Here is a 144,179-nt window from a genome sequence, read left to right as displayed (position 1 = left end):
ATTGGTTAGTTTACACAATATTGCTAATTTGCTGTTTGTATCATTCTTAAATCATTCTTTTATTTTGTTTGATATCACGATTCAAATGTTTTTTTAAGCCTTTAATAATAACACATATTTATTATATTGCCGACCTGTCTGCATGCCTGCATTTGGCCTTTCAACTTATTTGATTCAAGCTGCACTGATGAGTCTAATTTAAAAGTTACAAATTGTAAGCCTGGCATATTTGATTTTTTTTTAACCACAGTTTCCCTGAACATAAAACCATGTCATTGCTGCTTCGTTTCAAATTCCAGGGTCCAAAAAAGTGGCATAAGTTAACTCATACTTCCTCCTTTGCATGCAGAAGATGTCGATTTCAAAGTTGATAGATAGCTCATCAAATATTTATTAAATTTCGATACTTATTGTTCATGGGATAATTTAAATCAGTTGTCTCTATTTTGTGTATTTTCCTTTGATTTTTGTTTGTGATAATTTTTCATATCATGCTACTCGTTTGAGATAGAAAATTATCACTAGAAACTAAGGGGCACATGCCGTTGTCAATGTAAAATTTAAAACCAACGATGACATAGGCAAAATAGCGATTAACAGATTATCAATGGTCTTTCAAACTCGAGGAAGATTCTTGGCCACATCTCATCTCAGGGCTATTGCCCTTCAATGAGATTGTAGCAGAGAAACACCCTCTCATTTGAAGAACCATTGATAATCTATAATGATTATAATTTTCTATAATTTAAAATGTATCATACTGTATTAAAAATCTATAATATCAAGTGCTTTTAATTTCGCTTGACCTCACTCTGAAACCACTGCGCCAGATGTTACCAAAGTTAGCCTGAATGTACCTTAGGGTATTTAGTTTTAAAAATATCTCTGAGGATTTGATCAATCAACAAACATGGCAGTTGTTGCTAAAAATAGAACATATCTCAAAAACTAAAGCAGTTACAGTGTACAGCAAAATTGAAACCGGTAAAATTTATCAGCAGGTAAACATGGTAAAGATCTATGTCCAATGTAATTTTCAGGAAAATGCAGGAGAACCCATTTTGGAGTTGTTGCCCCTAAAATATCAATTTAAAAACAAAAATCTAAGTTTTGGCATATATCTCGAATCTAAAACGGTTATAGCAAAACTCACAGGATAATGCTCTCCAGGGCATGGTCTATGTGATATGTAATTTTCAGACTATCCATTATGAAGTGAAATCTCAATTTTGAACAAGTTTCGAAGATTTTGGTTATTTAATCGAAAGAAAGTTATAAGTGACAGAGAGAAATTATTGATAGTAAAAATAAGCTGAACAATATAAGATCTATAAATTGCCATGCAGCCTCTAATATGTCTAATAGGAGTTTTTGCTCTTGAAAGACAATTTGTACCTATTTTTTTGTATTTTTTACAGAAACTATCATAAATAGAGAGAAATTGTAAAAACAAAAATGTTCAGCAAAATAAAATGTACAAGTAAATCAGAATCACTGAAATCATCAATTGATCCCTATAAGAGATTTATAATAACTGTTAGACTCGAAGTCCAAGTACGAGTACGACTACAAATCATACAGGTAAGCTATAGGGGTGATCTCAAAATAATGTGTACGCTAATTAATGTTGCCGTGCTCAATCTTTGTGTGGTGATAGGACAAAACCATTTATCAAATAAATGATTTTTTTTTACTTAAGGGTAGTAAGTGCGCTTTTTCGTTTAAGCTTGCTATCAGATATGTTCAGAATTTAAAACAGTAACTGTAAAAACTTCAACAACAATATTTATTGCTCCAGTTATATGATAATTTTTACTGATTACAATGAAAAACATTTTCAAGTTTAAAAAAATTGTGTCCTTTCATAACTGAAGAATTATTTAAAATAGATTTTGATAAAACAACTGTTCAGTTTTTATACGACCGCAAAATTTTTTTTGGGATCGTATAATGGTATGGTGTCGTCGTCGTCGTCGTCGTCTGCGTCGTCGTCGTCGTCCGAAGACACATTTGGTTTCCGGACAATAATTTTAGTTTAAATAAATGGATCTCTATGAAATTTTTGTAGAAGGTTCAATACCATAATAGGGAGGTTGGGATTGATTTTGGGGATGATGGTCCCAACCGTTTAGGAATTAAGGGCCCAAAAGGGCCCAAAACAAGCATTTTTCTAGTTTCAGGATAATAACTTGTGTATAAGTATTTTGATTGCTCTGAAATTGTACCACAATGTTTAATACCACAAGTAGAAGGTTGGGATTTATTTTGGGGGTTATGGTGCTAACAGTTTAGGAATTAAGGGCCAAAAAGGGGCCAAAAACAAGCATTTTTGTAGTTTCAAGACAATAACTTGTGTGTGAGTGTATGGATCTCTCTGACATTGTATCACAAGGTTCCATATCACAAAGGGAAGTCTGGGATTGAGTTTGGGGGTAATTGTCTCATACATGCAGAAATGAGGGGCCAAAAAAGGGCCAAAAACAAGCATTTTTCTAGTTTCCAGACAATAACTTGTGTTTAAGTCAATGGATCTCTTTGAAATTGTACTACAAGGTTCCATACTACAAAGGAAAGGCTGGGATTGAGTTTGGAGGTAATTGCTCCAAGGAGGGATTCAAAAATGGTGGGGGTTCCAATTTTTTTAAGGGCTTCACATTTTGTTTTCAAAATTTTTACAATTTTCAAATTTTTTAAAAGTTTCAAGAAGAAAGAAGAAACCTTAAATTTCACAGTATTGCGCAATAGATTTGTAAGATCTTTGACCACATTTATTTTGTGTCAGAAACCTATTTAGTATCAAAAATTTGATCACAATCCAAATTCAGACAGTATCAAGCTTGACTATTGTGCCCAAATTTGCCCCAACTGTTCAGGGTTCGACCTCTGCGGTCGTATCAGGCTGCGCTCAGCGAAGCATTTTATTTTTAATTTAATATTTTTTTTACTTTGTGGCGATTTGTTTCCACTGTGTATAGCCTTGGAAAATAGTACGGAGCTCGTTAAGTGCAAAGTAAATATAAATATTTTCGTTTGCAGACCATTTAACTGGTGTGCACCAGTCTGAAAAATGGTGCACACAACTTTGAAAAATGGTGCGTACGACTTTCAAACTCGTGCGCAAGTTCCTATAGAGTCATTCAAATCTTGTTTTGAAGTTATGCGCACGAGTTTGAAAGTAGTGTGCACGAATTTTAAAGTCTTGCGCACCCGTTTTTAAAAGTCGTGTCGTGTGCACCAGTTTTAAAGTGGTACACACAAGTTTCAAAGTCGTGCACACAATTTTTCAAACTGGAGCGCACTAGATTAAATATCAGTCAAACGAAAATATTTATATTGATATGGAACTTAAGTGGCTCCGTAGTAGTGCAAAATCCTGTTTGCATTGATTTTGATCAGAGTTCCAATGTCAACGCGTTTTACATATTGTTTCTGTCTAAGGATAAAACCAAATTTTTATATAAATACCTGGCAAGAATTGTACACGTGAGAGCAACTTTCTATAGAATTTATATTTCCAAGAGACATATCTCTTTTAAAAGTAGTTGATCAACACTGATTATCCAAGTGTCCGAGACACTCCTTTTATACACCTTTGATCATGTTGATATAATTTTTATAAAAATCTGGCAGGAATTGTACATACAGGCAAAGAAAATGTTAATTTATTTTAGACACTAAGTTTTCCGTATTATTGTTTTACGGGTGCCAGAATAATCTTAATCAATCCGAGGCTTTTAAACAATTTTGGAACCCGTTTTGTAATAAATTTTTCAGATCTCATGGTTACTGCGAATCAATTGCATTAAAAATTCTTTGTTACTTATTTGTTTTGGGGGAGGGGTGTTTTCTTCAAGGTTTACAAGAGCATCATAAATATAGTATCTGCAGTTCTGGCTGTAGCATTATCTGTGGCAATTTCTACATCTTTCGATGTAACATCGTCTGCATTTATATCTCCATTGTTATGCCCATTATCCATTTTTTAAAGATCTGATTCCTTTACTGCTCATACAGGAGTGATGTGTGCCTCCTGATACTCGGCTAGAGAAAGAGGTTGAATCATTTCATCAGCCATACACGTTATACTGTAACGTTTTCTTAAGTTACGACTGGAGTGAGTTTCTCAACTATTTTTGACTGATGATAGACACAAGCAAGGTACAAGACGTATCTCTCAAATCCTTCAAATTCTATGAAGGTGTTTAATGAATTTAAAACGTTATGAAAATGAACAATTTATTTTAACAGCCTGTACGAAATGGGACGCCCGTAAATGACACGGAAACCAGACGTAGAAATCATACTCTATCAGGGCGTCATTGTAGTGTTTACGAAATGCATGTCCAGGCGTCAACCATGCGTAAACCAGGCGGAAACCAAGCGTAACTGAGGCGGAAACCAGGCGTAAAATTAGGCGTAATATTTAAATGAGTACGCCTGGTCCACAGAAAACCAGGCGTTATATGCAAATGAGTACGCCTGGTCAATAAAAAAACCAGGCGTAATATCCTTACACAATACTACACTTATTTTAAATCAGTGTATTACCCTAGCTGTGTACTTTTGTGTATTTGATACAAACTCCTGTACTATTGCTTAAATTTCTCATTATTTGACATGAAACTTGAAATATTAACCATTAATTGAAGAAGCAATATAAATTAGACAGACACTGGCTCAAATAAGTTTAAGTTTAAATTAGAATTATGACAATTAATTCTTCCTGAAATAAAACCAGCATTTTAACTAAGTTTTTTTGAAAATTAATGTCATTTGAACCAAAATAATTCAATGATAATACTGCAATTTAACTTAATGTGAAAGATTTTATTGTTATCATCCAAGGATGAAGGTTTTCAGCATTCAAAATTACTGTTAAAAAAAAAACTTAGTTACTCACATAATTACCTTTAACCATGTATATTACTTTCCTTTTTTTTTCACAATTTTCATTAATCAATTTGATTCCATAATTTCAATTTCAAATTCTTCCAAAAAGCACAAAACAAGCTTAATTATCCCTGAATATATAAAGCTGCCATAAGTCCAACTCTTGCAAAATAATACCAAAGAATCAAATTTTGAAAAAATATCCCATGATCCTTTATCAACAAAGAATTATGGGTATTATGATTTACGCCATACCAACAGTTTTACGCCCGTAGGAAAATTTACGCCTTGCTTATTTCAGTTTACGCCAGGTTTACCATATTTTCTACGCCCGTAAGGACTACAAATTTCCTGTTCCCTTACGCCTGGATCTGGACACGTAACTACCACTTACGCCTGGTTTACGCCAGATTTCCAGACGTAATACGCCTTATATTTTCGTACGGGTGTAAACATTTATTTTATGTAACAAATATTCAATAGACAATACTTTTAAACAATTTTACGCCAGCAAATAATACAGTAGGGATAAATCTGGTCAAGTATTCCGGTTCATAAAATATAGATACAATACGGATAATTGTAATTTGTTATTTATCTACTGGATGTTTTCATGCTCATTGTTGAGACCGTCATAAAATACGAGTTTGTTTGCATATCACCAGACTGAATCATTTATTAATGAATAGCACTAGTGCATCTTCACACTCATTGTTTTGACCTTGAGAAGTGCGTCTCATAAATATGGGTTTTGTTTAACTCATAAATCTACTGAGTCGTTTATTTCTTATAATAAATATTGTTTATATTTATTATATTTCTAGAGAGTCATTCGTGACTGTTTTCATATGATTCATATTCTCAATACTGACTGAGTCACTACTAATAAATAATACCTTGGAAAAGCGTGTGTCTTTATTCATATATAGAATTAAAGAGAGTCTGAGACTTAAGCGTTTTGCGAGATCTTTTTATCGAGTGTACTATGTACCTCGGGAGTCAAATTATGACTGAAGAAACACAATAATGTGTCCTCCATTTATACGAAGTAGCAACGCACCTGCTTATGACATCATAATTATTGATAACGACATTGAGACTGCTTTACGGCAAGTAAACAATGGTGGACGACGTTACGTTTGTGCTTTTGGCCAACATGAATATAGTATGCTACGATTAAACTATAAGATCTCTGTCTCGGAGCAATGGATAAAATGAAAATGCGTCATTCAAACATCGTTTTTACAACCATCCAGTAGATATTGAATAGGAAGAATTGTTCCAAAACGCAAGTTAAACGACGACTTAAGTCTTAAAATGCAATGTAAAAATGACGTTTAATTTAAATAAATAAAACAATTGAACTTTAGTCACCAATATTAATCACACGTGTTTCAGAAAAAGATTTAGTAATCATGTTTGCCAAAAAAGTATGTTTCTTTTGCAGGTACGAAAAAAAATGCCCATTAAAATCCAAAAAAGATATTATCTTTCTGAAACACAAAATGCATTTAACTTTTATATATCTAGAGGATGCCAGACCTTAAAACTTTTCCAACTGGACAGGTAAGTCTGTACACTGAGTAGTTTTTGAGGTGTAAATACAGCCATTTGTGTCCATTTGTTATGATGAACCTTAAATATTCTAAACCCAGAACAATATATTCTTTATAATCAAAAACGAAAGTAGCATGACGTCATTTGCTATTTTTGAATTATATTTGGAATAATAATATCTAATCAACATGAAAAATTGAAACATAATAACAAAAATTCTGTTCAGCACAAACTTAATTACATAGAAGGGAACAATGAAACTTAAAGTTCGTTACAATACATCAGACAGCAGATAACCAGAAAGCCAGAACACAGAAAATTAAGAGCAAGTGTAGTAGGTCAACAGACTCATTGCAGAATACAGAGTCTCCGTTGAACATGTGATTGGTGAATTGAAATGTTATTTTAAAGTCATTGGAACTCGTTGGCTGCTTAAATCAGGAAATGTACTGCTATTGAATTTGCGTTTTTTAAAGATAGCCGACAGCTTTTCCGTAGTCAGTGACTTTAACATGCATATGACACCTCTCGTAAAAAATAGTGCTAGCTAGCTAATTTTTAAAATCGTGCTCACGACTTTCGAAGTCGCGTGCACCAGTTTCAAAGTCGTGCGCACAAGTTTCAAAGACGTGCGCAGGATGTTTCAAACTGGAGCGCGCCAGATTAAATCTCCCGTCAAACGAAAATATTTATTGTCATTGGAACTCGATGGAGGCTTCCTTGACACACACGTAAAGCCATAGTTAAAGTTTGCGGTAGTCATTGTTTTGTCATTCGCCAAAACAAACTTTTCAATTAATACTATAATAATTCAAGTACAATGTTTACAATACTTTTATTATTTTGAGATCACCCCCGTCATTTAAACTGTCTTACTCTGACTCGTAATTGGACTCGAGTCAGAGTCCTACACTTATTGTAAATCTCTAATAGGAGTTATTGCCTTTGAAAGATGACTTTTGTCCATTTTTGCAGAAAGCATAAACGATAGAAACTGTAGATAACAAAAAACTTCTGCAAATAAGATCTACCAACATGAACAATAAGTCATTATAGATGAAATCGTAAATTTATGCCTTTTAGTAGGAGTTATTTTGCTTGAAACCAGACTTAGATCCATTTTATTTATATTTTTGTAGAAACTACAATATTAATAGATAGATAGAGCAACCATATATAGCAAACATCTTCAGCAAAATAAGTTAACATAGTCAAATGACCCTATAATGGAGTTAATGTTTTTTAACCGGATTTTCGAAGTAAAAATCCGTTATTGATTTGAGGATGTACAGCGGGCGGGCTGACGGGCGGCTGCCAAACAGTGTCTCTTCAATAACATGAAAACCCTTTGACAAAATTTTTTTCAAATTAAAATATGTTGTTTCCTGCGACTAAATGAAGGTCAAGTTCAATTGTCAAGATTTTAGCTTTTCACGTTTGTGAGTTATTGGCCTTTTTAATATCCATAAGTGGTATTTTTTTGTGATTGAGTTATTTTCCTTTGAACAGAAATTGTTAATTATATACATAAAGTTTGATTACACAAAGCCTTTATAGATAATTTTCACCTGTGTATATGTCCTGTTATCAGTTTACTAAACATATGGTTAATGTCTTATCTTGAGTGATAGATTTATTTGAAAATTTTCTGTTTTCTAAGTGTTGATGATTAAAAGCTATATAGGAGTAAATATAGTTAGAAAGGAGTAGGTTCTATAACACCCTAAAACGGCCCCTATTTCTAGCTACAATTTCAAATTAGGATTTATTGACCAATATCACAATGAATCATAGCTACTACAATGACTAGATAGAAAAAATGTCTTTTTGTTGAAAATTTACGTAATTGCGTTCTATTCATGACGTCACAAATAGCACTCATTTTGATTTTCAACGAAAATTCAATGAAAACGGGTAAATTTCCAATGATTTTTTGGACAGGAAACATAGAGCGCATGCGTCGACAAAAAAGCTTTTTTAACAAAATGTTTGTCATCACATATTACATATCTGACTTGAATATTTAGTTTGTCGACGCCTGCGCTCTATGTTTCCTAGGCCTTAATTTGTTTGAAATCTGGACGCTTTTGTCAAATTTCGCAAAAATCTCTATTTTTGACTTATTTGGGATGTAAAAATCAAACGCTTTAAAACTAAAACTTGGACAAAATAAAATATGACATTTACCGAACTTACTCCTTTACTTTTCATTATTAGACATTTTGAAGATAGTTACAGATAAGTTTTATCGATTTTTAAAAGACATTGCATTAATGACAAATAAAATTTTTGAATTTTTTTTCTTTTCTTTGGTAAATTGTAAATTGTTTGTTATTCTGTAAAAACTAATTTTCTGAAAGCTATATATATTTTTTTGATTAGGTGAACTCCTTTCAAAACTTAGCTTATATTGTCTATTAATGAACATCAGTAACTGCGAGTACTCTCAAATCGTACTTTCTTGTTTATTTGACCTGTTGATACTAATTGCAATGCTTTTTTGTTATTTAATGTTCACTTATTCAGGGTTATATCTGGTCTATATACCAGCTTTGATAAGTGTTTGGTATTACTATAAATTTTCACTTCGTCGTACTATGAATTAACATCAAAATTATTTATTTTGTAAAAATATTTCCTTTCTCCATTTGAACTGTACACGTATACAGCAACAACATTATTTTCATTTACCTGTGTTTAAAGTAATTGCAAATGGCTGATATTTTTGTTCAAGCATATTGTTTTTCTTAAATTGTTAAACATTTCACAGCGGTAAAACATGTTACTTTATTCTTCCCTTTGTTTATTTTTTTTTGTATTTACATTGTATCATAGATCAAATTTATTTGTTCAGTGTATGTTCACTGGTGTTAATATGTCTTTTGATTGAGTTAAGCCATTTCAATTGATATTTTATAATGTGTCTTTCTATGTTATGATGTTACACTATTGTTTCAGATAAGGGTGAAGGTTTGGTACCATTAAAACGTTTAAACCCGCTGCAATTGTTTGCACCTGTCCTAAATCAGGAATCTGATGTTCAGTAGTTGTCATTTGTTGATGTCATTCATAAGTGTTTCTCGTTTCTCGTTTTTATACCACCGCAAAAAATTTTGCGGTCGTATATTGGTATCACGTCGTCGTCGTCAGCGTCGTCCGAAGACATTTGGTTTCCTGACAAGAACTTTAGTATAAGTGAATAGAAATCTATGAAATTTAAACACAAGGTTTATAACCACAAAAGGAAGGTTGGGATTGATTTTGGGGGTTATAGTCCTAACAGATTAAATTGGGGGGAGGTGGGAAAAAATGGGGGGGTAGAAAAGAAATTGTGGGTGGTGGGTGGTGGGTGGGGGGAATTTTTTTTTCTCATTTCAGATTTAAGAAATTAAAAAGAAAATTTCTTCAATACACTATGCAAATATTTGTTGGGGTGGGGTATAATTCGCAACAGCATAGTGTATTGCACAAAAGCAAAAAATTGAATATAAATTCAAATCCTATAACCAATTCTAAGTTCTTTGACTACAGTTATTCTGTATCAGAAACCTATTATGTGTCAAATATTTAATTAAATTACAATCCAAATTCAGACCTGTATCAAGCGCGAATATTGTGTCCATTTTTGCCCCAACTGTTTAGGGTTGGACCTCTGCGGTCGTATCCAGCCGCGCTCGGCGAAGCAATTTATTTATATAGATAAGACCGTTGGTCCCGTTTGAATGGTTTTACGCTAGTAATTTTTGGGGCCCTTTATAGCTTGCTGTTCGATGTGAGCCAAGGCTCCGTGTTGAAGACCGTACTTTGACCTCTTTTGGTTTACTTTTATAAATTTTGACTTGGATGGAGAGTTGTCTCATTGGCACTCATACCACATCATCTTATATCTATATATTTAGATTTCTGATTTTGGGCCCAGTTTTCAAGTTGGTCCAAATCGGGGTCCAAAATTAAACTGTGTTTGATTTCAACATAAATTGAATATATATAGTGTTCTTTGAAATGCTGAATCTAAACCTGTATTTATTTCCATTATTAGTTAGATAAACTTTTGTTTAATCAACAATTGAATTCTTGGGTTCTTTGATATGCTGATTTTAACAATGTTTGAGTGTTAAATCATATCTAATTTTAGAGAAACTTAGTCATCACTGGTTGTTGTTATTATATTATTGATTATAATTTGAAAAATTACATCATAACTTATTTTATAGACTTCACTGGTTTATTGATTATAATCATATCTATTTATCCAGTTTTGAGTTATTTCCCTTTGCACAGAAAATATATGGATAAAATTAAATTGTGTTTCATTTCAACTTAAATTAAATATATATATGGTTCTTTCAAATGCTGAATCTAAACCTGTATTTAAATATTAGATTTTTGGACCCAGTTTTCAAGTTGGTCCAAATCAGGGTCCAAAATTAAACTTTGTTTGATTCACAAAAAATTAATTTATGTGGTTCCGTGAAATGCTGGATCTTACCATGTATTGAGATATTTTGGATTGTGAGCTCCTTTGTTAAATTGGTTCAAATTGTGGTCCAAAGGGACCTAAATAAAACTTTTGTTTGATTTCATCAAAAATTGAATTTTTGGAGTTCTTTGATATGCTGATTCTGACAATGTACTTAGATTTTGGATATTGGACCATAATAGGTAATTGTCCAATTTCAAATATTTCAGTTCTTTGACCACATTCATTTTGTGTCACAGACCTATGCTGTGTCAAATATTCAACCACAATCCAAATTCAGAGCAGTTTTAAGCTTAAATGTAGTGTCCATACTTGCTCAACTGTTCAGGGTTCGACCTCTGCAGGAAAATCCGGTTGACAGCTGTGCCTCTTGTTAAGCTATAAAGGGCCCCAAAATGACTAGTGTAAAACAATTCAAACAGGAAAACAAACGGTCTAATCTATATAAAAAACGAGAAACGAGAAACTTATATTGTTCATTTAACCCTGACCATATTTTCATGGCCATTTGCTAACATTAAGTTAACTACTTGAATAGTGATCTTGCAAAGATGGTTTTCAAATTGGCTGCTGACATTTAACCCTCAGAAAACAGAGACCATGACAATCTCACGGAAAATTCAAAAACCTGAGCATCCAAAACTTAACATGGACAATGTAACTGTAACTGAGGTATCCACCGATAAACATCTTGGATTACATATTTCAAATGATAGCACATGTCACAAACATATTTATGTAATAACCGATCATCTTCGCTAGCCAAAGGTTAAGATCCAGTCCCTTACTCTACACCATTGGCAGATTAAGCCATTATTTGTGGTTACAATGCTGCGCCATCTACCGGTAGATAAAAGTGACATCCATAACGACTAAATTATTAATGACAAATGACAGCACTTGAATTCTTTCAATGTAGAGGTGTAAAATGGTTGTGTCTAGTGTTTACAAATTTTGTGAAGCAGGAACCGAAAATATACGTTGGCATTCCAACATTTGCCCGAGAAACATACCCAGGAACTTTAACTAGTTGATTAAGAACTTTAGAATTGTTTCTAAATATCGTCCTAGGTTTTGGGGACTGCACAATCAGCACGTGGTAATTGTTTATTTACATTTTCTACATTTACACGTGATCATCTTAAAGGCGCTTTGTAAAGGCAGTGCTTTAATGCCTTTCTGGTTGCCGGGTTAATATTTCCTTCCGCGATATCAGACATATCTACGTAGGGGGTCATTTGGCCATAAGTAGATCCGGAAATGTTGAATTCTCTCCTCTTCATTTTGTGATATAAGATGTTTTTTTTGTTTCATTTCATTTACATTGGGAAATAAAGAAACGATCATTGTGTTTTGTTAGTTTTAAAAACTTTTGATATATTTGTATTTTGCATTATAAGCAGTCAACCGATTGACAAACTAGAATTATTTGAATTCCGTGTGGAAAGAGGTCGGGTTGATTCGAGTGTTATCTGCAATCTAGATGTTTTTAAATCATTTCAGTCGTTGATGTAACAATTAAAGGTCGACTGAACATGAATTAAAATGCATATTGTACAATTTAAAGCGCATTTCTGTTTATGAACGTGAAGCCGTATTACGTTATCGTTATTTCAGTATCATTTATAAAAAGTGGCAAATTATCGTTCCTGAATAGGTGGCGCCGTGGTAGCCGGTCCTGTTCCTTAACTTCCGGTTTCTGCACTGGGCAAATTTAAATTACAATGACATTTTTAATTAACGATGCCTAGTACTTGTTGTTGTGTACCTGGATGTCATTTAAGAGGAGGACATGCATTTCCAAATGACTTAAAAAGAAGGAAAATTTGGATCAACGCCATGGCCCATACGCAGATAGGACGAGAACACGATGAAATCGTGGAGTCCATCTCAATCAGCTGTTGTTTGCAAGGCACATTTGACTGTAAACGAATACATTTTTGTACGTGTAGGAAACTTTTCATGGTTAAACTTTATTTTCTTTTTGAAATATATGCAGTTATATATATATAATCGCCATACGAATAAACCAAAGTCTGTTTACAACCGCAATTATCGTTTTAAAATAAAAGGGGTGGTTAATTCAAGACTTCATGATTTTTAGTCCCCTACCGACGAAGTCGAAGGGGACTTTAGGTTTGCACTCCGTCCGTCTGTCTGTCTGTCTGTCTGTCTGTCCGTCTGTCTGTATGTCCTTCTGTCAGTCCGGCAAATCAGCTTTCCACACTTTTTTTCTTCATTCTTGAAGATATTTGGTATATAGTTTTATCATGACAAGTTATAGATCAAATTCAAATTTTGTTCCGGTCTGATGATTTAATCCAGAATTATGGACCATAACTCTGGACCATATCTAATGTTAGAGTACTATGTTAAACCATATTTCTGTACAAAGGGAGATAACTATTTTTTTAAAAGACATTCTTTGTTCAATTATTTGAAGAATTGTTTGGCAGGTTTGTTAGTTATTTAGTATAAACTAATTTTCTGAATGCTATATATATATAAAAAAAAATTATGAAGAGAAATCCTTTAATTAGATAATAATCTATTTTTATTATGTATATATTTCAATACATTACATTGTGTAGATAAAAGTTGTTGACATTTTATAGATAAGTTACACATCTATATTAGTTTGTGACAAAAAAAAAAAAAATTTTGGAACTATTAATTATATTTGATTATAATTTGAAAATAGATATACACCACTGTATTACATCATATCTAATTTTAGAGAACTATTAATCATATCTAATGTGTTTTCATCATGCTTATACGATATTGATTGATAATTGGTATATAGTTTTATCATGACAAGTTACAGATCAAGTTCAAATTTTTCTTTCGGTCTAATAATTTTGTGCAGAGTTTTGGTCCTTGGACTTGAAAAATTCACTCATATAATCAGTTTTCCACACTGTTTTTAGTCATGCTTGAAGATATTGACATGATATTTACTTTTTGTTTACACCATGGCAAGTTATATAACAAGTTAGCATTTTGTTCCAGTATAATGTATTTTTACCCGGTAGGGAACTATGTATTGCCATGCAATACTCTTAGAATGCTTGTTTTGATTACGATTCAATATGATCTGTTTGAGATTTTTTGGTGAATGCTACAATTATAATGATTTCTTACAAGAGGTATATTATACTGAGAATTATTTTAGCAGTAATTATGCTAATGTAGTAATGACAGGAATGCATAAGCTATGCCTCATAGGCGTTCTTGAAAAATATCAATGACAATGTTAACAGGAACAAAACAATGAGATTCTCTCATCTATATTATAGTTATTTAGGTACGTGTGTTGCATAAGTCTCTCACTATTTGTCCTTTTAGGCTTTGGATTTACATAACATACGTTGAATCAGGCAAACATAGTTTTATCCACATTGTAATGAATAAATCTAGTAATATTTTTCCAGGTAGTACAAAGTATACATTTCTAATGGAAGTTCATTTAATTTTCAAAAAAATAATGTTTTATAACCTTTTTTCAGGGGGATAACCCACCATACAGAGACTTATATCTACTGCCCTTCCCACCCTATTTCCCTGAACCAAGCAAAATAAGCAAGGGACTGAATCGTCCACAAAAAGAAAAATCAGGGCAGTTTCCCATGAAAACAAAAGAACTAAACTATAAAACAATATCTGAATCTAGTGTTAAGAATATTGTGTATGTACATGGATTGTTTTTATGTCTAAACAGTGGCGAGAGGCTATAGCTAACACTTGGCCATCTAGTGGTTTAGTCAGGTATTTTTCGCCATCTGACTTCAAATTAATGTTTGCTACAACTAGGATTATTATTGACAGCACAGAATGTCCTGTGAAAAAAACCTAAAGCTCGGTTAAGCTCCTAGATCTCAACAGGCAACCTTTTCATCATATAAAAACAGAAATACTGAAAATACTTGTATGTTCGACACCTGGTGGTTTAGTCAACTATGTCTCTAATGCATATGTTGGTTGTACTAGTGACCGTCAAATAGTTGAACGATGTAGAATAGTTCAATTATGTGATCCAGGTGACAGTGTGATGGCAGATAAAGGTTTTAATGTGCAAGATTTGTTTGCTAAAATGGATGTTGCCGTCAATATTCCAACTTTTTTCAAAAAGAGAAATAGAATTAGTTCGAAAACTCGGGATAGAAAAATATCCAATAAATGTGTGCATGTAGAGCGAACTATTGGACTTGGCAAAACATACAAAATTTTAACAAATCCTATGAATGGAACTGAAACAAAACTTTCATCTGAAATAACATTTAGTTGTTTTAATTATGTTGTGTAATTTTAGAACTTGTATTGTGCCAAAGGATGCATAAATGAAAGTGACGCAATGAATTTTGTTCTGATATATATATTAACAATTACATGTACATATTAATTGTTATGCATATGAAAATAAGGAGATGTGCCCACAGTGGTATGATATTCAGTGAGTTTATCAAACCAAAGTGCATAAGAAATGGGTTTAAGCAGTTACAGGTGTTACTGTAACCGTACAATCTTCAACAATGAGAAAAACTCATATCCTGTAGAGAATTTCAGAGATCTTACAACTTTTGTTTTTGGGTTGAATTATTTTCTTCTATTGTCTTACAAATATGGAGAGGTGGTTAAAATGCTATATATATCATGTATATATTGAGACAACTATTATGACAGTGACCAAACAACGAGTCTTCAAGATGTCATTTTTTTCTTAATTAAGAACTCCCTTTTTCATTCATCAACAGTCAGGGGTGCTACTTAAACAAGTGATTTCAGGATCACTTCTTCGAGTGATTTTGGCTGCGAAATATTAAAAATTTTCACAAAAATAGACACAGTACTTTTTAAAATCACTGAAACAAGTAATTTTGGAAGTTAAAATGTAATCACTTCAATAAGTGTTTATAACATTTTCTTGATATTTTTCCCACAAGCTTGCTTTTTTATTGGTAAAAAGACAAGAATTCCATTGAAAAAACAACTATGTACATGCAGAAATTGTCTTTTGCTTGATCATGTTGATAAGCCTGTCAGTTTTTACAGTTTATTTAAAATATGCAAAAACTGGAATAATTTGTAGATCAGGACAAAACATTGAAGTAGATCATTCTAACTTTAAAGAAAACCAATCAGGTTACCTAATATAACATGTTGGCCTTTGTCTGATAGTAAGAGAAGTTAATGAATATTTGATTACAGAAAAATTCCCAAGGGTACTTTTAAAAACTTTAGCCACTAACTTACTGCCCAAGCCACTGGTGAAACTATTATGCAAGAGAAAGGGATAATTGATCTATATAGGATAATTATAGAAAAGTTTGTCAAAATATAGAAAATCAATGAAATTAGCATTTGAAGATCAAAGGAAACATCAAAATCACTTAAATAGATGATAACTGGATTTATCAAATCACTGAAATAGGTGATAATGAAATCACTTGTTTAAGTAGTACCCCTGACTGATAAATTACTTTATACTTGGAAATAATTTTTCTTGGAGTTACATATAGTTTATAGAAAAAGTATTGTCATCGAAAGAGTTGACATGTTGCAATGTACATTTAACATTATGTTACTTGATGTTCTTGCAATACACACAATACAGTGACTAAGCAATCATTATGAACTACTTTTCATAGGATGGAAGTCATTGAATATGCTAATATAATCAATAATAAAGAATAGTCCATTTATATTAATAAGGAAAAGTTCTTTTATGTCTTAAAAGTGCGTGCCATGGGGAGGTACAGAAAATCATATATACAAGGTTCAAATTTATTTTCTGATGTAGGAAGAAAATGTGTACCCTATTGTTAAATTTGCATTGCTTTTAAGATTAGAAAAGATATCTTGAGATTGACTGTATGTTACCATAGTTATTATTTATATAATTTAATATAACATATCCATATAAAGTGTATTTTATAATTATGCCACAATATCTATTATCATTAACCATGCCAGAATATATGCTTGACAATAGTTTCTTTATAATTTCAAAATTTAACAACGGACTATTTTAGAAAGGTTTGTTATAAATCATGTCAGTACCGAAGTACTGACTACTGAGGTGATGATACCCTCGGGGACTAATAGTCCACCAGCAGAGGTATCGACCCAGTGATGTAAAAAATTGAAAACAACACGTTTAATAATTTCAAGTGATTCGATCGGAAAAGGGTTGTGAGTTGGGTAATCATCTATTCTACTGATTTTGCTTGGGGTAGGATTATATAGATGTGCCAGCTTCAATTGTGTCGATTTCTTTGACTTCGACATATTGAGATTACTGAAAACTATCGCACAGGGATCGGGATTTCCAATTAGAGGAGGAAAATGTTTCCATAAGTCTTGAACTAGCAAAGGGTATGAATCAATAACGGTAACAAAACGATACAAGTCGGTACGTTAACGTTTAGTAGCGAGTCTGCTGCTGCGAAAATTGTTTAAAAGAAAAGTTTTTTTTTTTTATTTTTTATTTTTTTTTTTTTTTTGTACCGAGGCAACTGCTTCGGTTGCCTCAACGTAAGCTACGCCAATGACTAAGGTTTCAACTCCCTCAGGCAAAGTTGACCTTAGATGAATTTGGCTATTTGTTTTAGGTATTTTTGTCATCTAGCTCTTCAACTGTTTCGGTACTTATACATCCCTCGGATTTCAAATGTTTGGCTTTGAGCGTTCCTGATGAAGGTAAATCCAGAAAAGCGCTTCGGACGCATGAAATTATTAAACGTGTTGTTTTCATTTTTTGACCATTCAGGTAAATTATTAATTTTTTGCAAGAATAATTTCTAGTATATGAGGGTCTGGGTGAGGTTTGCAGAATACAGAAAAATATCCTGAAATTGATTTAAACTTAAAATAATAGAGATTTGAATGGTGATAAATATAAAACAAAGGAAAAATCACATTATGGACAAAAAGAATTAAAAATAAATATTTGAGGACGCCCATACTAACCCTCGTTTATAACTGGTAACGGCTAAAATTGAAATTTCATTGTGTGTTGACATTTTCCCCGACGTGTAATACTTCACACTAGTAGCCAGATTTAAGTCTGAAACGGTCATTTTGGTCTGATCAAGTCTTAATCGCCTTAATTTATTGCTAGGGAAAAACGTTAAGACCTGTTTAGACTTTCAGTCTCTGTTCCGATTTACCGTGTTCAGTCAGATCAGTCGTGTCAAGATAAACAAGACAGATTCTTCAGAAAGATTAATTCCGAAAAAAATAATTTACAATAGTACTTTGTTAACCTTCTAGGATTATTAAGGAAATTTTTTTTTACCATGGGTTTTATTTGTTCCGTTACTGATTATATTTTTGTCGTTTACGAATTCATAGGACAGATTTGACTCCAATAGGATATATTTTGTCTCATAGAAAAAACAGTAGTTTTTATCCGATAGATTTTTTTTTTCAATTTTAATGATATAAAAGTTATTTTGAAAAGTACAAATAATTCATTAAAGTTTCGTAAGCATCTATCAAGATCCAGCAATTTTTGTCTAGTAATACGTACATCATATGATATGCAATTTAATCACCAATGAATGAGATAGAGTACAGTTATATCTCGGTCTCTAAAAACACCACAAAGGACCTTTAAAAATTAAAAACCAATTTCCTACCTTTAGATTAACTGCCATACCGTTCCCTTTGTGTCTTAGAAACGTTTTCGTTAAAGCAATTTAAGAATCGTCAAGTAAGAAAAATTTTAGAGGAGGGACGACACTCTGCACACGGCACGCAGATTTGTCTTATATTATCGATCGGTCGCGGTGGTATTGTGACCGACCGTGCAAGGGCTGTATAGCCAGTCAAGGTCATTAAAAACTTCCATTTGTTGGTATTGTGTCATTTATATTAAACTACTCGTGGTGTGGACATCACCGTTAATGACACCTGGACAAGCGAAATTTATTGAATCAATTAAAAAAAACAAGTAATATACAGAAGGGCTGATCATGCAATATACATATACTTTGTACAAACATAATAAACAAATTTGCTAGTTATTTCTTGGCAACTAACATATTTATATCCAAACTGACTGTTTATTACCAAGGGCTAATTTCGACATCGATAATCAGTGAATTCTCAATTTATCAGTCGGTTTTAAGTTTTTAATCGGGACAAAGTTTTGTAAAATACTAAATTTTAAATATTGCATTATTTCGTCATGTGTCAGTAAACAAAACAGAGATAACACTAGAGAGAAGGCAATTAAGCAGTCCAATACAAAACTAATGCACGATTCAATTATGAAAAAAACTATATTTTTTCATGATGGTTATTCATAAGACTAAATTTTCATTTTGTTTTCAAAATAATAAAAATACATAAGAGTTTATATGCCTAAAATAACATAATTACTCGCGGATTTGACAAATATTTTGGATATTTTACCTACCGGAAATCATATTTTAGCGACTTATTACGAAGCAACGGCTGGAGACTTAAGGAGACTTAAGAAGATCTAGAATGTTCGAATAGTGTTCTTTGATTGACATAAATTTGAATGATTTTCACGTGCTGACATTTGTAAAATTTACAAAAATCTGTGCCTCGTGATTTCGCAGAGATCGAATAAAATTTCCCGCCATTACAGTGCATTTCTTTATTGATAGAATTTACTTTTTAAGATAAAAAGCATGAAGAAAATATTTCATATAAAGTGATCTTCTATCATTGATCAATCTTTTTATTTCAAAACTTTCTATTTTTTCTGCGAGTGCAAGAGAGTATATTTGATATTAAAAACATGAACAAATCGATCTTTTCCAGATTCAAAATTGTCGAGGGACGCTAAAATCGTACCACGTGACATACAAAAATTTGCACACGGCACCTAAGGCTGTCGCCCCTCCTCTGGAAAATTTTGGTACATACTTTGTTTTTGTGCAGAAAAATTGATAAACATTCAAACTATAATTTCCTACCTTTAGAATTATTGCCACACCGTTCCCTTTGTGTTTTAGAAACGTTTTCGTCGTTGCAATATATATTACCATACATAAGAAAACAAACTGCTATAAATCAAATACGAGACAAAAAAAAACAACAGCAAAACATCGGTATCCGTACATAATTTTCGTAGTTTTGGTAAAGTCCTTATCTTAAAAAAAAAAATCCAAAATATTAAGAATAATAATTGATGTTTTTATCATTTATATCATTTTATAACTATTTAAAAATTCACATACATGAGCTATCACATCGCCCGGATATAAAGTAGGTTCCTAACTGATACTTTGGGCTAACTTAATATTTATTTAAAGATAATCATGAAATAACAAACAAAATAACAAGGAATGACAAAAGAGTAATTAACCGGCTGGCAACTCAACTACATATTGAAATCTGAATTAGCTCCCTAAATTCCCCTTCAAAGGAGGTTCTTTGCGGTGTTTTAGGCACCCGTTATAACTTGGGTTTTTAAATCATTCCAATTCCTTTTCATCCGAGCTTTCACTGTTGGGGAATAATACAGAATAATTGACTCGTCCATCAAATATACATGTAGTAGTTTACGTTTGACTCTCAAATTGGTTCAACATAATAAAAGGTGAACCGTTAGGTCTTGTCTGTATCGTTACCTAAAGATTGCCTTGGTTTTATGGCTCAAAACGGTATTATTTGTTTTGCTTCACATATTGGTTAAATAATGAAATGTATATTTATGTTTATACATGTACATATATGTAGACTTCGTTTGGATGTGACATGTCTTTAAAATTAATACAGTTGAAATATTGTGTGAGGAGGGATGAAATTAAAGACTGAGAAGTGAAACTTTTCTCTGTTTACTTTGTACCATAAATTTTGGTACATCTCTCCACGATTAATCTTCTTCTGCGTAAATTCATGGCTTTGGAAAGAAAAGCAATTGATCCATACTCATGCAAATAACCCTTTCATTTATGAATTCTTATAAACTGAATGAAAAGTAATCAAACGGAACTCAAACTATAGATGTGGGATAAACTTCAATTTGACAGCAACCAAACTACAAAAACGCTATAGGTATTACAATCAGAGACATATAATTCATATTTGTCTCTGGGTAAATCACGAGGGCACTTTCAGAAACAGTTGTCTACACGAAATGTCCAGGTCTAAACGTCACAAGTTTATATAAAATTTGTGAATACAATATACAAAAACAATTCTATGAAAGAGACTGAATAATATAAATACTCGTTATTTTACACATATTCGAGGGATCAAAATAATCAGTTCTACAAATTGCTGTTTAATGAAATATTTTAATGCACTTTTACAAATATTTATACCTGTCTCTGTAAAATGTCATATTCACGGACCACATTATTTTTTAATCGTTAGAGACACTGTTGCAAAGTTCATTTTCCGTTATTTTAAGGTTTTTGACGATCTTCTTTCTTCATTTAAAAACCTACAAAAATGGTCTAAACTTTTAATCTTAGACAAGACAGCGTGAAAGATCAATACACTGTTGTGAGTGTACAAACGGTGTTTTGAAAAACCGGTAAATAATAATGTTTTCGCCCTGTGTCATTTCCGTATATTGTAGATGGAACGTGTGACATAAATACAACAGCAATACCAATACAAGTGATTTTTACCTTTTTGAAGGACTCCAAAGAGAGGGTGCATTGCATTTGCGCCAATTTTGAAAAAAAACCAATCTTTCATTTGCGCTAAAAAACCAACTACATTGGCGGCAATTCACAGGTATCATGTAACAATACAATTGTGGCTTATATTGTTTAATTAATTTTTTAGAGCAAAAGATTAATTGATTGTTTGTTGCTTAACGTCCAGTGGCAAACATTTCATGCATATTCAGGACGAGAAAACTTTTCAGAAAAAGATTATGAAGTACTAGGTATTACAAATGTTAAAATTTTCTTATCATTGACCTTTCAATACAATTTTGTTTATGATATGATCTTTCGTTGTCTTTCTATGGTTATGAAGTCATGAAGTGTGTTAACTATATATTCTAAGTTAGCATATATGTACAGTTTGTCATTTTGACCTTTTTTTTTAATTTTGCCATGGCGTTGTCAGTGTGTCTTTGATTAATAAGTTTGAATATCACTTTGGAAATTTAATTCCGCCTTTTTACAAAAATCATGAGATTCAAATTTGATAAGATTAAAGATTATATTTTAGACTTATACGTATGCACATCCGTACAATTTAATGAGATTCTTGATCGGGGGTAGATAATTCCTCTATCTAAACCAAGAAAACCAATATGTCTGCTGTATAATTCACCTACTTCTATTATTTAAAATTGAAAACTGTCCTAACAGAACAAGTGTCGATTTGCATATTTGTAAAATTTAAAGTCAGTGGTACACACAGTTGCGGATTGGGGGGGGGGGGGGGGGGGGGATTTTCGACCCCCCTTTTGTTAATAAGGACATACGGTTGGATCCTCTCCCTTTATCCTTGGTTGGGAACCCCTCTTTAAAATGACTGGATCCGCCACGTGCACTGTACACAGATTTAGTCCGCATTGTTTTCCGAGCACTCATTTTTATAGTTGTAAATATTTACGCTAAATTTTGTTAATAAAATTAGGAACAGTAACAATTGTGTGGTCATAGATTTCGTAAATTTGTTTGCTGAATCCATATAGCAAGTGGCATGACATCATAATGGTGAATCGGGGAAATCACAGAAAGCTTATGGAAATGTTAGATTTTTTTAATTTTCGATATATGACAATAGCGCAAAAAGTATCAAATATGTTTTAATAGAGAAAAAAAATTACTGTAGCTGTTATAACTATATTTTTATTTGTTTTTAATTGTGTCGCTCTTTGATGGCCATTTATGAAACCTGCATTTTCGTCTTTCATTATTACGTACGTCTAGAAATTTACAGAACTCAAATTATATATATATGAATAAAAGGAGTTGTCGGTTTTATTTACGTCAATAATATAGCAAACAAACCACAAAAAAAAAAACAAAAACCAAAAGACATTCAGAAGGCAAAGTGGATTTTTCGGCTTGCAGTACAAACTATAATTATAACTGTATAAAGTACAGTTATATGCCAGCTTTAGCTGGCACTTATGGTAGAAGCATCGAATTGGAATAAAGAACGATAACTCTCTCTACATGAGCAATCTAAAAAGTTTCGTCACTCTCGTTAAATCTCGTACGATTATTTTTTTTTTAATTTTCGAAGTAGATCAAGTCAAGGTATCTAACTCTTAAAAATATTTGTTTTCTTTTTTTTCATTATATTTATTAAATAAACATTGTATTCTTGCTTGGCTCCAAATATAAGGTCAATTCTTCAAATAATGAAAACGAAATTAGCATTGGAATATCCGTAAGGACAATTCCAGGACATTAGTTTAACCCTTATATTTTTAATGGCTGCCAGATTCTCGTTTAATCGCGATCTTGAAAAAACGGGACAAAACGGAATAAATTCGATGTTAATAGTGACATGAACTCTTATTTGTTTACAAAAACAAGAATTAAGAAATTTTAGTTACTTGTGCAGTTTATTTAAATTTTATTGTATCACGGAAATAACCGAAGTTTGGACAACAACATCTTACGCCATGTTTCGTCGTCTGCTTCATCTTTCCATTATCAGTGACAAATCTCCTTAATTACCACAGGTACTTCATTTAAAAGTCACAATATCATAATTAATGATAACATTTGAGTGTAAAAGTTCCGTCCAGCCATGGGAACACAGAAAAACCCTCTGCAAGCAATAAATTTTGGGAGAAACGTAGCCGGAGGCGGAGGTGAAGGTAGTAAAATCTGCTACAGAATTTCCCATATCAAGTTACAGTGATAATGAAGTTGGTTATACTGTGGAATGTGGTCACTGTTATTCCTAGCTAACAGACAAATGCAGGTGTAATTCAAAACTTAACAAAAGTTTAAAAAAATATATATATATTCAAATTCACAATCTTCTAATTTTGTAGACTGTCACTGTACTTCCTTTGACAAACTCTCAACAAATCTTGTCATTAATTATGACACATATCTACCTTAAACAGTCCCAGGAGATGGAGACTGTTTTTTTTTCACTCTCTAAGTTTAATCATAGTAAAAGGAGACTTGAGTCTGAGTGATACATTTAGGTGTATATTGTATGCTCCCATATTGTCCAAAATTGGATTTTATGAAAATTACAATAGAGTTATGATAACCCATGATAATACCATGACTTTTGATAGGTATAGAGCATGTTACTTGGAAGTATGTGGGCTACATACATCCTTTGAAATTAAAGCTGCAGACACATTATTTGGAGGCAATATAAATATTTGCCTCCCGCAGTCACCAGTATATTTTATGCGTCAGTTTAAACCTGATCAAAACATTTTCACTTTATATATTTACCGAATACTTTTATCAGGTGCACATTTCAACCTATTATAGCAATAAACAATTATGGCTATAACGTCACAGTACTCAAATTGCACCAAGTACCCAATTTTCACCCTATGTGTATGTATGTATTCAACAAAAATAACTGCAGAAATCTTACAAGTTTTTTTTGAGACACAAATCGTTCACAGTGAGAATATACATGTATCAACAGATGAAGCATTCCTGGGAAAAAGTAAATCTACGAAAACATCAGTGTCGTCACCATGCGAAGTTATCTAATTATCATCTTTTAAAAATGTTAGCAACTTCACAACTACAAGTTAATTTTCATGACCAAAATAAAATAAAGTACAAACAAAACAGCAATAAAATGCTTCGCCAAGCACAGCCTGATACAACCACAGATGTAGATTTAGCATATAAAAAACACCAAAAATTTTATGTCAGTTGAAATCAAACATATTTTAATTTTAAACAGGTATCAGGTGAGCCCAAACATTTCTTTTCAGCAGCAGTCTCCAACTACATATCTCCTTAATTTTATATGATAGTCCCACAAAAATGTTGAAAATGTGTACATTTATTTTTTTTTCTAGATTCTCTCATGTCATGCATGTGAAAGCGGTACCTTTTTGGTCACTATTTATGTGTTGCGTCTTAATATGAATTGTAACACTTAATAGTGACTGACCTAGTCAAACAAATACTTCTCAAGAAACATGCAGCAAAAGAAGACAACTTGGAACAGCACCAGCCATGCCAGACTATGTAGAAATTAAAACTCAAATCGGAATAGCATGGACGATATGTTAGTGATATGTCCTTGTGAATACTAGTAGTAAGGAAAGCTATCAATAATTCCGCAATTTTATCAGGTTTATCGTACATTTTCTGTTCAAATTTTCACACAATCAGTGAATCGTTAGAAAAGGCTAAACTAAAGTTTTATTACCAGCTGATTACTGAAAGTTTCAAACAATGACAAGTGTTTCATTCATGAAATAACGTGTGCGTTTCTGTGAAAAAAATCATATGCAATTTTGTGAATTAAAGGGAAAGAAGATCCTTTTGCGGTGCACTTGTGCATGTCAATTGCGAACTAACCCAATATATTTTCTGTATCATGACCAGTCCACTGATAATGACGTCGACATTATCAAGGACAAGGAGTACACATCAAAGGAAAAATGCACAAATTACCGATAAAATGATTTACACACACTGTTTCGTGTGTATCACCTGCCATATCAGTATTTGTTGCATTTATATATAAATGAGAAATAATCAATGTAAAAATGGTAAATTTTTGGAGAAAAAACCCAAAAATTATGGAAAAAAACCAACCCAAAAACGTTGTTTTTGACCACTGACTCCTAAAAAGTTGGTACCATAACCCCCAAAATCAATTCTAACATTCCTTTTGTGTATTGAACCTTCTGGTACAATTTCATACATTGGCATAGAGATCGATTTACTTAAACTAAAGTTATTGTCCGGAAATCAAATGTGTCTTCGGACAGCAACAGCGACATGATAGCATTACTCGAAAGCAAATTTTTGACATATTCCCCATTTCGATTCTCAATTTTATATTGCCGTCGTATAAAAACTTGAAAAGTAAGCTAATAAAACAAATTATGCAAGAAATGACATAAAACCGACTCTGAATTAGTACATGAAATTGATGTAGAAACCTACAAAAAGAAGATGATCAGGAATACATTTATACTGCTGAGCAGTGTTCTCCCCTCAAATTTTGAATAGCATCCTAGAAAATAGCAAAATCTTTAGATTATCAACTTAACAATCCTATTTATGGTTCCTTATATGCTTAGATGAAAATGAAAAACCTGATCAAAACATTATTCTAAGCAGGCTCACTGTAAATTCAAACTCAATCAGAATGATCCTCTTGCTGATCACATATATATGAGATACAGGAAACTGGGAATACAATATGAACAACCAGTTAATTTAAAAAGTAAAAATAATTCAACAAACAGAAAGCGTTGTTTGCAATACTAAATAAAAAAAACCGCTACAACTTTTAGATAATGATATTGATGAAAAAGATATTCCAAATCCTCCACCTTTTCATGAAAATCAACAAAAAATTAATTCAATAAAGTTATGGATTGTATAACTGTACAGTATTCATAGTTTTGAAATTAAACAAATGTCTAATTGTTTTAAATTTTATAAAATTTGCAAAGAAAGAAAAATGGTTATGAAAATGCACAAGATAATGAATGTAAGCATTGTCATTTATATAAATCACCAATAAATTCATTTTCAGCAGAAAACAATAAGGGAGCAACCATTTAGCTTCAAAGGGGGGTATGGTTTTTTGTTTGAGTCAGATTTTTTACACGTGAAGCACTTCAATGCTATCAATCAACATTATTTAGTCAAAATATAACACTAGAAGGTATGGGGAAAATCTGGATTCAGAATATTTTTTTTTTGTCCTCTGCTTGAACAGAGTATTTTTTGTCATCAATTTTTAAAGAAAAATACTAGTCCAAATAATTACGACGTCCAGGAAGGCTATTTTAAATTTTTGCTTTGATGCTTCCTGCGACACACCAAAAAAAAAATACCATACCTCCTTCTGCCTTTTGAAGTTCAATGATCTTTCCCTAAACATTTTCCATCTAAACTTATTATTTTATTTTAGACAAAAACTATATGTAGGACATTCGTCCTGAACATACATGAAATATTTGCCACTGGGCTTTCAGCAAACCAACAATCAATCAATATGTAGGACATAGTTTTGGTAAGCTGGCATTCAAGGTAGCGCCTTCCTCATATTATTATAACTATACCACGTCAAAAGTTCTCTCGTTCATTTCATTCCATGGTAGAGTGAAAATGACTTACTTTCATTTGACCATTAAAGAGGCAGAATTAGTTGACACAAATTTTGAAACTTATGATAAACAAGAAATCACAGCTCATTAGTGTTAGTGTACCGGAAACGAAGGTAACAACCTATCTGGTAAGTTATATCAGAGACATATAATACAATATTGTATATATGTCTCTGGTTATATCATTCAAGGACATATATTATAGTTATATGAAATACAATATTTGCATTTCTTTACGGTCCTATGTTTTATATATAACGGTCTTTCTATATTTAAATGAGATAGGGTAATACACCATTGAATTCCTTTCTGCACGGGCGATTTCGGCAGGCAGTATATAAGGAAAATTTAAGGTGTTGACAATGCGACGTTCGTTACAAGATAGTAAGGACTAGGTTAGTTTGGTATACTATTCCCCTCCCACCCCATTTACCCATCTTATGTATGTAACATTATCGTTTCTTTTCGACATGTGTATGGTAAAAAAAATATGCCTTTTTGTATGGCTGATTGTATATATTTATGTTGAACATATTAAATTCAAGGCGATCTTGTAGCGAACGCACAACCCTATACTGTGTTTGGTTTTTTCTACGATATCTAGTTAAGAAAAAACTTTATTAGGCCACACCAATTTGATTAATAGTTCTTTGGATTTTCACGCTCCTGTTTTGGAGAAATTGACTTTTCAATAAAAAAAAATAATTTTTTTTTTCTCTTAGACGTTTTTCTCGTGCATATATTGCTAATAGCGATTCAAACGCACGTGTGATAAATCGATTTGTAAATAAAAGGTCAAAAATCGGGATGCCAACATGAAGTTGTGTCAGATCATTGCCGAGGACACGTATTTATTAAACACACAGTTATTTGAAATACATTTCGTTTTACCTGTTCTAGGAGACAAAAATAAAAAAAATCTTTCGTTAGATGACCACGATCACATCAGTACTTGTTAGAACCATTGTCATCCCCGATCATTGTTTCAACAGACATAGTCCGAGATTACTCCGACGTCCAAAAGCTGTTTGCCAGACAAGATGGGGGCTGTTGTCCCACGACCCCAGCTTGTCTGGCAAAACAGCCGTTAGACGTCAGAGTAATCTCGGACTACAACATACATAGATATCTAGAGCTATCTGTCTTGGATGAAATTAATATTAAGTTCACATGAATTTTTGAAAAATGACAGATTTATCTTATTTTAATGAAAACTCCATATCCCCTTGTTTAATAGTCTATTGACATGCAATCAGAACTCTTTTGTAAGGGAAAATTTGAGAGTTCCAACATTCGAGACCAAAGTGGTGGTATTGGGATTGGCATGCTAATAATAATTAGGGATGTGTTATTGGTGCAACCTCTTCCAGTTTGAAATACATTATCTGCAGGTTTCAGGGGAAAAAGGAAAAAGTATTTTGCTAAGTCATAATAATGCATGTGAATGTGGTTAAATGTATTTTAAGGTAATAGATATAGGAAGATGTGGTATGAGTGCCAATGAGACAACTGTCCATCCAAGTAACAATTTATAAAAGTAAACCATTATAGGTCAAGGTACGGCCTTCAACACGGAGCCTTGGCTCACACCGAACAGCAAGCTATAAAGGGCCCCAAAAATTACTAGTGTAAAACCATTCAAACGGGAAAACCAGCGGTCTAATCTATATAAAAACGAGAAACGTGAAACACGTATGAACTACATAAACAGACGACAACTACTGTAAATCAGATTCCTGACTTAGGACAGGTGCAAACATTTGCAGCGGGATTAAATGTTTTAATAAATTGAGATCTGCATGCATAGCAATATAATTATCTTTCTCAGGATGTTGTTGAAATATTCCCCTCACTCATTATGTTGATCCTATTATTGATATATAGTTCCAACTGGGTGTCAAGCAGCCAATAAACAATCATTACCATATAATCAATAATGATAATGAAAACAACTATATCAAAAGATATTTAATATTTTTCATGGGCATTTTTTTGGAATACATACACATATTTTAATTGTATTCAACACATTTCATTTACCTAACTAACATAATTCCTCTTGCTAAACTGCATCTGATATGCTTCCTTAATATATACACATGTATGAATTTAAATGAAAATTCACTCAGTCAAAGCTTATTTGACGAAAATAATCAAAATTATACTAAACCAAAGCGAACCAAAAAGTTGGGTATTGTACAGACTGTACTACAGGCACAAATACATCAACTTAAATGTATGCATAAGAGCATGTTTATCCTCCTTTTTCTTTGAAGTAACCCAGTTTTAACATGTACAAATATTCTAAATCGCACAATTTAAAAAAAAAATTATACCGCTCGCTCCACTTGTAGAGCACCCGCCTCAACAAAACTCATTTTCAAGAAATAAATACAATCAAAAAAATTTCGCTCGCTCGCCCCATATTTTTTGGAGCTTTTGTCCGAAGAACTAAAAATCAAATTGGTGTGGCCTTATCGGAGAGGTGAAACGAGGGAGAAAATAATATGTATTAGATACACATTAAGGGCGTTAGCCCGAATGAGTGCGTATTACTTACACCAAGATAAATTGAATATTGTCAATGCAGAATGACAAATTCAATAATTTAGGACAGGGACTTTCAATACTAACGGATTCCCTGTTAAGGAGGAGATCTTTTAACAATTTGACAATTGCTATTGAAATGCATGATAAATGCAGGGTATCCAATTTATTTATCGACATTTTTGTGTAAAAAAAGATACAATATTGCTAGATAAACAGAAAACAAAAACACATTTCCTTGCATAATCTTATCTAAAATTATTGAAAATTATCATAATTTATGGGTATTTTTTTAACATGATACATCAAAGCTGAATTTTGTATGTTTGCATTACACACTTGCACTGTTTGGATTAACGTATCAATAAGAAGGTAGGTTAGAAAGTCACAAAAAAAAGAATTATAGGACAAAACGCCATTATATGGTTTTCCGGATAATGTTTTTTTTTTGGCAATATTAAAAAAAAAAAATCTAAAACTTTTACATATGCAATACATTTTAGGTAAACACCTAGAGTTACAAATATACCAGCATACATTTTTGATAGAAAAAAAAATGCTATCAAAGATACTTCAGAAATGCCTAGCTCCATGCCTAAGAAATATACATCTTTTTTATTGTTCACATTTATTTAACCTCCATTCAACAATAGGAAGGAACATTTGCCTCAGCTGTGAAATGAATTGATTTAAAACGACTGTAAACATATTTATTTCTGTCTTGTCAATATCTTAGCATAGAATATGATCAGAATATGGTCTGTGTATAAAACAAGTATACCCGCGCTGTAATAAAAGCACTAGACAATTTATATATAGATATAAGATGTGGTATGAGTGCCATTTATGTAAATATATGCTACTTCCTACAGAATTTTGTTTTGTTTTTAGTTTTTAATTATTTTTTTGTCATTATCGTATATTTTTTTTAACCACTAAATTTGGGGTTTTGTGATATGTTCGTGCAGTTTTAACAATGTCGTCAATAGTGTTTAGAAAGAAGCTATTATAAATTTTTTTAGAACCTTAAACTACACATACATGATCAGAGCTATGATACCATGACAGGTGTACATATGATGTAATTGTGAAATAGCCATTGTAATTGCCAAGTTTTTAATAGTTTAAGGATCATTGATTGTATTACCTGTTGATTATTGGCACGTGCCATCGAACTCAATCTTTATTGACAGAAAATATTAAATAACGAATACATTTATTACTATTAGAGGAAGAAGAAGACGAAGAAGAATTATTTGTTATAGTGCAACTTGAATAAACAAATAAATACATAATTATTTTATATTAAATAAAATTGTTATTAAAATGAAAGAAAGGATTAACGCATTTACAAGGATATATACTCGATGCTGAACTTAAATTAGGTTACATTGTTTTAATGAACAGTTTTATGAGGATCTGGAGGGGGTCCTTTATTTCTATTTCTCTATTCTTTAAACTTTTTGTCTATTATTATCTATTCTTTATATTCAAGCACCTTATTATTCTCTGTTCTTTATTTTTTTTATCCATTTTCTCTATTCTTTATATTTATTGCCCATCATTCTCTATTCTGTAAACCCCCCATCAACATCTTCTTCTTTCCGATGGTATGTTATTTATAGTTTTATTGTCTTGTCACGGTCTAAGTGCAGTTTTCAGAATATAAGTACACTCGGAGACATGGTTCCCTGATGCGGCCTTGGTGACTACGCATCACTACGAAATAAAAGAAAAAAAAAGACGGTTGTCCAAATATAAAAAGAATAACTCGCACGGGGAATAATTACTAAATGCCACGAAGTAATTATTAAGTTTTAGAGGAAAGTATCGAAAGATAACGAAATTAACGATATAAATTATCTGACATAAAACATATTTGTATTTACGTTGATCGATCCCGACGAAGTTAAATCCACAAACGTGCTTCAGACGCATGAAATTTATAAGGTGTTCTCACTCTTTTGTTAATGTTATGTTTAAAATTTGCAATTACTTCTTTTCAAAGAATAAGTAGAGAAATACCATAAATTAACATCAGAAAATAAAAAAATAAAATAAAATCATAAACAGTTATAGGCGAATGATTTATTTCCTCAACAAAACAAAATCACTAATCTCTTAAAAAAAGACCAACAGAAATAAAAAGTCAACCAATGATTTTATGTTTAGTTATTAAAAATACGTTTTTCATTCTAGCATTTATATTGTACATTTTTTGTAATTAAAATGTATCATCCACATGAAGGGGCGTAACTCCTAATATAATTCTGTCACACTAAACGGATCTTAACCCGATCTGAAAATTTTGAACATTACTTTTTATGTTTGGTCTGAATTCGTCTAAAACCGTCTTAACATATCTTGTTTAACAGCTAGAGCCTTCTGTCTTGTTTATCTTGACATGAATGAACGGACTGAACACGACATATCGGAACAGCGTCTGAAAGTCTTAAAAAGTCTTAACGTTTTTCCCTAGCGGTAAATTCAGTCGATTCAGACTTGATCAGACCAAAATGACCGATTCAGACTGAAATCTTGCTACTAGTGTCAGCTAGTACATTGAGTTTCATTAAACTTTGATACCAATTGAAATAAAAATTACTAATATTAATCAACATGCACAGAGAATAATTTGCTATGTTGTTCTAAAGTATTCTCACCAAGAATTTGTATAGTATAGTGTCTTACTATACAAATCCTTGTATCACTATTTAAAATGTATAGTTTTTTCACTAGCAGGGAATTTTGAATAATTGAAGTCATTAATTCCAGCGACATAAATAATATATATCAGTTTCTTTATAAGATTTTCAACCAAATACTGTTTTCATTTATTATGAAGACTTCAGAAAAATGTAAATTTTTCCGTTAGTACTTCACCGGTTGTGATTTTCACAATGGGAAAAAGTTCAAAACCGTATAAGAATTTGAAGACCACCCAAAAAAATATCAGGACAAAACACAACCAATAAAAGTGCTGTGGTGCATTTCACATGTAGCATGTGTGTATTTCCTAGTTAATCAAGAAATGTTGCAAGCGTGATGTCTGGTAATGTTTCTGGCATCAAAACCCGCTTACAGCAAATCCAATGATGAGCATATATCTGCATTGCAAAGCGCATATTTTGAATCTTGTTGTTAAGTCCACTATTCTGTAAGTCAGTTGATAAAGTTTCTTTGAGGATTCTCAGCTGTATTTTTGACTTGTTGTGTCATTAAAATAAACCCCATACCCATTTCCTTTTATTCGTAAAGAATTTAAAATCTGGGACGTTCACTGGAAGGATTAATTTGAAAAAAAGTGGTAAATGTTTTTGAGAACATTTATGTATTCATCCGATGATTGAAAATGTTGTAGGTACCAGTAATCAACTCAAAAATCTGTAGTATAACTTAGTGTAAGGCATATTAACATTATTATGATGAAGTAAAATAAAACAACATTTACTGCTTTTATTTTTAATAGATTCTTTTTTTTCAAATTGCAAAACTTCAACAACTTCTGGCGGTGTGCCCCCCCCCTCCCCCATACAACCTGGCTCGGTTATAACAGAAGGCAAGCTACGCCACTGCAAGGGTGGAGAGGAGGGGACTGGATCGTAACCCTTGGCTAGCGAAGATGTAACCGATAGGCTTGCAATTGATTGAATGTTCTACAAAAATTTTAATTCATAGACAAACGAACACTCGAAACAAAATACCAAACATATATAAGACCCGTATTAGGATATGCTGATGTTTTCTGTATAACAACACAAAATTCTTTTGATTGATAAGATTGAAAAAGTACAAACAGAGGTTGCTAGGATCGTAAATGGGGGTACTAGGCTGGTTTCATTAGAGAGATTATACCTCGAAACAAGTTGGGAAAAGCTTAAAGATCGAAGGGAGGCCCATAGATAAGTTTATTTCTACAAGACGAAAATTCATATTACTCCGGAATATTTATCGAACTTAGTTCCAGTATCCCATGCAACTATACATAATCATATTACAAGAAATTCGTCACTTTAAATCCCCCAGTTTGAACAAGAACAGCCTTTGATTCAAATTATTATTTACCTGCAACTGTATGTTCAGGGAATCTCCTCCCTGAGAGTTAAAATAGTTCTTCAGTGGGAGCTTTCAGGAGTCTCGTGTAACTAAACCTCCATATCATTATTACATTGGTAAGCGATTAGGTCAAATTTATCACGCAAGACTTTGTATGCAATGCAGTTCTCTAAATCAGCATCTTTTTGTTAAAAAATATAGTGGCCTGACCAGTTTGTTTATGTTGTGCTATAGAAACCAGTGCACATTACTTGTTGATACTATCAGCAGTAGGTCAACTTCATTATGGACATGTCTTTCTGTTAGAGATTATCTGACCTTTTCAGATACTATAAGAACAAAGTCAATTGTATTAGACATGTTAGATGTATGGAATGATTGTAAGGTACACATGTCTGTCTGGCAGATTTCCTCAAACCTTGACCTCAGGATATGGATTACTGAAAATTGTGACTAGACTTTCTAGAACAGCTTTCAAATTGATTAGTTTAAAACCACAAAAATAAATATATATATATATATATCTATTTTTAGATGAGAGAATTCCAGAAGAGATAAGAAACATGGAACAACAGTCAATTGACATTTATAAAAGGGCTTTAAAGTCTGGTTCCGAAAAGAAAAGGGACATCAATTTAGTAATAGTGGGTAAGAAAGGGGCAGGAAAAACATCATTAGTACGTAGACTTTTTGGAGAGGAATTCACTAACTCGGAAAGTACAAATGGTATAGAAATCCATCGTAGACAATGCAAAATAAAATCAAATGAGTGGACCAGGATAGGAGGTAAGTTACCTGGTCCTGCCAGGATACAATGATAAGTGTGCGATATTTTTATCTCATACTGTTAAGTTAATGTACATGTTGTATTATGCCAAGCAGATAATCAGTTATAAAGGTGCATAATTTCACCCTTTTTGCTTATTTCTAAAAGTTGTTATAGACAGAACTAGAGAAATCTGATCTGCAATTCAAGATCTAAAATTTGCCTAAAAGGATTGCACTTATTATCAATAAAAGTTTATAGATTGGTATAGAAATTGTAGACACACAATAAGGCTATGTAAGAAAGACGTCTGATTGCAATGATACTTGTATTGGAACACTAAAGTAGGTCTTGTCACAACACTGGTGATGTCGTATACATAAAGAGTGGTACTGCGAACATCTGATACTAGTATGTGCAATCCGGTATATTATGGGGGCGCGCAAATGAATTAAATTACAATATCCCCAGTAATGAAAATAAATTAAGAAAGTTTCAGTTTGAATTACTGTCTCTGATAAATATAAAACTGTACATATCTTTAACTGCCTTTCATAATGCACACGAATAAAGTAAAAAGGATTTCTCAGTCTATAATAAAAACTAAAATAACAAAAATACCGAACTCCAAGGAAAATTCAAATGGCAAAATCAAAATCTTAAACACATCAAACGAATGGAAAACAACTGTCATATTCCTGACTTGAAAGCCAAGAATACAAAAAATGACCACAGCACAACAACCTAATGGCAGATGCATAAGTACCAAGCTACACCAAAATGATATTATCAAAACTGGACTTATCAATAATGCATGATTTAACTCACTAAACACAGTTAACAGTCCATAAAATTCGGATAAAAAGTTCACAGGAATCATTTTTGACGGTATCTTTGGTCCACGTTTTTATCTTTCTTTTGCTTTGGTCTTCGCTCTTATTGGGACAATTTCTTCATCCCATGGTCCTGTATATTCATTAGATGTCTGTTCTAGAGGATATAACTTGCTAATAGGTCTAGAAGTAAGACCTGTTTTAGTCCGTTAAATAGCTGATCAGATGCTAAATCCATCTCGTCCTTGAATCAATTTGTCGAGGATCCCTACATTCCAAGTTGTTCTTGAAGTTTCATCGTGTATCAGTACAACCTCTCCAATATTAATGTTCTGTTTGTCTACTCCATTGTTTCGATGTTGTTCTCTAAGTTATGTGAGGTATTCACGTTTCCAACGTGTCCAGAAATTGTCAATGATCTGGCTATGAATCTGTTATAATTTATTGGCTGATGAGTGTGTTATGATTTTGTCTCGCCTTGACACAGGGATTGCAGTTCCAGTGACAGCTGCGGAAGTGGCTTCACCAATTGTTTACTTTTCTGCTTAAGTTAGTTTGATAGCATGTAATTGTAATAGATCATTGATATTTAATATAAAATTGCATTACTTTCAGTACATATCAGTTTGTCGACTATTTCTAGGCCTTGCCCACAAGATCATGGTTAAGCGACTGAATTATAAGCAATGTTGCTGTCCATCAGATTGTCTTTTTCTGAATTTTATGCGGACAGGCAAGACATTTTGTGACGCCATGGCTTAGTGGTAATTCTAACTACATTTTATTCTGTATTAAGTTCGTTTGACTTCGAAATAAAGTTACCAAATTGAAACTAGTTATCCAGAAGATGGACAAGACTAAAGGAAGTTTTCATATTTTATTGATGCTTCAAGAGTACATGTTAATTATTGGATAAGGGAGCAACCATTTGAGTTATACTCTGTACTTAACATTTATATTATAATGGCTACTGCATATAGAGAAATATGGGAGAAATCTCCACTTGGCTCAACTGGCTTTCATACTGTCTATATACTAGTATTATATTATTTCTGACAGTCTATATATCATAGTACACATACGTGTAGTCAGCCATATGTCAGTTCACTGACCGGCATAAATTATAGCATACATTTTATAAAACATGAGCGCTCCTCTAGAATTGTTTTTAGAGGTATTTCTCTAATCTACAGAGCCATTAGCAGCAATTATGTATACGTTATATATTACAAACTTCAATGATAACTAAAGATATTTACAACTGTTTACACTGAACATGACAAAAGGTAGATTTTTCAAAGTCCGACCTCATTTTCTTATGTAAATAAAAATATCATTCTACTAAAGAGCTTAAATATAGCACAGGTGACTTATTCTCCCAGCTAAATTCACTTTTGTAAAATTAGCAATAGGATAATTCCATATCCCCAAGTTACACACTAAAAAATTTGGATATAAAGGTTTATTCATGATATTTGAGTCTTTTAAGTATACCCTTAAACCTTCATATCATTTGCAAGTTCTCTGCAACTATATTAACATACATGGCCCAATATTCTGTAACTTCTAGAGAAAAGCCCCAAGCTCAAACCAAAATAAACATTAATTTCTCTATTTTTCTCCTTTATCTCAAGTTCATAAATTTACTCAGCTATTGACCATAGTCAAACATACCTTTTTCTGTTGATACTGCACAAAACAGCACAGGTATAAGTGAGGGGAAGCAGCTTCTTTTTACTACTAGCTTAACCAAATTCGAACTTTGCCGCTTCTGAGCTTTTATATGCCAGCGCCAGCAGTATAGGTAAATTAAGGCCTTATCATTGGTTCCAACAATATTCTCCTTACTCTAATAATCACGTTACCATTACTTTTTATGTTATTGTATCTTTCTACACTTGTATTTATGTAACATTGAATCAAACTAATAATAAATTTTATATATAAAGCTATATAGTTTGTCAGATTCATGGTTTGAAGCGTACATAGCTCAAAACCGAACTTTATTATCGATAAGCATGAAGCTATCGAGTTGCCTTGTAACAACATCAAGAAGAAGTAGTATTAGAAGCGAGTACTTGACTTCCTTTACAAACATGTGAAACCAAAAATGACCACTAGGACCTCAATATCTGCTGTTCTAAACCAAATACGATATTACAAACAACAACGACCATTTCCTGAAGATTTATACGATATAAAGTAAGCATATAAATACTCCAAACAACATGCCATTATCTATTCTATTATAAATCCACTCATTAACCCGTTTCGATCAGACGACAGATTTCAACGACCATCGAACATATTTATCACATAGCGAACATTACAATACCCCGCCATATAAGCGATGTGTCCACACGATCATATAACACATAGGCATAGACACAGTATAAACAACACAAATAGATTTGCATACTGATTTTATCCAATATAGATCATTTTTTTTATAACATCAATAAATGAACGCATTATAACCATGATAACAATTATAACACAACATGTTTAATTAAAGCACTTTTGTCCAATGCTCTTTGTTATTCGTTACCCTGCACTGCTAAAGATGTTAAAATAGAGAAATTCAACTTTCAATTATCATAAAGTTCACCCACATGATAAATTCAAATTCAATTTTTTTAAGTCCACCCGCTTTATATGAACCAAAAGATAACTCATCAATGAAATTATCTCAACAATAATATGTATATTTTAAAATCCACCCTCTTAACCCAACTATTATAATCAAATTACACCAAAGAACACAACACTTTTAACTAATCCCTAAATCTTTTGTTATGGCACCCTCAACGGAGTTGGGGTGACATATTGTTATTCTACGTTTCTTTTTTTTCTTTTTATTATTATTATGTCACCCAATCGACAATGTCGGGTGACATATTGCTTTTCCTCTGTTTCTTTTTCTGTATTATTATTATTATTATTATACTTCCACCTAATTTTGTCCGGTAGTTTTCTCAGAGCCGATGGAACCATTCTAAATGATTGTTCACTATAACAAGGAACACCAACTTTTGCGTTGCAGTGGAACTTTGGCACTAAAAAATGGCTGCCGTTACCATGGAAACCGAAAAAAGGTGAAAAAATTAAATTTTGGTGAATAATTTGAGAATGCTTAAACTTAAAATCATTAGATTTTAATACAATGTAGTTGTCCACTATATACAGGTTTTGACTGATTTTGGCAATCATTGGAACTACTATGTTGCCATGGAAACGACACTAAAAATTTCAAAAATATCAAAATGCTCCAAATTTAATGAAACTTCACAGTAACGATGAGCAACATTTGTAGATGTGGCATTTGGAGTTGAAATTTCCAAAATGGCTGCCGTTACCATGGAAACAATGCAAAAATGGTCAAAATGCTTCTAAAACCTTAAAGAAGCATTTACTTTCTTAAAATGATAGGTCAAATCCATTGAAACTTTGATTGTATGTTCCCTCCCATGTACCAATGTGGCATCTGTCATTAAATTTTGGGAATGGTCTACCATAGGAACCAGCAAAAATGTCAAAAATTTCAAAAATTTCAAAATGCTCCAAACTTTATGAAACTTCATACTATTGTTAACTGGCAAGTCTGGATGAGACTTTTGACTTTGGAATTTCCAAAATGGCCACCGTTGCCATGGAAACTGCAAAAATGTCAAAAATTTCAAAATGCTCTAAACTTAATGAAACTTGATAATAATGTTAACTGGCAAGTCTGGATGAGACTTTTGACTTTGGAATTTCCAAAATGGCCACCGTTGCCATCGAAACAGCAAAAATATGAAAATTTCAAAATGCTTCAAATATTCAGAAAAATTACAGAAATATGTATTGCCATGCATATATGTGCATTCACTGTTAAAATTTTCGAAATGGCTGCCACTTAGTGTCAATGGGGGAAGGGTGACATCCGCTATTGCTTGCAATGGCAAATCTAGTTATTATTTTTATTCTTGCACACTTTTTGTCCGAGCTATTTCTCGGAATTGAATGGACCAATGTTGATGGAACTATATCATAATGTGGACCACTATGTGAAGTTGTGCAATAGACATTAGAATGGTTCAAAATGGCCGCCGTTACCATAGAAACAGCAAAAATGTAAAAAAAAATCAAATTTCTTAATCTTTTGTTATAAGAGCCATCTTATTGAAACTTTATGTAAATATTGCCAGTGGTGCCCTGAGGTACCATCAGTACTTAGAAATTCCAAAATGGCTGCCATTGCCATGGAAACAGGAGAAAAGTTTAACATTGACCCTATGGGGAAACACATTAAAGCAGCATTTTCTTGAATAATATTCGATCAAACACAATGAAACTTCATGAATATATAACATGGCATAAGTCAATGTTGTAGCCGTTGTTGGAATTTTGACCATGGACACAGCAAAAGTGTCCAAAAATTTCAAAATGCTCCAAACTTAATCAAACTTAAAATAAGTGTTGATTGATAAGTAAAGATGAGATGTTTGAACTTGGAATTTCCAAAATGGCCGCAGTTGCCATGGAAACTGCAAATTGAGAAATATTGAAAAATGCTCCAAACGTTCTGCAAATTTACAGACTGATGTGTTATGATGTATTTATGTAAAATGACTGTTTAAAAATTTCAAAATGTCTGCAGTTTATTGGCAATGTGGGATGGGTGCCATACGCTATTGCTTGCAATGGCAATTCTAGTTTTTATTGTTCTTCTTAGAATTGTAGTGGTTTCCCACATACGGACGGTAGCGGTCTCTGCTGACTGGAGTTAAACTCCGCTCCATAGCATTAAAGGCTGAAGTCTGAACAGTCATGGCGTTTGTCAAACCATTAATGGCTTCCAAAAGTCGAGCAGATGAAAATTCTACATTTCCTGATAACCTACGAAATTCTGTCCGTAATTGGTTAATTTCTGAGTTCTGTTGTACAGTAGGACCCACAGTCGGCACATCAGACATTTGTACCTCTGGGACTGAAGATGACAAGGTCAAATCAATATGGTTAATATTCTGATCAATGTTATTGTCATTTGTTGTAATTATGTCTCCCGGGCATTCTGTCTCATCTCCAACAGACTGGGACGATACAGAGGCAGGAGATTTCCAGCTACCACAATCTAAGTTATCTTCTAAATCGAACTGAAATTGATCCAAAGGTGGAACTGGCATAGAAGACAATGTCTTTTTTGGTGTTTCCATGTTCAAAATACAGGATGCGATGGGACTCTCAAGTACAAACTTAGTAACAGTAGTGTGTTCCCTAGATGAAGCGACAGGTGTAACAGGCGGACAATAAGGTGATAGAGCTGTCTGTGCCACGGAATAAGTAGAAAAAGCGGGCATACTGAGACAAGGCATGTTAGATTGTAAAAGTCTGGTATAACTGTCTATAAATGCTGATGTACAGGTAGCTGTAGATGTCTCCAAAGGAGTTAAAGGTTTTGGAGCTATAGGAATAGGAGTAGCCTTGTATTTAGGCAAAGTTGGCTTTGTATGTTTAGGGAAAGACTTTATTCGGATTCCTGCTCTTGACGCCCAATGCTTTTGTGATTCTGTATACGATTGCTTCACAATATCACGACCATCTTCAAAAATGTAAGGTACTGACGCCTTCTTCAAATAATTCTTCTCATTATAAGTTTGTCCATTCTTTTGTAACGTTTGGACTTCTCTAACATACTTTGTATAACCTAGGGTATGACTATTGAGATCATATTCACTTCTACATCTAAACATACACAGAGTACAAAAATAATCGCAATGTTTCAATGGCACATGATACTTATAAAAATGATATATCACACGGCTTTTCTCTCCTCTAAAACGACACCTCCCGCAGACATACAAGTAGCCTCTTGTTCGAACCCAATCTGGATCCATCTACAACAATTATTATCATTGATAAGCCCTGCTAATTATGTCAATGTTTAACTTGTACATTGTAATGTCATATTATATAATATAACTATGTTTATTAAAAAATTTATTTGTACAAATGCATGCACATTATATATACTGTATTTACTTATAGTGTACATCTGCATTCTACACCTCTGCTGAAATGTAATTTATTTCATTCTCCTGTAAATATTCCTGTATCATAACATGTAATATGTCTTGATTTTTTAAAGGCAGTGCTTTAATGCCTTTCTGGTTGCCGGGTTAATCTTTCCTTCCGCGATATCCAACTTATCTACGTGGGGGGTCATTAGGCTTCAATTAGATCTGGAAATGTTGGATTCTCTCCTCTTCTTTTTGTGATAAAAAATGTTTTTTTGTTTCATTTCATTTCCATTGGGAAATAAGAAACGATCATAGTGTTTTGTTAGTTTTAAAAACTTTTGATATATTTGTATTTTGCATTATAAGCAGTCAACCGATTGACAAACTAGAATTATTTGAATTCCGTGTGGAAAGAGGTCAGGTTAATTTCGAGTGTTATCTGCAGTCTAGATGTTTATAAATCATTTCAGTCGTTGATATAATAATTAAAGGTCGACTGAACATGAATAATATTATACAATTTAAAGCGCATTTCTGTTTATGCACGTGAAGCCGTCTGACGTTATTGTTATCTCGGTATCAGTTATATAAAGTAGCAAACTATCGTTCCTGAATAGGTGGCGCCGTGGTAGCCGGTCCTGTTCCTCAACTTCCGGTTTTTGCACTGTGCAACTATTACAGTTACATTTTTAATTAACGATGCCAAGAACTTGTTGTTGTGTTCCTGGATGTCAATTAAGAGGGGGACATGCATTTCCAAATGACTTAAAAAGAAGGAAAAGTTGGATCAACGACATGGCCCATACGCAGATTGGACGAGAACACGATGAGTCCATCTCAATCAGCTGTTGTTTGCAAGGCACATTTTACTGAAAAAGACTACGTGCAGGAAACTATTCATGGTAAAACTCTATTTTCTTTTTGAAATATATAGTTATATATATATATTCGCCATGCGAATAAACCACAATTATTGTTTTAGAATAAAAGGGGGTGGTTAAATCAAGACGTCATATTTTTTTGAATTACGATTCAATGTGATCTGTTTGAGATTTTTTGGTGAATGCTACAGTTATAATGATTTCTTACAACAGGTATTTCATACTGAGAATTATTTTAGCAGTAATTATGCTAATGTAGTAATGACAGGAATGCATAAGCTATGCCTCATAGACTTTCTTGAAAAATATCAATGACAATGTTAACAGGAACAAAACAATGACATGCTCTCATCTATATTATAGTTATTAAGGTACTGACAATGTACGTTTGTTGCATAAGTCTCTCATTGTTTGTCCTTTGGATTTACATAACATACATTGAATCAGGCAAACATAGTTTTATCCAGATTGTAATGAATAAATCTAGTTAATATTTTGCCAGGTAGTACAAAGTATACATTGCTAATGGAGGTTCATTTAATTATCAAAAAAACTAATGTTTTATAACCTTTTTCAGGGCGCAAACCCACCATACAGAGACTTAAGTCTACTGCCATTCCCAGCCTATTTTCCTGGACCAAGCAAGAGACTGAATCGTCCGCAAAAAGAAAAATCAGGGCAGTTTCCCGTGAAAACAAAAGAACTAAACTTGATGAATATTGTAGTAGAAATCTAGAGGAAAGTTTTGATTGTGAAGTTGGTTTTCCTGAAGAAGTCATTCATACTGCAGAAAGGATTTATGACTGTCCACCACCAACTGCCGAGCTAATGTTGAGCTTCACAGATGAAATTACGCAAACATCATCAATGCCTATGTTTTCAGCAGAGAATTTCGCAAATGATGACACATGACACAGCCATGCATTTTTATACCGGTTAAGAGTCGTATACTAAATTTTTATTTGTTTTGACCACACTTGGTCCAGCAGCACATTGTTTGAGATACATATACATGTATTTTCAAATTGATAGGGTGTCATTTGAAAATCAGTTTTTTATGACTTTGATGAAATTGAGGCATTATACAACCAACTTTGAACTGTCTAGATTCTAGATTGAATATAGTGTTAAGAATATTGTGTATACATGGATTGTTTTTATGTCTAAACAGTGGCGAGAGGATAACACTTGGCCATCTAGTGGTTTAGTAAGGTTTTTTTGCCATCCAACTTCAAATTAAAGTTTCCTACAACTTGGATTATTATTGACAGCACAGAATATACCGTGATAAAACCTAAAGCTCCTAGAGCTCAACAGGCAACCTTTTCATCATATAAAAACAGAAACACTGAAAATACTTGTATGTTCGACACCTGGTGGTTTAGTCAACATGTCTCTAATGCACATGTTGGTTGTACATGTACCAGTGACCGTCAAATAGTTGAAAGATGTAGAATAGTTCAATTATGTGATACATGCACATGTAAATTTTAATGCATATAAAAATAAGGAGATGTGGTATGATATTCAGTGAGTTTATCGAACCAAAGTGCATAAGAAATTGGTTCAAGCAGTTACAGGTGTTACTGTCACGGTACAATCTCCAACAATGAGAAAAACTCGTACCGTGTAGAAAATTTCAGAGATCTTACAACTAAGTTTTGTTTTTGGGTTGAATCATTTTCTTCTATTGTCTTACAAATATGGAGAGGTGGTTAAAATGCTAATGAGACAACTATTATGACAGTTATTAAACAGCGAGTCTTCGAGATGTAATTTTTTCTTAATTAAGAACTCCTTTTTTCATTCATAAATTACTTTATACTTGGAAATAATTTTGCTTGGAGTTATAGTTTCTAGAAAAAGTATTGTCATCGAAAGAGTTGACATGTTGCAATGTACTTTTAACATTATGTTACTTGATGTTCTTGCAATACACACAATACAGTGACTAAGCAATCATTATGAACTACTTTTCATAGGATGGAAGTCATTAAATATGCTAATATAAACAATAATAAAGAATAGTCCATAAACATGTGTTCACCTTATTTTTAAAGCTGTGGAATCCAAGGATAGCAGGTAAATGCCATCATACATATACGAAATGATAGATAGACAAAGTCATCTGTGCACGATAAGTTCAACAGGATTATTCTACGTAGTTCTATGGTACCAAATCAAAAGTTTATATAAAAGAAAGAAGTCAAAGGTTTCCCATCATAGTTTAGTTACATACATTTTTTTGTACCTGAGGTTGTTGAATATAGATCATTAAATAAATAAGGAGATGTGGTATGATTGCCAATGAAACAACTATCATCCATACTTACCAGTAACAAACCACATTTGCAAAGTTGAATAAAATACAGTTGATAACATTTACTTATTACTAAAAAGAAAATGCCCAACTATATTAAACAGTATTTGACTATAAACATAGATAAACAAAGTACAAACTGGACATAATGCACTAGTTCATAAACAAGTGAGAACAATCGTCTTCATATAGTGCTCAGAATATGACAATCATAAAACTTGTTCAATATCATTAGAGAAATCTAAATCTTAAATACTGAAAGCCGCCTCTGATAAGTACACTGTACTATGAAAGATAATGATATAACTGGACTAAAAATACACACAACCTGTAATTAACTGCCTTTACAGCGCTTTCACGCTTTGATTTTTATTATTATTGTTACATTTGACTTTCCCTCTGGTATCTTTCGCCCCTCTTTTATACATAAATATAATTCTTAAATCTTGTCATTTCAGAATTTTTTTGTAATTCCATCTTGGGACTTCCTGCCCTTTATATGGTATTAACTTGTTATGGTTTACCACTTTGGATTTCCCCCATTTTCCCACTAAAAGTAAATAAACCAAGTCATTATACCTTTTCAAAATTAAAAAGGGACCCTGGTAAAGATTTTGTAACTTAGGACACCTCCCTTCCTGTCTTGCCTCATTTAATAACCAAACTGGTTGTCCTGGATGACAAATTTGGAATGATAGCTTAGCATCATAATTTTCTTTTGCCGTTTAGCTGCTGCTTGTAAATGTTTTCTTGCAACGCTATGCGCTCGTAACATTCTTTCTTTTAAAATTTCAACATATTCTCCATATGTCTCTATTCTATTTTGCCCATTAAATACTGAGCCGAACATTAACTCAGCTGGCAATCTAACTTCTTTACCCAACATTAATAAGTTTTGTGTAAGTCCAGTTGACTCATGGGGTGTGGCCCTATATGCGGCTGCTAAGCAACCTACGTTTATATCCCAATCAGTTTGTTCCCCCTTTAAAAAAGCCCTTGTCATTCTCCATAATGTCTTATTGAATCTTTCCGAAAGACCATTACATTTAGGATTTCTAACGGTAGTCCTGGTTTTCTTTATTTCAAGCATTACACACAACTCATTAAAAATTTGACTCTCATAATTGCTTCCTCTATCAGAATGCAAGGATAATGGGCAACCGAAACGACTTATGACTTCATCAAGTATCGTTTCAGCACAAGTAATTGCTAATTGGTCTGGTATTGGGATAATTTCAACCCATTTTGTAAAATGATCAGAGACCATTAAAATATATTTATTTCCTCGGGGTGTTCTAGGCAACGGCCCAATAATATCAGTAGCAAGCCTGTCCATAGGAGCGCCAACTCTCATTTTTCCCAACGGAGCTTTATATGTTTTATATGGTGGCTTATTCCGCGCACATATGTCACATGCATTAACATAATCATTATTGTCCTCCTTCATTAAATACCAGAAAAATTTCTGCAAGGCTTTTTCCCTTGATTTCTTTTGACCTAAATGCCCTGATAAAACAGTGTTATGCATATGGTACATTATTTCCTGTATCATAGACGTAGGGACTATAAATTGTAAAAATTCACCGGTTCCATCTTGCTTATGAAACCTTTTAAACAATATATCATTATATATTTCTAATGAGTCCCATAGATTAAAATAATATCTACATGCAGGAGAAGACATGACTATAACGGAATAATCTTAATAATAAACTTATTTTCTACCCAATAAGTACTGTCTATAATATTCCACAAAATATCTCAAGGCTAATAATTCCTTATCAGTAACACAATAATTGCGTTCTGCTTTATTTAAAATTCTACTTCCGTAAACTATAACTTTTTCTTGCTGATTCTGAATCTGACTTAAAACTGCCCCTATCCCATGGTCTGATGCATCAACATCTAAAATAAATTCCCCCTCTTCCCTAGGGTAAGCCATGATTACATTTGAGGACAAGGTATCCTTAATTTCTTGAAAGGCATCTTGGCAAGCTTCTGTCCAATTAAATGCAGTATTTTTGCGGGTCAAATCTATCAATGGTTTTGCAATTTTTGAAAAATCTATCACAAAACGTCTATAGTAGCTAGCTTACCCTAGTACTTGACGTACTTCTGTAACATTTTTAGGTACGGGCATTTTCTTTAATTTTTCAACATTATCATGGTTTGGCGTAACTCCCTCTTTACTGACAATATGTCCCAAAAAGGTTACTTCCCTTTGCCAAAATTGACACTTTGTGGGTTTTAATTTGAACTTGGATTCTTTTATTCTTCCTAATACTTCACTAAGTCTGCTTAAATGTTCTTCAAAAGTTTTGCCAAAAACAATCACATCATCTGAATAAATCAAGCAAGTTTGCCACTGTAGCCCATTTAAAACAATTTCCATTAATCTTTGGCATGTAGCTGAGCCATTGACAGTACCAAATGGTAACCTAGTAAATTCATATAGCCCAAATTTTGTGGCAAATGCAGTTTTGGGGATATCTGACTCTTTAACAGGTATCTGATAACAGTAATACCTTGCGGTTAAATCGCAAGTACTAAAATACACAAAGCCTGCCACAGCATCTAAACAGTCCTGGGTCCTTGCAATTGGATATGCAAGAGGGCAAATATAAGAATTTATTTTTCTGTAATCAATGCACATGCGAATCTTTTGATCTTTACGAACTACAACTACTATAGCAGCTGACCAAGGAGAATTAGATTTTCAAATTATATTTTGCTCTTCCAGTTGTGAAATCATATTTTTTTCTTTTTCTGCAAACGCAGTAGGTACCCTTCTTGGTGGCAACCTTACTGGTTTTGCATCACCAGTAGCAATGCTATGCTCAACTAAATCTGTTAACCCTATATCAAATTCATGTTTTGAGAATACTTCTTGAAATTTATTCAATAAGTTTGCAACTTTGCCCTTTTCATCAGTTGATAAATCTTCAGAACAACTGTCAAGTAACTCAGTTAAATGAGAGGATACTCTAAGGTTATCTTTCTTGACATTTTTTATCATATCATGTTTACTAATTTCAGGGGAGCAAAATCTTAACCTTCTAATAGCACTAAAATTTTCAGTCTCATCTGATTCATGAGGGTGCTGATTGCTATGACTAAATTTAACCCCAAAAGTTTTGAAGTTTCAATAACTCTATTCTACTATTCAATTCAGCAATTAACAAGTCATAGTCTTGTCTTACTCCTCGAGGTAATTGACCATAAGCAAAGTCCCCTGCTTGACCATGCAATCTTTGCAATAACTCATCTAATCTATCATCTTTATTCCACCCCCTTCTATCAGCTACTTCAGTAAATCTACTAAACCAGACTTTCCATGATTCTATCCCACTAAAAATAGGTAATTTAACATTAAATTTAGAATTTAAAGAGATATTGGAAGGTCTATCTAAGCTAGACGCCCTGTCATATGACCGTAACCTACGGTCATATATTTTTCAGTATCTTCATCAGAACTAAACTCATCATTTATTCTTATTGGTTGACTTCTGGGCAAATTACAATCCCCTTTATCCGATTTACTCATATTTTTAAGGAGTTCCTTTAAAACATTTGTTAGAGTCTGAGTCAAACAATTATTATTTTTCATAGTTTCAGACATAACATGCATGACTTCTGATACAGAAATATGAGCATTAGGGTCTGGCAGCCTAAAATCAATATTGTCAACATTAATATCTGTATTCAGCCTTTCTGCATTAATATGTGACCCTGAAATCGATTCATTAATAATATTTGGCTGCACTTCTAAATCAGGAGACAAGTATTGTTGCACCCTATCTTGATCAGGAGTGCTTTCTGGTACTTCATTCTTATTTTGCTTCTTCCGTAAAGACTTCCTGGTCCCATCTTTAATTTTCTAACTAAAAAAAATCAAAGTTTAGAATTTTCTTTTACTTCAGGAACGAGTTCGTATCTCTGGATCCAAGGATCTACCTGTTTCTTCAAATTACCTTTTGATAAAACAAAATTTGTTTAGAAAAAAATAATCTTATTTATCTTTTAAGTTAAAGTAGCTTCAATAATTTATGACAAAACTTCTTGTAAGCATTTTTACCTTGCTTTTTTTTTTTATAATTAATTGATATAATATATATCTTTTTGGCACTTTAAATATAAAGATTTCAACAATTTTCTAGTTTCAAGCAAATTTCGTTTCAAACATCTCTAGGGTGAACTAATATGAATCCCACATCTGACACCAATTGTGACGGCATGGCTTAGTGGTAATTTAAACTACATTTTTAGTCTGTATTACGTTCGTTTGACTTCGAAATAAAGTTACCAAATTGAAATTTGTTAACCAAAGAAGATGGGCAAGACTAAAGGAAGTTTTCATATTTCATTGATGCTTCAAGAGTACATGTTAATAATTAGATAAGGGAGCAACCATTTGAGTTATACTCTGTACTAAACATTTATATTATAATGGCTACTGCATATAGAGAAATATGGGAGAAATCTCCACTTGGCTCAACTGGCTTTCATACTGTCTATATACTAGTATTATATTATTTCTGACAGTCTATATATCATAGTACACATACGTGTAGTCAGCCATATGTCAGTTCACTGACCGGCATAAATTATAGCATACATTTTATAAAACATGAGCGCTCCTCTAGAATTGTTTTTAGAGGTATTTCTCTAATCTAGAGAGCCATTAGCAGCAATTATGTATACGTTATATATTACAAACTTCAATGATAACTAAAGATATTTACAACTGTTTATACTGAACATGACAAAAGGTAGATTTTTCAAAGTCCGACCTCATTTTCTTATGTAAATAAAAATATCATTCTACTAAAGAGCTTAAATATAGCACAGGTGACTTATTCTCCCAGCTAAATTCCCAATATTCTGTAACTTCTAGAGAAAAGCCCCAAGCTCAAACCAAAATAAACATTAATTTCTCTATTTTTCTCCTTTATCTCAAGTTCATAAATTTACTCAGCTATTGACCATAGTCAAACATACCTTTTTCTGTTGATACTGCACTAAACAGCACAGGTATAAGTGAGGGGAAGCAGCTTCTTTTTACTACTAGCTTAACCAAATTCGAACTTTGCCGCTTCTGAGCTTTTATATGCCAGCGCCAGCAGTATAGGTAAATTAAGGCCTTATCATTGGTTCGAACAATATTCTCCTTACTCTAATAATCACGTTACCATTACTTTTTATGTTATTGTATCTTTCTACACTTGTATTTATGTAACATTGAATCAAACTAATAATACATTTTATATATAAAGCTATATAGTTTGTCAGATTCATGGTTTGAAGCGGATATAGCTCAAAACCGAACTTTATTATCGATAAGCCTGAAGCTATCGAGTTGCCTAGTAACAACATCAAGAAGAAGTAGTATTAGAAGCGAGTACTTGACTTCCTTTACAAACATGTGAAACCAAAAATGACCACTAGGACCTCAATATCTGCTGTTCTAAACCAAATACGATATTACAAACAATAGCGACCATTTCCTGAAGATTGATACGATATAAAGTATGCATATAAATACTCCAAACAACATGCCATTATCTATTCTATTATAAATCCACCCATTAACCCGTTTCAATCAGACGACAGATTTCAACGACCATCGAATATATTTATCACATAGCGAACATTACAATATCTCTGTGTCAACAGTTTATTTGAATCTTCGAGGTTTTTTATATAAAGTTCGTATGTATGGTAAAGTCGTAATTCTCCTTCGAATCCATAGAGTAAATGGGAGGGTGTCAATGGTTCAGTATCTGTTGGATTTGATGATGAATAAGTGAATGCGGATCGTTAAGTATGGGATCTACCTCTGTGATGATAGTGACAAATGCCTTTCTTAGAACTTTTAAAACTATTTTTACTCAATCCTACTAATCTTTCCCACCAACCAACGTACCATGGTACACGTTTTGGAATAAACTTCCTTATTGTTTCATACAAATTTAATTGTTCATTTAATAAAGAAGACTAAGAAAAAACTTTACTTTCTTTGCCAGAGCTGCATAGGTTGTAGCATTGTTGAAATCATGATTTTTGGTAATGACACTAAAATAAATGTTTTAATTATGGTTCAACTGTTGTACAATACCTTTCAAAAAAATTTTGAAAGGTATTGTACAACAGTTGAAACATAAGTGGTCTCTTTTAACTATTGACATCCGGTCTTTATATTCAATTACTTTGGTACAATTTACCGAGGGTGTGACTCGTGGCAATAAACGCACTATTTAGAATTGAAGCTAGTGTTTTGGTGAACCTTATTTGAGTGTCTGTGACTTGATAGTCGGTTTTCGTGGTTTGTGTTTGACAAATATACTGCAGTAGCTGTGGGATTTTCAAGACTGTCTATTGAGTTACTGGCTTCCATAATATTTAATTCATTAAATATGCCTTTTTTTTAAGTCGGCCAAGCGTATGTAAGTAGATCCAAATTCTCTTGCAAGGTTTTTATGGCACCGCAACAAAGTTGTCAGGGCCATATAGTTTTACCCTATCTGTCATTATGTCATGTTGTTTCCTGTGACTAAACATGCTAAATGAAGGTCAAGTTAAATTTTCAAAATTTAAGCTGTTCTCGTTGTTGAGTTGTAGTCCTTTCAGTAGCAAAATTGATTTGTATTATATGATTTTGAGTTATTTCCCTTTGAACAGAAATAAATAATTAATTTCTGTGTCATTTGGTCTCATATTTATTTTGAGTTATTTCCCTTTGAATAGAAATGTAATTAATAAGTATTTCATAAAAAAAATGAGTTCTTGGGGTTCTTTGATATGCTGATTCTAACAATGTACTTAGATTTTGGATATTGGACCATAATAGGTAAATGTCCAATTTCAAATTTTTTAGTTCTTTGACCACATTCATTTTGTGTCACAAACCTATGCTGTGTCAAATATCCAATCACAATTCAAATTCAGAGCTGTTTAAGCTTAAATGATGTGTCCATACTTGCTCAACTGTTCAGGGTTCGACCTCTGCATGAAAATCCGGTTTGCTGTTACTCTGACAGACTCTTGTTAGTATGTGAGTCTACTATGATGATTTACAGATTGAGTTTATGTCTTGTTCAGATCCACTGATTTGTGCCAAAACTACGGGCTTTGGACTTTATAAACTTCATTAAAAATAACTGTTAAACAGCCTTTCATTCTTCAATTTCCACTCCTAAAAATAGCTTCAAGCTTTTTTATGAGCGGGCCATATGTTTTGTTCCAACACATCTAGTTTCGAATTTCCCCTGGTAGTTTATTAAATATAATCCGTACTTATGGCGCTCCATATGAATCATCAGGTTGTCCTAGTGATTCTAAACCTATTATGTATATTTTATTGTTATCATAAAAATGTCTGAGGCTGAAAAGTGTGTATCTAGGCAACGGAATATAATAAGTGCCTGCATATACTTCTGTGTAATTTTAAGTTGCTGTCCATATTTTTCTTGAAACAGGGAAATTGCCTCTTCATAGTTTGCATTAGCATGATTAGTGAGAGCAATACCTGTCACTGATTTCAGAGCTTCATTGTGAGGTAACAATTTAAAATAATGGAATTTTTGGACGTTGTTTAAGGTTGGGTTTGCATATACGGCTGTCTCAAATGAGTCCCAAAATGACTGCCATTGAAGTATATCTCCATCAAAAAAAGGGAGCTTCACCTTGGGAAGTTTGTTGTATTCACTTGTTAAGCTAAAAGATAAGCAGAAATCTGGCAAATGGTAGTTTGGGTTGTTCTGATGTTGTGTATTAGAAAAGTGTACTGTATGAATGGGGTGTGTAGTTTCTAAGCATGGAGTAAATTTTTCTGCATGTGTATTAAACGATCTAGTTTTTAACAACATAACTTTGTTGACTTGACGAACTTTACCCTATTCGTTAAAAGCATACTCATCTGCCTCAACGATCTTCGTTTCCATATCTCTGTCAACCAGTTCCTTTACTATCTCCTCATCTAATTTTCGTAATAGTTCCAGCTACCGTCAGACTATCCAATATGTTTGACAAATCTTCCTTGTCCGCAGTTCCATTTTCCTCTTGTTGAATGTCTTCAAATTTCTTTATCAGTCTGGAAACTGCAATTATTTGTCCTGCTCGTATTGAACGCAACTTCAAATTCATCCTGGTCACAGCACCAATATCGTTGAGTGATTGTATCGGACATGATTAACGTTAAGGAAGAAATACGTCTGATTGCATGCAATGATACTTTTATTGGAACACTGACGTAGGTAATGTCACAACAGCTGTGACATTGTATACATTAAGAGTGGTAGCGCAAACTTTTGATACTAGTTTATGCAATCTTGAACAGGTTTCCTGTCAATAATTACAAATCGACCATCCATGATCAATTGATTTGTTTTGAGCCATTATCAATAATATACAATATATTTTTTAATGATATCAATTGCTTTGTTATTTTATTAGCACAATACAAGAAAGATAACTCATGTGTATAGGTTCAGAAACTTTAACAAAAATAATCTTTGAAATTTCCCTGATGTTTTTTTAAGTTCACTATTATTTATTGAAGTTGGTCCATCGCCTATGTTACTTTAAAAATTAGAAAATTGAGAACAAAAGTCTGAATTTAGAAAATTCCTTGTTGATATTGTGATGATTGCTGACCGGGGAGGGTCATTTGATAGAGTTAGGGTTTGTTTGAAGATATTTTAAAAATTTTTTTTAGAATTTTGTCTTGCCTGCTACATGACAGACTTAGTATAACGGACTATTTGTAGTTGATTAAAATGCAAAGTAAATCCAATCAGTTAAGGATAATAACTGCAAAGTTTTTAAAAAATATTTTTATAAACAGTAACAAATACTAATTATAATGTAAAAAATGACTGGCCTGAATGTCTATGAAATGTAATGTAATGTAATATATACAGAAAACACAAGTGATGATCAAGACAAGATCGACCAATAAGAGGTTTTGTAATGAATTAAATTCTCATCTATAATGTTTGAGATCGTGACCATTAATGAAGACGCACTTAGATTCTGCTGAGCGATACAGGTTCTTTAGAGCCTCTAGTTATGAAGTTTTACCTTTTTGGGCATCCTATAGTTGATAATCTGATGAATGCTTGAATGTTTACTAAGACACATTGATTTTTTTAGGGGATCAATTTTTAAGATTTTGTGTTATTCATATTGATCAAAATTATGGTGAAGATACTAGGGGTGGGAACGTCAATGAAAAGCCATAAGTTGATGAAACAGGAAACAACTATGGCCAAAAGGAAAACAACTAAATGATTATCAATTCAACGGAAAAAAACAGACAGAAAACTATGATTGAGTAACACCAACACCACTAAAAACAAAGGGTGTGAACTGAGTTACTCATGAAGAGGGGCTGTCAGTGAATACAAAGTGCATATTTATTGAGAAAAAAATAGATATGGAAATGAGTGGTACATGACAATGCATCTTTAATCTTTTTCAAGACTGAAACTTGTTCCCTAAAGTCATGAGATGCAATTTCCATGTTTTCAATATAGATTAGATTAATTATGGACTATTGAAATGCTGTATACTTGAAAATGCATAATTTGTATAGGAAAAATATTGTGCTCACACAAAAGTAAAAATGTCAAGATGGCATTTTTTTGGTGAGTTATTCAAGTGTCCAGGAGCCTTAAGTTTAATCAATATGATCAAGAAACATAGGTCTATGAACTTGTGAACATGTATTTTGATCAGAAATCTCAAAATGGGTTAAAACTGAAAGAAACTTTAACTAGATATAGTTAAAGAGTTATTAAAATTTGTAATACATTTAATTTGACCCCTTAGGTTTAACTTTACACATAATTAAATGTTATAAACATTATTTCTATCTGCAGACAAAGACAAAGAATTTGATATTAACATTAGAATACAGAAATCAGTTGTTCAACAATTATGCATGAAAGATAAAAATGAAAGAGAATCTGAGTCTTCATCAGACATGTCAAAGACACAAAACATATATCCAAAAAATGTAGACATAGAAGACATTATTTATGAAAGGGTTGACGACAAAGATGCTATTAATGTTAGGACTAAAAGTAGCACAATGGAAACAGATAGTACCGGTCGAGTTTTGGCAGTGGAGTCAGACCAACCCAATATTTTCGATACCAATCCACAAACCTCAGATGAAACTGCATCTAAAGAACTTTCAGCCATTTTCAAGTCTGCTGTTGTTTTAAAGGATGATGAAGATTACACATTAACATTATGGGATTTTGCAGGTGATGAAGAATTTTATGCAACACATCAAACTTTTCTTAATCCAGATGCTGTCTACCTTGTTGTTGCAAACTTGAATGACAAAGACCAAGATAAACATGGTATGTAAATTGCAAATTATGTATTCAATATCAGAAATTTTGCCTTATTTATATTTACAATTATCCTTTTTGGCTCGCTTGACAATGTTTTATGTGGGTCACAATCTGCTCCTTCACCCTCTGATCTATGTGATATTTATGTATTAGTGTATCGCACATGATAAAGATTGTTATGTTTACATGATACATGATCACTATAGTTTAATTGGCTTATAGTTAATATTGACAGTAAGGAATTTATTATCATCAGATTAGCGGACCTGTCTGCCAATAGATTATGATCTCTTATCATAGTTCACAGCTACAGTATTCTGTTAGGTTTTATGGGCGTAACTTTCCCACGGCATTAAATTACGCTTTGTTTTATATATACTGATGTATTGCAAATGCAATCATTATGTGTGTAGATTGTACTTTTATAAACATGTATACTCTAATGAAATAGTCATCACTACCACCCACGATAAATATATAACATTGGTGATGAGGATATATGGAACTTTTTTAGAGAACTTCATTTTACAATCTGCTGAAATTTTAACACACCTGAAATCATTAAAATGCCTACTTATGGTCGGATCGAGGAATTTAAGTTTGAAAATAATTTTGAGGAATATACCGAAAGACAAGAAGAGTATTTCCTTGCAAATGAAATCGACGATGACGACAAGAAGAGTTTCACAGTCTGTGGAGAAAAGACTTATAGTTTATTACGGGATTTATGTGCTCCAGTAAAGCCAAACATAAAGACATTTGACAATCTTATAGACATTTTAACGGACCATTTAAGACCTAAACCGTTTGGGTAAAACACAATAATGGGGACATTTACAATTGGTCTTTGTTATGTAAGTTCTACAGCTAACTTTTAAAAAATACATTAGGATGCCAGTTTTCTGTTTTTGATATTTGACATTGAATGTTTTAACCTCATTCAAAATGTTAAGATTCTATCTTTCGTTTTTGCTGGTGTGCTGTGTCTGTATGCCTTTTTGTGTTTCTTTGTTGACATATTTGTTTGTTTTTATAGTGATTAACATTATAACACAATGTTGACTGCTGTAACCCTATTTTTGACATTTTTAACCGGATTTTCGAAGGAAATATCGGTTATTAAAATGGTGATGTATGGCGGGCGGCTGCCAAACAGTGTCAGCACAATAACATGAAAACGCTTTAACAATTTTTTTTCAATTTTATATATGTTGTTTCCTGGGAAGTAATGAAATTTTAGTTCAATTTTCAAGATTTTAGTATATCTCCTTTGTGAGTTATCGCCATTCCAAAAGTAGAATTTATAAATATTTTACTCTTGTTATCATGTTATGATTTGTCTTATCTCAGAATAAAAATTGTAGTGAAATATTTATTTGAAAATTATCTAATTCCTAAGTGGTAATGATTATAAGCTATATCATTAGACATTTTGAATATTATTACATTATTAATTATGTTAGAGTACTATGTTAAACAACCATAGTTCTGTTCAATTAGATATTAGAAATATTTTAGCATATGATAATGATTTATTTTCATTATTAATTAGATCTTGGAAATATTTTATCATATGATTATCATTGGAGTGACAGATTTATTTGAAAATTTTCTGTTTTCTGATAAGATCTGTAGGACTGTATATATAAAGTTTGAAACTTACTAGTAGGACTGTATAAATGAAGTTTGAAATTTACTGTTCATTATTAGACATTTTGTAGATAATTAAGTGTCCGTTAATCATATATATTCTTACCCCTACCCCCCTTCAATTTGATAATGTGATTTTATCTTGTAAACAGTCGAGATCCCTACTACTAAACCATATATATTCTTGTATGGGACAATAAAACAAATCAAATGAAATATTGGGATAGACCTCGGGTTCACACCTACCCTCCTTTTTTTTGAAAACTTGTAATTGTGCAAGCTCCCCACTCTGAAACCATATATATTCTTGTATGTTACAAATCAAATGAAATAAAAGGTGAGTCCCCTGGGGTCACCCCCAGCGTGTCTGTTTGAGAACTTGTAAACGGTCGAGATCCCCATCCCTAAACCATGTATATTTTTGTATGGGACAATAAAAGAAATCAAATGAAAAATAGGGGAAGTCCATTGTGGTAACCCCCCCCCCCCACCCCCTTCTGTTTGAGAAATTGTAAACGGTTGAGATCCCCACCCTTAAACCATATTTATTCTTGTATTTGACAATAAAACAAAACAAATAAAATTAGGGGAAGTCCACGAGGGTAAACCCCACCCCCTTCTTTTTGAAGACTTGTAAACGGTTGAGATCCCCACCCCTAAACCATATATAATCTTTTTTGGGACAATAAAACAAATAAAATGAAATTTAGGGGAAGTCCCCTGGGGTAACCCCCACCGCCTTTTTTTTTGAAAACTTGTAAACAGTCAAGATCCCCACCCTGAAACCATTTTTCTTCTTGTATATTACAATAAAACAAATCAAATGAAATAAAAGTCAAGTCCCCTGGTGTCACCCACACCTTTTTCCTGTTTAAGAACTTGTAAACGGTTGAGATCCCCCACCCCTAAACCATATTTATTCTTGTCTGGGACAATAAAACAAATTAAATGTAATATAGGGGAAGTCCATTGGGATAACCCCACCCCCTTCTTTTTTATAGCTTGTAAATGGACAAGATTCCCACCCAGAAACCATATATATTCTTGTATGGAACAATATATCAAATCAAATGAAATATAGATGAAGTCCACGGTGGTAAACCCCAACCCCTTCTCTTTGAAAAATTGTAAACGGTTGAGATCCCCACCCCTAAACCATATATATTCTTTTATGGGTCAATAAAACAAATCAAATGAAATTTAACGGAAGTCCACGGTGGTAAACCCCACCCCCTTCTTTTTGAAAACTTGTAAACGGTTGAGATCGCCATCCCTTAACCATATATATTCTTGTATGGGACAATAAAACAAATCAATTGAAATTGAGGGGAAGTCCCCTGGGGTAACCCCCACCCCTTTTTTTTTGAAAACTTGTAAACAGTCAAGATCTTCACCCTGAAACCATATATATTCTTGTATGTTACAATAAAACAAATCAAATAAGATAAAAGTCAAGTCCCCTGGGGTCATCCCCACCTTCTTTCTGTTTAAGAACTTGTAAACGGTCGAGATCCAAACCCCTAAACCATATATATTCTTGTATGGGACAATAAAACTAATCAAATGAAATATAAGGGAAGTCCATTGGGGTAACCCCTACCCCCACTTTTTTTTGATAACTTGTAAACGGTCAAGATTCCCACCCAGAAACCATATATATTCTTGTATGGGACACTATATAAAATCAAATGAAATATAGGGGAAGTCCACGGGGGTAAACCCTATCCCCTTCTTTTTGAAAACTTGTAAACGGTTGAGATCCCCACCCCTAAACCATATATATTCTTGTATGGGACAATAAAATAAATCATATGAAATAAAGGGCTTGTCCCCTGGGAAAATTAATCAGTTTGTGTGTGTTATATTTGAACATAAATAAAATATATATAGGGTTCTTTCAAGTGCTGAATCTGAACTTTAATTAGATAATAATCTATTTTTATTATGAGATAAAGTTTTTGACATTGATAGATAAGTTGCAGATCTGTATTATTTTTATACGACCGCAAAAAAATTTTGCGGACGTATATTGGTATGACGTTGGCGTCGTTGTCGTCGTCGTCGTCGACGTCGTCTGAAGACACATTGGTTTTCGCACTCTAACTTTAGTTTAAGTGAATGGATCTCTATGAAATTTTACCATAAGGTTCAATACCACAAAAGGAAGGTTGGGATTGATTTTGGGGGTTATGGTACCAACAGTTAAGGAATTATGGGCCAAAAAGGGGCCAAAAATAAGCATTGTTGTAACTTCCAGACATAACTTGTGTGTTAGTGTATGGATCTCTCTGACATTGTACCACAAGGTTCCATTTCACAAAAGGAATGCTGGGATTGATTTTGGGGGTAATTGCCTCAAAATTTTAGGAATTAGGGGCAAAAAAAGGGGCAAAAAACAAGCATTTTTCTAGTTTCATGATAATAACTTGTGTGTAAGTGTATGGATCTTTCTGAAATTGTACTACAAGGTTCCATATCACAAAGGGAAAGCTGGAATTGAGTTTGGGGGTAATTGCCCAAAACATTTACGAAAAAGGGGCCAAAAATAAGCATTTTTCTAGTTTCCAGACAATAACTTGTGTTAATTCAAGTGTTTTGATCTGACTGAAATTGTACTGCAAGGTACCATACCACAAAGGGAAGGCTGGGATTGATTTTGGGGGTAATTGCCTCAAAATTTTAGGAATTAGGGGCCAAAAAGGGGCAAAAAAAGCATTTTTCTAGTTTCAAGACAATAACTTGTGTGTAAGTGTATAGATCTTTATGAAATTGTACTACAAGGTTCCATATCACAAAGGGAAAGCTGGGTTTGAGTTTGGAGGTAATTGCTCTAAACGTTAAGGAACTTGGGGCCAAAAGGGGCCTAAAAACAAGCATTCTAGAATCCAGACAATAACTTGTGTTCAAGTGTATGGATCTCTCTGAAATTGTACTGCAAGGTACCATACCACAAAGGGAAGCCTGGATTGAGTTGTGGGGTGATGAATCATAAGGGGGTTCAAAAAATTTGGGGGAGGGATTTTTTTTTCTTTAAAATTTTCCATTTTAAATTGGTTATTTCTGATTTATATTAAAAGCAAATAATAATGATATGGTTCGAATAGGTAAATTAAAAAAATTTAAGTTGTTAGACCACATTCATTCTGTGTCAGAAACCTATGCTGTGTCAATATTTAATCACAATCCAAATTCAGTGCTGTATCAAGCTTGAATGTTGTGTCCATACTTGCCCCAACTGTTCACGGTTCGATCTCTGCGGTCGTATCAAGCTGCACCCAGCGGAGCATTTTATTTGACACATGAAAGAAACAATATTAGCAACTATTAATTAAATTAAATTATAATATGGAAATAGATATAACATCATATCTGATTTTAGAGAAGTATTTTGCTGGTTTTTTACTGGTTTATGGAAATAAGTTTGAGTTATTTGTTTTGAAAAGTAATGTGTTTAATTGATAGATATAAAATCATATCTAATTTTAGAGATTTATGAGTGGTTAAGTCATATCTAATTTTAGAGAATTATTTTGGTGTTTTGTTACTGGTTCATGGAAATAAATTTGAGTTATTGGCGAAATATCATTGGTAAATTGTTTGAAACTTTTATGACTTGTCTTATCTCTCAATAAACATTGGAGTGACAGATTTATTTGAAAATTATCTATTTCCTAAGTGGTGATGATTATAAGCTATATTATTAGACATTTTGAAGATTATTACATTATTAATTATTAATTAGATCTGGGTTATATCTTATAATATAGCATATGATAATCATTGGAGTGACAGATTTATTTGAAAAATTTCTGTTTCCTGATAAGATCTGTAGGACTGTATATAAAAAATTTGAGAATATACTTTTATCTTGTAAACAGTCGAGATCCCCACCCCTAAACCATATATATTCTTGTATGGGACAATAAAACAAATCAAATGAAATATTGGGGGAGTCCCCGGGACCATCCCTACCCCCTTCTTTTTGAAAACTTGTAAACGGTCAAGATCCCTACCCTGAAACCATATATATTCTTGTATGGGACAATAAAACAAATCAAATGAAAAATAAGGTGAGTCCCCTGGGGTCACCCCAACCCCATCTTGTTTGAGAACTTGTAAACGGTCGAGATCCTCACCCCTAAACCATATATATTTTTGTATGGGACAATAACACTAATCAAATGAAATATAGGGGAAGTCCAGGGGGGTCACCCCCACCCCCCTTCTTTTTGAAAACTTTTAAACGGTGAAGATCCCCATCCCTTAACCATATATATTCTTGTATGTGTCAATAAAACAAATCAAATGAAATATAGGGGAAGTCCATGGGGGTAACCCCAACCCCTTCTTTTTTTACGACCGCAAAAAAAATTTAAAAATTTAAAAATTTTGCGGTCGTTTATTGGTATGACGTTGTCGTCGTTGTCGTCGTCGTCGTCGTCGTCCGAAGACACATTGGTTTTCGCACTCTAACTTTAGTTTAAGTAAATGGATCACTATGAAATTTTACCATAAGGTTTAATACTACAAAAGGAAAGTGGGGATTGATTTTCGGGGTTATGGTACCAACAGTTAAGGAATTAGGAGCCAAAAAGGGCCAAAAATAAGCATTTTTGTAACTTCCAGACATAACTTGTGTGTAAGTGTTATGATCTCTCTGACATTGTACCACAAGGTTCCATATCACAGAGGGAATACTGGGATTGATTTTGGGGGTAATTGCCTCCCAATTTTAGGAATTAGGGGCCAACAAGGGGCAAAAAACAAGCATTTTTCTAGTTTCATGACAATTACTTGTGTGTAAGTGTATGGATCTCTCTGACATTGTACCACAAGGTTTCATATTACAAAGGGAATACTGGGATTTATTTTGGAGTAAATTGCCTCCAAATTTTAGGAATTAGGGGCCAAAAAGGGGCAAAAAACAAGCATTTTTCTAGTTTCATGACAATAACTTGTGTCTAAGTGTATGGATCTTTATGAAATTGTACTACAAGGTTCCATATTACAAAGGGAAAGCTGGAATTCAGTTTGTGGATAATTGCCCTAAACGTTTAGGAATTTGGGGCCAAAAAGGGGCCAAAAAACAAGCATTTTTCTAGTTTCCAGACAATAACTTGTGTTCAAGTGTATGGATCTCTCTGAAATTGTACTGCAAGGTACCATACCACAAAGGGAAGGCTGGGATTGAGTTTTGGGGTGATGAATCATAAGGGGGTTCTAAAAATTTGGGGGGGGGGGATTTTTTTTTCCTTTTTTTTTCTTTAAAATTTTCCATTTTAAATTGGTTATTTCTGATTTATATTAAAAAGCAAATAATAACGATATGGTTTGAATAGGTAAATTAAAATTTTTTAAGTTCTTAGACCACATTCATTGTGTGTCAGAAACCTATGCTGTGTCAAATATTTAATTACAATCCAAATTCAATGCTGTATCAAGCTTGAATGTTGTGTCCATACTTGTCCCAACTGTTCAGGGTTCGACCTCTGCGATCGTATCAAGCTGCGCCCCAGCTGAGCATTTTATTGATCACTTGTAAACGGTCGAGATCCCAACCCCTAAACAATATATATTCTTGAATGGGACAATAAAACAAATCAAATGAAATTGAGGGGAAGTCCCCTGGGGTAACCCCCACCCCCTTCTTTTTGAAAACTTGTAAATGGTCAAGATCCCCATCATGAAACCATATATATTCTTGTATGGGACAATAAATCTAATCAAATGAAGTAAAAGGCGAGTCCCCTGGGGTCACCCCAACCTCCTCCTGTTTGAGAACTTGTAAACGGTCGAGATCCCCACCCCTAAACCATATATATATATTCTTGTATGGAACAATTACACAAATCAAATGAAAATATAGGGGAAGTCCATTGGGGTCACCCCCACCGCCTTCTTTTTGAAAACTTGTAAACGGTCAAGATCCCCAACCCGAAACCATATATATTCTTGTATGGGACAATAAAATAAATCAAACGAAATATAGAAGAAGTCCATGGGGGTAACTTCCCCCCCCCCTCCCTTCTTTTTGATAACTAGTAAACGGTCGAGATCCCCACCCCTAAACCATATATATTCTTGAATGGGACAATAAAACAAATCAAATGAAATTGAGGGGAAGACCTCTGGGGTAATCCCACCCCCCTTTTTTGGAAAACTTGTAAACGGTCAAGATCCCCACCCCGAAACCATATATATTCTTGTATGGGACTATAAAACAAATCAAATGAAATATTTTGTCTGATTTCATCAAAAATTGAATTCTTGGGGTTTTTTGATATGCTGATTCTAATTTGTACTTAGATTTTGGATATTGGACCATAATAGGTATTTAAATGTCCAATTTCAAATATATCAGTTCTTTGACTACATTCATTTTGTGTCACAAACCTATGATGTGTCAAATATTCAATCACAATCCAAATTTAGAGCTGTTTTAAGTTTAAATGTAGTGTCCATACTTGCTCAACTGTTCAGGGTTCGACCTCTGCAGGAAAATCCGGTTTGCTGTCTCTCTGACAGCCTCTTGTTACCTATTATGTCTGTTTGTTTTGTTCACACATCGTTGTCAAATATAATGGAATTGTATGCGACTGTCATACAAGTGAGAGGTTTAGCTAGCTATAAAACCAGGTTTAATCCACCATTTTTTACATAAGAAAATGCCTGTACCTAGTCAGGAATATGACATCTTTGCTAGCCAAGTGTTACGATCCACTCCCCTCCTCTCCACCCTTGGCGGATTGAGATAGAATTTCGAAGACACAAGGTAATGATTTTCATTGGTTGCAGTCGTAAAGTACCTATAACATGATCATGTGTAAATGTAGAAAATGTAATGCAATTACCACGTGCTGATTGTGCAACAAGTCTTTACATCCCGAAACATACGACGATATTTTGTGACAACTTAAATGTTTATATTCAACTATTAGAAGTTCCTGTTTATGTTTCAAGCACAAATGTTGGAATGTCAGGGTATATTTTCGTTGCCCGCTTCACCAAGTTTGTAGACTCCAGGCGCTACTGTGTTTTCACCTTCACACTGAAGACGGTTCAAGTGCTACCATTGGTCAAAAATAATTTATTCGGAATGGGCTTGACTTTAATCAACGGTTTTTACCGATAGACGGCGCAACATTGTTATCACAAATGTTGGCTCAATCTGCCAAGGGTGGAGAGGAGGGGAGTGGATCGTAACCCTTGGCTAGCGAAGATGGGAATATGACAGTTGTTATCCATTCGTTAGATGTGTTTGCGCTTTTTATTTTGCCATTTGATTAGGGAGTTTCCGTTTTGAATTTTTCCTCGGAGTTCGGTATTTTTGTTATTTTACTTTTGAATAGTTTTTGAACACCGGTGAGATTAGTGGTCATTTTCAGACGTTATGCGGATGCGCTTAAAATTTACATTATTTTTATCTTTAAAATCTTTTTAACAGTAAGTGTAATGATCATTTCTCATGTTATCATTTACAGATTATGAAAAATGATTCCAACATTACAAAAATCTGAGCTAATTTAAAAATTTAACATGCAGAATTAAAAAGGTGCTTCGTTATACATTTCAAAATTGATTAAGTGTTGATCATTTATGGCCCAGAAAATAAAACTTATATCAAGATTATTCATTAAATATGTATGTCAACATACTCAGATATAATAATACTAAAATAAAATACAGTTATGTAAATGATATGATTCATACAGAATATTTTTGAAATTTTCAAAGTAGAAACAAATATTTTTCAAAAAAGCGTAGTGTCCGTAACCAGCTTATTATTTTCCTAGAAAGAATAGCTACAGTAAAAAATAAGCTATTTTTCTTTATAGATTTGACACTGAACATTAACATAATACAAAAATTGTGCACCTTTAGTCAGAATAAATGAAAATATGGTTACGGACACTGCAAAAATGATGTAGTGTCCGTAACCATGATATTATAAATATTTCTATTTCATCAAAATAGGCTTAATTTCTAGGTTCTATGTCTACCTTGCTGCATCATCATTGTCTTTTGATTAAAAATTAAAAAAATTATGAAAACAGATAACTGCTAAAAATATTTGAGCTGATAGTAATCCTTGACATACTAATTTGAAACCAGAAAATCTTATTGTAAATCCCCCCCATTTTGGTATGAGTTTGTCATAAACTCAAAGGACGAGTTCTGTTGTAATGTTAGGATAAGAAAATTCATCTTCATGATTATTTTTATGGTTTTTGCCTCGCCTTGACGGAGTCAAAAAGCGAGACATAGGTATGCTGTTTCCGGCGACGGCGGCGACGGCGGCGACGGCGGCGACGGCGGCGTCAACAATGTATTAGTTTGTGATTAGGTATAGTTCAAGGTGAACCACTAGTGGTAGGTCAATGATATTTGGTATGCAGTTGTATTAGCATTTGCACTTCTCATACCATGGAGATTATTTGGCCCCGCCCCCTCAGTAAAGGTCTATTGACTTTGAAACTTTTCATAGTTTACATGTATTAGTTTGTGATTAGGTCAATTTATGGGGAACCACTAGTGGTAGGTCAATGATATTTGGTATGCAGTTGTATAAGCATTGGCATATCTCATTTCCATGGAGATTATTTTGCTCCGCCCCCTTAGTCATGGTCTATAGACTTTGATGAAAATTTTGCTAAGTTAACATGTATTAGTTTGTGATTAGGTCAGTTCAAGGGGAACCATTAGTGGTAGGCCAATGTTAATTGGTGTTCAGTTGTATAAGCATTAGCACATCTCATTTCCATGGAGAATATTTGGCTCCGCCCCCTCATCCATGGTCTATTTACTTTGAAACTTTTGCTTAGTTTACATGTATTAGTTTGTGATTAGATCAGTTTAAGATGAACTTCTAATGTTAAGTCAATGATATTTGGTATGCAAATTTATTGGCATTTGCAAGTATCGTTTCCATGGAGATTATATAGCCCTACCCCTGATCATGGTTCATTGACTTTGAAACTTTTACATAGTTTACAAGTTAATGTTTGTGTTTAGGTTTGTTTAAAGGGAATTACTTATAATAAGTCAATGGTATTTGGTATGCAGTTGTATTAGCATTGGCACATCTCATTCCATGGAGATTGTTTAGCCATGTACCTTCAGTCATAGTTCATCGACTTGGAATATTTGCATAACTTACATGTTAAAGTATTGCTATTTTCATTTCAACATTTGCATTATCAAAATTACAAAAAGGCGAGACATATCTCTGTGATAACAGTTTATTATATCTTCAGATTATTTTTGTATTGTCCGTTACCCAGGGATTTTTGTCTCGCCTTGACGGAGTCAAAAAGCGAGACATATTATGCTGTTTACGGCGTCGGCGTCGACATTGTGTAAGTTTGTGATTATGTCTCGTTTATGGTGAACCACTAGTGGTAGGTCAATGACATTTGGTATGCAGTTGTATTAGCATTGGCACATCTCATTACCATGGAGATTATTTGGCCTTGCCCTCTCAGTCACGGTCTGTTGACTTTGAAACTTTGCTTAGTTTACATGTATTAGTTTGTGATTAGGTCAGTTTATGGGGCACCACTAGTGGTAGGTCAATGATATTTGGTATGATGTTGTATAAATATTGGCATATCTCATTTCAAAGGAGATTATTTGGCCCCGCCATCCTCAGTCATGGTCTATTGACTTTATACTTTTGCTTTGTTCACATGTATTAGTTTGTGATTAGGTCAGTTCAAGGGGAACCATTAGTGGTAGGTCAATTATATTTGTTTTGCAGTTGTATAAGCATTGGCATATCTCATTTCCATGGAGAATATTTGGCCCCGCCCCCTCAGTCATGGTCTATTCTACGTTAAAACTTTTGCATAGTTTACATGTATTAGTTTGTGATTAGATCAGTTTAAGATGAACCGCTAATGTTTAGTCAATGTTAAGTCAATGATATTTGGTATGCAAATTTATTGGCATTTGCAAGTCTCGTTTCCATTGAGATTATATAGCCCCACCCCCTTATCATGGTTCACTGACTTTGAAACTTTTACAAAGTTTACAAGTTATTGTTTGTGTATAGGTTTGTTTAAGGGAACGACTTATGATAAGTCAATGGTATTTGGTATGCAGTTGTATTAGCATTGGCAAATCTCATTTCCATGGAGATTGTTTAGCCATGTACCTTCAGTCATGGTTCTTTGACTTTGAATATTTGCATAACTTACATGTTAAAGTATTGCTATTTTAATTTCAACATTTGCATTATCAAAATTACGGAGAGGCAGAGAGAGCTGTCAGAGCATTCAAACAGGCTATGAAAACAGTAGAAAAAGGAATCCGGAAACTTTGAATGAAAAATTTTGTAGATTTCTATTGGGCTATAGAACCACGCCGCATAGTACTACAAAGCGTACTCCAGCTGAATTGTTTGTGGGAAGAAGATTACGAACTGGTTTAGATGCGCTGAAACCAAATATCAATGAAAGAATGCAGAGACAGAGAAGTAAGACAAAATCGTGTCGAGAAATCACAAAAGGAGAACCTGTGTTAGCTAGATACTATAGAGATAATAACAAGTGGAAACCAGGAGTTATCGTTCATAAACTTGGACCAGTAACTTATCAAGTCCAAGTTTGAGATTTAGTATGGAAGAAACATATTGATCAGATTCGTAAATATATACCACTGGAAAAAAAAGACATACCAAACATAACTGAAAATACCAAATCTGATATTGACACTGAATTACTTAGAGTACCAACATGTAATTCAAACCGCAATACCGAAAACTCTGAAAATAACAATGAATCCGAACCAACTAAAATAATCGAAAGTACAACAGTTGAAAATGCTAATGACACTATCATTACGCGCCACTCAGAGAGAGTGTTAGAAAAGCACCATAGAGACCTATTGAAAACAAGTGACTGTTACTATTTGTGGTTAAATTAGTGTAGTGATATAACTGTAGCGTTAATTGATTTTGAAAATACTTTGAACGACAAAATTATTTTATATTTCTTCCTGTGTGACGTTTACATTTTCTGGGGTCAAACACACGACTCTACACTACGAGTAGATGTGAATGCAGTCACAGGACTTTAAATATTTCAATCCTTTATGGGTCGATTTATAATACATACATAAGTAAGCAATGAATGTGGTTGTTAAATTTGATAGATGCTTTTTGTGCTTTTTTGTTAAATGTTTGTTTGTTTTGAGATTGTGACACAGTGATGACTGCTGTACCCATATTTTCACAATGTTACCTATTATGTCTGTTTTGTTCATGCATCGTTGTAAATATAATGGAATTTGATGCGACTGTCATACAAGTGAGAGGTTTAGCGCTATAAAACCAGGTTCAATCCACCATTTTCTACATTTGAAAATGCCTGTACCAAGTCAGGAATATGACAGTTGTCCATTCATTTGATGTGTTTTATCATTTGATTTTTCCATTTGATTAGGGACTTTCCGTTTTGAATTTTCCTCGGAGTTCAGTATTTTTGTAATTTTACTTTTCACTAGAGATTAATCTTGCTTATCTTGATCTTCTAAATTAAAGGGAGGAAAATTGTTATGTTTACATGATACATTATCACTATAGTTTAATTGGCTTATAATTAATACTGACAGTTAGGAATTTATTATCATCAGATTAGCCGATGTGTCTGTCAATAGATTATACACCTTTCCACTCTCCTGTCAATCATCAGCAAATTGACCAATCACATGTGGTAAATTTACCACATGTGTAAACATTTGATAGCAGCACGTGTTGTCGGCCATAACCTTTGTGAAACATTCTTATCTAAACAGATAATTTGATTTAACATTTTTTGAAATTTTCACAATTAAATCGTCCAGAATTTTGTTTTTTGGAAAGGAATCAATGTAAGAGGATAGAGGAAGGTCAAGATGTCAACTTGAAACAAAAAAAAAAGAAGATTTTTTTAATGAATTACAGTTGTTAATAAATCAATTAAAAAGGACTATGATGGCATTGCTTATTGTTTTTAAAATATTGTTTACATGCTATTTTAAAAAATGAAAAAAAAATATATATTCTGAAACAAGAGTTTGAATTGGTGTACAAATTGAGTTGAAATTGATATTTTTTTCATTAGGTTAAATGATTTATAACTATAAAACATGCAAGTAAATATGTATAATTTCTGGAAATTACATTATATATCATATAGTTAAGATTCATCAACAAAAGAATTGATACCTTTCCCATTTCAATTACAAAGAATTATCTATAACTTATTCAAATGTTAAAATATTTGTACTTGGAAGCAGTTTAAATTGAAAACTTCAGGATATCATCTTTTGGATGGACAGATTTACAAAATAGTATTTTCATTTTCCAGTATAATATGTGTACAATAACTATTCCATGTTCTTTGACAATCAAATTATTTTAGAGGTAGTGCAAGTTTTCCCACCTTAAAATCTATCTGGAGGAAACATTATATTCAACCTCATTGGAATGAGATATAAATTAAAATTACTGATCTGAAAGTCTGCATGGAATGAAATGATGTAGTGAATTAGATATTTCTAGTCTTTTTGTGTACAAAATATATAAAAATGAAAGTATTTATGTTTGTACTGCCCTCAAAGCATTTCGTTACAAGACAGAGGGGAATCCCAAATAATAATAAAAAATTATATTTCAATAGATGCTTCATAAAAAGTAACATAATGTTTATTTTGATATGATTTTGGTCTATTGTGGAGGTATTGCTGATTGTACTTGACCTTTTTCAATTTTTTTGGGTATAAATTACAAAAAAGGAAAAAATTCAGTGAAAACTATTGGATACATTTTATTTTCTTAATTTGAAAAAAAGGGTCAGTACAATGTGCAAAGATTCCTGTTAAGGACAAGAGTTGTATATAAATTTAAAACAAAGACGAAGTACAATGGCCAAATATTCCTGCAAGCAAATAATCAATTAGTTTTCTTTTGTTCTTTATATTTAATTTTAATTATCATTAAGTTATCTATGAATATAAAAACAGAAAACCTGTTAAATGTTATTTGATAACAAATCAATTGGTACTGGAGCAATGATGCTTGTTTTACAAGTTGACCCATGCTGTGTTTGTCTACGCAGTAAACACACTTATCAGCATTCATTAGACATGCTTAATTAGACCTGTAATTTATCATCATAATTTATCATATTAATCATGCAATGTAATATTCTATATGTTAAACTACATTTTTGGGGAAAGAGGGTAATCCAATAGCTTCAATTTATTATTTGCAATATTTTAATTGTTTCTTTTTAATCAGTATGAATGGACATTATTTCTTTAAAATGTCATAAATTTATCTCTCAACCCTTCAGGAGTAACTATCTAATCATACTTTAACACAAAAACAAATATATGAACAAAATATTTCTCTTAATTATATTTGTTATAACAAATTCTTTACTTTGTTATTATTCAATGTTCAAAATAACCGCCAGTTTGTTGATTAGCTTGACCTAGGATGCTGGGTTACTATGTGTTGCTAAGGGGGGGGGGGGGGGGGGGCATACCAGTAGATAGTGGAAAGGTGTATTATCTCTTATCATAGTTCACAGCTACAGAATTCTGTTAAGTTTTATGGGCGTAACTTTCCCATGACATTAAATTACTCTTTGTTTCATATATATACTGATGTATTGCAAATGTACTCATTGTGTGTGTAGATTGTACTTTAATAAACATGTATACTCTAATGAAATAGTCATCACTACAATCCACGATAAATATATAACAAAGATCCTTCATGTAAAATCTTTTTTTACACCTCAATAGCTAAAAAATTAAACAATCATAAATTTTATAGAAAAAGAAAAAGAAGCCCATTAATTGAAGACATCACGGTGTATGTCATTAGATAAAAGAAGATATGTAACTTATTATGCAAATAGTACCAAAAAAATATGCAACATTGCTGAAAAAAATTCAATACTGTACTCATCATAGATATTTTCAAAACTTGACAGGTATGTTTGTTTTAAGGTTAAAAATTAATTTCATTAACCCCTACCACATGCCGCTCTGGGAATATAGTCTTTCTGTCCAAGCCCAAACGTGCTAATACTTGCAATTCAAAAGACCATTTTACCAAAAGCTTGTTGGTAGAATTTATTTGTCATCATACTCTACCATCATTTTGAATTTTTGTTGCTCTGCGACTTGGACTATGTACAGTGTAGCAGTCTATAGTAACTCGTCATATGACTCAAAGAAAGAACAAATTGAACACTGATTTAAGCCTTGAACAATTTTATACTTGACACTGTTTATGTTGGATTGATAAGATTGAAAATATATTATTGGTATTGAATAAATACAACATCACACGAGTTTTTTTTAGTTGAAACATGTATTTTCATCTATTTAGAAGATATTTTTTTTTAATCAAGTAAATTAATCAAAGAGTGATGGATTTCTCTTAGAAGAAATTTAAAGGACCCATTAAAAAAAAATAGAAAGAGAACAATAGCGTTTGTATTTATTCAATGGGACAATAGAACTGACAACAGTTTGAATAGATTGAACAATAGATGAATCCATGGAAAAATTTCATTTGGTTCACAATAATCAAATCTTTAAATTTTACAGCAGGAAACAAAACTACCTAATAACCTGGGATTTTATAGAATCAATATATATCTAATTGACATAGATGTGCTGATTCAGACTGAGTCAAGATCAGTCGAGACTAAACTTAAATATCAAAACTGGTAGAGACTGGGTCAAGACCGATGCATTACATTTGTGTGCAAAAATCATTACGTTTGTGCTCTGCTATTGATTACATTTGAGCTCATATTTTTACAGGTAAACTCAGGTAGATTATACTTATTTATTTAACCATTTTTTCGAGAAGAATAAGTCTGTTTTATTATGTCATGTATGTACAAGCAATTAGTCCTGTAAAAATATACAGATTAAAATGTAAAAACACAGCAAATCTAAAGATTTAAAGTACTGATTTTACATGTCATAACGTGCAGAATATTTTTAGCCCTCTGCTTTATGAAACACAAATATATATGGATGTGCTGAATAAAATTGCTCATTGTAGTGAGCATGGAATGATCCCTGTCGTTTGTTGTATATCTGGATTCTTGATGGTAGTGATGTCCAAAGAGGAAATAAGGAATCTGGTGAAATACCTTTACAATCATTTACGGTTAATCGACATGTTAGATTATTAACTAAATCAGTATAAAATTAGGAAAAAGAATACAATTTACTCGGAAATATTCGCAATTATTGAATGTCTCAAGCTATTACAGGATTTCTCATGATCGATCACTTATGTTTTTTTCTTAGTATTCAATTTGAAAAAATATATGATTTAGATTTACAAATATATTCCAAATTCATAATATTATTTATTAGGAGTTATCTTTATTTTTACCTATGTTACCTGTAAAAGGAATGCGAGAAATGTAATCAAAAGCTGCACACAAATGTAAAATCTAGTCGATCATTTGTCAATACCTTATTCAGACTATACCAAGATTATCAAGTACTCAACGGACCTATTAAGAAAAGTTTAGACCAAAGTTAAGCACAGTTTGGTACAACCAAGATTATGTTGAGTCTTGTCAAGTTAAATATTTGCTCGACCTGACAGGTTGAGCACAAAATATGGTCTTTTCAGACTCAGCAGTTTGTAGTGAGACTGTGAGAGTATTTTTTATTTTGTAGAACAGACTTGTACATACTTTTGGATACTAAAAATGTTTCATATCTTTCATAAATTTCAGCTTTCTACTTATATTAAGATAAAATCAAGTTTTGAACTTTATATTAAGCTGGTGGTTAAGTTAATACAGGCAGGCTGAAATTCACCTTAGAAATACCAAAAACAAACATCAACTTAGAACTTAAAAATAAAAAAACTATGATTTGTTATAGTGACTTTCAAATTTTGGATGGAGACAATCCACTGCTATGGATGCAGAGCAGACACACAAGAAGTTGGTCCTAATACACAAGATACTCCGCTAAACCCACCAGTGATTTTTGTTGGCACACACACAGATGAATTACAGGTATATAATATATTTAAGTACAGTTTTTTGTCAAGCCTGCGACTTCTTTCGCAGAAAGCACAACATAGGGGTATGATCCGGCAGCAGCAACGGCGGCTTTAAATAACTACTTAAAAGCTTTATATTTTAGAAGCTAGAAGACTTTGGACGCTTCATACTTTGTATATAGATGCTTTTTGTTATGAAGTTCCCGTCTGCCATATGTCCATTTTCCTTGGCCACATTTTCATGGTTCAGTGACTACTTGAAAAAAAGTTAAAATTTTTTGTGATATTAATTTCTCTCTTAATATGAGTAATAGGATAACTATATTTAGTATGTGCGTACCTTGCAAGGTCCTCATGCGTGTCAGACAGTTTTCATCTCACCTCGACCTCATTTCATGGAACAGTTAACAAGGGTAAACTTTTCGTGGTTAAGTCCATATATCAGATACTATAAGCAATAGGTCAGCTATATTTGGTGTATGGAATGATTGTAAGGTGTACATGTTCAACTGGCAGGTGTCAACTGACCTTGATCTCATTTTCATGGTTCAGTGGTTAAAGTTAAGTTTTGTTGTGTTTTCTTCTTTTTTTCTAATACTCTATGCAATAAGTCAACTATATTTGGTGCTTGAAAATATTTTACGATGTACATGTCAGTTTGGCAGGTTTTATTTGACCTTGACCTCATTTTCACGGTTCATTTCTCAGTGTTAAGTTTTTGTGTTTTGGTCTGTTTTTCTTAAAAGTGTAAGCAATATGTCAATTATATTTGGCATATGGAATGATTGTTAGGTATGTATGTCTGTCTGGCAGTTATCATCTGACCTTGACCTCATTTTCATGGTTCATTGGTCAATGTTAAATTTACATGGTTAGGGGACGACAATTTGATACTCTGGGGGGAGGAGTATTTTCAAAATAAATAACTCAGCCTTGATACAAGTAATAACACAAATTAATGGTTTGTAGTTTGAAATTGAATAACCCGACCTTCAATGTATTGAAAATAAATAACTCGGCAGGTCTTTTGAAACATTTTATAAATGCACGTTTAAAAGTATGAGATGGCACCAAATTCTACCAAAATTTGGGTTTTTTTTTCATATTTTTTTCGGAAAAAACTTCCCAAATTTTTAATAATATATATACTACCGATATATAAACATTATTAATGTATTTTGTCTCATCGAGTTATATTAAAATCAGTCAGGACAAATCCAGTGTATCTTATTATAATCCTTTGTAGTTAATTCCATTTTCTATGTACATTTGTACATGTGTCTAGAGCTATATAGAATTGGTTTACTCAATGTATGATACTGATTAGTTTTATGGAATACTTTTTTCAGCATTTATTTTTGTACTTTTAAAGAAACTTACACATGCTTGTAATTTAAATAGTTTGTGTATTCTTAGAAAAAAATCACAGAGCTGAGTCTGTGTTCCTTATTACATAAAAGGTGTTTTGGTTAAGGACGCATGGACCTAGGCCTTCTTATTAGGTATCCCTGGCCATATATTTTCCTTTTTGTAATATTAAGAATTGTTCAAATTTGATTTTTGTCTTGCTTGACGGAGTCAAAAAGCAAGACATAGGTTACTAAGGTATGCTGTTTCCGGTGTCGGCGACGGTGTCGGCGGCAGTGTCAACAATGTACTTGTTTGTGATTAGGTCTAGTCTGTGGTGAACCACAAGTTGTAGGTCAATCATATTTGGTATACAGTTGTATTAGCATTGACACATCTCATTTCCATGGAGATTATTTGACCCTGCCCCCTCAGTCATGGTCTATTGAGTTTGGGATAAGGTCAGTTTATGGGGAACCATTAGTGGTAGGTCAATGATATTTGGTATACAGTTGTAATAGCATTGGCACATCTCATTTCCATGGAGATTATTTGACTCAGCCCCCTTAGTCATGGTCTATTGACTTTGAAAATTTTGCTTAGTTAACATGTATTAGTTTGTGATTAGGTCAGTTTAAGGGGAACCATTAGTGGTAGGCCAATGTTAATTGGTATTCAGTTGTATAAGCATTAGCACATCTCATTTCAATGGAGAATATTTGACCCCATCCCCTCAGTCATGGCCTATAGACTTTGAAACTTTTGCTTAGTTTACATGTATTAGTTTGATAAGATCAGTTTAAGATGAACTGCTAATGTTAAGTCAATGTTATTTGGTAGGCAAATTTATTGGCATTTGTAAGTATCGTTTCCATGGAGATTATATAGATCAACCCCTCTTAATGGTTCATTGACTTTGAAACTTTTACATAGTTTACAAGTTAATGTTTGTGTTTATGTTTGTTTAAAGGGAACAACTTATAATAAGTCAATGATATTTGGTATGCAGTTGTATTAGCATTGGCGCATCTCATTTACATGGAGATGGTTTAACCATGTACCTCAGTCATGGTTCATTGACTTTGAATATTATCCTAACTAGTTAAGTATTGCCATTTTAATTTCAACATTTGCATAATCAAAATTACAAAAAAGCGAGACATATCTCTGTGATAACAGTTTATTACGTATGGGGATACTATAGGTCATAATGTGTACATTTCAAATATCAAATTCCTAGTTGGATGTGGTTATCATCAAGTTTCTAGACATAACTGTCTTCAAAGATGAACGATTTGAAATAAATCTAATTTTAGACATTAAACTATATAGAAAACGAACTGATAATTTTCAATATCTTGAACAAACATCATCCCACCCTACGTCAGTAATCTAAGGCTTCAGAGCTGCAGACATTATTTGCTTTATTAGGTCTTTCAATAACTCAAAAGACCTCTATAAAGAAGTTCAACTTTTTACGTCTAACTACTTAAAAGGGGACATTGCCAAAATGAGATTGACAATAATATAACAAAAACAAGATAAAAGGAGAATAGAATCTTTTAAATATAATTATGAAAATAAGAAAGCGGCTCCACCACTCGTTTTTGCAACAAGATTTAATCCGGTATTTAAACTAATTGGCAGAACTATGAGATTACATCTTATACGTTCAGGTATTTCACATTCAATTTGTTGTGGTAATATTCTATACAAAGCACAAAAATGTCGACATTCACCTCAAAAGATAACCAAACCTTTAAACAGACTTATTCAGAAGGGATATAGTTACGATACTGTTGTGAGGTCATTAAAGATGGCATATTTTGGTATTAATATTGATCCACTTATAGGGTCTTTACACCGTAAAAAAACAAATATATTCTAAAACCAGTTTTTGGCATGGTATTGGTAATGTTCTCGTATATTTTATGATGGTATGATACTAAACCCCTTCTTTTAAAATTAATTTCAATGGAATTAAAATATTCTTATTCTATAATGTTCAAGGAAATTTTGATGAATACACCCCACCCATCCTTTACCATCATTCTAACAACATCAGTAAGAATTATATATTGACCAGATCTAAATTATGTGTAAGCACTAGGTTTATTTCTAAAAAGTGTGAACTAATTTATGACAACTATACGTTTTAAATATACGCTTAAGCAACCATTTTCACAACTTTGAAATTTGAAAAATAGTGTGAATATAAAATGTCAGGAATATGTTCTTGAATGTTCTTCATATGGATACACCAACAAAGTAAGACAATCGTAAACATAAATTGCAGCTTATTAAACTATACAGGGATAATTGTGAAAAAGTACTCTTGAAAATAAGTTGGTTTATAGTATTCTATCGTGAAAAAAGTTATGAAACAATATGTATTATATAAAATAACATGTTGTGTTACATTATTTCAATGTAATCCTAACAGAAATATGTTTAAACTTTATGTATGTGTATTTCTTTTAATAGAATCAAAACGAATGTTCAACGCAAATAACATCTCACATGGACAAACTTTGCAAAGATACAAGGCTACATTTGAGAACATGTCATCAGATTTCCAACAAAAATGATGGTAATGATAAATTTCAGAAAATAAGAGAAGATATATTTGCCTTAGCAACCAACAGCAAAACAGCAGAGAAGGAATATCCTGTAAAATTTATTCAACTAGAGAGAGTTTTACATGCTGAATATACATCAGAAAAACATGTACGGATCCTTTCTTTCAATAGAGTCAAAGAATTAGCTTCTAAAATATCTATTCCAATTACAGAGGAAGATGAACTCAATCTTTTTCTAAGATATCAAAATGAAATTGGTAACTTGTTGTATTTTAATGATATCCCAGAGTACATCATACTGGACCCACAATGGCTGGCAGACGCTTTCAGATGCATAGTAACTGCCACAAAGTTTCAGGAAAAATTACCCTGTTTCATCGAGTGGAAAGAAGTAAAAGAAACTGGAAAGATAAAATCGAATTTGATGCAAGCAATATTTAATTTACAGCAAGCTTCTATTAAGGATCATCAAAGCCATTTAATTGCTGTAATGGAAAAGTTTGACATTATAATAAATCCTGTGGTTCAGACGAACAGAGATCCTACAGACAAAGATGTTTTTTTCTACATTCCATGTATGATGCAAGTGAATAAGATTGAAGAAGTGGACAAATTGTTTGAGGTAGAAGATGAATATAAATCTATGTGCTTATGCTTTATCTTCAACTTTCTGCCACCTTATCTTATTAGCCACCTCATTGTCTCATGTCTACGAAAATATACAGTAGCATTTGCTCAACAGCAGGAGGGACTCTTTAAAGATTGTTGTGTATTTGATGTATCTGAATGTGGCTGTACAAAATTACTCCTAGTTAAGTGCGGTAGTATGATAGAGCTTCAAATTTGGCAATGGGATAAAGAAATACCCTGTCAGTATGAAGAAATTTTCTGCTTTATTAAAGGCGAAATAGATAGAATCATCAACACTAGAAATAGAATGACAACTGTGTCTTTTGAAATTAAATGGAAATGCAGTTTAACTAGTTATACTTGCGAGTATGGCTTCAAAGATTTTGGCAAAGTGGAAGATGGAAAAGAATTTCATTGTGGTGAACACAAAAGAAAGCATAAATATAAAGACGACTGGTTTGGTGAGACATCTAAGGTAAATATATATTGAGAAGGTACCATAGTTTAGTTACAATGCATGACTTCATACTAAGATAACGAAATCCTTAACAACAGAAATTATAATTTATCATTATTTGAAATTTAAGAAGATTAGCTTCAAAAATCATTAAAAGTATAATGGCTCAATTTATTTTTGTCCTCTTTTCCTCAATTGTGAAATCCCTGAACGAGACTTATCATCAAATTTTAATTTTCATGAGCAACCCATGACCGGTGCTTCAAGCGGAGCATGATCTGCTTATCCTTCCGGAGCACATGAGATCACCTCAAGTTTCTGGTAGGCTGGTTTTGCGAAGTCCTTAATTTTCTATGAAGTGTTTTGTTGACTTTTTTGTTACTAGTTATCTTTTGCCTCTTTCATGTTCAACTGACCCAAAGCTCAAATGAGCTATTCCGATCACTTGGTGTCCCTGGTTCGTCCTCGTCCATTAACTTTTGACAGAAATCTTCTCCTCTGAAACTACTTGGCCAATTGCAACCAAACTTTACCACACTCTTCACTGGGTATCTAGTGTAGAATATGTCTGATGATCACAAAGTCAACCGACATTGCTAAAAATTGAACATAGGAGCAAAATGAAAGTTATGTCTATTATCTTGAAAACCGCTATAGATAGAGAAAATCAGAAATGGGCATACATGCCTAGAGTGTTGAGATGCCTACTTTGCATTTACATCAAAACTGTCGGACGACTTCTCCTTGAAGTTATTGCCCTTAAATGAAGAATTTTACCATTTGTTTACATTTTTTACCTTTTAACTTGAAAACTATTAACAGATAGAGAGAAACTTTAAATAGAAGAATTATCAACAATACAAGATCTTTCAAAAATTCAAATCGGCTGAAATCATTAGTTGACTACTTAATTGCGTCATTGCCCTTTTTAAATGATTTTATCATTTTTTTTGGCATTCTTACTAATCATCTTGAAAACTATAATAGATAGATGATATCAAATGGAAATAGAAAAAAGAATCATAAAGACAAGATAAACAAAAAGTCAAATTGCCGGAATCATCAGTAGACTCTGTCATGTCAGTATAGGATGTATTATTTTCACCTAATTTTGCGTTTTTGCCTATTAATACAGAAACTACACTAGATAGATAATAAGAGTGCTTTAGTTTTTCATTTTTGATATCTCAAAAATAAAAAAACGAAATAAAAACAAATGTGTTTTTTGTTTTTTGTTTAATCTGAAATCTTAAAAAAAAAATGAAAAAAAAACGGAAATGTCTTCGTTTTACGTTTTTATACGCCCGTTTACGGGACTATTATGGTATACCATTGTCCGTCCGTCTGTCCGTCAGTCGTCAACTTGTCGGACATTAACTCAAAAACCCTTTAACCAATTTGAATGAAACTTTGGTGAATTGTTTAAATCTATTGACGTGAGCTCCCTTTTGTTTTTTAAAATTTTTAGATTTTATGTTTCCGAGTTTTGGGGTTTTATTCATTTCAAAAAGGGGGATTTTCCAGTTTTCGGACAATAACTCAAAAACACTTTCACCAATTTTCAAGAAGCTTTGGTGAATTGTTTATATATATCAACATGAGCTCCCTTTCGCTTTTTTATAAATTTTAGATTTTACGATTTCAAGTTATGGGGTTTTATTCATTACAAAAAGGGGGATTTTCCAGTTTTCGGACAATAACTCAAAAATGCTTTCAGCAGTTTTCATGAAACTTTGGTTAATTGTTTATATCTATTGTTGTAAGCTCCCATTTGATTTTTATGAATTTTAGATTTTAAGTTTCCGAATAATGGAGGGGATGGGGGGTGATTTTCAAGTTTTCGGACGATATCGTTATAGTACTTTGAGCAGTTTTCATTAAACTTTGGTAACTGATTTATATCTATTAAGATAACCTCCCATTACTTTTTTTTTATAAATTTCTGATATAACAATGAGAAGTTATTGAACTTTATTCTTTGAAAACATGGCGGGCGTATTCAAAAAGTTTGTTAATCATATTTATATATATTTATATATTCTACGGAAGCGTATTAGCGCCACACAACTTTTTTTTAAATATTTCTTCCTATGTTTGCGTTATAACACAAACATTTGTTAAATAACGAAATTTGCGAAATAACGCAAACCTTTGCGAAATAATGCAAACCTTTACGAAATAAACATTTGCGATATAATGCAAACCTTTGCGTTATAACGCAAACATCTTGATTTCAATTATTCATTAAGTTTTGTATATATGTCCGTCTGTCATTAATTTCGGTTGTGATTTTAGATAAGAAAAGAACCATAAATACAAGGCCAAATCATTATAATAAATATGCATAGGAATAAGGGAATACTTGAAGTGCCATTATACATAAATTAAGAATGTTTTGTGCATCAGAAAAGTATATAATTTAACAAGAAAATAGATATGGTATAGGCATATTTTAATTGAAAGAGCAAAAATAATGTCATACAATTGTGAAACTTGCAAGTCAAAAAGACAAAATGATCTTTCTGCTTTAAAATGAATTATTAGTAAAGAAACATTTTTTTTTTTAAATTTTGATGCAAGAAATTGGTTTTTATTTAATCTCAGAATATGATAAAGATTCTTAGAGAAAGTCATAAAATTTTCATTTCAATCTAGTGAAGTAACTTTTAAGATGCTTTGGGTAGAAATTTGAATGGAGAGAACATAATTTTAATAATAAAACATCTTCATTTTATTGCAAAAAGGTAGCTTGTTTGGATCTAACCAACCTTACACAATCCTCAAACGAGAGCTTACTTTGGAAGTATATTTATATTTGGCTATATATAGCTGTATTAGCAGAGTTGGTTTTTTATATTCTTCGATATAACTTCAATTTACTCAATTTTTTTGGTAAAATATATATACATGTATTATAATGTATATAATTTTTGGGACCCTTTATAGCTTGCTAAGAAATAAGATAAAACAAACGTTTGCGTTATCTCGCAAAAGTTTGCGTTATTTTGCAAATGTTTGCGTTATATCGCAAATGTTTGCGTTATAACGCAAAAGGTTTGAGTTATTTTGCAAAGGTTTGCGTTATAACCCAAAGGTTTGCATTATTTTGCAAATATTTGCGGTATAACGCAAACATAGGAAGAAATATCAAAAAATAAAGTTGTGTGGCGCTAATACGCTTCCGTACTATTACTTTTATCGCATGTATTTAAACATCGACTGAATAACAGTTTCATCTACATATCGTAATTAAACTTTTTTTTTTTAGATTATAGATATATTTTTATTCATCTATCAAATCAGTCGAAAAAAATCAAATATTTGAGAAATTTCAAATAAAAACATTACCCGTTATGTGCCTCATCAACACCAAATATAAATCCTTACCAAGGTACAAACGATAGTGTATTATTTTTACTACAAATGCACTTGATTTTAGACAATCATCAAAAAAGAGCGCGTCCGGCAAATGAAAAATTTCGAATTCTTAAGTGAAATTATAATTGAGCGTCTTCATTTTTGTATTTTCTAACAACAACAAAAACTAGACTGTTCCCTCTATTCTTAAATTTTCTAAGACCATTTTCCTCTATTCTTTATTTTCCCCGTTATACTCTATTCTTATTTTATATTGTTTACTTTATTTTCCTGTATCTATATCCCCTTTATTCGGAGCAACCCTTAATATACATATGCTAACACAGGGTCTATCATCGCTTGTGCCTTGTTCATATTTATAACATTTTAAATGTCCTCTTAATAATACATCTAATAGTTGCCACTGGACGTTAAACAGCTAACTATAAATTTATCCGTCATATTCTTAGTTTTGTTATAATGTGTAAATCAAACAACATGATGGAATACTTGCAGATTTTCACAGCCGAAATAATGGGAAATAATTGCACACAAAACACTCAATCACATCCCTACGCCACAAAGTCTAGCTTTTCCACATGTAAATAAATTATTATCATTAATCTAGTTCAAAATAATTTCAAATGATTTTAAATCAAACGGTCATTTTACTAATTTGCAAAAAAAAAAAAAAAACAGTTTTTTTATACGATTTGCGGTCGTATATTGGTATGACGTTGGCGTCGTCGTCGTCCGAAGACACATTGGTTTTTGCACTCTAACTTTAGTTTAAGTGAATGGATCTCTATGAAATTTTACCATAAGGTTCAATACCACAAAAGGAAGGTTGGGATTGAATTTGGGGGTAATTGCCTCAAAATTTTAGGAATTAGGGCCCAAAAAAGGGGCAAAAAACAAGCATTTTTCTAGTTTCATGACAATAACTTGTGTGTAAGTGTATGGATCTTTCTGAAATTGTACTACAAGGTTCCATTTAACAAAGGGAAAGCTGGAATTGAGTTTGGGGGTAATTGCCTAAAACATTTAGGAATAAGGGGCCAAAAAGGGGCCAAAAATAAGCATTTTTCTAGTTTCCAGACAATAACTTGTGTTCAAGTGTATGGATCTCTCTTAAATTGTACTGCAAGGTACCATACCACAAAAGGAAGGCTGGCATTGAGTTTGGGGGTAATTGCCTCAAGATTTTAGGAATTAGGGGCCAAAAGGGGCAAAAAACAAACATTTTTCTAGTTTCAGGACAATAACTTGTGTGTAGGTGTATGGATCTTTATGAAATTGTACTACAAGGTTCCATATATCACAAAGGGAAAGCTGGGTTTGAGTTTGGGGGTAATTGTCCTAAACATTTAGGAATTTGGGGCCAAAAAGGGGCCTGAAAACAAGCATTTTTCAAGTTTCCAGACAATAACTTGTGTTCAAGTGTATGGATCTCTCTGAAATTGTACTGCAAGGTACCATACCACAAAAGGAAGGCTGGGATTGAGTTTGGGGGTGATGAATCAAAAGGGGGGTTCAAAAAAATTGGGGGAGGGATTTTTTTTTCCTTTTTTTTTCTTTAAAATTTTTCATTTTAAATTGGTTATTTCTGATTTATATATAAAAGCAAATAATAATGATATGGTTTGAATAGGTAAATTAAAATTTTTTAAGTTCTTAGACCACATTCATTCTGTGTCAGAAACCTATACTGTGTCAAATATTTAATCACAATCCAAATTCAGCGCTGTATCAAGCTTGAATGTTGTGTCCATACTTGCCCCAACTGTTCAGGGTTCGACCTCTGCAGTCGTATCAAGCCGCACCCAGCTGAGCATTTTATTCATTTCTTTTTTTAAACAGATCGATTGTTTTTCAATGGTCAGTGCCTGACAGCATTTATAAAATCTATTTCCATTTTTGCCAGTAAGAAAGCTACATAGAACAGGAAAAATCAGTGTCTTAGAAATACTTCCAGGCTCAGTTTTCCAATTTCTGTTGAAATGTGGTTTAATGCAAAAATGTAAGTCCTGAATACTGCATTTGTACCCATCAAGCATTTGGGATTAATAACAAATCTATGGTAGTCTCTTTTACTTTAATTTGCATACAGTAAAGATAAGAAATAAACAAATACGTCTCCGAGGTATGTTGCTAATGATGATTTTTTTAAAAGATGATACCGGTATATCTTTCTTGATAACGCGTGAGCTTCCTGGGGGCTTCGATCTCTGGAACCCGTGTACACTAGCTCTGTCACAGACACGCTGGGGTATGTTGCTGCCACTAGACGCCTCTTCGAAGTTCGGGCGTACACTAAAAACAAATGCCTAGCTACGCCACCTAAGGTGTCTGTATCAATTTAGACTTCATCTTTCGTTAAAATATATTTATATTTCTGGACGTATGTATGTCGAGGTTTAGGCTATTCCGTTCAATAGTAGTTGATCGAAAAAAAGAATTTTCTGGTTATATCTATCTATAACGAGGTATCGCATAATTATAACTGTTTAGCAAATTATAATTAGATATTTGACCAAAAAATGGCATTAAATCGTAGAGGCAGTCCCATCATATAAAGAATAGAACATAGTGAGCTTTCTGGACTTTCTTCTATCCACTAGCAAATGTCAGCCTGTTTCACTTTAGATATATAACTTCCTGACTAGCAAACACGGGCAACCCAGTTACTAATATTCCTGCTTCTTACTAAACATGTTCTAAATTGTCGGAATCTTGTTGAGTACAACCATAGCATAGCATTTGTCTTGTAAGGGTTAAAATCAATAAGCCAATATTAAGACCATGCTAAGATTTGTTCTAAATCGCTATTTAAGACATCCTCTATTGTGTAAGGACTATTACTTGAATAAGAAAGGTGTGTTTCATCAGCACACAATCGAGTTAGACTTATCAAATTACCAGCTATGTCATTTACATGAATAAGGAATAGTAGGGGACCCAATACAGAGCCTTGCGGAACTCCTGCATTAGTATTCTCAAAAGGTGAAACGCTTTTTTTTTCTGTTTGAAATATAACTAATTAAGTGATTAAGACGTTATGCACGGTATTGGTGTCTCTTTGGAAATATACGATAGATGGCGGGTTATTCAAATTAAAGCTCTTTTCCTATACAATAAATATCCATGTTATGCATATCATTCGAAATGAAATAAACCAAAGAAATCGATAACAAAGATGAGTTTGTGCTTTGTACATTATGTAATGAAAAACTCTGCTCATTTCGATGCCTATAACGTCATTTTAAGGGTGTCCCGCTGTTACAATTTTGTTTTGTGCTCGTCTTTGAAATCCCAGTGCGGATTAAATAGTAAGTAGAATGTTATATAATTCTACAACTGTATTTTATACCTTTAACATAAAGTGGGGTTTTAGACGTTTTTTACTGTTAGAGAAGGAAGATCGTCAGAAGAGTTTAGAGAAGGAGGAGAAAAAATGTCCAAATTAGCTACTCAACCCGTACACAAACTTTCTGCCTTCACTTTTATAAGATTTAACGGTTTAAAATGGATTTTAATAATATCAGAAAATATATACATGTCCTAAAGAAGCTCTCTGAAGTCATCATTATGTAACTGCGGTGCTACTTTAAAAGCATCGTCAGTTTTCCCGTGTCCAATAAAATGTCCTGATGGACAAAATAATTCAAAGTATAATTCGGAGGCTTTTTATTAAACGAAATTCTACTACAGATCTCAAATTTTTCACACCTGTTAACTGATATAGATGGAAAAAACATTCAATTTCCTCTAAAATGATATGATATGTACTTTTGTTTGAGCTGCAGATAGAAAATCAGAAACGATCTAAGATGTCCAATGACATGTCCCCATAGCCTTAATTTGACATTCGCGTTATAATAACGCTAAACTGTATATGACTTTCCTTGCATATTTGGCATAAAATAATTTCATGAAATGGTCTGATCTATATAAGATAAATTTCTCGTCTAATATGCATTAATATATAGATCCGCATTGTATCAAGGATTTAAGATGTCGAAATATTTAACTCGGATGCTGCATAAAGACAATGATCCGCAGTCAACCGTTTACATATGATCACACTCGCACTTTTATAAAGGCAAGATACATTGAAAATGAAAATGCAATCAAAAGTGAGCTAATCTTAATTATCCCTCTAAGCCAGATTATAAACGATTCTGTTACATAGGCATGCGATGAGACTAGTATATTAAGATTGAAACTTTTATTTTACATTTATTTTAGAGAGAGAGTATAGTTGTCCGACAAATATGATGAATTGCACATAAACATGTAACAGGCTCCAGTATATTAATTTACAGACACTCCCAACTCGTTCGAAAACAATTCTCCGTTTACTGGACCCCACATCTTCCAAAATTTCTTCATTTCCTTATTTTTTCAAAGCGTATACTTTGCGTGAAGTTTATCTTTTTTACATGAATATCCAATTTATATAAATAGACTATATTGAATCCGCTATGTATATATATTGAAAACTGTCTTAAGAGACCACTAAAGGGAGAGCAAAATTGTGGTTTCATATGACTAGTGGTCTTTTACACCTTCAATCTATATGAAATGTACTACATAGGGACCTACAGTTTATGGTCTTATAACACAGTTGTTTGCTGAATACAGGTGGTTTCTTCGGCAGGTATGATGTAAAGATAACAAATTGCCATACCATTTTCCTCTTCTTTATCATTAAATCAACCTCAAAAAGCCTGCAGTGTGGCTCGGTGGTTACCTCAAGCACTCCGGCTTCCTCATCCAATAAAACCGCCACGAAATAGCCAATAGTGACGAATGTGGCGTTAGACACCAAATAAATAAAACCAATCAATCTACTGTGTGCAAATTTTCAATTTTTGAATACAATAGATTTTTTTTAATTTTCGCAGAGTACAACAATAGACAGAAGCTCTTTTCCGCTTTCAACTTCATCAGGAGTACTCAAATTCAATATTATGAATATAAACGTTGACAAATGAAATTAGAATCTACATGCAACAAATAATTTATTTTTCTTTATCAACAAATCTATAGAGCTATTGATGTATTTGATGAATATTAATTTAAAACTGATTTATTGGCAGCCAAGAGCATCACTATCACACAATCAGCCACACTCAGGATTAGAATTGACAACATCTGAACAGCAAGAGAGTACAACCATACCAGAAATTAACACTGGTACACAAGTAAAGACAAGAACACCAAATTGCTGCATGCCAATATCTTCCCCTTTGACACAACCAGAGGAACATTTTCCTCCACCACCTTCTTCAAATTACCCTCCTGGATATTCAGGATGTAGCCTCACTGTCTTAGCAAATTATGGCAACAGACTTCCAGATATTTCAAGTATAGTTGGTCGACCTTCATCATACAGACAGATACCAATTAATGCCTTACAACAGCCAAATGGTAAGAGAAGCATTTCTAACCATCGGTTATTTGAAATACATTTAGACTGTGTTTTGCAATTAATTAAATGATATATGTATTCTTAAAGTCCTTATAATTACATTACATAGAAGTTGCATACAATTCCCTTATTATTATACCCCCGCTTTAAAAAAAAGGGGGGGTATACTGTTTTACCTCTGTCTGTCCTTCCGTCAGTCCGTCCGTCAGTCAGTCAGTCCGTCCGTCCCATGAATATTTTCGTAGCATTTTTCTCAGGAACTACTTGACAAGGATTTCTGAAATTTGGTTTCAGGGTTTATATAAGTACGTTACACAGTGTGATGCGTTTTCAGATTCATCACTCAACAGCTTCCTGTTTACCGAACACTTGTATTATTTTACACATGATAGCCAAGTTGAAAATTTTCGTCACATTTTTCTCAGGAACTACTTGACAAGGATTTCTGAAATTTGGTTTCAGGGTTTATATAAGTCAGCTATACCGTGTGATGCGTTTTCAGATTCATCACTCAACAACTTCCTGTTTACTGAAATATTTCGGCGGGGGTATCATCAGTGAGCAGTAGCTCACATTTTTACTTGTTTTGATTGGTCTAGGCATCTTCAAGAAAAAGTAAAATAGCAAACATACCAAACTCCAAGGAAAATTCAAAACTGAAAGTCCTTTATCCAAAGGTGGTGTTTTTTTTTTGTCGTCTGTGACTACACGACTGCTCTTTGTGTCAATATTTAAACAATACAAAGTTAAACAAACCAATGGCTTGATTTTACTTGTAATTTCATGGTTGTAGCTTAAAAATGTAACTCTTTTTATACGACCGCAAACATTTTTTGGGGTTCGTATTATGGTATGATGTCGTCGTCTGCGTCGTCCGAAGACACATTTGGTTTCCGGATAATAACTTTAGTTTTAGTGAATGGAACTCTTGGAATTAAACAAGAAGGTTCAATACCACAAAAGGAAGTTTGGGATTGATTTTGGGGGTTTTGGTACCAACAGTTTAGGAATGAGGGGCCAAAAAGGGGCCAAAAACAAGCATTTTTGTAGTTTCCAGACAATAACTTGTGTGTAAGTGTATGGATCTCACTGACATTGTACCACAAGGTTCCATATCACAAAGGGAAGGCTGGGATTAAGTTTGGGGGTAATTGCCCCAAACATGCAGGAATAAGGGGCCAAAAGGGGGCCAGAAACAAGCATTTTTCTTGTTTCCAGACAATAACTTGTGTTTAAGTGTATGGATCTCTCTAAAATTGTACTACAAGGTTCCATACTACAAAGGGAAGGCTGGGATAGAGTTTGGGGGTTCATATTACTCCAAAGGGGGTGGGGGGGGTTCAAAAAGATTGGGGGGATTTTTTTTTCAAAATTTTTTGAAAAGTTTCAAGAAAAAATCTTCATTTGCACAGTATTGCGCAATAGATTTTAAGATCTATGACCACATTTAATTTGTGTCAGAAACTTTTATTATGTCAAAAACTTGATCACAATCCAAATTCAGACAGTATCAAGCTTGAATATTGTGTCCAAATTTCCGCAACTGTTCAGGGTTCGACTTCTGCGGTCGTATCAGGCTGCGCTCAGCGAAGCATATTATTTTTGTAATTTTATAGAGTTGTAAAAGTGTTGAATGTGCTTACATTTTTAGTCTGAAGTGTATGTGGGCAATGCTTTTACCCCGAATAAAATTACAAAATGAAGCATTTCTATCTTAAATATTCGGTAGGAATTAATTTTAAGGAGAAGCTATCCATCCAATTAGATATTCAAAGTATCCTCTTATTTTTATGTAGTTAAAATCAATAATAATGAATATAATTCAAAGTTTAAAAGGTGTACTTAAAGGTCTTTAACAAATTACATGACATTCCAACTGCCAACATGTCTTAATCATTTTGTCCAACTTAGAAAATAACTTTGTATTTCATAGTGTTGAAGGTTTGTGAATATTTGTTCTGACAATGAGGGTCGATTGAATACAAAACTTTACAACAAAAGAGATGATTTCAGATTCCCAATTGTGAACTTTACATTTCTATGTAGCAACATTCCAGCAACGCCTGCATACGGAGAATATATTTCCTAGTTGGTATGATATTTAAGGGCTTGTGTTTCCTATCATGATTTCCTTGATAAGAGGTTGCTGCTCAAAAGGAATCTATTAAACCAAGAGTTCCAAGTGGTGAAGGTGAAATTGTCCCTTCGTAAATTTTACGGATATCATCACGAGTTGGTTGACTGTTCCACAGATGATAGATATGTTCCAAATGTTGTAATTACAATCCCTATTTTCTAGTTTGCAGACAATAACTTGTGGAACGGTGTATGGATCTCTCTGAAATTATACCAAAAGTTTCCATACCACAAAGGGATTGTTAGGATTTGCTTTGGGGGGGTTATGGCTCAAACCGTTTAGGAATTAGGGGCAAAAAAGGGGGAAAAACAAGGTTGTCCTGGTTAATGGACAAATACTTTAGTACAAAACATAATTTAAAGCAGTGTAAGGAAGATAATTCAAATACATCATTTGAATTACCTCCCTTACACTGCTTTTAAATTATGTATAAAGTAATGGTTAATGAACAATTATGACAATTTAAAACAGTGTAAGGGAGGTAATCCAAATACAACGTTTTGATTACTTCCCTTACACTGCTTTTAAATTATGTTTAAAGAAATGCATATTTATAAAGGAAGACCAGTAAAAATATCTGCAAATGTTGCATCTTTTTTTTTTACAAAAAAATCCATATGAAAGATTTGACACCATATTTTAAATTCTATTGTAAAATAGATTAAGTTAGCACTATGGTAAATTTAAATGGGTAATTATGGTTGCAAACTCCATTGGAAATTTGAATTGAGATTATGACCATATTTTGAGGGAAAGAATTTTTTCGGGGAAAAAGGGGGGTGGGGGGTGTAAAAAGAAATTGTGGGGGGGTCAATTTTTTCTCATTTCAGATTTCAGAAATTAAAAAGAATTATTCTTCAAATATTATTATTTTTTCAAATTTCAAATATTAAATTTCAAGAAGTAATCTTTAATTGCACAGTATGGCGTATTAGATTTGTAAAATCTTTGACCATATTTATTTATTTATTATGCCGAATCTGACCGTGTATTTAGATTTTTAATTTTGGGTCCAGTTTTCAAATTGGTCTACATTAAGGTCCAAAGGGTCCAATATTAAACTTAGTTTGATTTTAACAAAAATTGAATATATGGGGTTCTTTGATATGCTGAATCTAAACATGTATTTAGATTTATGATTTTGGGCCCAGTTTTCAAGTTGGTCCAAATTGGGGTCCAAAATTAAACTTTGTTTGATTTCAACAAAAATTGAATAAATGGGGTTCTTTGATATGCTGAATCTAACCATGTATTTTGATTTTTGGGCCCCATTATCAAATTGGTCCACATTGAGGTCAAAAGGGTCCAAAATTAAACTTTGTTTTGATTTAATCAAAACTTGAATTCTTTGGATTCTTTGATATGCTGAATCTAACCATGTATTTAGATTTTGGATATTGGACCATAATAAGTAAATTAAAAATTTTTAAGTTCTTGGACCACATTCATTCTGTGTCAGAAACCTATGCTGTGTCAAATATTTGATCACAATCCAAATTCAGAGCTGTATCAAGCTTGAATGTTGTGTCCATACTTGCCCCAACTGTTCAGGGTTCGACCTCTGCGGTCGTATCAAGCTGCGCCCAGCGGAGCATTTTATTAAAATTGGAGTTATCTTCCTTTTTTATGATTAAAGTTGAATCAACTACAATCAGTGCTTTATACAATGCAATGTTTAATTTTGCCTTCCACTGATAAATTAAAGCAATTTTTACCCTTCATTTCTAAAAATATTTTAAAGTCTTCTTTGAAAATTGGAGTTATCTTTCTTTGTGCACAATGGTAGTTGAATCAACTACAACCAATGCTTTATACAATGCAATATTCAATTTTACTTCCTACTGATAAATTAAAGCAATCTTTACCATTCAGTGCTTACAAGCACTTTGATTACCGTTCTAGGGTTATGCCCCTTTACAAATGAAAAAAATGCTGAATTTTTCGTTTCTGTTCTCTGGTTTGAGTTTGTCTTAACTAAACGTAATTTCTAAAAATATCAATGTCATTATTCAAGTAATTTTTAAAATTGGAGTTATCTTCCTTTGTCCATGATTATAGTTGAAACTTGTTCCCACCCATAGCATAACAAGTCTTTAGGAATCAACTACAATCAATGCTTTATACAATGCAATGTTTAATTTTGCCTTCCACTGATAAAACACAGATCAAGTTGAATTTGGGTAGTGTCACTTTAACCATTATTGAGTTATGCCCCTTTATAAATCGAAAGATTGCAAAATTTTTAGTTTCCATTCTGTAACTTTAGTTTGCCCCAACCAAACATTATGAAACCTATACACAATATTCATTACCTCAAAACTAAGATAATGTACAATTTTTTTGTTTCCGTTCTCTAACTTTAGTTTGCCTCAACCAGGTGTTATGAAACTTATACACAATGCTTATTACTACATTATACAGATTAAGTACGAAATTTAGTGGCGTCACTTTTACCATTCTTGAGTTATGTCCCTTTATAAACATATAGATTGCTGAATTTTTCGTTTCCGTTCTCTAACTTTAGTTTGTCTCAACCAAATGTTATAAAACTTATACACAACCACTCTAGAGTTATGCGTGTTTACAAATAGAAAAATTGCTGAATTTTTAGTTTCTGTTCTCTACTTAAGTTAGCCTCAACCAAATGATATGAGACTTACACACAATGCTTATTACCACAAAACTCAGATCAAGTTCAAATTTGGGTAGCGTCACTTTTACCGTTCTTCAGTTATGTTCCTTTATAACTATATGATATGCAAGCGGGGGCATCATCTGTGTCCACATGTGGACACAATCCACATTTATTCAGCCATGGCGTTGTCAGTTTATTTTCGACTTATGAGTTTGAATGTGCCTTTGGTATCTTTAGGCTCTCTTTGGTACTGGCATGAAAATATGATACTGTTTCTGTCCCTATCCAATATACTCTAATTCTCCTGTGGCTGTCCAAAGTTCCGCAATCTCAGACAGCCTCTATTACAGGACCTACCCTCTATTTTAATTGGCTGTTATAAAATTAAGTAAATGATTTGAAGTTAAGAAAAATATGTCCCTTTTGCAAAGCTCTTATTACTAATGTCTGGATTTTAGCTTTATTTATGAGCCTTTTCGGGTCTATCAACTTTTCAAAATTCATTATTTAAGATTTTAAACTATTTTGACCTCAAGCATTTCTGAAGAGGTACCAATTGTCCAAATGCATATGTATTGTAGTAAAATGTTATTTTTATGCCCCCGCCGAAGCAGAGGGGGCATTAAGTTTTACCCTTGTCCGTCTGTCCGTCTGTCTGTCTGTCCGTCCGAAAGTCCCAAAGTTGGTTTCCGTTCTCTAATGTTATGAAACTTATACACAATGCTTATTACCACATAATACAGATCAAGTTCGAAATTGGGTGGCGTCACTTGTCACTTTTACCGTTCTTGAGTTATGCCCCTTTATAAATATAAAAATTGCTGAATTTTTCGTTTCTGTTCTCCAACTTTAGTTTGCCTCAACCAAATGTTATGAAACTTGTACACAATGCTTATTACTACATAATACAGATCAAGTTCAAATTTGGGTGGCGTCTCTTTTACCGTTCTTGAGTTATGCCCCTTTATAAACATAAAAATTGCTGAATTTTTCGTTTCCGTTCTTTAACTTTAGTTTGCCTCAACCAAATGTTATGAAACTTATACACAATGCTTATTACTAAATAATACAGATCAAATTAAAATTTGGGTGGCGTCACTTTTACCCTTCTCGAGTTATGTCCCTTTATAAACATAAAAATTGCTGAATTTTCCTTTTTCGTTCTCTAACTTTAGTTTGCCTCAACCAAATGTTATGAACCTTATACATAATGCTTATTACCATAAAATACAGGTCAAGTTTGAATTTTGGTGGTGTCACTTTTACTGTAGTAGAGTTATGTCTGTTTCCAAATGGAAAAATTGATGAATTTTTTGTTTCTGTTCTGTAACTTTAGTTTGCCTCAACCAAATGTTATGAACAATACTTATTACCACAAAACTCAGATCAAGTACAAATTTGGGTAGCGTCACTTTTACCGTTCTTCAGTTATGTCCTTTTATAACTTTATATGATATGCAAGCGGGGGCATCATCTGTCCCATGGACACATTCCCCATTTATTTAATGTTAAAATAATTTTTATGGGTTAATTAAGTATCATAGTTTTCTTTATAGAATATCCACTGAAATATACAAAAGTACATAAGATATCTATAAATATAGATATTTTCTAAAATACAAAAGATTTTTTATAAATTTAAAAAAAAATTCAAATATATGGTGATATATTTTAATGAAATATACAAAACATCTTATAAATTATTCACGACTTCTCATTATGCACACAAAAATTGAAACATCAATGATCACTCGAGCTCCCTTTGAACAAAGCATTAAATATTCACCATTTAGAAGTATTTTTAGTAATCCATGGAACACCATCAAACCAATATGAATAAAAAGGAAATGTAGGGTGCACATAAATGATACATTAATACAATGACAAAAAAAACATGTAAAGGGGGGCATACAGTCTTGAAAGACATGATACAATATGTCTAAAACAGTTGGGATAAGTTTACACAATCAAATATTTTCCATCAAAAACCAATTATATAAATAACAAAGAACAAATTAAGATTGTGTTAATGATTCAAAAGAAATCGTCTAGAACGTAGAAATGATAACATCTAGAGGACCCACATTTCAAAAATTTAGAGGTCATAAGTGCTGGTGTGAACCGCAGTGATTTGATCTAACGTCATAGCAGTGGAATTGTCAACTTGCAAAAGAAACATGTGCAGCAGTAAAACAAATCTAATATTTAAAGCCTGTGACAGTCATGCAATTTTCTTGTGGGTTAAAATATAATATGTTTACAATATAGAAATCATGTTTCAGTCAAGAGTGTACACGAAGCCTAAGTTACTTGAATTTAATATAATTTAAGTTTTCTTTTACAAAACAATTTTCTAAGACTTATAGGTCAGCATATGTGTTGAAAGGGCCGAAATACCAATCTTCAAACATCATTCTCTCCCAGTAATTAAAAAGTTCTGCAGTTGTGCACAAGACATACAGCATATACTCAGAATCATAAGAGGGAACTTTCCATTATAGAAAATCTAACGTCTCACTTAGGACCCATTACCAACAAAAAAACAAATGCATTCAAAGAGCCACACAACAAATCATATCTCTACTTATATCAATTTTTTAACTTATATAAAAGATATGAGAAGTGAGGCTGTGCTTTTGCATGAAAAATACCTCAACAAAGTGAAATCTCATTGAAAAAGAAATTTCTTCCACGTCAGCCTTTACAAGACTACAACTATAACAGTCAACATTATTTTTTTTTTGTACGTTATTGCAAGTAATATTTAATAAAAAAAACATTGTCGGACTCACAATATAAGGGAGTTTTAAATCTACTATTTAAGGGCGGGGAACAAGAAAATATAAGAAACTGGCACCCGCTTACACTGCTGAATTGCGATTACAAAATTGTAGCAAAAATACTAGCAGAAAAGATTAAAAAATAGTCCTTCCAAAACTTATTCACCCCAACCAAAAAGGGTTTGTTAAAGGCAGACATATAACGGAAGAGAATAGAATGATACAGGATATCATAGAATATATTGATAATGAAGATGAAAAGGGTATAATTGTCTTTTTAGACCTACAAAAAGCCTTTGACAGGATGGAATCGGGATGGTTAGACTTCGTTATAAAGGAATTTAATTTTGTAAAGATGTAGGATAATCAGATTGTCAGTTGGCCAACATTCATAGAAACAAAAGTAAAAATAATATTTTACTAAAACTAAACTGAACAAAATCAAACAAAACTAAACACAATTACAACATGCAAATGAACACAAATAAATGGACATGCAAATGAAAGAATGATTACAAATAAACAAAAGTCACAAACATAATACACACAACTAAAAAGTTAGTTAGTAAAAATTAAAACAAATCAGCAAAATGTCTCATCACAGCTACTACCATACACTCTGTTTGGGGTCAAGATCTAGGACGTTGTTTAGAACATCTAATACTTTCAGATTGAATTAATCTAAACTTTCACTTTTTGTGGACAATTTTCGTGGTTGGGTTCAAATGCAAAAATGCAAAGACGTGTATTAAAACAAATGGCTACGTCTCAAAATATTTTTCAATTTCCAGCCCTATATATAGTGTCATATAGGCCCTTTTTAGCTCACCTGGACCAAAGGGCCAAGGGAGCTTTTCTCATCACTTGTCGTCCGTCGTCGCCTCGTCGTCCGTTAACTTTTACAAAGATCTTCTATGTATACTGAGCCAAATTTAACCAAACTTGGCCACAATCATCATTGGGGTATCTAGTTTAAAAAAATGGGTCTGACGACCCGGCCCGCCAACCAAGATGGCCGTCATGGCTAAAAATAGAACATAGGGGTAAAATGTTGATTTTGGATTATATTGGGTTGCTGCCCCTGAATTGGTAATTTTAAGAAAATTTTGCAGTTTTTGGTTATTATCTTCAATATTATTATAGATATAGATAAACTGTAAACAGCAATAATGTACAGCAAAGTAATTAAGATCTACAAATAAGTCAACATGACCAAAATAGCCAATTGACACCTTAAGGAGTTATTGCCCTTTATAGTAAATTTTTAACAATTTTTCATAATTTTTGTAATCTTTTACAAAAATCTTCTCCTCTGAAACTACTGGGCCAAATAGAATCAAACTTGGCCACAATCATCATTAGGGTATTTAGTTTAAAAAAATGTGTCCGATCACCCTGCCTTCCAACAAAGATGGCCGACATGGCAAAAAATAGAACATATGGGGTAAAATGCAAGTTTTGTCTATTATTCTGATAACTGTTATAAAAAGAGGAAATCTGAACAGGGTAAAATTGTTCAGAATGTTGAGCTCTACCATTTATCCATCAAAACTGCCAGATGATTTCCTGTAGGAGTTATTGCCCTTAAATGACAAATTTTACCACTTTTTTGATTTTTGCCTTTTATCTTGAAAACTATAAAGATAGAGAGAAATTTTTAAAATGCAAAAATGATCAGAAGGACATTTTCTACAAATTAGTCTTATCATTGAAATCATCAGTTGACTCCTTATTAGAGTTATTGCCCTTTGATGCCGATTTGTACAATTTGTTTTGCGTTTTTGTCTTATATCTTAAAACTTATAATAGAAAGAAACTTGAATATACAAAAATGAACAGCAAGACATGATCTATAATTAAGACAAATGGGGGAAATTGTCCGATGACTCCTAATTGGAGTTATTGCCCTTTAATTACGATTTTCCCCTTTTTTGGCGTTTTGACTTATATGATAAAAATTATAATAGATAGATAGAAACTCAAATAATCAAAAATGATAAGCAGGACAAGACCTACTAACAAGTCAAATTTTGCTGATATAATTAGTCAGGCATGGGGCAAATTACATTGCAATGTAATGCATTACATTACAATTACTTGGACAAAACCAGCATTATATTACAATTACAATTACTTTACCAAAGTAATGCATTATATTACACATTACATTTTATAAATTTTATTATCAGAAGAAACATACATACATGAGTTGTCTCATTGGCACTCATACCACATCTTCTTATATCTATATAAAACTTTTTATAGTGCAATCTTGGTAACTATTAAATAGAAATTATAAAAATCCTTTCATTGCCCTATAGACCAAATGACAGCAGTCAAACAAATGTGATTAGCTTCCTGAAGGTTATCATACAATTTTTAACATACATCCTTGGCCTTAGTCTGTATCAATTTAGATGAGAGATGTTTCCGGCTGGGAATTTGAAAGTTTGGGTTAAGATTTTCTATAAATTTCTTGAACTTTTGCTTTCAATTGTTGAAAATGGTAGTAAATCACTTCTAGCAATATACTCGAAAAGTGAATCTATTGCTTTGTTTTGCTTTGGGTCATTTAATTGATATTTCTGAATACTAGATGGATTTACAAAGTTTGCCAAGGTTGATAGTTAATCTGGGTCAGGCTTTTATATTTCGAAGTATACATCTCTGTGTTTTCTCACAAAAGAAATAACAGAAATGTTGTAAGGAATTTATTCTACCATTATGTTTTTTTTATTATACTGTTAACTTAATCTCAATGTTAATTGATTACTTTAAAATCACAAATTCACTTGTCAAAAGAAAAGAAATGATTGCTATACAAACTAATTAGTGGTGTTTGTCAGGTGTCAATTATCAATCATTCAACTTATTTCTTTCATGTTTAAATATCATGTATTGGTTTTTCAATGACTATAATGGTATATAAAATGACTGCAAATAAAAAACAATTTTACTTTTGTATGTTTAGAAATAGATCTGTTTTAATTATTTATGTTTTAGTATTAAGGTAAGATGAAGAAAATCATAAGTTTTACAACAGTTCAAATTTACACTTTTTGTTAATCCTTTAACTAGACATTGATTTGTGTTTAATTTTCCTATTTTCTTAAAAGAAAGAATACAACCGTAGTACTTATTATCCCTGAAATTTGTAGCAATAAATAGCACTATCAGACAAGAAGTAATGCTATATAATGCCATGTAATGCATAAATTACATGCATTTTTAACCGGATTTTCGAAGGAAATATCGGTTATTAAAATGGTGATATACGGCGGGCGGCTGGGCGGTTTGGCGGCTGCCAAACAGTGTCCGCACAATAACATGAAAACGCTTTAACAAATTTTTTTCAAATTCAGATATGTTGTTTCCTGGGACTTAATGAAGGTCTCTATTAATTTTCAAGATTTTAGTATATCTCCTTTGTGAGTTATCGCCATTTTTAATATCCAAAAGTAGAATTTTTAAATATTTTACTGTTGTTATTATGTTATGATTTGTCTTATCTCAGAATAAAAATTGGAGTGACAGATTTATTTGAAAATTATCTATTTCCTAAGTGGTAATGATTATAAGCTATATCATTAGACATTTTGAAGATTATTACATTATTAATTATGTTAGAGTACTATGTTAAACAACCATAGTTCTGTTCAATTAGATATTATAAATATTTCAGCATATGATAATGATTTATTTTTATTATTAATTAGATCTTGGAAATATTTTAGCATATGATAATCATTGGAGTGACAGATTTATTTGAAAAATTTCTGTTTTCTGATAAGATCTGTAGGACTGTATATATACAGTTTTAAACGTACTAGTATTACTGTATAAATGAAGTTTGGAATTTACTGTTCATTATTAGACATTTTGTACATAATTAAGTGTCCGTTAATCATACATATTCTTACCCCTACCCCCCTTCAATTTGATAATGTGCTTTTATCTTGTAAACGGTTGAGATCCCTACTAAACCATATATATTCTTGTATGGGACAAAAAAACAAATCAAATGAAATATTGGGATAGTCCTCGGGTTCACAGCTACCCTCCTTTTTTTTTGAAAACTTGTAAATGTGCAAGCTCCCCACCCTGAAACCATATATATTCTTGTATGTTACAAATCAAATGAAATAAAAGGTGAGTCCCCTGGGGTCACCCCCGGCGTGTATGTTTGAGAACTTGTAAACGGTCGAAATCCCCACCCCTAAACCATATATATTTTTGTATGGGACAATAAAAGAAATCAAATGAAATATAGGGAAAGTCCATTGTGGTATCCCCCCCTCTCCCCTTTCTGTTTGAAAACTTGTAAACGGTCAAGACCCCCACCCTGAAACCATATATATTCTTGTATAGGACAATAAAACAAATCAAATTAAAATATATGGCGAGTTCCATGTGGTCACCCCCACCTCATCCTGTTTGAGAACTTGTAAACGGTCGAGATCCCCACCCCTAAACCATATGTATTCTTGTATGGGACAATAACACTAATCAAATGAAATATGAGGAAGTCCAGGGGGTCACCCCACCCCCCCTTCTTTTTGATAACTTGTAAACGGTCGAGATCCCCACCCCTGAACCATATATATTCTTGTATGGGTCAATAAAACAAATCAAATGAAATATTGGGGAAGTCCATGGGGGTAACCCCCACCCCTTCTTTTTGATAACTTGTAAACGGTCAAGATCCCCACCCCTGAACCATATATATTCTTGAATGGGACATTAAAACAAATCAAAAAAATTGAGGGGAAGTCCCCTTGGGTAACCCCCACCCCCTTCTTTTTGAAAACTTGTAAATGGTCAAGATCCCCACCCTGAAACCATATATATTCTTGTATGGGACAATAAAACTAATCAAATGAAGTAAAAGGCGAGTCCCCTGGGGTCACCCCAACCCCCTCCTGTTTGATTGCTTGTAAACGGTCGAGATCCCCACCCCTAAACCATATATATTCTTGTATGTTACAAATCAAATGAAATAAAAGGTGAGTCCCCTAGGGTCACCCCCGGCGTGTATGTTTGAGAACTTGTAAACGGTCGAGATCCCCACCCCTAAACCATATATATTTTTGTATGGGACAATAAAAGAAATCAAATGAAATATAGGGAAAGTCCATTGTGGTATCCCCCCCCCCCCCTTTCTGTTTGAAAACTTGTAAACGGTCAAGATCCCCACCCTGAAACCATATATATTCTTGTATAGGACAATAAAACAAATCAAATGAAATATAAGGCAAGTTCCCTGTGGTCACCCCCACCCCATCCTGTTTGAGAACTTGTAAACGGTCAAGATCCCCACCCCTAAACCATATATATTCTTGTATTGGACAATAACACTAATCAAATGAAATATAGGGGAAGTCCAGGGGGTCACCCCCACCCCCTTGTTTTTGATAACTTGTAAACGGTAAATATCCCCACCCCTGAACCATATATATTCTTGAATGGGACATTAAAACAAATCAAAAAAAATTGAGGGGAAGTCCTCTTGGGTAACCCCCACCCCCTTCTTTTTGAAAACTTGTAAATGGTCAAGATCCCATCCCTGAAACCATATATATTCTTGTATGGGACAATAAAACTAATCAAATGAAGTAAAAGGCGAGTCCCCTGGGGTCACCCCAACCCCCTCCTGTTTGATTGCTTGTAAACGGTCGAGATCCCCACCCCTAAACCATATATATTCTTGTATGGGACAATAACACAAATCAAATGAAAATAGAGGGGAAGTCAATGGGGGTCACCCCCACCCCCTTCTTTTTGAGAACTTGTAAACAGTCAAGATCCCCACCCCGAAACCATATATATTCTTGTATGGGACAATAAATCAAATCAAATGAAATATAGAAGAAGTCCATGGGGGTAACCCCCACCCCCCTTCTTTTTGATAACTTGTAAACGGTCGAGATCCCCACCCCTAAACCATATATATTCTTGAATGGGACAATAAAACAAATCAAATGAAATTGAGGGGAAGTCCCCTGGGGAAACCCCCACCCCCTTTTTTTTTGAAAACTTGTTAACGGTCAAGATCCCCACCCCGAAACCATATATTTTCTTGTATGGGACAATAAAACAAATCAAATGAAATATAAGGCGAGTCCCCTTGGGTCACCCCCACCCCCCTTTTTTTTGAAAACTTGTAAACGTCAAGATCCCCACCCCGAAACCATATATATTCTTGTATTGGACAATAAAACAAATCATATGAAATAAAAGGCGAGTCCCCTGGGGTCACCCCAACCCCTCCTGTTTGAGAACATTGTAAACGGTCGAGATCCCCACCCCTAATCCATATATATTCTTATAAGGGACAATAAAACAAATCAAATGAAATATAGGGAAAGTCCATGGGGGTAACCCTCACCCCCCTTCTTTTTGATAACTTGTAAACGGTCGAGATCCGCACCCCTAAACCATATATATTCTTGAATTGGACAATAAAACAAATCAAATGAAATTGAGGGAAAGTCCCCTGGGGTAACCCCCATCCCCCTTCTTTTTGAAAACTTGTAAATGGTTAAGATCCCCACCCCGAAACCATATATATTCTTGTATGGGACAATAAAACAAATCAAATGAAATATAAGGTGAGTCCCCTTGGGTCACCCCACCCCCCTCCTGTTTAAGAACTTGTAAACGGTTGAGCTTTTCATTATTAATAAGATAATACCACATTGAGGTCCAAAGGGTCCTAAATTAAATTTTTGTTTAATTTCATCAAATATTGAATTCTTTGGTTCTTTGATATGCTGATTCTAACAATGTTTGAGTGTTAAATCATATCTAATTTTAGAGAACTTAGTCATCACTGGTTGTTGTTACTGTATTATATTATTGATTATAATTTGAAAAATTGCATTATATCTTATTTTAGAGAACTATTTATCCAGTTTGAGTTATTTCCATTTGCACAGAAAATATTATGGATAAAATTAACCTGTGTTTCATTTCAACATAAATTAAATATATATATAGGGTTCTTTCAAATGCTGAATCTAAACTCTCTTTAAATATTAGATTTTTAGGCCCAGTTTTCAAGTTGGTCCAAATCAGGGTCCAAAATTAAACTTTGTTTGATTAACAAAAAATGAATTTATGGGGTTCTTTGAAATGCTGAATCTAACCATGTATTGAGAGATTTTGGATTGTGGGCTCCTTTATCAAATTGGTTCACATTGAGGTCCAAAGGGTCCTAGATTAAACTTTTGTCTGATTTCATCAAAAATTGAATTCTTGGGGTTCTTTGATATGCTGATTCTAATATGTACTTAGATTTTGGATATTGGACCATAATAGGTATTTAAATGTCTAATTTCAAATATATCAGTTCTTTGACTACATTCATTTTGTGTCACAAACCTATGATGTGTCAAATATTCAATCACAATCAAAATTCAGAGCTGTTTTAAGTTTAAATGTAGTGTCCATACTTGCTCAACTATTCAGGGTTCGACCTCTGCAGGAAAATCCGGTTTGCTGTCTCTCTGACAGCCTCTTGTTGCCAATGTAATGCATTACATTAAAATTACATGTAATGCAAAAAATTTGGGGCATTACACATTACATGCATAACTTGGGGAAATGTAATGCATTACAGGGCATTACAATTACAAATTAGCATTACCCCATGCCTGTAATTAGTAGACTGTTACTCTTTATAGGAGTTTTTTTACCCTCTTTTGTGTTTGGACCAAAAGCTAAATAAGATCATAAAGATAGAGAGAAACTAAACAGACTTCAATGATCAGCAATATAAGATACAAAAAAAAAAACAGAGATTTTTGTCATTAATTCTATTCTCGTCTACAATGTTGGAGATTGTCTTTTGTTGAATTTGCATATAGTCCAAGGTGAGCGACACAGGCTCTTGAGAGCCTCTAGTTTATATAATTTCAGGCAGAGCCCTTAGCCTGTGCAATAAGGACAGAAAAGACATTCAAGGCATCATATTGCCTGGGAAAGAAAATGGGGAGTTACTAGAAACCAAATTAAATATGTTTGCAGACGACACACAATTATTTAATAAAAATGAAATTTCTGTTCGAAAATCATTTGAAATATTAGACACATATGAAAAGACCTCGGGTTCTAAAATTAGTTACGAAAATCCTAAAGGGATAAATATTAGCGCTAATAAACGCAAACAGCCTACTTTTAAAAAGATAAACTGGACTACAGATAACATAAAAACACTAGGTATTCACCATGGTTATAACATTGACAATGGCGAAATTTGGAAATCAATATTAGAAAAGGTATAAAATTGTGTACACGTCTGGAAGAGTAGAACATTTACATACTCTGGAAAAGACCTTATTGTTAAAAATTTAATTATTTCAGTGTGTGTGGTTATGAGTTAGAAATAAGAGGTATAACTGAAAAATACAAAAAAAGATTTGAATAAGATAATATGGGATTTTATTTGGGATGGTAAAGTGAATCAAGTAGACCGTAAGGTTTGTTGTTTAGATGTTAAAAAGGGGGCATGGGAATGGTAAATTTGAATAGTTGGATAGAAAGTAAATATATGAAATCGTTATATTTGGCATTACACAAGCCATTATCTAGTTGGAACGCAATAGGTAAATTTTGGTAAAAAATATAAGAATATTTGCAGATAAACTTTTTCTGTGTAGATGTTCTGAAATTTTAGGTCTTGATATCAAAACCCTACCACATTATTACAAAAGCGCTTTACAATCGTGGTCAAAATTGACAGGGATCACACAGGGTATGTTTAACGAAATAGATGTAAAGAAACAGCGATTATTTGGATACTCAAATATTTTATTTCAGGGCAAACCTTTATTGTCCCCCGCAATATCTCGGACAAGTTCTATAATGATGGACGATCGACTTTTTTTAAGAGTTATGACCCTAGGAAATGTTGAATTTATAGAAAATTGCCTCGTTAGCGCTCTCACGGGTGTAATTTTTAAAGCAATTGCTTTTATGCCATCGCGTATGGCCATCTTTGTGACGCAAATCAGAGACTCCGCCCAGATCAAGCCATAGTATTTTGTTAAACAGGCTCCTGGTCTGTCATTCTTAAACACCTATGTATGTTTCCTAATGCAATACATAGCTTGAAACTTTTGAAAAACGTTAGTGGATTTAAGAGGTTTCAACATATGTTCTTGTAGATGTATTTTTGTATTTAGGGGACAACCGTTTGACTATCAAAAAACATAGAAGTCCGAGTGAAAAAAAGTGCATTTTCATACCTGCGATTCCTTTCTCCTTTCGTACGATGTTTCAATATAATATGGAATCATTTCAGTTGTTGATTCAGTATTGAAAATTTTACTGAATTATCTCTTATTAAAACGGTTTTATATGTTTAATTGGTGTTTCTCTAAGAAAGAGGCCAGGTGCTCTTGTTCATTCATAAAATTATCGTTCATTCATAAATTTATCGTAAAATCAAAATCACTACACAGGTTATAAGTAGTGTCAAATGATTACCTGTAATCTAAAAATAGACAAACTTAACTGACCTATTTTGTTGATTTGTTTGCGCAAATAATTTAGCGGAACGAAACCCTTGTTAAAAACACATAACAATAAGTACGTTTTCCTTTTTTGTCATAACTCCGTAAGATTTATCGATCACCTTACTTATGAAATGGACCCGTCAAAACGTAACATTTATCAAGATTTGTCTCTAAAAGTAAAGTGGAACAATGAAACATCAGAAAGCATTAATATTTTGCAAGGGGTACGTCAAGGTGCAAAATTATCATCTCTATTGTACAAACGGTTTAATAACACCATTCTCAATGCAATATCCACCAGCGATTTAGGCACAAAGCTAGGCAACATACATGTAGGCTCACCAACATGCGCGGACGATATCGCTTTACTGGGAGAACAATCCGATATACAAGCAATGCTAGGCATTATAGAATTTCACACCAAAAGGGACATGGTTAAAATTAACCCAGATAAATCCGAAATTATGTGTGTCTCTAAAGGATCAAAACAACAATCCCAATCATACAACTTCAACGGAAAAGAAATAAAAAGAGTAGAAAAATTGAAACATCTAGGTATCACTAGAGCTACAAATGGCAAAGTCAACATGGATGAAAGACTTAAAACAGGCCGACAAACTATATATGCCTTGCTAGGTTCTGGTCTACATGCAAGAACAGGAATGTCACCCATAGTGCTTAAAAAAGTATGGAAAACATACGCTGTCCCACGTTATCTTTATGGGCTCGAGGTTCAAATATGCACAAAAAAGGATATATCTGAACTGGAAAAATTACAAAGGAAGATATTTAAACAATTCCAATGTCTACCAGAAAGAACAGCATCCGCAGCAGTATATATACTAATAGGAGCTGAGCCCATTGAGTCGATTTTAGATAAAAACATGCTAGCACTATTTCTCTCAATCTCTCGCCCGGATAGATCGATAGAACGTAAAATATTAGAATGGGAATTAGAAATTAGTTCAAATTTTGACAACTCTTTTATTTGTGATATAAATAGAATTTTGTAAAAATATCAATTGTCAAAAGCAGAAGAAATTATGGAACATCCTCCATCAAAATATATGTGGAAAAAACAATTGAAAACATCAATAAATGAATACTGGTCTTCAATTTGGACAATAGAATGTAACACAAAATCAACACTTAAACATTTATCTCTTCAAAAAAATCCGGTCAATAATCCACATAACATTTGGAAATGTGTTAGAAATAACCAATATGACATAAACAAGAGGCTCTCAAGAGCCTGAATCGCTCACCTGTATTTCAGAGGAGACGATTTTTAAATGTTAGCAAACTTGATGAACAAATTGTGTAAAATTGTCTTTAAAGGGCAATAACTCCTTAAGGGATCAATTGACAATTTTGGTCATATTAACTTTTTTGTAGATCTTACTTTGCTGAACATTATTGCTGCTTACAGTTTATATCTATCTATAATAATATTCAAAATAATAACAAAAAACTGCAAAATTTTGTTAAAACTTCCAATTCGGTGGCAGCAACCCAACAATAAGTTGTTCGATTCGTCTGAAAATTTCAGAGCTGATAGATCTTGACCAATTGAACAATTTTATCCCATGTCAGATTTGCTCTAAAAGCTTTAGTTTTTGAGATATAAGCCAAAAACTGCATTTGACCCCTATGTTCTATTTTTAGCCATGGCGGCCATGTTTATCGATGGATCAAAACTTCGGATACAATTTATAAACTAGATACCCTAAGGAACATTTAGTTAAAGTTTGAAGGTATTTGGCCCAGTAGTTTCAGAGTAGAAGATTTTTGAAATAGTTTACGACGACAGACGACAACAGACGACAACAGACGACGACGACGACGACAGACGACGACGACGGACGACGACGGAAGCAAGTGATGGCTAAGCTCACGGTGAGCTAAAAAGGCAGAATTCAAATGTAAGCTAGTAACTGGTACCTACATGCTCCAAAGTACTAGGGCAAACTTTAGTAAAAATGATATTCAACCAAATTGCAAGCTATGCAATGAATCTGAAGAAACATTGGAACATTTCCTACTACATTGCTTAAGTCTATCTGATGTTAGGCAGCGATATAGATAAATTATTCAAAATGCTACGAGAAATAAAAAGGGGTGGTACAACAAATGTTATTAATAATGAACTATTACTCAAAATTATATTAGACTGCTCAGCACTAGACATAATGAGTAATCAACCAATAGACAAGTTGCTAAATATAGAAAGGAAGACACAAGATTTATGCTACCATTTACACATGAAGCGTACACAACTTTTATGTGATATCAAGTGACATGAAAATATAACAGTAATATTAAATATAGTCTGAACAGTCTGCATGGGATGCCAAGCTAACTGGTTCAGTCTATAAATATCAGCATAAAAGATAATGCTATATAATTTTAACATTTGCCTTGGCAGGGCACCTATTGACTAGAAATCATTAGGTTGTAAATTTTTTTATTTATTCATATGGGTGAATCCAAGTGCCGTAATTTGTGATGTGTGAATAATATTTTTTTTTTTTTTTTTATTAATATCTTTTAATATATCTTCAAAGACATTATAAACTTTTATTTTATTCACTTTAACTAACTAATTTTATTTTTAAATTATATTTTTCATATCGTAAATATAAAAATATCCGCTTTTTCGGTTAAGTATTTCAAATTTTAATACTCATTCGATAAGTGGAGTGCTCCGATAAAACGGAGGAATATACCAGAACAGAACAGAACGTGATAGATGCCAAGTCCAGATGAAGAGATATTTACAATTTGGAATTTTCTAGTTTCATTAATTGAAAAAAAGTACGTCCTTTTGGATATCATAATCAAAACTGGGTATGCAGGACAAATGATGAAACCATTATCCTCGTCTTTCCAGTGGACGAGTCTACTACGTGTGTTGACACTCGACGGTCCACCGTGTTTGCAATTTTATTTCACATGTTTTCGAAATATTGAAGATCATTTTTTGCAATGTTTCCGGAAAATTGATAAATATCAAAGCAACGAAGAGCTGTTTGTTCTTGTTCGTATAATGATGATTTAATGTCATGTTTGTCTGTGATGACCCCCCTTTTCGGGATTGCATGATAATTATAGTTATCTCGTACCGCATGAGGATGACTCATATCAACTGAGCAATAATGTTTGGGACTTAGTTTTAAGAAATGAAGACAAAGTAACATTATGAAAATATTTTTAGTAAGCTGAAATATATATTTATTTTTTACATGTTTATGTCTTGTAAGATATTTTATTTCTTTCCCTTTTTTCAACATTTGCGTCTTGAAAGTTGAAATGTTTTATTTGAATGGTTAAATTTAAATTAATTATGATAATTGTTAAAATTAAATCAATAAAGGAAACTATTGCCCAGTTACAAATACTACCAGGGGATAATTTCTTTTTGAGTTATATGTTTCAGCACATGTAAATTTGACCCCAACTTTAGCCTGGTAAACGTGTTGTCTCCTTGTGAAATATAAAACATATTAAAAATGACTTTCTGCTAAAGTCTTTTATTGATATAAAGTTTAAACCTTCTTACTTCTCACTAGATAACACTCCTGTCAGATTTAATTCTTATATATATGTGGAAGAAAAATAAAAGTCCTCAAAACATTAACATGGCAGCAATTGCTTTTACAGCCTTTAAGGCTTTGATTAATAAAACTTATAGCATACTATAAGTAAGACCCTTGAAGGTCTGTTTGAAATATTTAGTATACAATTAAAAAAACTTGTTTGTCCCCCGCACACGCTTTTTATTTATAAATTGTTTCAAAGAAGAACAAAAAAAAAGGTGGTTTTTTTTAGTTATTGCCCCCGGATAGATAAAATATGTGCAACGCGGGGAACATTGGAACTCTGTTCTTTTATTTTATTCTTCTTTCTCAAAAAGTCAAATAAAAACTATTGCTGATATATGGGACGATAATACCAAAGATTTTAAATCATGCAATGAAATATATCAACAACTAACAGATAAACAGAATTGTATTGTGGAATACTCACGAATTAAAAGCTCCATACCACAAACACTCTTGCAGATGTTCAACGCTATTTTAAAAAGCCACAAAATCAAAATTTCTGAAAACTTTCAATTTCTAAATCCAGATAGTAAAATCATTGAAATTAAAGATTTGACATCAAAATATGTTCATTTAACCATAAACAGAACTGAGACCCCTAAGTGTCAAACAAAATGGGAAAATTTGTATAGCGAGTTTATAAATTTGGAAAAAAAAGTCTAAATCTCAGTAAAATGGATATCAATAGAAAAATTCAAGAATTTCAATGGAAAGGAAAATGTCACTTATGTGATGAAAATAATAATATTGAAACTCTTGACCATTTATTTTATCAATGTAACAATGTTAAACCATTGAAAGAACCAGTTGTCAGAAATTACCAACTTTGTAACTTAATAAATAACGAGGCACTCGTTGAAAAAGATATTCTATTAGGAATCTGTACAGATAATTCTAATAAGACAATTGTTAACGCAGTAATACTTTATTTTAAGTGAGCTATTTGGAAAATACGTAATAAATGCAAATTCGATAAAAATAAACTAAATATGCTGAAATTGTACATGAAAAACTAATTAAAATACTCATGCTACGCTCGGATATGAAGAATGTATGCAAAGCAAAAGTTGAAATCTTTATAGAAAAAATATAGGAAAATATACGTATTTCTACTGCCTAATTTAAACTAAAGGTGTGTTCGATTCCATATGTAATAATCTTATTGTATCTTAGGGTAAACTTGGTGAAAAATATTTAATTATTTTTGACAGAAAGAAAACTAATATTTTTATTGGGGAGGTCCACTCGGTGAACAATTACTTATCGAGTGATACTCGAGTACTGAGGCTGCTCGGAAATATTATCTACAACACGGAAACACAAAAATATGTATTTTACATTCTGTGGTTTGTTGTTCAACGGACGAAAAACCATCTACATAAGTATCTTGGACAAAGAATTACACACCATAATTAATAGCTCATTACCAAAAAGTACTAATTAAGTAAAAAACAAGTATATCTAATCAATATAATTTAATGAACACCTATTTAGAAATTATAACAAGGAAAAACCATATCAAACAATAGTATTTGGTAATCGTTAAGAAAACACATTTAATGTTTACAAAGTCGTAAGAATTAGAAGTTGAACTGTTCACTGAGGGTCACCATAGGATGCAACGAATTTATTTTGTTTGGAAACATTTTCTTGTCAACTATTACTGGGGACAGTCGGTTATGCACCTTTGTAAATTACAGTCTTGCAGACAAAAATATTTGTTCTGACGGTACCAATGAAACTGAATGGCTAAGACATGTTTAGTTCAAAATGTTAGCCTAGATACAGACCACATATTTTCGGAGGTATTTTAAATGAAAAATTTAGCACAAGCATTCGAAACAAAATGTATTTTATTAACTAGGATTATTAATCAGTGATATATTTATTTTTCCGAAAGAGGTTCTCTGAAGAAGATCAATTTTATATAAAGAAGACAGCAATATTGTAACAGGAAACCGATTAGCCGAGTATCGTTTTTGTATTCGATACTCGGTACTACCAATCGATACTCGAATACTTGAGTACTCGTTGACATCCCTAATTTTTATTGTAATCGATATTTGAATATATGTCTGTTCATACTAATTTAGTACTTACCACATGAGCTTTATCATTTTATAATCCATATGTATATTACAGTATAATTTCTAATTTTTGTCAATCACATCAATAATTTCCAGTTCAAATTATTATTCTCATTTTTATCAGTTAAATATATAGTTTTCAATGTTAAATCAACACATGATAGTCAGTGACCCGGATATAGATAATGATTATGTATTACAATGATGCTTATCAGGTAAAAACAATTGTACTGGTTATTTAAATATATATGTATGATAGAGTCAAAAAACGAGTTTGAAAAGATATTAAAAGTATGATTTGGAGCAAGTTAGCACAGAATCATCAAGAATTAGTTGATATTACTGATACCGAGGACGATCCACTCAGTCAGAGTTGTGCTGTAGACTTTGTTCAAAACGTAATGGCGGTAAATCCCCTTTTCCCAGTTGAAGAAAAGTTAAACCTGGTGAGTACAACAGCAATTATTGAACAACAACGAACAATTTTACAAACCCCAAGAAAACGTCCACTTTCAGAATCAGAAAACGAGGAGGAAAGAACCTGTCAAAGCAAAAAAAGTAAAAATGACATCGAACACCCCCTTTTTCCGAAGACAATATATTGATAACAATGATCAGTAAATTATCAAACAACCTTGATAATGTGGCAGAAAGACTTGAAAAGAGAATATGTGATATTGAAAGTAATGTTGAACGCAAACTAACTGTAAAATTTAACACCGTAATAACAGACCGGATAAAAGGGGAGGTAGAACAGGTACGCTCTGAACTAAAGATAGAATTAGACACTATGAAAGAAAAATATGAGCAATTAGATAAATCATATAGTGAAATTGTCAAAAATGGCTTGAGTAAAAAAGAAGAAACAGACACTAGTAAAGTATTTATTGCAGTAGTGAAAAATCTTCCGTGTGACAAGAAAGAAAATTCACATGACACCGCCTTAAGGTCTCGCATTGAAACGATGGTCAAGGACGGATTGAAACTTCAAAACATAAACATTAAATCAGTTGAACGTAAGTCCAGTTACAAGGAAGCAAGGCCAGGCATTGTGGTAATTGAATTCGGAGACTTGAACAGTAAACGATCTGTAATGAAGGTAAAAAAGGTGCTAAGAGAAACAGTAAAATACAGATCTGTATACATTGAAAACCACATACCCTACGAAAAAAGGTTGATAGATCGGAACAACTATAATCTTTTGAAAGCAGTAGGGAAGGAAGAGGAGTTTGTATCAGTTTCAGGGCATATTAAGAAACGGGGAACTGTAAATGTAAATAAAAATGATTCAAATGACAGCTACAGGAAAGACAATTATAATGAAAGCTACAATCAAAACTACTCTCGTGGGTCGGGGTATAGACAAAATGGTTCCATAGCTACAAGCAACTTTAATAAGAGAAAAACACAAAGTTATAATAATAATCAAAGAGAACAATGGTGTGCCCCCATTCGTTGTAGGACATGGTAATACCGATGTGGGTTATGGAACATAAATGGATGGCCAAAGAATGTAAATAGTGACAAAAACTTTTTAATTGATGCATGTTTGAAAAACTTAGATCTTCATATGATAGGGATAGTAGAAACACACTTAGTGAATCATGGTATTTGTATTGATAATTATAAATGGTATGGCAATAACCGCAAGCTAATCCACACCCGTGCAAAGACAGGCTCAGAAGGGGTTGGCCTATTAGTGAAAGAGGAATTACTATCTACTTTCAACATTGATGTTGAAGACGATTCAACAGACGGGATAATCTGGATAAAATTTGTAGCAAAAAACAACGATAGCAATAAATTTTATGTTAGTGTTGGGTATTTACCACCTGAATTTTCTGCACGTTCAACAAATGCTATTGAATTCTTTGATACACTTATGTCTCAAATATACTGTATTCCGAATGGATGTCCTTTTTATATTTGTGGTGATTTTAACAGCAGGATTGGAGGTATAGAGGATTATATTCCAGGGGTAGATAATTTGCCAGAGCGTGAGGTTATTGATTTTAAGGCAAATAGCTATGGAGAAATGTTTTGTGAATTTTTATCCAATGTTAATTGTTGTGTATTGAATGGTCATAATCATATAAGTAACGACTACACATATGTATCAACAAGAGAATCATCAGTAGTTGATTATTGTATCGCCCCATTTGAAAATATAAATAGTTTTAAAAAATTTGAAGTCATTCGTGCAAGTGAGTTAGCAAATAAAAGTTTAACAACAGGATCAATTGAGCCAAAATACATCCCGGATCATTCAGTTTTATGCTGGGAATTGGAAAATGCAGTATGTGAAAATATCAATAAGCAAAGTTTAAATAGTTGTGATAATAAAAATAATCATGTTGTTTATAATGTGAAAAATATTCCTGATACATGGATGAATGATGAAAATAGTATTAATCTTATTAATTCATGCATTGCTAATATAGAAAGCTGTAATGGAATTCAAGTTGAATTAGATAATATATATAATAATTTTGTTAATATTATGCATAATGAAATGAATGTTAAATTGGACAAAAAGATAAAAATTATGAACAGTGTAAATAACAAAAAGTGCCGTTTTAAAAAACGATGGTGGACCGATGAACTAACTGTAAAATGGAATCGGGTATGCTTGGCAGAAAGACAGTATTTACATTGTACCAAAATAAACAATAACACATATTTAAGACAAATTTATGTCAGTAAGCGAAAAGAATTTGATAAACTAGTCCAACACAGTAAACGACAGTATTAGCATAATTGTCAAGAGGAACTTGTAAATTTAAACAAAAATGATCCAAGACAATTTTGGCGTAAAATAGGCAATATTGGTATTGGTAATGAAAGACAATTGAAAATTCCAAATGAGGTGTTGCGAAGTGATGGATCTGTTACAAATAGTATGGACGATGTTTTACAAAAATGGAAAGACAGTTTTCATGGTTTGTTGAATTCCAATCTAGATAACAATAAGAATTATGGTGTTGAAAAATTAATTGTAAAGAATGATATTGTTTGTAATGATTTAGATGCTTTTATATCTTTTGATGAAGTTTCTAAGGTAGCTATGGCAGCCAAGAATGGGAAAAGCCCAGGTGTAGATTGTATTCAGGCAGATTTATGCAAAAATTATACAGTTATTTTGACTTTAACTAAATTGTTTAATATTTGTTTTAAATTTGGCAAAGTTCCAAATATGTGGAATAAAGGTATTATTACTCCTATACCTAAATGTTCAACTACAGATCCTAGAGATCCTTTATCATACAGAGGTATTACCTTAGCACCTTGTGCATATAAACTTTATTGTGGAGTTTTAAATAAAAAGTTAACTGAGTGGTTAGACGAAAGGGAGATAATAAATGATGAACAAAATGGGTTTATTAAAGGTAGAAGTACAATAGAACATATCAGTACATTAACATCTGTTATTGAAACTAAGAAAAAATGTAAGCTGTCAACTTTTGTATCTTTCATTGACTTTAAGAAAGCGTATGATTCTATTGATAGAGTTCTGTTATTTAATAAATTAGAAAAACTTGGTGTTAGTACAAAATTTATGTATGCTTTAAAGGCTATTTATTCGAATGTAGAATGTAGTGTCAGATTAAATGGTAACATGACTGAATGGTTCAGTGTTAATACTGGTTTGAAACAAGGTTGTGTATTGTCAACACTAATGTTTAATATATTTATCAATGATTTAATTGATGATATTAAGTTGCTAGACATTGGTATTAATATTGATGGCGAAAAATTATCTATCTTGCTGTATGCCGATGACATAGTTTTATTAGCAGAAAATGCTGAGGATTTACAAAAATTATTAGATGTTTTAAATGTATGGTGTAATCATAATAGTTTAAAAGTAAATTTAAGAAAATCAAATGTTATACATTTTAGAAATCCCTCTGTAGCCAGATCAGATTTTCAGTTCAGTTTAAATGATGAAAATATTGAGTATGTTTCAAGTTACCAATACTTAGGTTTATTGTTAACAGAATTTTTAGACTACCAATTAATGGCAAAAGCTGTAGCCAGGTCAGCAAGTAGGGCATTAGGTTTACTTATTGTTAAATGTAAAGCACATGGTGGTTTTCAGCACAATATCTACACAAAGCTATTTGATACGATGGTTTGGTCAGTCATAAATTATGGCTCATCTATCTGGGGCACGAGAGATTACTCGTGCATCACGGTAGTACAGAATCGCGCCATGCGTTTCTACATGGGTGTGGGTAAATATACCCCGAACGATGCTGTGTCAGGCGATATGGGCTGGAAGCCACCATGTGTTAAACAGTGGACAAATATTTTTAGACACTGGTCCAGATGTACAAAAATGGACAATAATAGAATTAATTATAAAGTTTTTAAATGGTCAGTGATGAAAGGCAGTTGTAAATTGAAAAATTGGTGTTACAAAGTTATGTAGATATCAAAATCTTTTGATTTTGAAAGATATTGTAAAATAAATGAAAATTTTCTTGATAGTTATAGTATATCTCATTTAGAAGAGAAAATGTTTGATAAATATAAAAAAAGACTGGTGTACAAGAATTTTTTCATATAGTACTGGTTGTTAATTGAGAACATATAAACTCTTTAAACATACTTATAACACTGAACAATATTTGCTACAGAAAATGCCACTGCGTCATCGTAGTGCTTTTTCAAAATTTAGATGTGGTGTAGCACCATTAAAAATTGAAACTGGTCGATATGAAAAGAAAAATCTAGACGAAAGAGTCTGTTTGAACTGCAATATTTTAGAGGATGAAAAACATGTAGTTTTGAATTGTCCATTGTGTGAAGATCTAAGACATGCTCTGTTTATTGATATATTGTGTCATAATGATATGTTTTTAAACTTGTCTGATGAAGAAAAATTTATATATATGTTTAAAAATAGCAATACGTGTAATATTGTTGTCAAAACCTGCAATAACATTTTAACAAGGAGAAACAGTATTTTATATCATTAACTATTTGTAGTATTTTATAAAATGAATTAGTATAGATATGTATTTTAATAGTCTCTCATAATTCTTTTAAGAATGGCACATACATATATTTAATTGTTTTAAATATGCTTACTGTATATTTAATTAAATAATTGTATCTTGTTTTAACTATGTTGTATGTGTTGAGACTTAAATAAACTATTGAATCTTGAATCTTGAATCTTGAATGTATGTAAAACTGTGGGAGTTAAACTTATTTGATTTTTCCCGGGTCAAGTGAGGCTGTTAAAAATACAGTGGCCCCTAAGTATGCAACCTGGGCTACTTAGGTATTTATATATCAGGAAATGCTTGAATAAAAATATTTGTTATCGTTAAAAAACAAAAAAACAAAGAAAACTGGTCCACAAACTGCAAGGGAGATCCAGAGGGCCCACTGAAAAATAAATTAAAATCCAGGAAATTGTACTTAAACGCTTATATTGAGCTTTAAAGGGGACCATGTCCCCTTGCCTTAACCTTCATCTGCCAATGATCATTGTTATATACAGAAACTATACAATCATGTATACAAGATTACAAGTTGGTTCATACTGAAATACCAGTGAAATTAATTTGACTAAAGTTGTGTTAGTTTTCATCATACATTTCTTATCAATATTCCAGAATTCATGACAATTCCAGATTCACATAATTCCTTGTTTAATCTAGATTTGTGTAAGACAATATAATTGTATTAAAATATCACAGGACAGAATCATACCTTTACGAAAACTGATAAATTATATGAGCTTTTCCCCTTCAGATGTGGAGTGGTTGTGATATCTGAGAGCTTGCTCACTAAATGTTCTTCAATTATAATTTTCATACATCGCAAAGTCCCATTTAACATGAGGGAAATCACTCTTCATTGTAACTTCAAGACAGCATCTAGAACCGGATGTATTCATATTCATATACCCTAGAAAATATTGCATGATAAGAACAAATACTCTTATTTGAAACTTCCGGAGCACCTGAGATCATCCCCAGTTCTTGTTGGGGTTCGTGTTGCTCAGTCTTTAGTTTTCTACATTGTGTTTTCTGTACTATTGTTTTTCGGTTGGTCTTTTTCTTTTTAGCCATGGCATTATCAGTTTATTTTCGACTTATGCGTTTGAATGTCCCAGGTGGAATCTTTCGCCTCTCTTGTACAAAAAGGTAAATCTTTTATTGAGTGAAAACATATATACTGAAAAATGAACATACATCAACAAAATATTTATTTTAAGTTGAATGCAAACTAACTAAATTTTAAAAATGTTTTTCAGAAAATCCTTGGAACAAGTTGTTCCTTAGAGTGTCAAAGGAAGTAATCCCTCATTGGAAAAATGTTGGCCGTTATTTAGAAATTGGGGAAAACAATATCAACATTATTGATGAAAACCACCATGATGTGCAAGAAAAGGCTTATTCAATGTTATTAACATGGCAAGAATGTAAAGGTCATGACGCCACTAAGGAGGTTCTGATAAAAGCTTTACATGATTGTGAACTACAGAGGGTGGCAGAGATAGTTCAGAAGTATTGTGAGACAGAAGATGGTACAGATCCGGAAACAAAAAAAATAATATTGAATGAGTGAGAACAGTAAAGCTAATATATGCAAACTTGAAAGTTATTTATTTATTAGACACAGTTTTAGTATAATTATACAAATTCCTTTGGTCTGCTGAAGTATCACATGATATCACTTATAAATGCAACTTAATATCATTTCAAAGGTGACTATGTTGAATATTTGCAAATTAATTGACATAAATAACGGCAGGTCATGCAACGAACTGTTAGTTCTAGGAACATAGTGAGCATGTGATTCATCAGTAGAATAACAACATGTATGGAATAACTACGGTAGTTCTATTTACTAAATTTTTACTTTATCGAGAAAGTGTAATATTATATACATAATGTACTATCAACGACAAAAACCTTTTTATTTTGTTCATGACGTCATTGTCTAATCAACATCAGGAGTGTCTTTTATAGATGAAACCTGCGTCTGGCGTTCTAAATATTGTTCTTGGCATCTATGATGAGTTATTACTATTTACTACATCTTTTTAGTTGTCATTTTTGTTAGATTAATTTGTATGTTTGTTTAAATTTCTTAGTCAATTGTATGTTTGTTTACACAATTTTGACTGCTGGATCCCAATTATTGTCACATTTACCTGGGACTATTATACAATACATTATGTCCCAGCATTAACCTATTATGTCTGTTCGGGTTGCTTACCTGATTTTGTCAATATAACGGAGCTATAAACAACTGCCTGACAAGCGGGAGGTTTAGCAAGCTATAAAACCAGGATTAAGCCAAGATTTTCTTTGGAAAATGCCTGTACCAAGTCAGGAATATGGCAGTTGTTTTCCACTTGTTCTGTTGATTGATAGCGTTTGATTTTTTTCAGATTTTATGAACTTACCCTTCTTGAATTTGATTTGGAGTTCAGTATTTTTTTTTAATTTTTAAAATAATTTAACTCTTCAAATTACCACAATCAATTTGCATTAGCTATTCCTATGCTCATGCTGTACATACCTAATGCTCTAAAGAAAACATTTGAAATGTTCTCTTAAAGTCGAATGCAATGGGACTATATATTATCTTGAGGTTGAGAAAACATTTGAATTGTATGTCATCAGAATGTCATATGGTATTTGTCATATGCATTTGAATAAATAATTTTCAAATTTCATTCCGAAAATAATACTCATATAACATATTTCACAGTTATTACTGCTTATGTAGTGATTTTTGAATTACAAAATACATTTTGTATAAAAATTATTAGCTTTCACTTACTATTGCTTCCTTTAAGTATTAAGTTTCCATCTACAGCTAAGATGATTTTTTGTGTAACTTTGACAAAGAATTTGTTTTATTAAAATTTGAAAAATTATCTATTGTGAATGTCTATATATTTTAACTTACATGCATATATTAATATATTTGGATTTTATTAATTTTAATCATGACAGTCCTTAGATAGTTTCCAAAAGGAGAGGGGAAAGATGCCAAAAGCATATTCAAACTCAAAGTTAAAAAACAAACGACAATGCCATGGCAAAATACAACAAAGACAAAAGGGCAAACAAAAGTACACAATACACAACATAGAAAACTAAAGACTGAGCAAAACGAACCCATCGAAAACCAGGGGTAATCTCAGGCGCTCTGGAATGGTAAGCAGATCCTGCACCACATGTGGCACCCGTTGTGTTGCTCATGTAAGTACAAAACCGGTGATTAGTCTAAGTCGGTTGGGCACATTGGAGGATATAGGAACAGATTGTGGTTATGACAATTGGAGCATATATGTCGTCATTTGTGAAACAAATATTCTATAACGGTCAACCAGCTCGTGAAGGTGTCCGTAAAATATTCGAAAGGAGGATTTCAACGTATACTCCGTATGCAGGCACTGCTTGAATGTTGCTAATGGAAAGTTCACAATTAAGAAGCTATAGTCATCTTTTTTGTCACAAAGTTTTGTTCTCAACCCACCCTCATTGTCAATTTCTAGATGTAAGTCAAGATATGAGGTAGACGTTGTGTTCTTTATTTCAAGTTCAATGGGATAGATGCGTTCAACATAGTCACTAACATTTGAAGTATTTAGTGAGAGGACGTCATCTATATTGGAAAGTGAAGTTAAAATCGAGTTAATCCATTCAAATGATATTTTATAGTGTGTCTTTTTATGCTGTAATGTTACACCACTGTCTCATGTGAAGGTGAATGTTGGCGCCTGTTAAAACGTTTAAACCCGCTGCATTTTTTTGCACCTGTCCTAAGTCAGGAGCGTGTTGTTCAGTGGTTGTCGTTTGTTGGTGTGGTTCATAGGTGTTTCTCGTTTCTCGTTTTTTATATAGATTAGTCAGTTGGTAATCCTGTTTGAATTGTATTACACTAGTCATTTTGAGGCCCTTTATAGCTTGCTGTTCGGTGTGAGCCAGTGCTCCGTGTTGAAGGCCGTACTTTGACCTATAATTGTTAACTTTTTATACATTGTGACTTGGATGGAGAGTTTTCTCATTGGCACTCATACCACATCTTCTTATTAATATAAATCAGAAAAAAGCATTAGTTAAGAAACAAAATAAGCTAAAAATATTGATAGGTTATGGAACACCTTTTGAAGATAATTGATTTTTGCCGATCCTGCGACTTCTGTAAAAGCTCGACATAGGGATAGTGATCCGGCGGGGGCGGCGGCGTTAACTAACTTCTTCAAAGCTATATATTTTAAAAGGTGGATGACATGGACGCTTCATACTTTGTATATAGATGCCTTATGTTATGAAGTTTCCGTCTGTCAAATGTCCAATGTCCTTGACCTCATTTCCATGGTTCAGTGGCTACTTGAAAAAAAAATTCAGATTTTTTTGTAATGTTAATTTCTCTCTTATTATGAGTAATAGGATACCTATATTTAGTATGTGCGTACCTTGCAAGGTCCTCATGCCTGTCAGACAGTTTTCATATGACCTTGACCTCATTTCATGGATCAGTGAACAAGGTTAAGTTTTCCTGGTCAAGTCCATATCTCTAATTTTATAAGCAATAGGTCAACTACATTTGGTGTATGGAATGATTGTAAGGTGTACATGTCCAACTGGCAGGTGTCATCTGACCTTGACCTCATTTTCATGGTTCAGTGGTTAAAGATAAGTTTTTGTGTTTTGGTCTTTTTTTCACATACTATATACAATAAGTCAACTATATTTGGTGTATGGAAATATTTTATGATGTACATGTCAGTCTGGCAGGTTTCATTTGAACTTGACATCATTTTCACGGTTCATTGCTCAGTGTTAAGTTTTTATGTTTTGGTCTGTTTTTTATTAAACTATAAACAGTAGGTCAACTATATTTGGTGTATGGAATGATTGTAAGGTGTATATGTCTTTCTGGCAGGTATAATTTGACATTGACCACATTTTCATGGTTTATTGGTCAATGTTAAGTTTTCATGGTTAAGTTTGTTTCTTAGATACTATAAGCAATATGTCAACTATATTTAATGCACATATTGATTGTAAGGTGTACATGTGTGTCTGGCATGGTTCGTCTGACCTTGACCTCATTTTCATGGTTCATTGGTCAAAGTTAAGTTTTCATAGTTAAGTTTGTTTCTTAGATACTATAAGCAATATGTCAACTATATTTAATGCATAGATTGATTTCAAAGTGTACAACTCTGTCTAGCATGGTTCATCTTACCTTGACCTCATTTTCATGGTTCATTGGTCAATGTTTAATTTTCCTGGTTAAGTTTGTTTCTAAGAAACTATAAGCGATAGGTCAATTATGTTTGATGTATGGAATGATTGTAAGGTGTACATATATTTCCAGTGTGACCTTGACCTCATTTTCTTGGATCATGTTGAGATGATGTGATACTTGCAGTAAAGCTTTATATTTACAATTGGGTGTTATGGGGCAAAATATTTTACCCGGTATCGTATGAAAAAACCCAATGAGTCCGAACATCTGACAAAAATATCTAAAACTGAAATGACTACATCCTTCAAGGACAAACTTCAACTAATATAAACAACTATGATAGTTTACAGTTTTTTTGTAGGATGTTTTCCCTCTATCACATGTATAGCAAGAAATAAAATCACTAATTTGTGATTATTTATATCTAAGTTAAAGTTTGCAATTTCAAACATTCATAGCTATTTTGGCTTAACTTGAAATAACGTGACTGTCATTTCGTGTCAAAACTATACCTTATCCTGGCTTCTGCTGAAAAAATCATCATACTTTGATTGTCTATAATAGTGGACTGGTACTTAGAAATTGGTAGTGCAAAAACAGGTAAGTCTGATCTTAGAAACAGGCAAAATATTCCCTACTGTTTCAGTTTCGTATTTTTTTATTTTTAAAAACAAACTTGCAACAACGGTATACATTGATCCAACGGCTTTCAGCTTTCATTTGATACCAAAATAACAAATATATAACTTATTAACAATCATGACAAACAGCTGTTCGTAGGATCTATTTTGTTTCTTGCATGTTCTTTCTGACCTGGTGCTAAATTAGTCGTTCTCTAACTTCAGAAAATAACTACAAAAGTTTTAGAATTAAGCTGACTTGAACATAGGCAGTGACATAGGAGTTTACTGAAAAGTTGCATGGGAAGGGGGCAAACTTAAAAAAAATATGTCTGGATTAGCACCTGCGGCCTTACAAACTACGACGGAAAATTCATATCACTTTCTACTGAGAAAATATTATTCAGCAAATTACTGACGTTTATCAGAGAATTATCGAACTAGTCACTTTTTTAATAAATTCATTCATACTCTATAATTAGCATTTGTCACCCACCTAGGTCTCTGTGCATCTTCAACAAGTGACACTCTCTAACATTGTAGACTAGAATAGACTTCATGACAATTTTTTATTTCATCTTGATCTTGTATTGCTGATCAGTTTTCTGTTAATAGTTTCTCTACGTCCTCTCTAATTTTGCCCCAAACACAAAAAGGGTAAAACAATCGTCATTTAAAGGTTACCGCTCCTAAAGAGTCCACTAACTATTTCGACAAACCTGAATCTTCCGTCGTAGTTTGTAAGGCCGTAGGTGCCAAGCCAGACATTCAGGTGCATATTGTCTAAGCGGTCAATCTGTTTTATATTTACACTTTTAAGAGAAATATGATAGATCTAAATTAAATAAATCAATAAACCTACATTTAAACTGTTGACGTTAGACCTCTCTTTTTTATAACTAGATTGATTGTCATTTTCATTGCAGGGAACTCGACATTATACACCATTTTCCAAACACGATAAAGATAATTCATTTCTCTTAATAGTTATTACTAGGAGAGTGACATTTTTTTTCAAAATGACGCTTAGTTATCGTACGTCTATATTATATATAATTCGAAAGCTTATTATCTGTACTTTCTGTTTTGCCCGGTCGTCAATAATTCGTACGATGCAATTGTTGTTAAACCAAGGTCAAAGGTCAAGAACGAACATTCCTAAATTAAGTAAGAATTAAACAAAATGCTGGTTTTTGTATGATAATTTTTTTCAAAAAATCATATGAACATAAAAGAACAGAATACCATGATTCAAAATCAAATGCATACTAAAATGTTAGTTGCACAATATTTACAGAAAATTGCAATTCTAAACAATCATTCAAAAATGATAAAATTGCGCTAAAATTAAAATATTTCTTTAGGTATCAATATGTATATGTCAAAAATAAAATCAATTTATCGTTTATAGGTGAATGGATTTTTTTCGTCATTTTAAACTGCATTTGATTAAATAATGGTCATGAATCAGCCTTCCAATGAAGCATTTGCAGTTTCCCTAAAGACCACCATTTGCACATAGGGATCATCTTACTTTTCATTGTTTAGATAAAACCTAGATAGTTGTCAATATCAGCAGAAAATAATTTAGCACATTTGAAAAAGGGGTTATAAAAGTGCTTAAGGAATATACAGTAAAAATATGGTTTTTTATGTCGAAAGAGGAAGACATGTTAAGAAGTTTGTTCTTGTTCAATATTCAAATGATTACTGTTTGCACCACGCGCTGAACAATTGAAAATTTGCCTATCTTTTGTTATGTTAGCACATTATTACATAATATATGTTGTTTTATTAAATATGAATGCAAATTGATATCGTGGAAGATTGATTACCCTTCCTGAGCAATTTCAATCACCACCAATATAAGGTAGTGTTCGTACATTTCGATGTAATATTTTGAGGATTGTTGTTTGTTTGTCCTACTTTTATCGCGTAGACCAAATAAAGCACAAAATTGAAGAGCATTGAGGACCCAAAATTCCGAAAGGTTATTTATTCGTGGGGTAGAAAATCCATAGTATTTCAAAAAATGAAATTTGTCGTAAACAGTGAGTTAATTTATAATTATGACCATATCAGTGATGATTCATATTAACACAAAAGCGCTGATTACTGGGCTGATGACACCATTGGTGAGGAAACTCCCTCCAGCAGTGGCATCGACCCAGTGATTGTAAATAAAGTCATCATATACAGATACCAGTCTTAAATATTGCACGCCAGACGCGAGTTTTGTCTACAAAAGACACATCCGTGACGCTTGAACAAAAACGTTTTTGAAAAACAAGCCCCAAAAAAATACAAAATTGATGAGCATGGATGACCCAAAATTCCGAAAGGTTTGGTCAAATACAACTGCATGTTACTGCAACATGTCAATTTGTTACCAGAAAATTGAGTAGTCCTGTCGTGTAATGTTGTCATTTTAATGTTATATTTAACATTGCCATAAAAGCGGGAGGTATGGCTAGCCACAAAACCAGGTTCAACCCACCATTGTTTCTCAAAATGTCCTGTACCAAGTCAGGATAATGGCCATTGTTATATTATAGTTCGTTTCTGTGTGTATTGCATTTTAGTGTTGTGTCGTTGTTCTCCTCTTATATTTGATGTGTTTCCCTCAGTTTTAGTTTGTAACCCGGATTTGATTTTTCCTCAATCGATTTATGAATTTCGAACAGCGGTATACTACTGTTGCCTTTATTGATAGCGTTCCTACTTCAGACAAGCACAAAGAACATTTAAAGTGTCTAGAACATAGTATTTACTTATTTCGTCAATCGACACAATGCAGTTGAAGCAACCAAGAAAAAAAATTTTCTAATGTGTATAAATGTGTATAAGAAAAAAGTTTGAAATTCCACTAAGAATGGTATTCTCTATTTATGTATCTAGTTTTTTGGGGGCTAGCTTAGTATTTATATATAAATTCCTTTATTTCTTGTAATGAAAATCATGAAATTACAAACAAAATAACAAGAAAAGAAAAGAAAGACGAGTTTTTAACAGGCTTGCAATTAAACTACATTCCCCTTAAAAGCATGCATTCCGCGTGTTCTATTTCCTTCAAACATTTTTTCATTTTTTTTATTTTTGCAACTGTATGGGTTGTTATGGATTGGCTGTGTGATTAGCAAGTAGCGTTATTGCAGTAATTTGATGAGAACAAAAACTACCTTAGCACTAAATGAAATATGTCATTTGGTTTTATGGTGATTAACAATTGAATCACAGACAAAGATTTAGTTTTCAATCATTTTTATAATTTTTACTAAGATTTGACAGAAATTGCACCGTACAAATATTTGACGACCGGGCAAAAAAGATAGTACAGACGATATACTTTCGAATGATATATTATTTAGCTGTATGTTAGGTGGTTGCATTAAAAATTAAATTGTACGCTTAATGTCACTCGACTATACAGACAAGGATATATTTTATCATAGAGGGGTCCAGTTGAAAATAATAGCAATTAGTATGTGTGAAGCTGTCGAACTGAATTTAAGACACATGCAATTGTCCATATTTTGACAAGTGCTTGAGTTAGAGCTTGATGTGTACGGCTTGCCATACTAATCACTACTCCACTTTAAAATTCATGGCTCATTTATTTACAGTCTACTGATGGTGTTCATCCCTCTACTTGCTATTTGGGATTAGTGTCAAGCTATCCTGCAATTCTCATCCTGCAATTCTCTTTTGAAAAACGCTATCATGCAATTCGTCATCATGCAATTGAGTTTAAAAACTACTTGTCATGAGTGACATTTTTCTTTTTACTCAGAATAATGGTTTTTGACTTTTTTGTTCGAAAAAAATACGTATATAGAAAATGAAACATTTATATATCCCATTAACAAAATTTATAACGTTTGTTTACAGATTTCAAACTCATATAAATGGTTTTGTAACTAACATTTACTATAGAAAAATCCTGATGACAATTCAAACAAATTGCTATATATTAAGTCCATGATGTGATTCGTATTAACGCATATTTAACCCACATTTCATGCATTTGCTGTTTTAAACTTATATTAACGACTTTTAAAACGTAGATTTTTAATTTAAAATTAATATTCGCATGCTATACAATACAACTTCTATTTAACACTCCATCACTCATATTTATACTTTTTAACTCATATTTACGGTTTTGTAATCAACAACTTCTATTGAAAAATCGTGATGACGATTCCAATAAATTCCGATATAATTAGTCCATAATATTGGATTATGTGAGTTAAGAAGTTTTTCGAAAAAAAAATTATTTTCGGTGTTATATGTTGCGATGAATTAAAATTTTCAATTTATGAAAATGTATGTACTATGAAATTTAGAACAGCGTCCGTGTACATTTACGCCACATATTTGTCATTTTAAAATGAAAAATAGATTTTGCAAATTGCTCTGCAACTTTTAAAGTTAATTGGTTGGAAAAATGTAACAAAAAAAGTCACTTTATAAAAATCATCTTCCTAATGAGATTTGAAAATTGTAATGAAACTACACTTTTTGATTTCACGAATATATTAAAAAAAATAATGATAATTTTGTGTTAAAAATGATTTAATTTATCAACAGTTTGAATGAAATATAAATATTTTCATTTGCTTGATTTAGAAAAAAAAAATCATATTTCAATCTCATTCTAAAAAGCAAATATTGAAATTGATACCTTAAGCATTTTTCAATTTGACTTTTAATATTGAAAAATGAAAAATGCTCTAACATGGTGCATTTTTCATATTGAAATTATAAATTGGATAATGAAAAATGCCCAAAGGTAGAGCATTTTTCATTTTACTCTGCAAAATGATCCAATCTGCATCATTCTTTTAATGTTTGATTAGTAGAACGAAATGAAATTTGATTCAATATATAGGTGTTTTAAATTTTCAAATTGTCGACACTATTTTAAAATGTTTCACTGTTCCTTATTTGTTTTTCCTTGTTTAAGCAATATATCTCGAAGAACTTGTTAATGTATATACGTGTGCACTGTGTGTGGTATCAACTAATTCCCAACATGAGTAGTATACTGAAAAGTACGATAATGACCAAAAAAGATGTGTGAATTTTTATTTAGTAGTTTTTTCGCAGAACACACGACTGTATACCTACATGTGTGTGGAACATGCCAAATATCCGTATATAACATTGAAAATGGAAATGGGGAATGTGTAAAAGAGACCACAATCCGATCAAAGAGCAGAAAACAGCTCTAGGCCACCAATGGGTCTTTAACACAGCGAGAAAATCCAGCACCCGGAGACGGGCTTCAGCTGGCCAAATAAAAAATGTGGACTTGTTCAGTGAAAATGGACGTCACACTAAAATACAAAATGTAAACGAATTAAAATTGAAAAAAAACAAAAACAAGACTAACAAAAGCCAGAGGCTTCTGACTTGGAACAGGGGTTAAATATGTTTTGTGAGATCTAAACCATCACCCTATACCTCTAGCCAAATTAATCTGATTGAAAGATAATGTCTTCATCATATGAAAATCAAGCACAATCTCTCCCATTAGCCTAGTAGGGGTTAAGTATCATATCATCATAAAATATATGAGAAGAACATAACACGTTTCATGTCAACAACTTGTTTTCGAATAAATTTGTTTATTTTCAAAGCAAAGACCCTATGAGTGAATAAATATGTATACCAAAATATGCCGTCCTTAATTACCTGACAACAGCATCGTAACTATATCCCTTGAATAAGTCTGTTCAAATGTTTGGTTAGCTTTTGAGGTGAATGTCGATATTTTTGTGCTTTGTATAGAATATGACTGTAAAAGATTGGATGTGAAATACCTGACCGTATAACATGTCTGCGTGTTGATTTATATTTACGAATGATGTTCTTGTACCGATGATAAAATTTAGTAAATGTTATGACTAGTTTGTGATACAGAAAACCCTGGTGTAATAGTTTTTCAGTAATACAGGGATTGCTTTCGTTAAAATCAAATGTACGTTATTACGTTGTTGATAGATCAAAGAAGTTCCGAAAAAAACATCGTTTGATAAGCAGCAAAGATGTATACTTAAACACGAGTGTCTTCCTTGTTACTATCTCGATGTCATAGTACTATTATACAATGACTTCACGACGGCATTGCGAGGTCTTTGTGTAATCGTATTGCATTCCTAAGACAATCGGGCAGCTTCTTGTTTCCGTTGAATTGTCTTCGTGAGGCGAAATATGGCACCGATGATCACAGGTAGTAGAAATTAAGATGACACGAGTTGACATGATGTCCGAACGATGACCTTATGAAAGGCAACATGGACATCCAAATTCAACACGAAAATGAATCATCGCAAGGTCTTTCGGATTTATTTTGCATGCCAATGATTTTGCCACCTCTCCCTAAGCTACTGTCGGAGCCTGAAAATTCAACTGGTTGTCTCTTTTACATATTCCCCATTTCCATTCTCAATTTTATCATATAATATATATATAAGTACGTCTGAACCAGTGAAAACTCTACGACAGATTTTATCCATCGGATCACCAGTGATGGTGGTATAAGGCTGAAAACACATTCTGTATATATAATTCGTCTAAGTAACAGCCCAACAATGTTAGATCTGTACGTTTGCGGATATATACGGGTATTCGGCATATTCCACACACATGTAGGTCTACAGTCGTGTGTTCTGCGGGTAAACTACTAAAATAAATTACATCTTTTTGGTCATTATGATAGATAATCGTACTTTTCAGTATACTACTCATGTTCGGAATTAGTTGATACTACACACAGTGCACACGTATACATCATTAACAAGGTCTTCAAGATATTTTGCTTAAAGCAAGGAAAAAGAAAAAAAGAAACAGTGACAAATTTAAAAATAGTGTTGACAATTTGAAAATTTAAAACACCTATATTGAAACAAATTTCTTTTTGTTCCACTTAAAAGAATGATGCAGATTGGATCATTTTTCAAATTTTAATACTGCAAAGTAAAATGAAAAATGCTCTACCTTACAGCATTTTTCATTTTCCAATTTATAATGTCAAAATGAAAAATGCTCCATGTTAGAGCATTTTTCATTTTTCAAAATTTAAAGTCAAATTGAAAAATGCTCCACTTGGAGAATTTTTCAATTTTCAATATTTAAAGTCAAAATGAAAAATGCTCCACGTTAGAGCATTTTTCATTTTTCAAATTAAAATCAAATTGAAAAATGCTAAAAGTCAGCAATTTCAATATTTGCTTTTTAGATAAGATTGGAATATGCTTTTTTTTTAAAAACAAGCAAATGCAAATGTTTTAAATCATTTTTAACACAAACTTATCATTATTTTTTTTGATATCCTCGTGATATCAAAAAATGTAATTACAAATTTCAAATCTTATTAAGAAAATAATTTTTCAAAAGTGACTTCAAGAGATTTTTGTTACATTTTTCAAACCAATTAACCTTAAAATTGTAGAACATTTTGCAAAATCTATTTTTTTCAGTTAAAATGACAAAGATTTAGTGTAAATATACACGGTGTAAGGGGCTTGACCCGAGACATTAATTACAAAGTATATACCTTTTTATAGACTAGTGTCGGTTAGTGTATGGAAAGGTATATACTATGAAATTTAGAGCGAGGGGCTTGCCCCGAGCTCTTATTTTCATAGTATATACCTTTCCATACACTATCCAATTTAGCACATATTTACAACTTGAGTAATCCTGTAATTAGTCTATTGATATGTTTTGGCTGACTAGGTGTAGCTCATTTACGTAGTTTTGTAAATCTACTCACTAGTATCATTGTGAAATATGTGATTTCAAAAGGCCATTGACTCCAGAATGAAAAGATTGTAGCTGCTGGTGTAAGTATGTTTATTGATATAAAGCGGTGTTTTACTATACATGTACTTCTTTACATGGTAAGATGACAAAATAAATTGACCAAAAGCAGGCAATAATTAAATTGCAGTGGAAGCTTTACATTCTTGAAAACATTTTTCAATTTCACATAAAAACTAACACTATAATAAATTTTAAAACATATAGATAGTTTGCAGTGGCGGATCCAAAAAGAGGGAGGGGGAATTTGGGGTGATGGAAAACGCCCTTTTTGTGATGGTCAATGCTTTTGAATGAGGACATACAGTTGGAACCCCCCCCCCCTTTTTATCTTGGGTTGGAACCCCTTTTAAAAATGGATGGATCTGCCCCTGGTATGTACTCATAGGTAGTCTAGTGGATAGTTTACATGCATGAAATATTTGTAACTGGACATTAAGCAACCAGTAATCAATCAATTCATGACGAAATAGATCAAATTGCTTTAATTTCCCTTCACAAGGTTTCATGGTTCACTCTTTTTTGTGTACAAAGTAATTGCATGGAAGATAAATGATTACAATTTTTAGATGGCGTTGTACTCTAATCAAGGTATAAAGAACCATATTTGTTACTCCTTATTTAAATGAAAGAAACTTTTAATCGTCAAAAACACTTTTAGATCCAAAGATTAAATAGTAGGATGTTTAAAAATCAATTTGAAAACTAATTACAAACTATTTAGTTTAATTTGGAACACAGCATGTATTTCAAAATAGCCAGTAGCAATTTTTGTTTTAATATCTTGATTACGATACAATGAAATCTTACCCTTGTGGTCATTCATGCGTAGTTACTTAGTACACGGGAAAAGTATGTACTATGAAAATTAGAAGGCAAATTGAAGCAATTTGATTGGACGAGAAGTTGTAAGTATGTGCTAATTTAATTTAGCACATATTTACAACTCAATTATCTTTAATTGGTCTATTTACAGTTGATTTTGACTGATAACTTGTATCACATGTGTTTGTAAAAAGCAATTCATTAACTTAGTTTTATGTTTTGTAAATTTACTCTTTAATATCATAGCTATCATATTTGTTTAATTTGTGACAGTGATTTACCAAATCAGAAGTTTATAAATGCAGCAAACACGAATTGCAAAAATAGTGGTTTATAAGTCAATCTTACATAAAAGTATGTGATTTTAAAAGGCCCTTGTCTCCAGAATGACAATATTGTAGCTGCTGGTGTAAGTATGATTACTGATACTTTTTTACATGGTATGATGACAATATAAATTGACCAAAAACAGCATTCGTGTACATTAACGCCAAACATTTGTCATTTTATTTAGAAAAATAGATTTTGCGAATTGAACGCAACTTTTTAAAGTAACCTGCTTTGAGGAAAAAATAATGGCTTCTGAAGTCATTCGTATAAATTCATGTTTTTAATAAGATTCAAAATTTAAAATGTTCATGAAATATATATTTTCGATTTCGCAAATATATTGAGAAAATGAGATATCATTATGGCATAAATTGATTCAATTTTCATAAGAATTAAAACAAGTGTATTTCTTTGTTTTAGAAAAAAACGTCATTCAATCTTATTCGAAACAGCAAAAAATTGCAATAGTTCATCATAATGATTTTTTCATTTTACTTTTCAAAATTGAAAGATAAAGAGGCAAATATATTAATATTGCAGTGGTAGCTTTACATGTTTTGAAAATATTTTTCAATTTCACAATAAATCTAAAGCTTTAATAAATTTGAGAAATAAAGATATATGTGCCAATAGGGTAGCACATTCTCTTCAAACACTATCACGGTTTTTCAATTCATGATGAATTGGATCAAGTTCCTTAAGAAAGTGAGAGAAAAAAAATATCATCAAGTTTCCCTTCTGACACAAAGCTTCATAATACATACCGGGTACTTTTTGTGTACTAAGTAATTACATGGATGATAAATTACCACAATTATAAGACAGCATTGTATCTAATCAAGGTATTAATGACCATATTTGTTGTTCTTTATTTAAATGATAAAAACTTGCTATTGTCAAAAACCAAAGATTTTAAAAGCTGGATATATAAAAATCAATGTGAAAACTAATTACAAACATGTTTTTTTTTATTTGGGACGCAGCATTTTATTCCAAAATAGCCAGTGGCAATTTTTGTTTTTAATATCTTGATTACAATACAATGAAATCTTACACTTGTGGTCATTCATGCATATTTACTTGGTACACGGGAAAAGTATGTATTATGAAGCTTAGAAAGCAAATTCAAGATCTTTGTTTGGACGAGAAGTTATAAGTATGTGCTAATAAAGAGTTTTATTCTTTACTTTGAGATTTGATATTGAGTTGAAATTTGGCGAGAAGAATAATTGATACCAGTTGTCTCTATACCAGATTTTTTATTTTGTCCCGTCAAGGATTTTTGAATATGCAGTCATGGGTTAGTACCTCGGATAACAGTCCAGCTTATTGCTTTTTCAATGAATGAACTTTATTCTCACAACACTACATGTCATAGTGACAGAGAAAATATATATCTTCAGTTACATATATGTATATATAAACATGCACATGTGTGAACAAACGTAACTTAACTTGGAGGACTGACTTTCACCTGTATTATTTTTATAAACTTACATATTTTTTCTAAAATGATAGTATTGTCTGAATTTAATAAACCATTGAATTTGTATGTATTTGGATTTTTACAGCAATATTCCGGTAAAAATTTCTTTCTCTCTACATCCAAAGAATAACAAGTCATGATGTAATGATATTCGTCACCGATATCACTTGAGTCGCAGAGATGACAAAGTCTTTCGTTTCGTGACAAGCCTCGCCATCTTCCCGTCTCAATTGGTAATCGGTGATTTCCGCATCTAAATTTGCAGTATACAAATAATAAATTATTAGTCAATATGTTGAGATAATTCTCAAATTTCAGTTTAGTCTTAAAAATTCTGTAACATAGGCATTTAGGTAAGCTATCTATCTGTGACAAACATATTTGTGTGAACTGATTTTTAAGTTTTTGTTCCACACTTTTTGATAGATATAGGAAGATGTGGTATGAGTGCCAATGAGACAACTCTCCATCCAAGTTACAATTTATAAAAGTAAACCATTATAGGTCAAGGTACGGCCTTCAACACTTAGCATTGGCTCACACCGAACAGCAAGCTATAAAGGGTGTCAGGAAACTGCATATTCCAAATATTAGACATTCCACAGCTATCTAAAACATTTTTTATATAAATCAACCATTTACTTTCAAGACCATAGTTATTTAAATTTATAAGTAATAATTTATAAGAAACATGAGAAATTTTACACTCTTTACCGTTTATATTTCTGCCCCAGAAATATATCATACGAACTTTTGCATAAAGAAATATTGGGAATCTGCCTTGTTCAGCATAAACTATACAGTCTGGGGTTGATTGCTTCAAATGTAAAATAAGTTTGCCATATTTTAGGTGCACCCGCTCTAATAAGTCAAAGTTTTCAAAACCCCAACTCCCTGACCCATATAATAAAATAGGTACAACAGCTTTATCAAAGAGATCCAGTTGACATTCAATAGATAAATTATTAATTCTACTCTTCTTCAAGATAGAATACATAGTCTTTATTATTTTTTCTTAAAATGTCCTGTACCAAGTCAGGAAAATGGCCATTGTTATACTATAGTTCGTTTCTGTGTGTGTTGCATTTTAGTGTTGTATTTCTGTTGTGTCGTTGTTCTCCTCTTATATTTGATGTGTTTCCCTCAGTTTTAGTTTGTAACCCAGATTTGTTTTTTTCTCAATCGATTTATGAATTTCGAATAGCGGTATACTATTGTTGCCTTTATTTATTTCTTGGTCTTGTAAATATTTTCTAGTTTGTAAAAATGAACCACTTTCTGAAAAAAAATATTCCTAAATATTCATAATTTTTAAACAATCTCAATTCCAGTATCATTCATAGAAAAATTCGAATTTTCTGGAATTCTACCGTTTGCAAAATCAAGAACAACATTTACCTTAATTTGCCATTTGTTACAATGTATGGCAAATTTGTTTAACATATTTTGTAATTCAGTGTTACTATCCGCTAATAAAACAATGTCATCAGCGTATAACAGTAAGAAAATCTTCAGATACCCATCTAGTTCATTTTCTAGGTCTGCACATATTGACTGTAAACCTTTTGTACCTAACTCTTCAAAAAATGCCTGTAAATCATTATGATATACAGAAAACAAAGCAGGAGATAAATTTTCACCTTGTCGTACACCAATTTCACAAGGGAAGAAGTCAGATTTTTCATTATTGAAGACAACACGGGATTTTATATCTTTATACATATTTTGTATAACTCGGAAAAACTTTCCGTTAATATTAGTATTCAAAAGTTTAAATAAAAGGAGATTTCTTTGAATAAATTCAAAAGCTCTCTGAAAATCAATAAACGCACAATAAAACTTTTCTTCTTCAATTTCAAGAGTTCAAAAAAGGCATAAAGAGCAAAAATATGATCGTTTGTGTTGTATCCTGGTCTAAAACCTGCTTGATTTTCTTGTAAAATTAAAAACTCATCTAAATAATTACAAAGTCTATTGCTTAAAATGGAAGTAAATATTTTACCTAAACTGGATAGTAACGTTATTGGCCGATAGTTTTTCGGCTCTCCTTTACTACCTTTGTTTTTTAACACTGGAATAAAATTTCCTAAAAGCCATATTTCAGGTAAGAAAACTGTATCGAAAATTAAATTGAACATATATACATATATATATAACATCAATTCAAAAGATGATAAAATATATTCATTTATTATCAAGTCGTCACCTGGTGACTTATCATTTTAACACTTTGTATACCTTTGATAACCTCGTCTCTTGTTATTGTTTTATTCAAGAAATAATTTGATCTGTCAGTATCAAAATTATTATCTAATTCAATATTCGCTTTACTAAGGGTATCTTTATTCAATTCTTTTAAAAAATCATAAAACTTTTTGACATCAATGTTATTATTCACTATTTGCTTAAACTTATTCAAAATTTTCCAAAAATCACGTGGATTTTTCTTACGTAATTCTTTCATTTTCTTCTTCAAATCATCATTAAAGAGACGAATGCTATCATCCATAGTTTTTTTTAATATTTGTTCACTGTTTCGTAGTCTACCTTTAAAAATATTGGACCCATAGTGTTTATACAATCTTAATGACTTTCTATAATCTTTTCTACTATTTTTACAATCGTGATTAAACAATTCTTTATTGTTATAATCTTCTTTTGAATTACTGCAATCTTTCGTAAATACACCAAAAGTTTTTTTCAGCTGAATCAAGCAAAATCTTAGTAACATTGGTAACAATTTCATTTACACTACTTTGATCCACTTTACTAATATCATCATGTATTTCTAAAATATGTGACAATAATTCATTAACCTCATCTCTGTTTATGGTACTTTTAAAATCAGTACACTTTTCATGCTTCCATTTACCTATGTATTTGTCATTATCTCTAATACATGCATTTACTTTTAGCATGTCCGATTTTACATTACAATCTAGATGTAAAAAGATTGGCGTATTGATATCCGAATATAAGTTGCTAAATTGCATAATTTCAAAATCAACAATTTTGTGAAACATATTTGCAGAGCTTAATACACAGTCAACTACGCTTGTGTTACGACTTGTTGGCTTATCAACTTTGTCAGATAAAAATCGACCGTTCAATATAAATATATTATTAGTTTTACAAAAACTAATAAGTTTTCTGCCATATGTATTTACTGTTTGATCTTGAGAGTTTCGTTTCCTCGGTATACCAACCTATTTCAGAAAACTCGATCATTAAAATCAATCAATTCATTAAAAAATGTATCATCAAAATCATCCATATCATAATGATCAGCTAAGATACCAGTTCGGCTATTAAAATCGACAAATAAGCAGACACGTTAATCTTTAGACATATTATGCAATTCCACCTCTATCTCAGATGTAGCATCATCTGCTGTATATAATATATTAACAGGTGGAATATAAATCACACCACATATTAGATCTTGTAGTAGCTGTACTAATTTCTTACAAATTTAAAACCAAAAGACAAAAGGACAATTTGTATCTATCGGAGTGATATTATTTAAAAAAAAAACTTTTATGTCAAAAAGCTAAACCACCTGATCTATAATTTGAGAATTTTTTTCTATTTTTACAATAAAAAGTAAAGTTTTCCAAAGATATGTCATCAAAGTCATCTAATTTGGTCTCTGAAAAAACAAACAATATCATGGTCTTGGGCCACACCAATTTAATTCCTTGTTCGACGGACCCGCCCGCACATATTTTTTTCCAAACGGAAATTTTTTTTTTTTTAATATTCCCGCTTCCCGCATCCGGAAAAGTATTCTTGTCTATTTCCCTCGCGTTTTTTGTTTTTGTTTTTTGTAAACATTAAAAAGATAAAAAGCGATCGCAAGAGCGTTTTTGTCAAGGTCAAATGAGACCCTTTAAACTGTTTCGAGCATTAACACAGATTTCTCCTCAAAGTCAAGGACGATTCTTAACAAAATAATGTCGATTTTCGTTATTTGAATAAAGTACGCAGTAGGAGAAGTGTTGCCTTCAACTGCAATATCGTTTGCCGGCGGAACAAAACTATCCATACCCGCTGCATGTTTATGCACCTGTCCCGAGTTAGGAGCCTGTTGTTCAGTAGTTGTCGTGTGTTGGTGTAGTTCATACGAATCTTAGGTATTTCTCCTTTCGTATATATGATCATATATAGACTATATTGTTGGTTTCCTGTTTGAGTTGTGTAGTGTTATTGCCCTGCATATCCTCTAGGGAGTTTCCCCAGCCTTGGGCAGTGATACTGGTAGACTGGTAGAGACCCGAGAGACACGGTGATACTGGTAGAGACCCGAGAGACACGGTGATACTGGTAGAGACCCGAGAGACCCCAAACGGATGATGACACAAGGACGACACAGTTGACCATGCTCAGCCTCTTTCTGATGCACTAGACCGAAGCGGTTGTATAGAAAGCCTTTGACAGACATATATACAGATAACAACAGATCAAGGTAGTTATATCTTCATATATGAACTTATATAGTCCCATCTTAGGGTATTACGTTGGACACAGCGAGACAGGCCAAATAACACTTTACTGGTAGTTGCAGGTGGTTTTAAATTTTGGTCCTGCAGGGGGTTGGACGCCATTTTGGGCATCACTCCAGAAATTTGAGTGCCTTCGGTCAACCCTGAGAATTGTTATTTCGTCCTAGAGAGTCATACCAGGTCCCGTGTTTAACTTTCTGGGTGAAAGTAGGGAAAATTACATCGTAATTGACTAGTTTTTGGGCCCGGAAAAACTTTTTGAAAGTTGCTATAGTTTGATAGCGAGGTCACGCGAGGTTTTTGCCGCGAGATTTGGGCTCCATCTTAAATTCCTAATTGCGGAAAATTGGAAAACAGTCCTAGCTTTTTTGGACGACATCTTGGTCCTAGGACCTTCTTTTGAAGAGCATTTAAGAAATCTAGAAGATGTGTTTAAAAGATTCAGAGAGTACGGCCTGAAACTTAAGCCAAGGAAATGCGCTTTATTTAAAACCTCTGTTGAAATTTTTAGGGAGGAGTGTAAGCAACAAGGGACTCAAAATTGGGCAGCAACATTTACAACCAGTTAGTGGTTGGGCTGTGCCTACCTGCACTTAAGAAGTTGAAAGGTTCCTTGGATTTGTAAACTATCACCATTCCTTCATTAAGGAAAGGACTATACTAAGATTTCAGCACCTCTGTATGAAGTCACAAGGAAAAAGTCATTCTTTTAGACTCACCAAAGACAATTAGCTTTTGGCACCTTGAAGCACAAATTACTTGTAGCCCCAGTGCTAGCCTTGCCTAATACATCAGACAGGTTCATTTTTGACACAGATGCATCCTAAATTCCATTGGAGCAGAGCTTATTCAGGTCCAGGAAGGAAGAGAGAGAACTATTGCATATGGTAGTTTTATTATGACACCGGAGCAGAAGAGATACTGCACTACAAGACGGGAATTATTGGCCGTGATAAGGTGTACAAGGCAGTTCCGGAATTGCTTGTTAGGCAAGGAGTTTACAGTGAGAACTGACCATAGTAGTCTCACTTGGCTTATTAATTTTAAGGAGCCGCAAGGACAGTTGGTCAGATGGCTAGAAGAGAGTCAATATAATATGACAATTAAACATAGACCAGGCCGTTTATATGCAGACGCAGACGCCTTGTCCAGACCACCAGACACATTGCCAGAGTGTATACACTACAAACCTGATGTAAGCCTGAAACAGTTACCTTGTAAAGGGTGTGCCAATTGTCAACGAGCACACAGAAATTGGGCCAGATTTCTGACCGAGGTAGATGAAGTTATACCTTTGGCCAAAAACCGAAACAGACATCAACCTCTTACAAATGTGTCTACAGCCATGGTGCACCTGTTTTCAACACCAAAACCTGAGACCTTGGCTCTACCCCAAGCTCCAGACGATATTCAGGATGTATCTGCTTTACCTGATGTGGACTGCAACCTCGACCTCATGGTCTCAGCACCTACTCAGAAACCGCAGGAAGTCCCCGACACATGGTTTTCGACACATATTGAATTGATTTGTACACCAACAACGGCTCAGATAATTGCTAGTGATCAAAACTCTTGCCACGTAGCAGCTGTAACTCAGTCAGAGGGTATTTATTTCTCAGGCTTTACCACTGATGAGATCAAGACTAAACAGTCAGAGGACCCTGATCTCATATTGCTTTCAAGTTGGTTAAAAGACAAAGCAGAACCAACCCAGAACACCTTGTTTTCAGCTTCACCAGCGGCCAAGAGTTACTGGATTAACAAAGAGAAATTCTTTTTAGACGACCTTGGCATCTTAAAGAGCCATCCCAAAAATGAAGGGGCAAATGTTATACTAGTGATTCCATCCAGTTTATAGGATACAGTAATGGAGCTATGCCATGAGCTGCCTAGTGCAGGACACCAGGGCATAGTCAGGACAATGGCCAAGATTAAGACCAAATATCAATGGTACAAAATGACCTGTGACATCAAGAATTGTGTTGCAACATGTGCCACCTGTAGCAAATATAAGAAACCCAACAGGTACGGAAGATGTCCTTTGACTAATTAACACGCTGGTTCTCTTATGGAAAGGGTACATTTGGACTTTATAGGGACCACTACCCAAAACCAAGAATGGTCATGAGAACATCTTGATGTTAGTTGACCAATTCACTAAATGGACAGAATGTATACCTTTGCCTTCACAAACAGCAGAAGTTACAGCACGGGCAGCTATAAACGAATTTTTCTCAAGATTCGGTTATCCTTTTGAAATTTTCTCAGACCAAGGACGTAATTTGAAAGTTCCTTATTTTAAGCAGTTTGTGACCTGTTACAAATACATAAGGCCAGGACTACCCCTTACAGACCCTCATCTAATGGTCAGGTAGAACGACAAAACCGTAGCTTGATGGACGCTGTGAGATGTTTTGTGGACCTACAGCAGAAGACCTGGGATGAACACCTAGCTCAGTTAGCAGGGGCACTGAGGGCTAGTGTTAACAGAAGTACAGGTTACACCCCAAACAAGTTAATGTTGGGCCGGGAGACAAACCAAACTGCAGATTTATTGTTTGGCAAAACAGAGGAGCCTCAGTACACTGGGACTGAGGAGTACATAATAGGCCTTGAGAAAGCTCTTAAGAGTGCTCATGAGATAGCCAGAAATACCTTGAAAACCAGCCAGGGTAAAATGAAAAAAGACTATGACCTTCGGGTATTGGAACGGCAATACGCGGCTGGTGACCTCGTGTATGTTTTGGACACAGCCCATGTGAAGGGTAAGAGTAAAAAATTGAGTTCTCCTTGGAAGGGGCCTGGTATGATAATAGGTAAAATTATCCCCTATGAGTATAAGGTAAAACAAATCATGACAGGCTGAAGCTATGCAAAGATAGGAACATTCCCGCATGGCTGCAGACCTGCCATGAACAGTTTACACAAGGTATAGATGTCCTTGCCCCAAAGGTAAAAAATAAGGCAAAGGAGTACTGTTTGTGCAAGGGCCCAGATACCGGTGAAACAATGGTGCAATGTGACCAGTGTAAAAAGTGGTTTCACCTTACCTGTGTAGGTTTATCGGTAGAGGAGGTAGAGACAATAGGTATATATGTTTGCCCCAATTGTAAACTTATAAATAGGCCACTTCCTCTCTCAGATAGGGGGGGGAGAGGCAAATGTACAATAAGTCATCATTATTAACCTTCCCCTTTTATCTTTTCAGTATGGCAAGTCAGTCAGATCAAGGAAAGGTTGATGGTAACAACAACAGAAGTAGAGTGGTGGTTGTTGAACAGCCCATCATGCCCATGTTGGGCAGAGGGATAACCGTAGAGAGGGGAGGTGAGACCTACTACAAGGATACTCTCGTATCATCCATAGTAGGAGAGCAGGTGGGTGAGGAAGCTCCTCTAGACCCACAGGATGGAGAAAAGACCCCTCCAGAGGCCAAGCTGGCTGAAGTTCCTTCTCTTCAGGCAGAGTTGACAAAACTGGTTGTTACACTTAAAGTGCCTGAAGCGCCACCAACCTCAGAGGTATCACCCCAGTAGCAGCTGAGCCTGCATACTATGTATGCCCGAGGAGTAAAACGGAAGAAAGGACCAGGATAGTGAGTCAAAAGGACCAGTACTGTCCAGTGAGGGGCTGTCCTGTGGTAACAAGCAACGTGCGCCGTCACGTTCTTTCCTAGCACTTGACAGTCATGTTTGACTCCAAACAGGACCCATCCCTGATGAGGCAACGTGGTTTTCACCAGTTTCGTGGTCAGATGGTCATGACACTGGCACAATGGTTAACCCGTAAGGAGGACGCCACCTACCAGGACCTTCTCAGCCTTTTGAAAAAACAGTTGAGAGTCCCCAGTAGATATCCACAATCTGGGGAGGAAATGCCTGTATTCAGGAGTGTGTGCAGGGAGATGGGTTGGCCTTCCTCTGCCTGGTTTCGCATTCAGCCTGCAGTTAACATCACCAGCCCTGTTTGCGTTCTTCATTAGAGAGTTTTAGCAACTTTGATCCACCTGTTGCCACCCTCCAAACAAGATATCATCGCCACCGGGAAATACAACTCCCATGGCCAAGGACTAAACCTTGAAAACTTTAGTGCCAGGAACAGGCAATTCTCTCAGTTGTCAACAACAGTAGTTGACAACTTAGTTCCTGCTGGAGCTGAAGGGGGAAGTTGTGGTCCCCAGCAGAAGGTTGACCTGCAACAAGAGGAGAAGGTGGAGGAAGTTGTTCCACAACAACCGACAGAAACAGTTACTCTGCAACAAGAGACAGAAGTGCTTGCTTCACCACAGCAGGAGGTAACTGTTGTTCTTCCACAAGAAGAGGTTACCCTGCAACAGACCAGTTCTCTGTCCGTAGTAGAGGTGCCTATGAGGACAGGCAAATTGTAATCCTTCAAACTGGAGCTGAGAGGCGGATGGTGCCAACACGATCCTTACAAGATCTCCGCCTAGTTGCTCAAGAACGGTTTCCCGGCAGAGGGGAGGCCATCCTGCATTACCAGGGGATGGTCCTTGGTCCCTTGATAACTCTCAAGAATATCGTTCAGATGGAGAACAGGCCAACCATCGAGGTCTGCTTCACTGTTGAATCTACTCAATTATGAGTAACTAGATTCATGTAAAGGGATGATGCCCAGTATGGGGACGTGAGGCCGAATTTATATAATGGGATTTTATGATTATATGGATTTTAAATACGATATAGTGGACATTTATATTGTGACAATAGGATATAATATATGAAGTGAACAACGGAATATTCAGAAAATTAACATTGACATATATGTATATACTGTGAACTTTATTCCACAAGATTAAGAAGGACTCTAATTCTTGTGACTGGATTTATATATTCCTTAAAAAATCAATCTGTGAAAAAGCATTTTTAATATTTATGCTGAACTGTTCGCCTCACATCCCATGTACAGTGTATACTTCGTTAAAGTAGTTCAACCGACAAGATCTGGTAGCATCATCTTGACCACTGTATATAGTAGTGTTCCTAGTAGAATAGTCAACTTGTGAAATTGGTGATGGTGGAATTGAACCAAAAGTCATCTTTTTATGGTCATATGCTATTGTCCCAGTTATGGGAGTGATTGCCGTATTTTTGTCTTTTCTTGTCGGGTTGATATTGTTAAAAAGGGGAATTATTTTAGTTAGTAAAATTGGAAATTTAGGGCGGAGTAATGAATTTGTCTTAAGGACGGTATTATTGGGATTTGAACAAATTTTTGTTGATAATGTGATTTTTTTTTTTTTTTCTGTAAGATGACAGATTTGATACATTTTTTCCCAGCTATGGGATTGCTGATGATTTTTCATGTAAGGGTAATTTTATTTTTTACATTTTTTCCTATAGTTTGGGAAATAAGGGTAAGGGTAGATATTTTTAGCAAACTTGTGTCATAGGTAAGTCAGTGAAAGACCTAACCAGTCTAGCCCTAGGGAGTTTTTACAGTTGTCCTTTGTCGGAACTGTGGTTCCTCCTTTTTAAGATGGAGGGGGGTGTAGTGTTATTGCCCTGCATATCCTGGGGCAGTGATACTGGTAGACTGGTAGAGACCCGAGAGACACGGTGATACTGGTAGAGACCCGAGAGACCCCAAACGGATGATGACACAAGGACGACACAGTTGATCATGCTCAGCCTCTTTCTGATGTACTAGACCGAAACGGTTGTATAGAAAGCCTTTGACAGACATATATACAGATAACAACAGATCAAGGTAGTTATATCTTCATATGTACACTTCCTTATATAGTCCCATCTTAGGGTATTACGTTGGACACAGCGAGACAGGCCAAATAACACTTTAATTGTTTTACACTAGTCATTGTTGTGTCTTTTATTGCTTGCTGTTTGGTCTGGGGCAATGCCCCGTGTTGAAGGCCGTACTTTTGACCTGTAATTGCAAACTTTAAATACATTGTGACTTGGAGTTGGATGGAGAATTGTATTATTGCCATTGGCACTCATACCAGTTATATAATTATTCAATTATTCAGTTCAAGGTCTGTTGTCCTCAGAAACTAACAGTAAGGGAACAACCATTTAACTTCAAAAGGGGGTTATGATTTTTTCTAAAAAAAATATTCTGATTCCCCAATTTGCTGAAAAATAATTCTGGTCAAGCAGATGACAAAAAGAAATATTCTGAATCGAGATTTTCCCCATACCTTATAATGTTAAATTTGAAAAATATAATTTGATTGAAAGTGTTGAAAAACTAAAAACAATTGATCGCGCTTTGCATGAAAAAAATTTCGGACTCAGAAAAAAAACCGTAACCCCCCCCCTTTTTGAAATTAAATGGTTGCTCCCTAATACAATAAGTCATAAATATGCTGCAATTAAAAGAGGGCAATACATGTCTTGGTGAACAGGAAAAAGAAAACAATACTTCAGCAGTTGATAGATAAAAAATTGTAAAAGTACAAGTGGTAAATCAAGTTTCATACTATCTTGTTTTGTTCAATATTGTCAGAACCTATGATTTGATGTTTACAAAAAAAAAATAATCGCTCGCCTTTACTTTTCAAGCTTCGCCTCAAAAATTTGCGATTTAATTTTTTTTTATTTGAATTTTTCAAATTGCTCGCTCGCTCTAATTTTTTGGAGTGGAAAAATCCGTAGAACAAGAAATTAAATTGGTGTGGCCTTGTAATAAATTTCTAAATTCTAGATATACAAGTTCAGATTTTAAACCACATACATTTAGTATCAATAATTGTAATTTATTGTTTTCTTTAGAGGTAAAGTCAGTGTGAATAGTATTAACACTTTTACTTCGGTGAAAATCTGTTCCGCTCGAGTGCTCCGGTTGACAATGAGCTGTCCTTTAATCCTCCGTGACTTCTTTAACTTTGGGTTTGCAATTTGCGGGGTCTCGACCAGTGTTTCTTGTTTGGTTATTTGAACCATAGGTGGTTGTTTTCGGGCGTGCCCCTCGTCCAATATATAATTGTCTTTCATTTGTCTCCATTCTTGCCTCGTCGTTTCTGTCGGGTGGGATGAATTCAACCCCGTCAATAAATAATCAATCTTTTTTCAAGTGAACTTTCCGTTTTTGACTTTTGTCTTCTTTGATTGATTGATTGACTGTTGGTGTTTTAACGCCACTTTTAAGCGCCACTTTTTGGCTATTTCGTGGCGGCCAGTTTTATTGGTGGAGGAAGCCGGAGTGCCCGGAGAAAACCACCGACCTTCGATAGGGAAACTGACAACCCTAGTCAATTAAGATTGGATTCGAGTGCACCCACACGAGCAGGGTTCGAACTCACAACCTCAGTGTTGACTGGCTAGTGATTACAGTAGTAACTACTTAGACCACTCGGCCACCGAGGCCCCCTTGGCTTCTTTGAAGTAGGGCCACAGTAATTTTCTCCTGTCATTAATTTCCTTTTGGATATTGTTCATTCACTCCAAAACGGGTCCCTTTCAACGCTGAAGCTGCATATCGTACTAGCTCCTTTGAAACTACAAACTATCGGTTTAGTAGTGTTCAAATTTCGATTTTGATTTTCTTTTACAAAAGATTCCTTTCCAAATCTGTGTGCCCTATGGAACTCAACCTGAATCAATTGTCATCTCGTATGTCATGAATTGTTTGATTGTGTCCTTCGTATCCTCTGTATCATTGGTCAGGGGTAGTCCAGTAAACACCAAATTCTCCCTCATAGATCTTGTTCAAAAATAAAATATGTGTTACTGTTACTTCTAGACAGGCGAGTGGGTGCAAGTTAAGCCTTTTGAGGTGAAGTACATACTGTACTGAATTAATTCAATTATATGGGGATTGGAAAAGCGATGCATACAAGAGATTTTTTTTCACTAGACGATAAGATTTCGGTAGCTAAGAAAATGACTGCACATATTTCTGATGTATTGTTATGATTATTACAGGAATTTTCTTAGAAATAGTGCAACAATTATTTCTGCTTCAATACCTTATACAAACCAGGCCTTTCCCGGTACCAGCATCGGTCGGCTTACTAAATTAATTTCATCAGTGGAAGTAGAATTAAGTTCAGTAGGTTTTGTTATTGTTCATTTCACAAGTTAAAGAGAAAGAAATTTTCTAAGTTGATATTTACATATATTCTTCCCAGACCAGTGGATCATTAGAAAACTAGTGTAGAAGTAAATAAAGTTAATTTTGAGTTAAAAAGATTGTGTAAAAGAAATAATATATTATATTGTAATTTGTATAGGAGTTTTTAACATGACCATATCCGGGATTCTTCTTTATTTGCTCCAAGAGATGGACTTCATTGAAATTTATCTGGTACCGGAATTTTTTAGAAAGAAAAGATTATCAATATTGTTAAGCATCAATGTGTATTTTGAAGTGTGTAATAATTAATATATGTTTTATTTGCTTTATCTTTTATTCATTATGATTATTTTATTCTCTCTTTGCAGGAACTAGCATCCTGAATATGATGTAGTTTTCCTCATTTTGACTACTCAGGATATACACACATTCTGAGTGGGTTTTCGGTTTTTTTTTTCATTATTAGTATGCATTTTGAAAGAATAAAGTTTTTTAATAGAGAAAAAAGAGTTTATGTGTCAGGATAGTTTTTATATAACTATTATTATGAGTAACTATGTATTATAATTATCTCTGGTTATGTTATGGTTTGTGTATTGACGTATAGATATATATTGTTTTTATAATATTGAAAAAATATTTATGACAGGCAATACAAGCTAAACATATCGATGTTTTTTCACCCAATTGATAATTGATATAATTTAAGGCTTTGAATTATTTGATTAACAAGACAGTGAAACATGAATTTTACACTTCAGTGATCACACTGTTTTTAGAATGGAATTTATTATTGCTGGGTCTTCTAAGTGCCCAATGAATTATTAACATCAATTTTATTGTGAAACTACATATTCTAGAGGTGGCATGAATCAGATGTGGATACTTAAAAAATTCCTAAGATCTCTTAGAGTACATACAATCTAAGACTCTTCCATCTTGCAATAGTATTAAAACATTTGAATTTTTTACACTTGACACAAGTATTCCCCATTCCAAATTAAAAGACAAATTGAAAGAGTTTGTCCTGCTTTGTTTCATAAAAAAGAATTGGCAACCTAGATACAAGTATCTTGTCTTAGGGAGGGATAAATCGTACTTTTTAAAACATCACTCGGA

At 33.0% G+C, this 144,179-nt stretch overlaps 2 protein-coding genes and 1 long non-coding RNA gene across 3 annotated transcripts in view; all 3 read left to right on the top strand.

Moving 5' to 3' along the window:
- LOC127739152 (uncharacterized) overlaps positions 1-34,562 on the top strand; it is a 36,176-nt gene extending 1,614 nt beyond the window's left edge. The window contains exon 2 of the long non-coding RNA XR_008000307.1: positions 34,311-34,562. This is a non-coding gene — a long non-coding RNA (uncharacterized LOC127739152). The remainder of the gene's footprint in view (positions 1-34,310) is intronic.
- Positions 34,563-42,027: 7,465 nt separating this feature from the next.
- Positions 42,028-43,430, top strand: LOC127739148 (uncharacterized). Its single transcript, XM_052250742.1, has 2 exons — positions 42,028-42,276; positions 42,833-43,430. Exons 1-2 carry the CDS (start codon positions 42,201-42,203, stop codon positions 43,165-43,167), a joined length of 411 nt encoding a protein of 136 aa, XP_052106702.1. The 5' UTR covers positions 42,028-42,200; the 3' UTR covers positions 43,168-43,430.
- Positions 43,431-54,458: 11,028 nt separating this feature from the next.
- LOC127739139 (uncharacterized) lies at positions 54,459-116,300 on the top strand. The gene is made up of 5 exons (XM_052250731.1): positions 54,459-54,942; positions 72,499-72,635; positions 76,454-77,653; positions 86,095-86,425; positions 115,454-116,300. The coding sequence occupies exons 1-5, from the start codon at positions 54,516-54,518 to the stop codon at positions 115,765-115,767; spliced, it is 2,409 nt and encodes an 802-aa protein (XP_052106691.1). The 5' UTR covers positions 54,459-54,515; the 3' UTR covers positions 115,768-116,300.
- The last annotated feature ends 27,879 nt before the right edge of the window (positions 116,301-144,179 follow it).

Source organism: Mytilus californianus, unplaced genomic scaffold (genome assembly GCF_021869535.1).
Source record: "Mytilus californianus isolate M0D057914Y unplaced genomic scaffold, xbMytCali1.0.p SCAF_4, whole genome shotgun sequence".
In the NCBI taxonomy this organism is placed as follows: domain Eukaryota; kingdom Metazoa; phylum Mollusca; class Bivalvia; order Mytilida; family Mytilidae; genus Mytilus; species Mytilus californianus.
The sequence above is the reverse complement of the archived record's forward strand: the minus strand, read 5'-3'. Positions and strand labels throughout refer to the sequence as shown.

What these genes read in the sequence shown, in the direction of transcription:
- LOC127739148 (XM_052250742.1), top strand. Translation starts at nt 42,201, where the DNA reads ATGAGTCCATCTCAATCAGCTGTTGTTTGCAAGGCACATTTTACTGAA. An exon ending in CGTGCAGGAAACTATTCATG is followed by an intron (nt 42,277 to 42,832) that starts GTAAAACTCTAT and finishes AACCTTTTTCAG; the next exon opens with GGCGCAAACCCACCATACAG.
- LOC127739139 (XM_052250731.1), top strand. Translation starts at nt 54,516, where the DNA reads ATGAAAGATAAAAATGAAAGAGAATCTGAGTCTTCATCAGACATGTCA. An exon ending in GGTTTGGTGAGACATCTAAG is followed by an intron (nt 77,654 to 86,094) that starts GTAAATATATAT and finishes ATTTATTGGCAG; the next exon opens with CCAAGAGCATCACTATCACA. An exon ending in TGCCTTACAACAGCCAAATG is followed by an intron (nt 86,426 to 115,453) that starts GTAAGAGAAGCA and finishes AATGTTTTTCAG; the next exon opens with AAAATCCTTGGAACAAGTTG.